The sequence below is a fragment of the Phocoena phocoena genome, chromosome 8 (assembly GCF_963924675.1).
Source record: "Phocoena phocoena chromosome 8, mPhoPho1.1, whole genome shotgun sequence".
NCBI lineage: Eukaryota > Metazoa > Chordata > Mammalia > Artiodactyla > Phocoenidae > Phocoena > Phocoena phocoena.
This window is the reverse complement of record NC_089226.1, coordinates 57,255,394-57,392,647: the sequence shown is the minus strand read 5'-3', so window position 1 is coordinate 57,392,647 and position 137,254 is coordinate 57,255,394. Positions and strand designations below refer to the sequence as shown.

General features: G+C 51.8%; 2 protein-coding genes across 3 annotated transcripts; one reads left to right on the top strand and one right to left on the bottom strand.

The window, feature by feature from the left end:
- Positions 1-31,805: 31,805 nt before the first annotated feature.
- TPBGL (trophoblast glycoprotein like) lies at positions 31,806-32,984 on the top strand. The gene has a single exon (XM_065883258.1). It carries the CDS (start codon positions 31,806-31,808, stop codon positions 32,982-32,984), a length of 1,179 nt encoding a protein of 392 aa, XP_065739330.1.
- A 16,667-nt stretch (positions 32,985-49,651) lies between these two features.
- ARRB1 (arrestin beta 1) lies at positions 49,652-123,507 on the bottom strand. 2 transcript variants are annotated; one of them, XM_065882133.1, is made up of 16 exons: positions 123,401-123,507; positions 71,270-71,300; positions 69,426-69,486; positions 66,362-66,406; positions 65,406-65,602; positions 63,989-64,048; positions 63,129-63,196; positions 60,825-60,960; positions 59,869-59,953; positions 59,379-59,451; positions 58,250-58,387; positions 56,991-57,074; positions 55,767-55,790; positions 52,536-52,606; positions 51,706-51,757; positions 49,652-50,371 (listed from the first exon to the last, which is right to left on the bottom strand). In XM_065882133.1, the coding sequence occupies exons 1-16, from the start codon at positions 123,418-123,420 to the stop codon at positions 50,260-50,262; spliced, it is 1,257 nt and encodes a 418-aa protein (XP_065738205.1). In that variant the 5' UTR covers positions 123,421-123,507; the 3' UTR covers positions 49,652-50,259. The 2 variants fall into 2 exon arrangements, with proteins under 2 accessions (XP_065738205.1, XP_065738204.1); XM_065882132.1 differs by lacking the exons at positions 55,767-55,790; positions 123,401-123,507 and adding an exon at positions 74,283-74,526.
- Between the last annotated feature and the right edge of the window lie 13,747 nt (positions 123,508-137,254).

The following is a 137,254-nucleotide window of genomic DNA, read 5'->3' as shown; positions in this document are numbered from 1 at the left end:
GGCTTTCCCAGTCCTCACCTGTCCAAACTGCCATTCAGGTTTTACAGAAGAGGAGATGGTTCAGAAAGGATAAGCAACTTGCCCAAGATCACACAAAATAAATGTCAGAGCCAGGATTAGATCTAGATTTTGTGGGAACCGATGCTTACACAATTAGGGGAGTCCTCTTTAAGAAAAAGAGCACACAATTAGGTAAGAAGGTGAATGTTTACTTAGAATGAAAAAAGAAGTCAAAACAAATACATCTCACAATTCAGAAAAATAGCATAAGATTTGTTACTAACTGCTGTGCATACCTCCAAAATTCTCCCCCTAACGGTTGGAAATATTTTCTATAGACTAGCTTCTGGTTCCATACATTTTAAACCTGTTTCTCCTCTGTTGTCCGTATACTTCCAGGGCCAGGCAGGAGAAAACACTTTCATGTCACAAGATGACCTCTGGATATGACACCTTGATGTCACACTGCCAAATGAGTTGGACTGTGGGTAGGAAGATCCCTAGAAGCCATTCTCTATACAGAGGTAGCTAGCAATGATTTATCTATTCATAGAGGTGACTGAGGACCACATAACTATATCCCAATGAATCCAAATTAAATTGATCCCCAACTCCACTCCCCCTTAGCATTATTCCAGAAATGTCCATGCCAACTGCTTCACATAAAGGGAAACTGGGACACAAGGACGCTTGGAGTGGAAAGAACTAGCCATCTCGACCCATTGTGGTGAAAGGGTCTCCCTTCGGAAATTTCCTAAGAATTTGACAACAGGAACATATTGCCGAAGCCTCTCCCAGGGCCTGGGTAGAGGCCGTGGTGCTCAAGCAGTCTTAGCTTCACGCTGAGTCTACCTCTGGGTTGAGCTGAGATTCGAAGAAGACGAGGTGCTTGTGCTTAAAATCATCCAGGCTGGTCAGGGAGGAGACTCCAGGAGTAATCATCACAAGAGAGACATGGGGCTGAGAGCCAGGGGTGGAACAGGTAAGGGCCAGCGACTTCCCAGGGATTCAGGGGGTCCAGGGAGCAGCCCTCTTCCCTGACACGGCCTCTGGCCAATGAGAAGCCGCAAGCAATTACACCTGTGAGCTCACTTTCTTCTCACCCTGTCCCTGAGAGTTGGAGGAGAAGGCATTAAGTCTCCTACTAGATTCTATGGTGGTAAAATCTAGCAGAGAACAGGACTGGAACCAGAATGAAGATCCTGACACCTGGCCCAGAGTTCCTTTAGGCTGTAGACTCATGCTGGGAAGTTGCAGGGCAGGCAGATACCAGGGAGCCAGGAGCCAGGATTGGAGCACAAATAAACGAGGAGCAAGAACTGGGACTTCCCTGGTGGCGCAGTGGTTGAGAATCCGCCTGCCAGTGCAGGGAACACGGGTTCAATCCCTGGTCCGGGAAGATACCACATGCCGTGGAGCAACTAAGCCCGTGTGCCACAACTACTGAGCCTGTGCTCTAGAGCCAGTGAGTCACAACTACTGAGGCTGCATGCTGCAACTACTGAAGCCCACGCACCTAGAGCCCATACCCTGCAGCAAGAGAAGCCACCACAATGAGAAGCCCGCACACTGCAATGAAGAGTAGCCCCCACTTGCCGCAAATAGAGAAAGCCCGCGTGCAGCAACGAAGACCCAACACAGCCAAAATAAATAAAATACATAAATAAATTAAAAAAAAACAATCCGCCTGCCAAGGCAGGGGATACGGGTTCCAGCCCTGGTGTGGGAAGATCCCACATGCCACGGAGCAACTAAGCCCGTGCGCCACAACTACTGAAGCCCGCATGCCTAGAGCCCGTGCTCTGCAACGAGAAGCTACTGCAATGAGAAGTACGCGCACTGCAACGAAGAGTAGCCCCGGCTCACCGCAGCTAGAGAAAGCCCGCACGCAGCAACGAAGACCCAACACAGCCAAAAACCCACAGCACCCTTGCCATTCTTTAGACATGTTGAATTCTTTCCCCCTAACAAGCCCCTACATGTGCTCTTCTCTCTACCCAGCTGGCCTTCTTCACATCCCCACCCCATTGTTTGCCTCTCCATCCTGCTTCATGAAGTCCTGTCCAAACTTCCAGACCCAGCTCAAAGGCCACCACCTCCAGGGATGCAGCATGGTATAGGCAACGGGAGTGGGTGGCAACCACCTTAGGGAATCCATTAAAAGATACAGACTCTCCATTAAAAATGCACACAAACTTATACAGACCTGTGCCCCTGATTTCAGAGGCTGGGATCATTTGAAGCCTAGCTGTAGACCTCCAGTGGAGTGGAGTAAAAAGAACAGAGTTTTAGAGCCAGTCAGATTTGGGTTCAAATCTAGACTCTGCCACTGATTCACGGTGTGACCCGAAACAAGATTTAACTTCTTTGCCTCTCAGTTTCTTCACCTGTAAAGTGAGGTTGATCACTCCTGCCTCTCAGAAGGTATGAAGACAAAATAATGATAACATACTCATTCACAGGCAGTGTACCTAATGATCAATATTTGTAAGTTTCCTTCCCCTTTCCCTGCTCCTGAAAGGAGAACACGGGGGTGGAGGTGGGAGTGGGCAGTAAGGACAGGGGGAGGCACCACTGAGGGGAGGCACCACCCTCGCTCTGCCCTGCCCTGGCTGCAGCTCTGCTTGTCCCCTAATCTTTCTTCCACTGTCAGCCAGGGCTCAGCCTGCCCAGTCTTATCTCTCCCCACAGCCAGCCTGGGACAGCTTTTCTCAGCCAGATTTACATTTTTATTGGTTTTCTTCCTTCCAGAGCAGTCCCTTCCTTCTCTTTCCCCTTTTGCTATGAAATGGGCTAACCCTGGAAGCAGCAGTTCTGGTGCTGGCCAAGAAGAGATGGTTCAAGGATAGATTCATTCACCATACATTTCTTTATTTATTCAAACACCCAATCAACCAACAAATCACATGGCTGCTCTATGCCCCTGTGCTGGCACTGCTGGGGGGACACAGCCATGGGTCCAGTACAGGAAACTCCCAGTATAAGCAGACAAGCTGACACACAGTCACAAAAGCATGATTAGTCATATAGGAGAGGGAAGAAGAGGAAGCCATGTATTCTTCCTGAGGTCACCATGGAAGGCTCTCCAGAAAAGGTTAAATCAGAGCTGGGCTTAGAGATTAGGCAGGAAATTCCCAGGTAGAAAAGATGCAAATAGACATGAGAAACAATGGTATGAGCAAAGATAGGAAGGCACAAGAGAGCAGAGTGTGTCTGAGATATGGTACAAGAGCGATGTGGTTGGGATGTACTGCATGTGCAAGGCCATCAGGAGAGAGAGGAGAGCTGAGGCTGGATGTACCAGTGAGGACCAAGCCTTGAGTTCCAGCTGAAGGCTTTGGATGTCTTCCTGAGGGCAAAGAGGTGCCCTTGAAGCATTGACTGATGGATTATTCAATTGACTGGTTATTTTAAGCAGGGAGTGACATGACAAGATTTGTGTTTTAGAAAGGCTGCAGGCTGCACCCTGGGGGCTTTGAATGGAAAAGGGAAGCTGGAGGCCAAGAGCTCAGGCTGGACACTGGTGCTTAATCAAGAGAAGAAGTAGGAGGCCTTGAACCAGGTCATCCTTGAAGTGGGGACAGCTAAGATGAGTCTTGAAAGATGAGTAGGACCATACCAGGTGGAGAGGTTGGGAACAGCGTCCAGGGAGAAGAAACTACACGGATAAAAACTCAGCATACAGAGAGCTCCTGGCGAGCTTGGGGAATTTTCCACTAGTTCGGCAGGGCTACAGTGTGGTCTAAGAGAAAGGTCATTGTGAGGGATGTAGCTGAAGAAATGGGTCAGGGCCCTTAGTTTCTCTCAGTATTCTCTGTCTCCTGAACCTAGACTCAGGTGAGAGAGGAGAGGGAACCCTGGCCACTTGTGGAGTGTGGCCACAGTGTGGAGCTGCCTCCCCTGAAGACTGAGAGAGGCTTTCTGTGATCACGGCACTACATTTTACAAAGCCCCTTCACATTTGATCCTCATGGCTTCCTGTCGAGGAATGTAGAACAAGGACTATTGGCCCCATATAGTGGATAGATAATCTGAAGCCTAGAAAACTACAGGAACTTGTCCAACGCTGCTCAAGAGCTCAGGTATCCCCCTTTTAAAGCTCCAATGTTTTTTCTAATAAACATACTTGTCCCTGAATCACATACACACAATAGATGTAGTAGCTACTAACTAATGTGATTGGAATGGGGAAAAGCATAAAAAAAACACATCAGAGTAAGAGATCTCCTCCTGTCCTCAATTCCTCAACTTTCACCCTGGAGCTGGATACATTCCAGCCGAGAAAACCAGGTTCCCTCTGCTTTGGAATCCAATAGATGTGAGGAAAAATCGCAGCTGTGTCACTTTCCACCTGTGAGAAGTCAACTGCATTCATCTCAGCCGTAATTTTCTCATCTGAAAAATGGGAGAAACAAACCCTATCTTTCATAGAGTTGTCATGAGGACTTAATGTGATAATGTAAGACTATAGTAGTTAACTATTGCTGAGTAACAAATTACCCCAAAACTTAGCAGCTTAGAACAACAAATATTTATGATCTCACACAATTTCTGAGGATCAAGAACCCAGAATTGGGCTAACTGAGAGATTCTGCCTCAGGAGGTCTCATGAGGTTGCAGTCAAGTCTCAGCCAGGGCTGCAGTCATCAGAGCTCAACTGGGGCTGGAGGATCCACTTCCAAGCTCCCTCTGTGGTTGCTGTCAGGCTTCCATTCTTTGCTGGAAGTTGGTCAAAAGTTTCAGTTCCTTTTTACACGAACTTCTCCACAAGACTGCTCATGACATGGTGGCTAACTTTCCCTAAATGAATGATCCAAGAAAGAGAATCTACCAAGATGGAAGCCACAGTATCTTTTATAATCTAACCTTGGAAGTGACAAACCTTTATTTTTACCATATTCTTTTGGTCACACAGACTAACCTTGGTACAGTGTGGGGCAGGAACATAAAAGGGTGTGGATACCAGGAGGTGTGGATCTTTGGGAACCATCTGGAAGCAGGCTACCACAAGTGTCCAGAACAATGCCTGACACCCAATAGGTACTTATTCATTTGCAGCTGCCATTATTCTCCCTGTGCTCACAGACTAGCTGGGAAGACAAGATTTGGACATGAAAAGAGAGAGCTTGGCAAAGTAGACTGCAACTTGAATTGGGCAATGCTCAGTCGCATGATGGAAGAGGGTCTGCAGGACCAAGGGGTGGAAATAAGGGAAGGCCGCCTGGCAGAGGTGGAGCTGAGAGGCCAATTCAGCGAGGAGACAGAGGGTGAGTGTGGCACACACTATTTGTTGCCTTCCCGCAGCCAATCTCCTTTCCTACTTCCAGTAGCAAGGCGCCCAGCCACAAGGATGATCCAAGCCCTTCATGGAAAAGCCTTCCTCTTTGCCAGTGAATAGTCTAAGAGTAGACATGTGACTTTATTTTGGTCAGTGAGATATAAGGGAATGGTCTTCTTGGAAAGCTCCCCTCTTGGATAAGAGAGGCATGAGAGAAGATCCTTTGTCTCCCATGCCCTTTCTTCCTGCTTGGGAGGTGCCACATCAGCCATTTTGTGATCACAGGGGGAGTCTCTCTCAAGGCTTAGAATGGGAAAAACCTGGGTCATCAGAGACATAACCAGACGTATTCTGGTTGAATAACCAGACCAACCCTGGCTCCACCTTCCTCTGGCTTCCTTGTTAAGGAAATAAAAGGTTTAAGCCATCAGGTGTTTTCTTACTTGCATTCTAACTGATTCAGCGAGCAAAGCACTCCAGTTCCCTCTGGGGTTTTTTCCTTTTCCGCAGGAAGGTAGAGTGAAACTGTGGAACAGGAAAGGGCCCTTGGCTGGGAGGCAGGAGTCCTTGGTCTAACCCCAGCTCTGCCTCTGAGTTGCTCTGTGATCTTGAGCAACTCCCTGCCCCTCTGGGCCTCCAATAGTCATAGGTAATATTTATTGACTGCTTGCTGTGCGCCGAGCACTCTGCTAAGAGCTTCCCTTGCATTATCTCATTCAATCCTCACATCAACCCTGCTATGTCAATATTATTATTCTCTTTATCTTATAGACAAGGAGACGGAGGCCCAGAGGTATGGGGGAATTTGCCCAAGGTTACGTAGCAAGTTAGTGCTGGATCTCTGGACTCTGAATTCACGCTCACCTTTCTCTAAAGCCAGGCTCCTGACCATAATGCTACACTGCTTGGTGGTAAAAGGATGCCTCTGGACAAAATGACCTCTAAGGGCCTTTCCAGCTCAAATATTCTTTGACTTGCTGCCCCATTTCTAGCTACATGATGAAGAAAACAGCTTATCCTAGAGAAGAAAGAAATAAGTACTGTCTTTAGCCATCTGAAAAGCTGTCATATGAGTGGGAGATTAGACATACTCAGTGTAGCTCAGAGGACATGAACTGGACAAGTGCGGGGACACTACCAGGAGATAGCATGCAGCTTATATAAGGGAGAGCTTTCTAGCGTCCATTCAGCAGGGGTAGGGGTATGCACAAAGGCAATGGCTCTCCTGTCATGACATTTACACAAGCCTGTGTTAGATAAACATTTGTCAGAAGTACTGCATTAAGTAGGAACGGGATTGAACAGCTTAAAACTTGTGGTAGGAATTAAAGAGGATAATGTACTCTAGTACATTCTAATACTCCTAGCACCGTAACTGATACAAATAGAGGGAGTCAATAAATTGCTGTTTCTTTTCTTTTTTGACACTGAGATTCTTGGATTTTAAGATTCTCTAATATGGATTTTTGGCCCTTTGGCTCTAATATGCCACAGTTCTATAATTTCAACACATTGTGATTCTGCCCTGCTAAGATGCTATGATTTTAATACTCTAACTTTCCGTGATTGTGTGGCTCTGGAAGCTGAGCAGTCTATGATTTTGTAATTTAATAGTCTCTAGCTTTAACAATCCAAGATTCAATAAAGTGTCTCTCACCAGCTCTAGAAACATGAGGGGGTGGCTCTATGCTGTGCTTCACTGGCCTGGACACACATTGGGCTACTACCTCTGCTCAAACCCCACCCCAGCCTCAGGCTCTCCGTACCAAAAAACCCTCCTCCCTGATTCCTACCCCTTCTTCACTCCACACCTACAAAGTAGGTGTATTCACTCTCTATCTGCTGGTGACTTTTCATTAACTAAGACCCGTCTCTGTGTCCAGGCTTGTGCTTATTCCAAAAGGGATATAAGAGAATGAGAAGGTATGGTTGTAATTCTCAGGAGGCCTAGGATCTAAGGACTCAAGTCCCTTGCTTTTGTTTAAGTTCAACTCAAACTTACCTCTACCGGGAAACCTTCCTTGACTGACACTAAATATCTAGCACCAATAACCTTAATCACAAATGTGAAGACCTGACTTCTTTGGTTGATTATAGTACACATTTTAGTTTATCTGTTTATCATGTTTTCCAGATTATAACTGAGATTCCCCCATAAATTAAGAGCATGTCTCTTCAACCAAACTTAGAGTTTTGTAGAGGAAGACCATGTCTTCCCCATCAGACCGGAAGCTCCACGGAGACATGGTCATGCCTCCCTTATATCATACTTGAGCTAGAGTTAAAAGCAGTGATGTTTCTCCACCAGATCAATAAATACCCAATGGTAAGTTCATTTTTCTGCCAATGGACTGAGCATTTTGTAGAAGCAGAGGCTACATCTCCCCTTAATACGGGGAATCTCCAAAGGCCAAGGGCTGAGCTTCCACTCATGCTGGGGGCATCTCCCTGAGATCAAAGGGTCTAGGGTTCTCCCTTCTCTTTCTATTTCTTTAATCCTAGCTCAGGACTCTAGCCTGAAGAAGAGATATTTTCTCTAAATCAGATAGACAAATGAAAAAGAGAAGATTAAGAACTCAAGCCTCTCCCCCAACAAGTCCAGGGCCTTTCTTGCTCTATCCAGGGCCATCTCCTAACAGCTGTCATCCCTCTGCCCAAACCGGGCCCTTCCCAGCCACTCGAGCAGCAAGTGAAGATGTCAGCACCTCGGACAGCACCCAACCCGTTACAGGACATGGAGCCTGCGGAAGCCAAGCTCTCCAACTCCCTTAGCCTCTGGGTGATGAATTTCCTTGTTTCTCAATTTGATTAAAGCCCAGTAGATAACCAGAGTCCCTCGTTCCTTTCTCTTTTCTCTTCCTGTTGAACATAATCAACTCCATCAGGCTTGGAATACTTGCTCTTAAATACTACCTACCCAGCCCCGGCCTAAGCATGAATCAGGGACAACACTGCTAAAACACTTGGAAGACTCACACGTTTTTTTCTGCAGAATGGAGGTGGGAGAGCTCTCCCTGAGATGTATAGGGGCTGTGAATGGACGTCAAATGTGTTTGGGTGAAGAAAATCCTGAACTGAAACTCAGGAAATTTGAAGCTTAGTTCTGGATAAGCTTTGCCGCTAATTTTGATATGATCTAGAGCAAGTGGCACACCCTTTAGGAGCCTGTTTTTCCATTTGTAAGATGAGGATGTCGGATTAGACAATCCCAAATGTGTTCAGTGCTAAAATTCTATAGGAACATTTAAAACAGATAAGGAAAGAGATTTGCCCAAGGTCATATGGCAAGCTCATGGCAAATGTGGGTCTGAATTCATGGCTCCTGGTTTCTACTTCAGTGTTATTTCACTTGCACAGTACTTCCCCCTTAGTTCACGTCGCAGACTTTTTGCCTGGGGACAGAGCTGAAGAAGTTGAAGACAGGTGGGATAGAGCTCATTGGTGCCAACAAAAGGAAATAAAATTTTAAGATATGTGGAAATGCTGATCTCTATGCAGAGAGCATAGTAGAAATAACTAAGATTAGGGGGAAAGGACCACCTCATAGAGACAGAAATTCAACCTTAAACTCAGAGAAACCCCGGAAGGGTTTTGTGACTTGCCCAAGGCCATCCAGCAAGGCAACTGTAGAATCCTCTTAAAGAGAAAGAGTGAACTCTTATCCTGATCAAGTGTTGGGAGGTGCCCATGTCAGAGAAGAGAAGAAAAAATATAAATCAGGAAGTACGTATTAGGTACTGATCTGCACTAAACACCTTGGTAGGAACATACAATATAAGACATGAATTCTGCTTTCTCCATCTTTGATGTGCTGCTTCTTCTACTTGGAATTACTTCCAATGCATCTATCTATGTATGTCCAAGTACTGCTGTTCCATCAAGGCTCAAACCAAAAGTCTCCCCTGGTGGGAAAGCATCCATAACCTTATCCAGATGCCACTTCTCTCTCCTCTGAATCCCCAAAGCATTTTCTTTGTTCCTGTTTTATAGTACTCAGCAACGTCTGCCTTATCTGCTCCCATCCTCTCCCATAATGAGTGAAGAGAGAGAGCGAGCCTGCATTTTATTCAGCTTTGAATCACTCAGAATACTCAAGACAAGATTTGAAATGTAATAGAATCTCAGTAAGTATTGGATGGCTGAATAGACAGATGGATGGATGATGAATATAGATGTATGGGCAACTCAGAGAGAGAGAAGATGAAGGGATGGATGTGTGGGTGGGTGAGTGGGTATACGGATGGATGGTGGGTGAAAGTATGGATGGACAGATAAGTATATGACCATATAGGTGGGAAGAAAATGGATAAACTGGCACCTGGGTTGGTAGGTAGGTGGGAAGATGGAAAGGTGAATGAGTACAAGAATGATTCTATGGACAGCTGAATGCAAGTGTATGTAGGTGGATAATGTGGTTGGTGAATGGATGGATTAATATACTGTTAGATAGTGGTGTGGGTGAATGAGTGGATGTATAATTACATGATTATATGGAAAGATAAATGTCAGGATACGTAGAAAGAAGAATTAGGGGAAACATGGAGGTATTCCTAATATCACAAAGATCATTTTCATGGAGACTTTCCATTGCTAATGTCAGAAAAATGACTATGGGGGTGAGCTGACTCTGCTTAAGCTGAGTCAAACGTGTGCTAAGGTTGCAAAAGATCTCAGCCTGGAATCAATGCAAGTCTAACGTCACGATCAAAAAAGGTAGTGGTCCTGCCTTGGCCTGAGGTGTTCACACTGTCCTGGAGCCTGTGTTCTGCTCTATGCATCTGGAGGGATGATGACAGCCATGGCTTGTCCACATAGGCGATGCAGCGAGGAGTAATCTGTAAAGCCTACCAAATGAGGAACTGGTGAAAGAACCAGGAGTGTTCAGCTTGGAGAAGAGAAAAGTCAGGGGTGATAATCATCATGGCTCAGGATCTGGCTGGCTATCCTGGGGCATGCCCTGTGGCCCCAGAGGCAAATCTAGCTCCCAGAGGAAGTCACAAGGCTGAGGTCTCAGCCTCATGCGAGAAAGGCCATCATACAAGAGAAGGACTTTCTTGGGGGAGTGAGCTTCCCATCTCTGGGGCTGCACAAGTAAGATCTGGACATCTTCTATGAGAGAAGCTACAAAGTGGAGACTTGCTTGATGTGGAAAGTAAATAAGGGCAACTCTGAAATCTCTTCCCACCCCCAAATTAAAACATCTGTTCAGGGCTTCCCTGGCCGCAGTGGTTGAGAGTCCGCCTGCCGATGCAGGGGACACGGGTTCATGCCCTGGTCCGGGAAGATCCCACATGCCGCGGGAGCAGCTAGGCCCGTGAGCCATGGCCGCTGAGCCTGCGCGTCCAGAGCCTGTGCTCCGCAACGGGAAAGGCCACAACAGTGAGAGGCCCGCATACCGCAAAAAAAAAAAAAAAAAAAAAAAAAAAAACAAAAAAAACCATCTGTTCATCGCTTCAATCCTCAACAATTAGGTTCAGCTGTGCCCTGAGTTCATACTGGAATGTAGGGAATTTCCATCCAGAGCTGAGGGTTTGGAGAGATTTGGGAGACAGAAATGGGGTCTAATGGGACCCTCAACTTTCTGTGGAGGTCTGGGGTTAAGGAATCAAGAGAAACTGAAAATGTCCTTTCAGAGGCCCAAATGACAGAGGAGGGAGAGAGTCAGAGCCACCCAGAGCCAATCCGTGACCTAGATTCTCTGTAATTAACAAGCCTACGTCACTGACGTGTTGGCTTCTGATCAACACTGTCTCCCCAACCCCGCCCAGCTCTCTGGTATGAGAAGATTAAATCAATTAGGAGGAGGAGGGGATCTGGCTGGCTCTGGTTGGGAACAGCGGATAATTCACTTACGTAACAGAGTATTGAGGTTTGGACTTGGCCTTTGAGTAGCGGCAGTGGATCCCAGATCCCAGCTTTTGGGAAGAGACTTCAGGAGTCGGGAGTAAAGGCAGAGGGAAATAAAGGGGGTCCAGGGGGAGGGGCAGCCATGACCCCAGGCGGAGGCCCATATTCCATCTTCTTGCTGAGAACAAATACCCTGTTCTCTGGGCTGAGAGAGGGACAAATTGAAAAATCACTCTTCCTTCCTCCTTCCCCCAAGTGAGGGGGTCCCAGCCACCAAGATTATTCATAAATGAAAATCTGACCAAGCCTCTCTCCTTAGCCTGGCATTTAAGGCCCTGCAAACTTTCCTGGGGCATCTCCTGCCTCCAAGGGGTGCGGGTGGGTAGAGAGGCAACAAACACCTCCTGGTTTTCCCTCTGTGCCAGGTCCTGGCTAGGCACTGGAAGTACAGAGAGAAACAGACGTAGTTCCCTCAGAAGCATGGCCTAGTGGGGGGACACATACCCACAATGCTGTGTGCCAAGTGGTAAAACAGAGGCCTGCATGGGCAGGACCCAGAGGGGTCACAAATAAGGGAGGCCTCCTGGGGCCAGTTCCAGGAGGCTCCCCAGGGAAGGCAGTCTCACTGAGCCTTAAAGGAAGGATGGATTCGTGGGAGTTCATTGGGCTGACCTGGCTGAGGGAGGGCCTTGGGTGGAGGGAACAGCATGTTCAAAGGCATGGCAGTAAAACAGCTTGGCACACATTCAGGGAACTAGTTGCTGTGGCTGGAGCTTAGAGCATGAGTTAGGAACGGGGGAAATGAGCAGGAAAGGTAGCCAGTCCAGGTCTCGCTTCTGATGGCGTGCCAAGAAGGCACTGAGGCAATGACCCCAGAGTCTCTGATCAACCTATGCTTCCTGAGCACTGACAATATGCCACGCCCTGTGCTGGGACCGGGGGCGGATGGAAGTGGGGAATAAAGAGATGAATGAGACTCAGGCCCTGTCCTCCAGGAGTTCTAGAAGGGCACAAAAATATCTTCCGTTACCAAGCTGATAGTCCCAGCTTGGCTCCGGGTGGGATTCAGGCCTGGCTGGTGTCTCTGGAGCTCTGCTATTGGCTGGGTCTACCCGCAGCCCCTTGCCTAAGGACTGAGATGCCCAGGCAAGCAGTCTTGTTGGTCAAACGTGACCTGGCCTTGGGACTTCCCTGGTGGTCCAGAGGTTAAGACTCCGTGCTCCCAATGCAGGGTCCCCAGGTTCGATCCCTGATCAGGAACAAAGATCCCACATATGGCAACTAGAGAGCCCGTGTGCCACAACAAAGACCCAGTGCAGCCTAAATAAATATATAAAAATTAAAAAAAAAAAAGTGACCTGGCCTCTGGGGGCCTGCTCCTGCCACCTAACTCCTGAAGACCAGTCCTGTGGCAAACAAGGTCCCCATGAGCAAATCCAGATAGATGGGAGAAAGTGACGCCCTGAGCTGGTATGCTAGCGAGGAAGGCAAGGTATGGGTCGAGAAATGCTTAGGAGTTGTACTGGAAGGGTCTTGGGAGACACTCAGGGTTGCTATCTCGGGTCATGCCATCCTATGGGAAACAGGAGGTCAGCAGGAGAACAAGAGGAGTTGCAATGGTTTCAGGCTCCTCAAGTTGTAGGATTCGTCAGGCGGAGGCCCATGGAAGCGTAGGAATTCAAGTGGACCACACACAAGCTCCCTGTAGGAAGCAGGCATGTGGAAATCCCTCCCTCACCTGTTCTCTCCCTTCCTTCATACTTTCCTTCGGCAGCTCTCAGTACCTCTTCTATCCAAGCGGGCTCTGGGCTGAGCAATGAGGCACAGATCTAGGGTCACCCTGTTCTTTGTCCAAAGGACCAGCATTAAGCACAACATTCTAGCATATCCTGGACTTGCCTGCATTAAAATATTGGCTGGGAATTGAAGCTAGGGCCTGAAACGTATTCTACTGTTGGAAAGATTTAGGAAGTAACCTTTGTGATTGCAAGCAACAGAAACTGACACAGACGAAGCAAAATGGAAAAAAAAAAAAAATTATTAGCAGTTCCACCGGGCAGCTCGGAATGGATGGGAAAACTGGAGAACCAACTGAGTGGGCAGCTGGATTCACAGCCAAGGTCATACCATAGGAATAGCTGGCCCCAATGCCTCCACTAGCCCGACCTTTGAACATCTCCACCATACTGCCCACCCAGACGTGGCACTGCTACATGATGTAAGCACAAACGAATGCTAACGAATCTTCTTCCCAGCCTCCTCACTAATTGTCACATCAAGGTCCTGAGCCAGGTACAACTGGCCAAATAGGCAGGGGGTGGTGGTGGTAGAGTATCTGGCCCCTTTTGGCCTTGAAATGGAAGATTGGGTCCTCGTTTCCATAAGGACTCCCATAGTGGGGGATTTACTCAAAATACAAAGCAACGGACTGGTTTTAGCAATTCCCTCTGTGCCAGGTCCTGGCTGTGTCACAGCAAAAACTGTGACAAATGTCCACTACACTTTTACTGAGGAGTCACTAAATGCTGGGTGCATTCCAGGAGTTTTATATAAACAAATCAGCAAAGCAGGCTCTCTTTTATAACTGGATAATGGTTGATCCCATTTTACAGCTGAGGAAATTAAGATTCCAGAGGTGAAGTAATTTTCCCAGAGTCACTCAGCTGGTAAGTGATGGAGCCAGGATTCCAATACAGGTGGGTGGTTTTGTTGTTACAAATACATTATGCTGTCTCCCAAATTGTAAACACAGAGAATTTGTACTTACCATTGCTAACATTTTATGTAAAGTGTGGGGCACAGAAAAATGGCTCGAAGTAAATGTTCCAATATCTTCACAGGATGATTGATGGGATAATAGGATTATGAGTAATTTTTTCCTGCTTTCTTATGTTCTTCTGTACTTTCCTTTAAAAAGAAAAAAGAGTGTGCTTTACCTTAATAATTATAAGAAAAAATAAAATAAAAAACAGTTTTAAAGATTCATGGAGAAAATATGCATAGAAAAAAGACTGGAAGGAAATTTGTCCAAAAAGTCTCTGGCTAGTGGAATTATGGGTCGGCTTATTTTTCTTTCAACTTCTACTTTCCAAATTTTCTATAGTGAGCACTCTGAAACAAATGTAAAGTAAGTTTTATTTTTAAAACCAAGCATAAAAATGATATTAACAAAGAGACGCATGTCTTAGTCCTTTTAAGTTCCCATAGTCACGTCCTATAGTGGTTTGGAAACCAAGGTGGTTCTGGGTTTTCTGGGGCAGCCTGGTGGTCCCTTGCAGTGTTTGCTACCAGAGCTGGCATAGCTGGTGTGCATCACAGTCACCAGTTATCTCAGGCTGAACACTCTGAGCCAGGGTGGGAATAACCCAGCATTCCCACCTCTTGTAACAATGTACATGTTATCAGGCTCTGCTAAACTGTGAGGATTCAGCTCCGGGGGCTGAAATCTTCCGCTCTGCTGGTTTTATCTCTCATTTCCTAGGCTTCAAGGTTTGCCTCCCGCCTACAAATGGGGCGGGGCTGCTCAGTCCTGTGAAGTTTAGGCCCCTCTGAGGAGCCTTCTGTGTCTTCTTGTCCAAGCTGCAGGTCCCCCATCATCTCTCCTCCCCTGCCCTGCCCAATGCCAAGTGCTGTGGATAGACAGAGGACGGAGGTTTGGTCCTGTCTGGTGGAGGAGTCAGTCTTCCAAATCTCAGGGAGACTCTAGATTATTCACTGCCTTAGGAATGTCCCAATCAGATGGAAGATGCAGTTCCTATTTTCCAGGAGTTCCCAGTGTAACGCAGCGACAAGACAGGAGAGAGCAGGGGTTGATTCATATGGGAAGACATCTGTCTCAGCCAACCCTGACTCCTAAAGCTTCTGCCCTAGGACACCGCTACCTCCCTACCCCCTCCTCCAGGTGGGACAGTCACGGTCATAGCCTCCTGGGCCCTCTGATCCCTCCCCTCCTCCACCTCCCCAAGCACAGGGAGGTTTCTTGTGCCCAGTGCATCCTCTGGCATCCTCCACCCCCCACCGCTCCCCTCCACTCCCACTTCTCCCTTCCTGCTCCTCAGTTTCTCCCCAGGCAAAGCAAGGGAGCTAGATAACCTTACAGGCCCTTCATCTCAGTGGGGACATTCTGTACCTCACTGCCCCTTCCAAGACCCTTCCCATTCCTTCCTCCTTCTCAGCTTCTTCACCAGTCTGCTCCCTCTCCTCCTCCGTTCATGTACACCCCCTTCCTGCCAAGCCCCCAGAATCTCCAGGTGGAGGCCCACTTTGGCTGCTGCAGTAAGGGATGCAGTGGGGTAAAGTGGAGGTGGCCGGGAGAGAGAAGGGCCCAGGCCAAGGCTGAGGTCAAAGAGGCTGGGCAGGGCAGGCAGCCAGCCCTAGCAGCCCAGGCCAAAGCTAGCTCAGCAGCTTCAGCTAAACTCTAGCAAGGCATCTATGCTTGGGTGGCAGCCCCAGAGCTGAGAGGCTCGTGGGGGAGGAGAGCATCTGCTGAGGTCGGCACAGCCTCCAGAAACCTCTCCAGGGGATGACTGAGGCCACAGAGAGTCCCAGCCCAAACTCTGGACTCAGCGATGAGAGGAAATGACACTTCCTCCTCCCTAGGGAATGTGACTTAGGTCCTGGAAATCTAGAACCCAGGGCTGAGAGGGTCCCCAGAGGACACCTGCTGGGTATAGGCATCTCCTCTACTCCCTGATGGGCTGTAGAGCCCTACCAACGAGCCTTCTGGGGCGGGAAGCTCATTCCCTTCTATGGCAGCCCATTCCACTGAGAGCTGGTTCATGCTCAGTTATCAAACTGCCACCAGTGACTCCTCTGTGCCAGGACCTGGGCTGGACTGTGAGGATGCAGAGATGAATGTGGTCCCTGCCTTCAAGGAGCTCTCCATATGAGGAGGGAGACAGACACTGACCACACACAGTGATGGGGGAGTTGAGGGAGTCCAGAGGCAGCCCAGAGCCAGCGTCAGGGCAGGGTGGGGGTCAGGAACTGCTTCCCAGGGCAGGCAATGGATCCCAGGGGGCCTTGAATAAGCAGCTTCAATTACCACCTAAATGCCAACAAGTCCCAGCTCTGCAGCTCCAGCCTTGACATGGCTCCTGAATTCCAGACTTAAATATCCAACTGCCCATTCAGCCTCTCCACTTGGATGTCTTGGCATCTCAAACTCACTGGGATCGAGGCAGAGTTCACCCTCTCTGCCCACCCCGGACCTGGTCTTCCCTCTCTCAATGAATGATCCCATCATTCACAAGCCAGACACCCCAGAGCCATCCCTCCCCCTCACCCCATATCCAGTCTGTCACCAGGCCCCGAGTGACAAACCCACCACTTTTCCCCACCTCCACGCCACCACCCAGCCCAAGCGCTGGCCTCTTCTATCTGCACTCTTCCTTCCAGCATCTCCTCAGTTGTCTTCTTGCACTCAGCCCCCTTCAATCCTGCAGTGACAGCGATCTTTCCAAAAAGCACATAAAATTGTCACCTCTCTGCTTAAAAGCCTTCAGTGGCTTCTCCTTGCTTTTGGCATAAAGTTTAAGACCTTGAACAAGGCCCGCAAGGCCCACCTGGCCTGGTCTTTGCAGACCTCGCCAATTGTGTCTCAGCAATGCCCTCCTCCATCTCTTGACCTCTTTCTTGTCTCTGGCCCACCTAGCTTATCCCTGCACCACAGAGACCTCTGTACATGTTATTCACATTGTCTCCCCCCTGAGCACAAAGATGTGGTCTGCCCTCCTTTCCTCTTCCAAATTGACTCCCAGGATGTCTGTTCTTTGCATGTTCACTGCCGCTGAACACGAGTCTCTGGAACCTTCTCACTTGAAAGAACAGCTTCAGGACATAGCCGATGGTTACAAAGTAACCGGCAGACTTGGAGCCCAAGGTCTCAGAACCTCACAGCATTCCCAGAAGCACAGCCCTGACTCTGGCTCCCAGATGCCTTCCAGAACCCCTACTCTGCCCCTGCTCTCTTCTTTCATTTCTGGGCTGGGGGCTGGGAGTGGAAGGTTGACAAACCTCCCCATCCCCTCAGCCCAGACACTTCCTGGGCCTTATAGTGAGCCCAGAGGGGCAGAAATGAAGTGCCTGGCTTGGTGCCCTCTGCCTGGACCTGCACCCCGTGTGCTCCCTGGGCTCCCAGATCAGGCAGCCGTACTCAGGCCTCAGGCCACGTACTGCCTCCTGTGCAGTTGGCCAGGACTTCCCAAGGCAGGGGCCCTGTCTTCACTGGGCTCCCGCAGCACGCAGTATGCCCAGGACTGTCAATTCGCCTGTGGTTGTGTTGGTTTCTCTGCCCAGACCAGGTGCTCAGCTTGCTCAGGGGCTGGGTGTTTTCATCTCTGCACCCTGAGCCTAACTCCGAGGTGGTCTCAAAAAAGAGGCTCAGAAAAGCCTCAGCATTAGAATTTGGGACTAACACCACATATATGTGTGTTTTTGTCTTATTCTCACGTAAACTGCTGTTAAGCAGTCCTTCATCCTAAACGCTTTGTGAGAAGGTGGACCTAGGCGTCTGACCAGCCTTGGTTTTGATGCCAGCTCCACCTGTTTCTAGCCGTGACCTAGAGCAAGTGCTTAGCTTCTCAGGGCCTCAGTTCCTCCCCCTATAAAATGAGAGCGGGCTTCCCTGGTGGCGCAGCGGTTGAGAGTCCGCCTGCCGATGCAGGGGACACGGGTTCGTGCCCCGGTCCGGGAGGATCCCACATGCCGCGGAGCGGCTGGGCCCGTGAGCCATGGCCGCTGAGCCTGCGCGTCCGGAGCCTGTGCTCCGCAAGGGGAGAGGCCACAACAGTGAGAGGCCCGCGTATCGAAAAAAAAAAAAATAAAAAGAGAGCAACATCCCCCTCTTAGGGGTTCATAATTAAGTGAGTGAGCTTATGCAGAGGGTATGGCAGATAACGTGTGCTCAATAATTCCTTCCCCTCTCCCTCACCCAAACTTTTCCCCGATAGGGACTTGGCATTTACCTGGATGAACTTGAACCTATGGTTGTCACCTATAGGTCAAGTCAATTCAGATCATTTTGAAACCCAGTCTGGCCATATGACACAGTCACTGTCCCGCCCCAGATTAGATACACATTTTATTTGGCCTCGTCCAAGTCCTTCCAAAAATATATCAGACCCACAAGTCAGCATGGAGGACAGAGCCTGAGCAGGGCTCTAGTCTGCCCTGCAGGCTGCCATTGATCCACTAATCCACTCTCCTCCACCAGCTAGCCAGGCAGCTAGGCATTCCCCTAGAGCATCACTATTTGATCCTGCCCCTCATCTTGCCATAAAAATACCTTGGGGTGTGTGGTGGAGAGGGCTTCCCTGGTGGCGTAGTGGTTGAGAGTCCACCTGCCGATGCAGGGGACACGGGTTCGTGCCCCGGTCCGGGAAGATCCCACATGTCGCGGAGCGGCTGGGCCCATGAGCCATGGCCACTGAGCCTGCGCGTCCGGAGCCTGTGCTCCGCAACAACGGGAGAGGCCACAACAGTGAGAGGCCTGCGTACTGCAAAAAAAAAAAAAAAAAAAAAAAAAAAGCGTTGGGAGATGTTCCAAATGCCTTTTGGGGTTTTTTTGTTTTTTTGCTTTGTTTTGTTTTTTCAGTTTTAATATTTTTTTATTGAAGTCTAGCTGATTAACAAAGTTGTGTCAATTTCTGCTGTACAGCAAAGTAATTCAGTTATGCATATATATACATGCTTTTTTATATATTCTTTTCTATATGTTTTATCATAGGGTATTGAATCTAGTTCTCTGTGCTATACAGTAGGACCTTGCTGTTTATCCACTCTCTGTATAAAAGCTCACATCTGCTGACCCCAACCTCCCACTCCATCCCTCCCCCAAACCCCTCCCCTTTGGCAACCACCAGTCTGTTCTCTATGTCCATGATTCTCTTTCTGTTTCATAGGTAGGTTCATTTGTGTCATATTTTAGACTCCACATATAAGTGACATCATATAGTCAAATGCCTTTTTGAAATCAAGATTTTCAAGACTCTGACCGACCCCTGATCTCAGGTTGTCCCAAAGGAGGAGACAGGAGATTAGCCTGACTTCCTTTAAGTAAAACCTGTGCTGGGTCCTGATGGCCACTGCATTTTCTTCTTCATTTTTTAATGACATAAAGCATTCTTTTTCTGCTGTCTCTGTTAGTGTTGTTAAATCTGAAGAATTTTCAGTCCTCAGTGAAAAGTCTCACCTAGAAATGATCAAATTAACCCAGGCTATTTGCCTACAACAGTTGACTGTTGGCTGAAAACAGCTCAAAACACTTAAATGAGAACTTCCCTCTACCACGAGAAATTTGCTTTCTGAACGAATGAAGGTTTTCTACAGGAAGGTAAATTTCCGTCCTGCTCTTCTGACTCTATAAATGTGGAATGGTAAAATTCAAATAATCACCGTCTTCTTGTAATATTGAGTCAAACATTCCCTTGTTAAAACTGTAGCAACATTGTACCTTAATAAAAGCTTAGCTGTATAGTTTAAGTCCTAGAAAAAAAAGCTGGGCTGACTATGGTTTTCAAAGTTTTGTAAGATTATTGAGAACACAAAAAGCCAGTACAAGAGGGAGCATAATGAAATCCAGCAGGAATAATTTGTAATTAGAAAACCCCACGCAATTCTTCAGCCGAGGATAATGGTGATCCATCTAGAAAACACATGTGTCCCATGCTGGGCACTGATGAGGCTAATCAGACACACTCCACTGACACTTTTCACAATACGAGGGGCCCCTAATTGCTGGTGGGTGCAGACAACCTTCTTGCTGCTCCTCTCAGGAGATCATGACGATTAAGAGCAGGCCTGGAGCCAAAGAGCCTGGGGTGGAATCCCAGCCCTTCGCCTACTCACTCTGTGACCTTAGGCAAGTTACTTGCCCTCTCTGTGCCTCAACTCCTCATCTTTAAAATCAGGATTGAGAATCACTACCTTTCAGGGTGGTGGTTGTGAAGACTGAACCAGCTGCTATGTGAAGTCAGCCTGACCTAAAATATATCTCTCCTATTCCTCAGTTGCTACTGGGGTGCTCAGAGGCAGTGCCAAAGGAGGATCCCCATCCCCTTCCCCATCCTGCCGCCTGTCTCGGCCCCTGCCAGAAGAAGCAGCCTGCACGGAGGGGCGCCGTGCCCACAGTGGCCCTGCCCCGAGGCCCAATGTTCCCCCTACCCCCCACTCTGGACCACGGCCTGGCCCTGGCCCAGTTGGCCTGCTGGTGATCTGCCCTGGCTAAGCAGGGGTGGCTTGGCTCCAACAAGGGCTAAAGGTTCCTCATTTTGTCTCCTGCTTCAGCTTAACCATCTGGGGTGGGCTGCGGGGTAGGAGGAGTGGCGAAGTGGGGAGAAGAAATGCATTTCTTCCTCCCCGTCTCCCCCTTGGCAGGGTACAAGCTGTGCTCAGTCCAGCACTGTCATCAGCCCCAGGAAAGCCCCCCACCCCGAGGGTCCCCCGCATGGTATCCCAGGGCACGGAAGCCATCTGCCTCTCTGTCTCTGCAGCGCCTCCGCCATCCCTCCATCTGTCCCTCCCTTTTTATGTCCTTCCCTGGTTCAGCCTGTCCTGCCTGTTGAGTTCAACAGCTCTTCTCAGCACTTGCCACTTGCCTGCCCCTCCCCAGGCTGGGCGCTGGGGGCACAGAGATGACGCAGACCAGGGCTCTGCCCTCTGAGTGCTCATTTTATAGCACCCAGAGCACAGGCTGCAGAGCCCACAGCCTGCGCTGGACTCTCCACTCGGCCCCTTTTAAGTTGTGTGATCTTGGGTCAACTACTTAACCCGAGTGTCCACTTCTTTATTTAACAATTGGGGCCAAAGTACCTCCATTTCAGGGCCACTGTGAGAATTAAATACAACCATGTATGTAAAGCTCTCAACTTAGTGCACTGGGTACAGCGGGCCCTCAGTCAAGTCAGCCTGCCTTCCCTCCCTCCCTCCCTCCCTCCCTCAACCCAGCTGCCTCTTCCAGGGGAGAGGGCCATGATGGAGCCTGTGTGTAGATGTGGAGCCCTTCCCCAGCTGGGGAGCCGAAGACTCCAGGGTCAGATGGGCCCCTGCATGCAGGGCCCAGCCCCGTACCGGGTGGCGTGGAGCACAGACCAGCCAGAGCTCTGCCTGCCAGGTGCTTTCTTTCAGAAGTAGACTCAGTCCTCTGACCTCTTTTTCTCTCTCCCAGTGGCTAATTAGGGCCGATTGTGGGCTCCTTTTTAGCCTTTCTTTTTCTGAACTTCCAACTGGCTTCTTTTTTCCTTCCCCAGGGCAGGGCTGGAGACACACTGGCAGGGCCAAGCTGAATCCCCGCCACAGCCGGGCCCTGTGCTAAGGAGGGGGGAGAGATGTCTACCGTGGGTGTGCCATGGGGGCTGCCGAGGTACAGAGTGCGGGGTTGCCTCAACGGGGAACAGCTTCTTGACTGCTCGGGCTGCTGTCCATTGTCCCGAGGTTCCTGACCTAAGTCCAGGTACATGTGGGGCAGCCGATTATCAATGTTCTGGCCAGCCTTCAAGGTCTTCCTGCCCACCTGCAGCCTTCCATAAAGTGATGAGCTCATAGAGATCCCCAGGGAAATCAGGCCTTTATTAGGGTTGGGGAAAACTACCGCAACCACACCTGAGGCCGAATGCTTTCTCTACCATTTTGGGATACAGTTGGGGAAGTCTAAGGACATTGAATGTGACCCACTGGGGGCAACTAGCACTAAGTCATCCTGGTAAATGGCCACCATGAAGCTGGAAAGGTAGCGGAGGCCCTGGGGCAGCAGGAAACAACCAGGCCTAGGCTGGTGTGGCAACTGATGATCTGTCTGCAAAGAGCGGCGCTCTCTGGGGGCTCCTTCGTGAGCTGGGAGCTCCAGCACTCCAGTGGTGAGAAATGAGTCAGCCATGAGTCCCAGGGCCAAGGATCGGCAGCAAAGGGGGCTGAGAGCCAAGGTGGGACCCAAACATCTTCAGTCACTAAGAAAGAACTGAAACTGCAGTGAAATAAACCTGCTCCAGCTGGTTAGAGAGGAGGAGGGAGGCAGGGGCTGGAGCCAGGAAGGGCTGTCACTTACCAAGAAGCACAGATCAATGGAAAGGGTAGGCAGGTCAGGACAATGCCGTATAGGAGCTCTGAGCAGAAGCAGAGAAAGAGACAGGGGTGGGGTAATGGGTAAGGGGGGCAATGGAGTCATCAGGAAGGTTTCCTAGAAGAAGAAGGTCACTATGAAGGTCAGGAAATCTGATGTCAGAAAAGTTTGGGAGGGGCTTCCCTGGTGGCGCAGTGGTTGAGAGTCCGCCTGCCGATGCAGGGGACACGGGTTCGTGCCCCAGTCCAGGAGGATCCCACATGCCAAGGAGCGGCTGGGCCCGTGAGCCATGGTCGCTGAGCCTGTGCGTCCGGAGCCTGTGCTCCGCAACGGGAGAGGCCACAACAGTGAGAGGCCCGTGCACCGCAAAAAAAAAAAAAAAAAAAGTTTGGGAGGTAAACTGGAGGTGGGCTCACCAACAATGTTGAGTGTCAGAGCCTGTGCTGTGGTTACCTCTGCATTCCAGGTGGGTGCTGGGGGAGTGATGCTGGAGCCGCTCAGACCAAGGTGTCCTCCATGCTCCAGCTCCAGCTGGTGGAGGCTGCCACATGTTCTCATCACGCCTTCTCACCTGGAGCCGGAGCCTGCTGCCTGATGGCTCCTCTGCTAATGGCCTCCAGGTGTGTCCTTGGGTTCCTGGAGGGAGATATCATGGAGGACAGACCCCCTCCTACCCAATTCCCACCCCTCTGGTCACCTTCAGCCACAGAACCTGGGCTGGCCTGGGGCAGGCCACGGTGCACTGGTGAAATCTCACCCCAGGTGGGAGGGTTATCAAAGGTCAGACTGCCTCCTTCTCTGATTGGCTACTGATTTCTGAGCCCCCCTCTTCATTGTCACTTCTGGCTCCTTGGTGCCTTCAGTGCATGGGACCCAGGGGTAAAATGAAAGTGGTCCTATGGAATAAGATGGCTGCATGGGCTGCATCTCTCTGGGGAGAGGGGTTGGCCTGGTGCCTCCTTGTGAGACTAAGTGTGTCTGTGCCTATGGGTCTCCATGACTATGGGCCTGTTTCTGCACATCTGTAACTCTCTTTGCATGTCTGTCTTTGTAACCATTTGTCTCTATGTCTGAGGCTGTGTCTGTGTGTTTCTCTGTGTATTTCACAGCAAAGATTTCCTTGAGTGAAATAAATTCCATCAACGTTTATTGTCTAATAAATGGAAGTCCAATATCGTCCTTCCTGCTTCACCTCCCTAAGGCCTTAAATTTTCATTCCAGAGTTATTTCCAGCCTAAATGGGGTGTGGGGGAAAACCTGATCCATGCTCTTCTGGGGGTTATTTGGACTCAGGAAGGTAAGAGGCTCATGACTGATGAACTGCAAAGCAGCAAGGGTGCCAGAAATCACTCCCCTGTGGCTTGGAGCAGGCCCCAAGCTCCAGACACCTTGTAGTCACTGGGTCTATCTTCTGGTATTCTGCTGGTCCAGGCTGATGCTTGAGCGAGTCTGTGCTCCTGGACCAGAGCTGATATTGACCACCAGCTTTATCATCACCCTCCTCACCATTACCTCCTTCTTCATCACCACCACTACTATCAACACCAACATTACCACTATCACCCCCTCTGCCATCACCACCACCATTACCATTGCTGTCATCATCCACACAAGTAGTATACCACAGTCACTGTCACCATCAACAACACTGTTCCATTACTAATGTCAGAGGTTTCTAGTTACATTTCAATAACTATTTCTCCTTCTTCCTCAGCAGTAAGGACCACAACATTTTGTTGGAAAAATTGTCCCCCAGTTAAAAGACTATAGTTCCCAGGCACCTTGAAGCTAGTTAGATGTGACCATGCAAGTGAACGTGTTGGATGAAATTATGGGAAGTGCCCATAAAGGGAAGGGGCACCCTTATTTATCTTTTGCCTCCATCTGCTACCTGATGTGATGGCTGGTACCCTAGCAGCTATTTTGTACCACAAGAATGAGGACTACACCCTGGGGAAGGCAATGTGGGAGGCTGGAAGGAGTGTTGGTTTTCTATAACTGTGGAGAAACCATTCAGACTCTGGACTGCTATGTCTGGACTTTCTTTCATGAAAGAAAAAAAATGAACTTCTACTTCTGTATCATTTAAGAGATTATTGTTTTGGGCATTCTGATACATACAGCTAAACCTAATCCTAATTAGTACACATCACCTCATATCAGTTTGCATTAAATAGTTCAGGCCAATGATCTGTATATGGAGGATGGGGTGGGGGGTGAGGGAGCTAGGCCATGAGGGGTGGGGCAAAGAGAGAGAAGGAAAAGGAAGAAAGAGGGAGAGAGGAGGAAGAGAGGGAAGAAGGGAGGGAGGGAAGGAGACTGAGTGAATTCCCAGACGGGACTGATTCCTACCCTTGGGAAGTAGCCATTCTAAGGCAGACAGTAGCAAGGATAGGCATTCAGCACCATGGACAGATCACGGAACTCAGTAACGAGGGGACAGAGGAGGAAAAGATGAGAAGAGTTTTGTGGTGGTGGTAATGGTTGTTTTCCCTCAAGGTATGTTCATTAACACCCACTCTGCACCAGGCACTGTGCCACGAACGGTTCCAGGACAAACTTCCACCAAGGCCACATTTAGCTCCCCAGACCAGAGCAAGTAAATCAACACGGGAAGGCTTGCTAAAGAAGGAAGAACTGAGAAACCAGTTGAGGGGTGGAACAAGAAGACTGCATGACAGGATGGACAGATACTGAAGGATCGGGGACCCTCGAGCAGGGGGTTCCAGGTTGGAAGAGAGTGAGTGGGTCAATTGTTCTGTGAATTAAAGGAGAATTCAGCATTGGGTTAGAGTTAAAGAAGTGAGTTCTCAGGACTCTTCGATTCCTCAGGTACTGCATCAAAGATTCCAGTTTCTGGTCTAAGAAATCTATGATACTGTGATTGAGGGGTATGTGGAATCTATGATTAAGATTCTACAATTCTAATTCTAAGGCTCTGAGTCAGTTATCTACTGCTGTGTAACAAACCACCACCCAAAACTTAATGGCTTAAAACAGCAACCACTTTATCTGTTCACAATTCTGTGAGTCAGCAATTTGGGCTTGGGCCAGCTAGTTCTCTTGGTCTCATCTAGGGTCACTCAGGAAGCTGGAATCAGCTGGAAGATCATCTGGGAGCTGGTTGGTCTAGAGGGCTTCAGCAGGATGGCTCATTGCTGGTCTCTTCCTCTAAGAGGCTTACTTTGGTTTCTATACATGGACATCTCAGGGGAGCAGGAAGAGGGGAGCCCCCAGTCACAATCACTTTTTAACCCTCTGCTTGCATTACATTTGCTGATGTCTCCATAGCCAAAGGAATTCACATGGCTAAACCAAAGTCAGTGTGGGAAGGGACAGCATAAAAGTGTGGATACCGACAGGCAGGTTTCATTGGGGAACATTAATATAACAACCTACCGCAGGCTCTAAGTGCTTCACCACCATTCATATTACCAACACCATGTCTTATGTTCTGATTCAAACAGACCATGGCTCTATGGCTCTCGGAGTCTGTGGTTCTTAGAATTCAACGTTTTGATTCTAAGATTCTGTAATTTTAGAAGTAGAAGGCTTGGTACAGCTCAAGAGGCTCATGAGGACCCAAGAGGATGCTAGGGAAGTCGAGCAAAGTAAGGTCACCCCCAGACTAAGCAGGAACCCACATGCCTCTTCCATTCCCGTCCCTCAGCCCCCAATTTCCTGCTAGAGCAGGCAGTGGGATGAAATGGGAATCAGAAATCCTAGATTATAGACCTTGTTCCATCATTAGTCTGAGGTGACCCCAAGCACAGCTCTTAACCTCCCAGTGTTCTCATATAATCAATGGAGGTATCAATCCCTGTCTTCCAAACGACACAGAACCGTGGTGAAGCCAGGAGAACTGGGCCCACTAACTTCCATTATCAGGAGCCTGACCCTGACACAGCTTAGGAAGAGGGTTTTGCTCCCAACTTCTCAAATTATATCTGCAGCTGCTGAGACCCTGAGTTTTAAGGAAGCCAAGCTTTAAATATGTTATTGCCCTTTGTCTGTCCTAACCTCTACCTGCAAAAGAAAGGAAGGGGGTTGGGGAGGAGGGGAAAAAAGAATCTAGCTCTGCTCCTTTCCCTTTCCCCCACCCACTCTTGTCCCTGACTTACACTGGAATCCTGGGGCCAGACCCTGCCTGGCCTTGAGTCTCAGTCTGCTCTGCCCGTTAGCTTCCCCAAGAAGAGGATGGAGGCAAAAAGTAGCTCCATGAGAGGAGACCTAGACCTAGACCAGGGCAGCAGCTCATGAAATGTAACAGCTAGAGGGACTAGTGGCAACCCAGAGGCTGAACCACCTTGTAGCACAGGTGAGGAAATAGAAGCCCAGAGAGGGATAGGGACCTGATCAAAGTCCCACAGCCAGCCAGCAGCAGACGAAGACCAAAAGCCAGATGGGGTCATCCTCTTTTCTAAACTTCAGTTTCCAATTCTAAACTGGGGATAACAAACCCAACCTGGGGCACCACTTAGAAACTGTAAAGCACAGTGCAAAGGTAGTAAGAAATGGGTGTTTTTCCCCATGGCCTGGAAGTCTGGGTGGAGGAGGGTGGGTTGAGGCGCAGGCAGGAGCACTTATGACTTTCAGAGGATTCATCCAACTCATTTATTCTAGCCTTTCCCCAGAGGCCCAGGCCACAGAGTGGAGGAGGACGGTATTAAATATCGGAGAGTTATTTAAAAGCTGGTTGCCCGCCCCTCAGAAGCAGAGTGTGGCCTCTGCTGACTCAATGGAGAAAATGAATCTTGGGTCTATGGATTTTCCTGTGTCTCATGGCAGTGGGGGGAGGGGGGAATGAGAAATGGGAACAGCAAAGCCTGCAGTGGAGTTTTCCCCTCCCCACCAGCACAGACACTACGCAAGAGAACCTGGGGCCTCCCCCGCTACCTAATGACTGAGCTTCATCATGTCAGGCCTGCCGGGCTGCTCCTCCACTTGTCTCAGAGAAAGTGGGGGGCAGAGGGAAAGGGAGGCCAGCATGAGGGCCACCAGGATAAAGGGAGCCTGGATTGCAGGCTGCTACAGCATCAGACTTAGGAGGACCCCCAGACTATCCTACCACTGCTTTATAATTGGGGGGCGCAAGTTCAAGGTCACATGTTAAAAAGGTGGGGGCACCAACTTGGGCAAGTCACAGCATTACCTTCCCCTCCATGACCCTCATCCCTAAAAGGCCAAGGGGCACAGGATTCAAAAGCCCTCCGAGATCAGCCCGTGCACACACACACCTTTGAAGAGAGGGAAACAGAGCTGGAAAGGCAGACTTGTCTACAGGCTCCAGTAACATTGAGTTGCCCCTAATGGACAGAATGGAGCTGGAGGCAGATGGGGAAGGGCTACCTGCTGGGTGACCTCAGGGAAGTTGAAAACCTCTCCAGGCTCCCTACCAAGGCTTAGTGGAGCGTATAAAGGGTAGGGTCTTTTCAGGGAGAAAAGGGTATAGGAGGTTTAGGGGAGGGAACAGCTCCTTGAAAGGCTGAGAGGGGCTCTGGGACCTAGTGGGGTAATAAACTCAAGAACTGGGGTCCAGCGTGGCTGACACGGGGGATTCTCAACCTGGCACAGGGCAGACAGGATCATTCTGCCTGGGTGGGGCTGGGATGATTCATTTGCTGAGTCCTAAGGAAACCCTGAGTGCCTGTGCTCTTTGCCCACAGGCTCCCCTGGGATCTGACCCAGTCACACTCCCTAGAGAGATAACCTAGGATGGGGAGGGCTGCGGCAAAGGAGATGAGCAGGAAACCTGAGCTCCTGTCAGGCGGGTCCCAGTTAGCTGTGCCACCTTGAGGAAAGCACTTGACCTTTCTGGGAGGCCATCTCCTGGTGTAAAATGTAGATGGAGGATTTCACCTAGCTTGCTTCACAAGGGTGGATTGAGCCAGAGATTTTTAAATCATTATTTCATTTTGTAAATGTTCCCTGGTGCCTTCTCCATGCTGAAACTCTGAGCTGTGGGCTGACAACACAAGAAATCAGACAGTTCTGAGCCCCAGTTGCTGACAGTCAGGGGGCTCAGGAGAGCTCTAGCCCTCTGATCACTCAGTGAAGTTCAAAGGAGAGAGAAGGAAGCCATGAAGGCTTCCTGGAGGGGACAGAACTCAAGCTGAGCCCTGAGGGACAGTAGGCTGGACTGGAGAAATAGAATCAAGGGGAGAGAGCACCTCAGGTGGGGCAAACAGCGAGCAATCCACTCGATGCATCAGAGAATAAACACACAGCCTCAGACACAACTGGACATACATTTATTGAACACCTACTGCATACTGAACACTGACAACCCCAAGACGGAGAGGGCTATTCCTCCAGAGAACAGAGAGCCCCAAATGGCTCACAGACTTGGTTCTGGGGGAACCTGGACAGAGAAAAGGAACACCTGAACAAAGAGGAGGGTGGGGAGAAGGCAGGGTAGAGGCATATACGGAGACAGCAAGTGGAGACTCACTCCTTTTACTATCTACCAAGAATTTGAGGTATTGGGAGATGAAGGAACATGGAACAGAGCAAAACGACATGGGAACTAATTAGTCCCAGAAAAGGGCAATGCCTCGTCTAGAGTCACATGGATGCTAGGTGGCCAGACCCTAATGATATGGCTTTTCTTGTTTCAAAACCTTTTCCCTTCACGTTATCACAATAGCTCTGAAAGGACCAGGAATGACAGGAATTCAAAAGCCCACCTACTTTGCAGAAGTAGAAGCTGACAGCCCAGAGGTGGAAAGAGGTCCAAGGTGACACCAGACACACCCTGGCATCTGTTCTTGGCCTCAGGTTCCTGGGGTCAGGATGATATTTCCCTGTGGTGCTGGCACCTCTCAGATGCAGCTACTACCTTGGACAAAGCCCTGGGCAAGGACCCTGGGGCCAGGTTTCTAGGCAAAGCCCTGAGGACCACAGGCTTTGTGGCAAGTCCCTGGCCCTCTGGCCTCACCTCCGCATTTATAAAACACAGTCATTGCCTTGTTCTCTGCCACCTGATGGTCCTAGGTTCCCTCTGGTCCGCCTTTCCCCAACTGAGGCGTCTAGCACCTGCACACACACCCCAACCCCCTACCACCAAAGCTGCCTGCTACTCAGCAGGCATCAGCCCATCAGAAACCAGCCGCCATGGGACCTGGGGAGGGAGATCTGGCCTTGGGAGCTGGTCTGTGATTTCTTAGTGGCTGGAGGCAGAAGGGGCTCTATGCAGCAGGACAGAAAAGCAAAGACCTTTTCATTCATTCATTCATTTACGAACATTTACTGCACAGTCTCCTGTGCTAGTCCCTGTACCGGAAACACAATAGTGAAGAAGAGCCAGCGTCTCCCACTGGGGGGAGATGTCATGGCTGGGGCTTGGAGCTGACGTGGACCTGGACTGGGGTGAGTGCAAGAGCTGAGGGCTCAGCCTCAGTGGCATCTGTTTGAGCTCTTGTGCCCATATGAGAAAAGACACCACACCCTGTTAATTCCACAGACCGAGGGCAGGCGTGGGCTCAGGGTGTGTTGGCCGACCTCTGGATACACGTGCTTGCACGCATGAGTCTGTAAGCTTGCCCCTCTGAGAACACACCCAGGCACTTGCATGGCCCCAGAGGTAGGAAGGTTCAAATATGTATGTGCTCATGAATCTACGGACACATGCCAGGATGCACTCAAATCTATGTTTCTATGTGCACGCGTACGAATGAGCCTGCGTGTACTTGCAAGAGGCACATCTGAGGCTGCCTGGAACTGTGCATAAGCTTATGCAAGCCTTCCTGTGCATGTGTATGCACACCCAAGTGAGCATGAGTGTGTGTGTGTGTGTGCTTACGCGTGAACACACCTAGGTCTGTTTACGTCTAAGCTTGCTTCTATGTGTACACGTGCATGTACAATCGCACATGTACATCTGTACAGACATGGCCAACATGCCTGTGCAAGTTCCTATTCTCATCTGCCAATACTTGGGAGTGACAATGGGGACAGGGGAGAGAAAGGGGAAGGGGAAGGGGAAGGGGAGGCCACCCCCCCACCCCCAGCATCAACAGCCCTGGGCCTTAACAATGGCCCTTGTCTGAGACCCAGGCCGCTGCAGGGTCTACATCTTTTCCTACCTCTTCTCCTTAAGTGGTGTTGATCTGTTGGTTGATGAGTTAAATATAACCTCAGGGAAGGAGTCAACCCAACAATCCCTAATTCAGGTGAAAGAGAATGACGCTTAGGTTGGGGGGAGCCTCTATCCCAACCAGCTCTGCTGATACCAGAAGGGCTTTCGGATCAAGTGTCAGTCTCTCCAGCCTGAATAATTCATGCCAAGGCAAGGAGTGCTCCCTTCTCAGGAGTCTGTCCCTTTAAATCAGGTCTGGAGCTTCCCAGTTCTGGAAAAAAAAAAAAAAAAATCCAGAACAAAACAAACCTATAAACAGCTCAGCCCTGGCCCCTTCTGAGACCCCCACTCCCTGCTGCAAAATCTGCTCGCGGTCTCACAAACCCTCCTAACCCATTCAACATTTACAGGTGAGGTACCCTGGAGGGGAGGAGGGGCAGCTGATGGTATCCAACAACCCTAAGGTCCTGAGACCCAGAACAGCCTAGCGGGGGTACCAAGGTGCTGGGGCAGGGAGGGGACAGCAAAGAGCTGAATCACCACACCCACTGGGTCCCCGGGCCTAGGAGAGTGCTTGGGGGAAGAGTCCAGCCTGGTGGAGGAAATCAGATGGAAGAACTCCCGGCAGAGCAGCCAGTGACTTGGGGGGAGGAGGGGTGGAAGGAGGAGGCGATGTCGCTGACTTCCTCGGGGTGGATGGGATGGGGTGGGGTGGAGAAGACGTTGGTCTCCCGGGACTCGCAGGGTTGTTGACCGAGCCAGGCCTGATGTAACTGGGGTGGCAGAGGAGGGGGCTGAGGCTGGGGATTTCCCTCACTCCTAGCACAGCCCTCTCCTTGATCTCAAGGATAAGGTAGAGGCTGAAAAATGAGGAACTTTCCCAGCCCACCCCTCATCCCTGCCTGCGCTGGTAGGAGGAGCCCTAAATTCCTCCCCCCAAATTCTCGGCCGGCCGGTGATGCTGACCCACCTGCCTGCTCTCCCTAGCCCGGCCCCACCCCGCCGCACACATCCCAGAGAGGGAGGCGGAAGGCACCAGCCTAAGCGCGGGGGCTAGGGGGGAGATGAGGGGGAAATAAGTCAGAACCTCGGAGAGCCAAACTTCTCAGCAGTCCGGGAGCCCAGAGGGGGGAAGAGAAAGAGCAGCAGCCGAAAGCCCTGGTTCTCGGGAGCCTCCCACCCCGCCTCTCCGCAAGGAGGGCGCGGAGACACCGCCGGGGGCGGAGGAGGAGGCCGGGAGGCGGGGAGGGGGGAGGCAAACCCTGCCCACTCGGCTCCGAGCCCAGAACGGCCGCAGAAGTCGGAGGCCGGTGCGCAGGGCGAAGAGGGCACCGGGGGCGGGGGGCTCCGCTCCCCGCCTGACCCCTCTCGCCCCAGCCAGGAAAGTGAAGGCTCCTCGGACTATAGAGCCAGCGGAAGGACCGACCACAACTGCCGGGCGCTCCCGATCGAAGACTTGCCCCACCCGCCCCCCTCCCCGCCCCCACGGGGCTCCGAACTCACTGGTGAGCGCGGCGGCCCGGGCGCTGGATGCGGGGGCAGCCGTGATGGCCCCGCGCGCCGGACAGCCGGAGCACAGGGGTCCGCTGCTGCCGGGGTTGCTGCTCCTGGCGGCGGCGCTGAGCCGACCCGCCGCACCCTGTCCCTTCCAGTGCTACTGCTTCGGCGGCCCTAAGCTGATGTTGCGCTGCGCGTCGGGCGCCGAGCTCCGGCAGCCGCCGCGGGACGTGCCACCCGACGCGCGCAATCTCACCATCGTGGGCGCCAACCTGACTGTGCTGCGCGCGGCCGCCTTCGCCGGCGGGGACGCGGACGGGGAGGAGGCGGAGGCGGAGGCGGCGGGCGGCGTGCGCCTGCCGCTCCTGACCGCTCTGCGCCTCACGCACAACAACATCGAGATGGTGGAGGACGGCGCCTTCGACGGGCTGCCCAGCCTGGCGGCGCTCGACCTGAGCCACAACCCGCTGCGCGCCCTGGGCGGCGACGCCTTCCGCGGGCTGCCCGCGCTGCGCTCCCTGCAGCTCAACCACGCGCTGGCGCGGGGCGGCCCCGCGCTTCTGGCCGCGCTGGACGCCGCGCTCGCCCCGCTCGACGAGCTGCGCCTCCTGGGCCTGTCGGGCAACGCGCTTAGCCACCTGCCGTCCGCCGCGCTGCGCCGGCCGCGCCTGGAGCAGCTGGACGCGCGCCTCAACGCGCTGGCCGGCCTGGGCCCCGACGAGCTGCGCGCGCTGGAGCGCGATGGCGGCCTCCCCGCGCCGCGCCTGCTGCTCGCCGACAACCCCCTGCGTTGCGGCTGCGCTGCGCGCCCCCTGCTGGCCTGGATGCGCAACGCCACGGAGCGCGTACCCGACGCGAGGCGCCTGCGCTGCGCCTCCCCGCGGGCGCTGTACGACCGGCCTTTCCTGGACCTGGACGAGGCGGGGCTGCGCTGCGCCGAAGGCGACGCCGACGGTCGCGGGGAAGAAGTGGAACTTGACGGCCCGGAACTGGAAGCGTCCTACGTCTTCTTCGGGCTGGTTCTGGCGCTCATCGGCCTCATCTTCCTAATGGTGCTCTACCTAAACCGCCGTGGCATCCAGCGCTGGATGCGCAACTTGCGCGAGGCCTGCCGGGACCAGATGGAGGGCTACCACTACCGCTACGAGCAGGACGCAGACCCGCGCCGCGCGCCCGCCTCGGCCGCCCCCGCCGGTTCTGGGGCCACTTCCCCCGGTTCGGGCCTCTGAGCTTCGCTTGTTGGGACTTGGGGGCTACCCCTGCCAGCTGATGACCTGTCCTGAGGCTGTGGGTATGAGACACCCGCGAGCTTGGGGCTTTGAGACCTACGCCTGACCGATCTGAGACCTTTGGATTATGGCATCTCCCCCACCTGGAGGCCCCAAGCTGTACCCCCCTCCCCAGCCTCTGAGAGCTGTCACCATCAAAGACCCAGAGGCACTCTCTTCTGGATTCCAGAAATCCCATCCACCCATCCCAAGCTCTGACAGCCCTCCTGAACCACCAGAAGCCCCCTCCCCCTTTCAGCACTCACCCAGAGACCTTGTCCTTCAATCCGAAGGCCCTGGGACTGCTTCCACTACCCTGTGCTTTGAACCCAGACCTCTCAGCAGGAAACATCCCCCTAGACTACACTCCAGCTTGCAGCCCTCAGCTCCCTTCGAGGGCTCAGGGACCCTCACATCCCATTCTGGTCTCAGAAGCAGAGCAACCCCACCAGGAGGTTTCTGTGGACTTTGAGCCTTTCTTCTTCTCGTTTGGGAGCTCTTAACTCTCCATCCTGCATAGAACCTACATCCCGGGAGTCTGAGGGTTGGGCACCCTCCCCCAATCTGAGGATGTATTTCATACCACCCACCACCCCAGCTCTTGCTCAGGCCCCTCCCTTCCTTGGCCCAGGCTTGGGGTTCAGCTCTTCTCTATCTCTCCCATCCGAGGGACAGGCACACCCCTTTATAGCCTTAGCGTGGAGCTGATCCTCAGCCTTTCCCACTTTTGGCTCTGATACCCTAATACTCAGTCCTTGTCCCCAATCTCAAACTCTCAGCTCTTCACCCCGATCTGAGTTTCCTCCCCCTGCCCAAGTCTTAGGCTCTCAATTCCTCCTACATCCATCGCTTGCACTCAGTACCCACACTGCCACTCACTGGCTCAGGGTCCAGTGAGGAATCCATCCCTGGGATATGCCCAGCCCCCTTTCCTCTTAAGGATGAGCTCTCTAGCCCTGCAAAACAGGCGCAGATGCGAAGCACCCCGCAGCCATACTAGCAGATCCCCATAGGAGATCCTGGAGGAGAGAGTCCTGGGGGTGCAAAGTAGATGGTCTGGCCTCACAACCAGGGTCACCTGACCATTGTGCCACAGAGGGGGTGGGGGAGGGGCTCCGAAGGGCTGGGAGCTGCTGGCCACATTCTCTTTCCCACCCATGTGACTCTTCTCCCTTGGAGAGTCCTCTCGGCCACCTCCCCACCGCTGTCCCCCCGTATGCCTTCTGGGAGAGGAAGGGAAAAGCCCTCCGGTCCAGGGTCAGAGCCTCAGCGCCCTGCCTTCTTCATGATCCCAAAGCACAACTGGTGAGTGGGAGGGGGCCGCCTCTTCCTGACTCCCACCCCCTGGGTCAGGCAGAATGGCTGGCCTGTGCTGCTTCTGCACACAGGAAGTCACCCTCCTTCAACATATTGCCTGAGGCCTGCCTTCCCACCCCATCCTGGAAATCTGGATCTCCCTTGGGCAGTTTTCTATAAAGTCTGCAATAATCTCAGATACTCTGCTCTTGTAAACGGTGCCATGTCATTCCTGCTGACCTTGGGTCATTAAAGGGGGTGGGAGGGGACACTTAGAGCAGTTTAGACCTTCCTGAGGTGAAGCAGGGACTCTTGATGTCTTCTCCCAGACTGTGGGAGAAGAAAAGGTTCTGACTGTACATAGTAAGCTTGAGGCTAGACACATGGAGGGACTTCCCATTGGGATGGCATTGCTCTGCAAACCAGTTCGCTTTTTATGCTGAGACAGTGTTATCTGCAGCCAGGGTAGGGTCCTGCACTTCCTCTACATCCTCTTACCCTTCGGTTCCTCATTACTGCGGTGGCGTGGAGGGTCATGGGGGAGATGTAGTTGGACTGACAGACACTAGCATCAGATGAGGCTATCAGGGAACAAATCCAGCTGCAGACAATCAGAGGCAGTTAATTCAGACAGAAAAGAGGAGGAATCATTATTTGCTGCTTTGACATCGTCCCCTCTGTTGAACTACCGGGTACTCCCTTATGTCCTGTGTCACGCCACGCTTTCCTGGCTAGAGGGTTAAGACCTGCACCTTGGATATGTGAGAGGCTGAGAAGAGAGGTAGCCTAGCAGTGGGGGACGTGGATAAAATAGCCCCTTGAGATATGTGGAACAAGAAGACAGGTGGGTTCTGGGCCAGTAGGGCCAGGATAAGAGGCTGTCTCCTACCTCAAGGTCCCCAGGCTGGATTATTTTACATTCAGGGTCTCAGAGCCCTAGAACCACATGGCAGAAGCCTAGAATTCTGGCATTTTAGAATCTTAGGGTTATGTAATTCTAGAATTTTTTTTTGGTACGCGGGCCTCTCACTGTTGTGGCCCCTCCCGTTGCGGAGCACAGGCTCTGGACGTGCAGGCTCAGCGGCCATGGCTCACGGGCCCAGCCGCTCCGCAGCATGTGGGATCTTCCCGGACCGGGGCACGAACCCCTGCATCGGCAGGCGGACTCTCAACCACTGCGCCACCGGGGAAGCCCTAATTCTAGAATTTGTGTCTTCTAAACATTGAAAGGGACCTCAGAGGTAACGTGGGAAGGCTCCTAAACTGTATCAGCGAGGAGCACCCTCTCTCGAGGTGCTTACTCCCTCCCCTCCTGGGAGCATCTCTTCGGTGCCAATGCTGGAGAAATCTGCCTGGGACTCCCTGACAGTCCCAACTTTGCGCTGAGGCCAGGAGCACACCTCACCCCAGGACAGCTCTTCACAGAGTGGTTGGCAGTGCACGAGCCTCCTCATCTTCTCCCAGCAAATTCCCTACCCCTTCTCCCAGTCATTCCTCGTGAGAAGGGGTTAAATTCTCTTGAAGCATTCCCATCCATCAGTGACCTTCAAAGGGTGCTTTTCCAGTCCCGTAGGGGAAAATGGTGATGTTCTCTCTAACACAGGTTAGAGAACTGTGTCTCTAACAGGTCACCCTGCCCACCACCCCCCCCACCCCCTGCCCCCACCGCCCAATTCCAAAGACGTAATGTAATGTAGCCTAAGACTACACTAAGTCCTGGCAAATAAAACATGCTGCTAGCTGTGGTACACTGTCAGCAAAAATCTTTGAGGGTTTTAGATGAGAGCTGATGCTAAGCTAAATATCAAACCAATAGTTGTCAAAAATCAACTAATTGAGTACCTAATGTATGCCAATTGATATTTAACCTTAGTGCCATTCACTGACTCCCATTAAATGCTGTCTCTGAGCAGCTTCCCTTCTTGTAGCCTGTCAGTGGCCTTTGGCTTTATGGAACTATCAGCAGGGCCCCAGGGCCCCAGCCTCCTCTGCAAATCCAACCATTTTCTTAGTCTCTACTAAATACAACTTTGTCAGTCCTAGAAAAGCTAATGACCCAGAGGAGAAATTCTATTCAATCAAGTTCTAGAGAAAAGAAGTCCCAGGAAACCATGAGAACTCAGAGTAAGGGCCCCTGTACCCAGCCTAGGGAAATTTCTTAAAGTCACATTTGAGCAGTGTTTTGAGGGATGAGTAGGAGTTGCAGAACAGAGAAAGATCAGAAGTATCAGCTTGTACAAAGGCCTAGGTGCAGGAAGATCTGTTAGTCTGATAATTCAAGAAGACCATTAATGGCTGGGGGTAGCTAGGACGATGTGTGTGGGTAAGATGGTTCTGCGTTCCCTTCATTCTCCACTGGGAGGAACTAGAGGGACTTCCGCCCTCAGAGAAGTCAGGGAAGTGGGGAGGTGTGCTATGTGGGCCAGGAGAACCGCGTGGTGCTCTTACTTGTTCCTTCCTTCTGCCCATCCTTTTTGTGCCAGGCCTTATGCTGGGCACAGGAGACAGAGAGAGGAGTCCGCTAAGCCGTGCCCATGGGAAGCCAGAGGGGCAGGGGGGTAAGGGAAGGGGCCACAAAGAGGTATTGCAGGAAAAGGTGAGATGGAGGGGTCTGGCTGGCCCTCCCCTGACACCCTGATGTCACCCGCTCACTGCAGACCCTCTTTCAGCAGCGCCAGCGAGTCACCGAATGGTTAACCTCCCCCTCTAATCAGATGCTGTGAATGCTGCTGGAAGTTTGCGGTGGGCAAGTGACTGCAGGGGCCAAGTGCCAGGGGGGAAAGCTCCATCCAGGATGTGCCCTTAAAGAGCAGGTGGGATAGAGAGCAGGTAGAGAAGGAGAGAAAATGTGTGTGACTGTCAGAAATGTGATACACATCAAGGCAGCTCTGCACCGAGAAACACGTCAGACTTCCTGGGCTTCTGTGACCCTGTAAAAACTGAAATTTCCTCTCAAACACAAAGGGAAGCCACGATCACCATCTCCTTGAGAAGCCTTTTACTTCTGCGACCCCTTTCCTACCCAGGCCCCTCAGGTCTGGGGTGGGAATAAGTGAGGGCCCAGCTGGAGTCCAGAGGACTGGGTTTCAGTCAGCTCAGCATGACTTGCCACGTCGCCTGGACCCCAGTCAGTCAGAAGCATTGGTTAGGCCCTACTGTGTGCTGGGTGCTGGGGATCCAGCAGTGAACACCGCAGAGCCGGCTCGTGCCTTTCTGGTTCAGTCCGACCCCGACTGTGGACACCCCCTGCCCCTCCCTGGCTCCAGGTTCCTTCCATCAGGCCAGGGCTGGACTTGTGACCTCCAGAGGGACTCCCTGCTCTCACTGAAGTCCATCTCCTTCTTCATTAAGTCTCTGCCTGGCAGACTCATGGCCCTAACTTACCGGCATGGCCTTTCCCAGACTGGGAGAAGTTACAAGGGCAGTTAATATTCCTGTGGTAATGAACTTGGCTGCCTTCAGAGTCCCCGGCTTTGCCCCCCAGCCCTCCCTCTCCACCTCCACCCTCTTCCCTCAGCCCTGCCTCACAGCGGTTTGCCCGGGGATGGCCAGTCCCATGGAGACCCCCTCAACTAACCCTTCAGTGTACTAGTGGGGAAGTTGCGGCCCAGCGACTGCAGGAGCCCATCCAGGTCACACAGGGTGTCAGGAGCAGAGCAGATCCAGAGCTCAGGGTGCCCCCTGGGGCCATCCCTGCCCTGCTCTGGGTCTGAGTGTCTGGCAGTGCTGCCCCATCTCCAAACTCTGTATCTCCATCCCTGTGGTCATTGCCTCCTGCGGCCAGACCTGTGGTGACCTGGAGATGAGCAAAAAGCCAGCAAGGAAAGGGTGGAGAGCTCTCTTCAGCCTCCATCAGCAGCTTCCAGGAGGCCTCAGAAACCTGCTCCAGCCTCTTGCAGGCAGACACTCTGATGGGGGCTCCTTCACAAGGGAAGGGGCATCTCTACACCTCTCCGAGAGGAGAAAGGGGCTTGTTCTGGACCCGCAGGCTCTGAGGTCCCCCTGCATGAAACTCATCCTTCCTGAGCCTCTCCTCTCTGCCGAGCACCTGCTGAGATGGACCATACCCGGCTCCTGTGCTCAGTAAAGATGGGGTCACTGTGATAATGGAGGCATGGGGGCCCCCAAACTAAGGTGACCATCCAAACTAGGAAACTTTGGAGAGTGAAAGGGACCTCTATTAATAATTACACTGGGACAAGAATAAACTAGGACTGTACCAGGCTGTTGGGCCCTGGGCTACAATGACTTTTGACAAGACTTGGAGGGGAAAAGAAAACGTGCCAGACTGCTAGACTAGCTAGTCTGCCAGCTCTAGATAACTAATACACTCCCTGTCCTTGCCCCTGTCCTCCAGCCATGCTAAACAACTTCCTGAATGCTATTCTCTAGCCACACCAGACTACTCAGATTTTAGTAACAGAGCCCAGCTAGCTATTCCAGGCCCCATACCTTGCTCACACAGTACCCTCTGCCTGGGATGCCTTACCCCCAACAGAGAGCAGCAGGACAGCTCAATGGTTCCCTCTGCTTTCCTGACCTCACCCTCTTCCTCCTGTCTCTGGACACCCCCCCCAGACCTTCATTTGGACTGATTTGTTTTCTGGCCCATTGTCTGCACCAGACCAGACACTCCCTGCAGGGGCTGGGCCCAGTTCCCTTTTGGGTGCCTGACCCTGGCGCACAGAGATTTCTGAGCGCCATGCCCCACAGAAGACCAAAGCGCAGAGGAAGAGGTATCACGCAGGGCTCGCTCTGGCCTCCCTCTGCTGTATGTCTGATGCCCACTCCCTTTAAGTCCCACAACCTCTCACCTTGTTGAGCTGAGGCTGCAGTTATAGAAGATGCCTGCATGGTCAGCTCCTTGTTACTATTCAATAAAGTGAGAGAACAGAAAGAAAATGCGGCTTTAGAATATGTAATCATGTAAAACATAATTTAGCTTTAGCTTTTAGACTTTGACTTTTTAATACAATTATAGCTTTCTGGCCCTCCATTTGGGATTCTTGTCCAGCGTCCTATCTGGGCAACATCTGCCACTGACAGCCTGTCTCAGCCTTGGTTCCTTGACCCAGGGAGCTATAGTGACATCTATTGGCCAATTTGTGAGAGTGGGAGCAGTTTTAACTTTTTTCCGTACATGCGCCATCTGCTGGTGAACATGGGAATGTTCCTTCTTTCATTTAGTCAAATCCATTCAGCAAATATTTTATAAAGTGCCTACTATGCGCCAAGCACTGTGCTAGGAAGAAGCTGGCAGTTGTTCTAGGCACTTTACATATATTAACCGATTTTAGATGACAATTCTATGAAGTAGGTGTTATTATTCCTACTTTACAAATGAACAAACTAAGACAAAGATGAATAATTTGCTCGTTGCTAATAAAGGAGTCAAGTTGGGGTTAGAACTCAGAGCCCATGTGCTTGCACCAAGAACAAGTAAATAAACAAGTAAGATACCTCTTATGAGGGAAATAAACAGAGTGTTGTAAGAGTGATGGGAAAGGTTGTCCTTTGAATGGGGTAGTCAGGCAGGCTCCTCTGAGAAGGTGGCTTATCCTGAACAATGGGAAGGAAGCATCTCTGCAAACCGCCTAGGAAAGATCAATCCAGGCAGAAGAAACAGCAAGTGCAAAGGTTTTGAGACTGAATATTCAAATATTGAGTGGGAGGCCAGTTATGACCATTCTACCCCTAAATACCTCTCCAATCAGTCCTTCTTCTGCTTCCCCACCTGGCCCCAACACACATCTCAGCCGGATCCCTGTCCCAGCTTCCTTCTTGATCCCTTTGCCTCCAGCCTTCCACTCCAGTCCATCCTCTGCAATGCAGCCAGAGTGATCCTAAAAGTGCATGGAGCTGATCCATCTCACTGCCCTGCTTAAAACCTGTCCCACCGTCTTCTGGATAAAAAGCTCTTTGAACTGATTATCTTTAACCTTCCTCCCCATGGCTATGGTTTGCTCCCATCTCCTGTTAGCTCTTCTGGTTCCCTTCATTCTAGCCAAACCGAAGTCCTTACAATTCCTTGAAGGTCCCAGGTTGTCTCACCACCTGGAGCTTCCCATGGGCCACCCCTTCTATCTGGAATGCCCATAGCCTCTCCTCACCTGCTTAACTGCTTCTCATCCTTCAAAACTCAGTTGAAGCAATTCCCTTTCTAGGAAGCTTGCCTTATTTCCTATCCCACCCGCCCCTCTTTTGTGCTCCCATGGCACACCATGAGTATGTGTCAGCCCCCATCTCCAATATCCCTCAACATCAAGTCGAAATCTTTTTCGTCATGCCTTACATTCCTGTGAATTCGTGAACCCCTTGAAGGAAGGGATTGTCTTATTAATCTTTGTGTCTTCAAGGTCCAGCATAAGCCCCAGCAAATGGTACGTGCCCAGTAAATAGTTTGCGGTTTGTGAGCTACAGATTGTTTAGCTTCTTTCTTTTTTTTTGCTTTTTATTGAGATACGTATTTGCAAAGAGTAAAAACCCACTCTTTTTTGGCATAGTTTATTTTGACAATCAAGATATGGAACAGTTCCATCACCACCCCAAATACCTCCTGCTGCCCCTCTGTAGCCAACCCTTCCTCAACTCCAGCCACTGGCAACTAGTGGTCTGTTTTCCATCCCCATAGTTTTGCCTTTTCCAGAATGTCCTATAAATAGATGCATACGTATTTATCCTTTTAAGTCTAGCTTCTTTCACTTAGCATGATGCATTTGAGCTTCATCCTTGTTGTTGTACCACTAGTTGGTTCATTTTTATTGCTGAGGAGTATTCCATTGTATGGCTGTACAAGAGTTTATCCATTCACACTAGTTGAAGAGCATTTGGGTTGTTTCCAGTTTTTGAGTTATGAGTGCATCCATTATTAACGTTCACATACAGGTTTTCGTGAGGACATAACTTTTCATTTATTTTGGGAGTGGAACTTCTAAGTCTTATAGTATCTTTAAACTTATAAGAAACTCTGCCAAACTGTTTTCCAAAGTGTCTGTACCATTTGGTATGCCCACCAGCCATGTGTGCGTTCCAGTTCCTCCACACCCTTGCCAGCACTATTTATTGGGAAGAACAATTGGATAGCCTTTGCACCTTTTTGGAAAATCAGTTGATATATACAGGTCTATTTCTGGATTCTGGAGTTCATTCCATTGATATAGGTGTCTATTCTTTCACCACTACCACACTGTCTTCATTACTGTAGCTTCACAGTAAGTCTTGAGATCAGTTAGTAGGCAACTCCAATGTTGTTCTTCCTTTAAAAAATTGCTTGGCTATTCTAGTTCCTTTACCTTTCCGTATAATGTTTAGGATCAGCTTGTCTACACATACAAAAGAAAAGAAAAAATTCTGCAGAGATCTTGATTTGGACTGCACTGAATCTATAGTTTGTAGAGAATTGACATCTTCTAATCCATATTGAATCCATATTCAACATTGAATCTTCCAGTCCATGAACATAGTACATGTCTCAATTTGTTTAGGTCTTCTTTGATTTCTTTCATCAGTATTTTGTGCTTTAGAGATGTACATAGAGATTATGCACATATTTTCCTATTTATACCTAAGTATATTTCCATTTTGGTGCTATTGTAGGTGGTATTATCTTTTTATTTGGCATTGTCTTTTAAATGTCAAGATCCAGTTGTTTGATGTTACTCTACAGAAGTATAATCGATTTTTGTATACTGATCATGCATCCTCATTGATCATCCTCTTCTTCTGGTTTTTGTATGTTGAGTTATTTTAGATTGTATCCTGGACACTGTGAATGTTATGTTGTGTAGACTCTAGGTCCTGTTATAATCCTTTTTTTTTTCTTTTTTTGCGCTACGTGGGCCTCTCACTGTTGTGGCCTCTCCCGTTGTGGAGCACAGGCTCCGGACGCGCAGGCTCAGCGGCCATGGCTCACGGGCCCAGCCGCTCCACGGCATGTGGGATCCTCCCGGACCGGGGCACGAACCCGTGTCCCCTGCATCTGCCAGCGGACTCTCAACCACTGCGCTACCAGGGACGCCCCCTGTTATAATCCTTGATAGAACGTTGACTTTGTAGTTGTTGTTGTCGTTGTTTCAAGAGGTTATCAACTGATTTAGTTTCAGACCCAATTTGTCTGTTGGGTGGTGGGTGGTTCTAATCACAGCACAAATCCACAAGAGAAAGGAGAAATAAAAGGGAAATCTACCCCATGCAGGTTACTTCTCCAAATTTTTACTCCCAGGACCATTTGCCTGCTTTTGTTTAATTTTCAGAGTCATTAGGTAGCTGTGTTTTGTATTTTTTCCAGGGTTTTTATGTAATCAGTAGGAGAGATAGGCTGTAGTGGACTTACTCTGTTTTGGCCAGAATTGGAAACTCCTACACAATTTATTTTGATTTGCTGAAAATTTTAAAAGCTAAGACAAATGAAGTCTCAGAACACCATGAAGACAGTGACAGGAGAAAAGCTCAAAGCTAAGAGGTAACCGCAAAGACCTCTTCCATGTTTAGAGCCTTGTTTAGGTGTCAGGGCACTCCTTCTAAATTGTGGTATCCAGGCCAATAGGATTATTTCTGTTTTTTGGATGAGAAGATTAAGGAAGAGGTGGTGACTTGCCTACTTGGTCTCAGATCTAATCCCCTGACCTTCTCCTGCTCTGTATTGCAGGGCATTGACCATTGCAAACTACATTCCCCAAGATTCCTTGAAAATTAACTTTTAATTCGAGTCTGCCATTAGGAGGGCAGAAGGAAAGGAGAAATCAGAGTATTTCCTCCACCTTCTTGCTTTGGGCAGCATCCCAGGAACAGAGGCTTTTCTTCTATGGTCTGGATTCTTCAGCTACTCTCTCCCTCAACAGCCCTATTGGGCTTCCCTGGTCCTTAGCGCCGTAACACCACCTCTTCTCCCTTGTCCTTCCACCCTACAGATGGTAGTGATTTCCTATTGTACCTGGGTTGCCTTACATCCCATTTGCCCTTGCAACATTTTCATAACCAGTTTCTTTGATTAAATTCCTGCTACTGATATTCTGGCATAGGCTCTGTTTATCTGGACTTGGACTGATACGGTCCACGTGGGAGGGCAGAATCAAAGATCTAGCTCATGTCTCCTGATTCAGATGTCGGTGTCTGCCCATTACCCTTCTCTGGCTGGGAGCATCAGAGGAAGGAGACCACCCTCTGGCCAACCAGGAGGGCAGTGCACTGATCTAAGTTGTACATTATTCTACAAGAATGTAAGAAACAAAATGGTTTCACACATATGACCAATTTTCTAGGAAAGCCATCTTACATGCAGCAGTATCTTCCTTTCGTGTTAATACAATACACTGTCATTTAGGACTCTGAATCTCCCTCACCTATATCCCCACTCCTCCCGTGTGTTCTTTTGGAACAGGCAGTGGGTAAGTCATGGAAAACTGAAGTGACTTCAGGGAGACCCAGCAGAGCAGGAGATGAGGACTGAGTTAGAACCAGAGCTGGGACTGGGACAGGACTCCAGCTGAAGTGGTCAGTGGGGAGAAGATGGGATGGCTTCACCCCAGGAGCAAACCAGGGGTCATGGGATCCAGTGGTGTCTGAGAGGGATCAGAGGTTTGGCAACTTCCCCAGGCCCAAAGGCTGGTAAATGGCAGTGAGGGGAGGAGAAGGGGGTGAGCAGCCAGGTTAGAGTTGGGGCCACCACCTGACCCAGCTAGTCAAGGGCAGCAGGGACAGCTTCTGCTGGTCTATGTCCTGCCATGGGCTTATGAGACAGAAATAAAAGCACAGCCAGCATCTGTCATAAAAGACCTTTAATGGTCTCCTATTTATGGTTCTTTTTTTCATTAGAACTGTTAGAACTGTCCTGTTAGAGTTGAATAAACTGTGATAACTTATCTGACATAATAAGGAATGCCACAGGTACAACAGATAAACCTGGCAGGTGGCCCAGGAATAAGGGTGTCACAAAAGAATCACTTAACAGAAGGGCCACAGACCTGGAGACCAGTCTCCAGCACCTGTCACTCCTCACACCCAGGATCCACACACAGTACCAGGTTAAGTGCCGGCTCCCACTGGAAAGGAAGACGCAGCCCCCTACCCCGGCATCTGCGGCTAGACCCCAACACTGAGCAGAGATGTCCCAGGAAGACGGTCCATCCAACCATCATCCCCCGAGTGCTCCTGGATCTCCAGGGCAGGCCCTTCATACCCACCTCTCCCATGACCCTTGCAGTAATCCCTTTGAGTTGGGCAGAGCCGGGCACTATCTCCATCTTACACAAGGGGAAACTGAGGTCAGGTTCCCAAGGGCACACTCCCACTGAACACAGAATAGCATTGGGCGCTCTTTCTCCCATGCCACGTGGCTTGCTGTGCCCCAAGTCTCACATTTCCACCTGGATGCCCTGGGTGGGGGCCGGGCGGGATGCTGTGCCAAGGGCTGGTCCAGGTCTCCCCGAAGTGCCCACCTCTTAGTCAGCCCCATTGAGGGACCTGGGCAGAGGGGCAGACCAGCAGGAAGAGAATTTGGGGGACTGGAGGTAGGGAACCAGCCTCTCTTCAGACACCCGCCTGTTGCCCACACATTTAGTTGACCGCAGATGTGGGAATGGAATCCGATTAGAATTGCTCGAGGGAAATTTGCTGCTTAAAGGGTCTCTGGAGGAATCCTGCCTTCATAGGAGGGACTTTTGTCATAAAGTCCTCCCTTGGCATTTCTTTTACTAAAGCTGGCTGTATATAAAGAGGAACCTAACTCTAGTTTCTCTTCCCACCACGCTGTCCATCTGCCATCTCATTGGCCTGGGCCGGGGGAGTGGGGTGTCACACTGGGGCACAGACACAAGTCCTGGGGTGGGGCTGGGCCTCTTTGCTTCCTCCGTGGTCCCCCACAATGCCTGGGCCAAGACCCATCCTCACAGCACCAGGCCCCCGCCCAAATGAAACCCAGGCCGGAGCTTCAGTGGGGGTGGGCTACAAAACCATCAAGTGTGTGTGTGTGCACGCGTGTGTGTATGCGTGTGAATAAGCAAATGCTTGGGCCTGGGTCTGTGACCCAAGTTCCAATAGGACGATACTTTGTATTGGAATGCTAGAGTCATTCCAACAGGAAATGCAAGAATAGAAGCTGGGCTTGCTGGTCTAAGATCAAACCTCAGAATGGTGGTTTGAAGAAGTTTTTCTTCAAAAGAAAGTTTAAAGGTGAAACCTCAATAGGCAAGACAGATAAAAGCAGAGTTGTTCTGGTGGAAGTGGGAATGGCAGGGAGGGCTGGAGACCTATCCTTGGCCTCCACCCCCATTCTCCCACCTTAGCAGCCCCTGACAAAGCTCTGTGGCACACCAGGGGTTCCACAGCACCTGGTTTGAAAACCAGTGTGTCAGAGTCTACGGGTCATGGGTCCTGGGGATCTGTGCTTTGACTTCCCTTTCAGGGTGAAGAGTTGGGAGAGAGTGATGGGGGGAGGATGCTCCCCCTTCAACGGGCCTCTCTTTGAAGCCACTGTGCAGTCAGCCTGCAGGGGAGTGGTAGAGGTGGGGATCCTGCCCCATGGGTAGGCCATTCCAGTCCTGGAAGGAGAACAAAAGTGAGGGAGCTGCCTGGGCCAGGAAAGCAAAATGCCAGGCCCAAGGCAGGCTTATGCACAAGAGTCGGGGGAGTCTGTTTTGGTCCTTGTTGACTTTAAAAACCAGAACAGGTATAGGCCTACGTCCACAAGACCCTATAAGAGTCCAGGATTGGGGCCTAATGCCTTCCTCTGGGATGGGTGGAGGATGTCCAGCCCCCAGTCGCTGGCAGGAGGGAAGCTGCCTTTGTGGGCTGCTGAAATGACCGGGGATGCATCAGCTGGGGCTCAGATCTCAGCGTAAGAGGCCTGGGTTTTCCCCAGACGCAAATCCCTCCCAAGTGTCACCAAGAAGCGACAACTGGCAGCTCTGGTTGATCCTGGAGGGGGTCTTACACTTTGAAGGGAAGGGGCAAGCAATTTCTATTCCACTTCACCCTTGGGGTTCTCTAGTGGGGTAGTGGGGGGGTGAGCACCCCTGGGCCTGGGGGACGAGGCTCTCCCTAACCTGGGATCAGATCCAACGCTCCTGGCCTCTGACACCAAGGTGTGCCCCTGCCCGCCCCCCCCCCCACCCCACCCCAATCACTGACACAATCCAGTCCAGTCTGTCTGTCTTGGTTGGTGGGACCACTGCCCGGAGACACAGCATTCCTGAATAGTATCTGAATTTCCCTCTCGGCTGGGTCACCAAAGCCAAACTGGCCTCGTCTCATCCTGGCTGACCTCTGCCTAAGTGACACGGGAGCAAGAGATGAAGATGGCTGGGAAGGCTCAGCCAGCGGCAAACTTCCTGTGTGACCCTGGGCTACCCACCCCCGCCCCCCGCAGCGGCAGGGCCACAGCCTGGGCAGCCATGTGCAACTTACAGAGCTGACTTGCATCTCCTCTGGGCCTCACAAGTTCCTCGAGTTGGGTGGGAAAGGGATGGCTGTCTCATTTTACAGTTAGGGAAACCAATCCCAAGAGGTTGAATGAGTTGCTCAAGCTCCTCAGCTGGGTGGTAACAGCCAACACGGAGAGGCATCGTGGACTCGCAGGCCAGGGTGCTCTTCACGGCACCACGTGGGACCAGCTTGTCAGCAACTCCCCCAGCTGAACCAAGACCCCAAGTGAGCCCACTCTCAGTTTGTCTGGGCTCTGAGACTGAGAAGGCCCGTGGAGTCCAGCCAAAGAACTCTGTCCTTATCTTCACGGGGACTGAACTCTTCTCTAGGTTGGAAGGCTGAGGAAGTCCAGCTGGCCGTCTGCCTGCAGACTTTCACCCCGAGTCATGCTCTCCCTTCCTGCCCAGACTGCTATCTACATGCCACCCGCATGGCCCACTGCAAAGTCTCAGTGTGGAGAGGCATGGTCAGCACAGGCTCCAAATGTGTGGACAGAGAGAGCCAGTACTGTGGGCTGGTGCCTGGAGCCCAGTGGGGCTCCCCCACCCCCAGTTTCACTCCAAGGGTTCCCCTGGACAGGCTGACTCCAGATGGAGAGGGGCCCTGCAGAGAAGAACTCAGTCATGCTTAGGGACTGCAGGAGAAGCGGGGTCTGGAACCAACCAGAAACTTGGCAAGATGATCTGTATGTTCTTTCTCTCAGGAAGAAGCCTGAGCATCCCACTGGGCTGCAGTGCATGTCTGTGCAGGAGGGCGCCCAGCCCAGGGGCAAGTGGGGCTAAACTCCAGCCTGTGACCACTCAAGAAGCTGTGCATTCCAATGTGGGTGGAATCCACCTGGAAGGGACACCATTTCTAATTCACATCAAGGCACCATACAGACTAGCAGCGATCATGGAACCCTGAATGCAATGGCCCCCTCGCTACTTCCCGTAAAACTTTCCCTTGACCATGAGCTTCCTGAGCACAGGGGCTGGGAGTGACCCAACTCTGTGTCTCCAGTGCTCAGCACCAAGTGGAGAAGTTGTCAACCAAGGATGGTTAAGCCAAATTCAAATGAACTTGACCACTGCCCTTCTGCAACCCTGGGCCCAAAGAGTAAATAAAAGGCTAAATGGGCCCATGATGCTTCTTGCAGCTGGAGAAATTTCAGTTCAACACTGGGATAAACCCAATATGGTGAGTGTGATTTTGAGGCGGAAGGAGGTCAAGAAACCAGCCTGAGAAAGCTTTTGTGTGACCGGGTTAGGGATGGGGGAAGAGGTCTCTTTGTAGGCAAGTGATCACCCCAAATCCTAAAAGGTCTTATACCAGCCCCAAAGGTTCCAGAGGACAACCCTGAAGAGCATATGCTTGCCATGCATTGTTCCAACAACTCATTAACTCTCCAGCTGCCCAAATGAGGTACAGACTGCCCAGCAGGTTCTGGGAGGGGCTGGGTGCAGCTGGGACCGCAGAACTGGCCATGGGTGTGTGGCTGCCCCAAGCTGACTTGGTTCTGACTTGGAGTAGGGGTCCCTAGGGTTGAGTCTTCATGAGATTCAGAAGGGAAGGGCTGGGGTACAGTGCCAGGCACGTGAACTGGGTAATTTCACCATGGAACATGGTTGCTCGGTCCACCCCAGGAGGGGCTGGACTGAAAAGCGTTGAGCTGCAACTTGTACAATAAAATTTTGCCGTCTCCCTTTTCACAAGTATGGGACAGTATGGGACAGGGATAGAAAGGAGCAAGAGATCCCCTTGCCCTGTGAATCAATATATTTGCTTGGGTATAAGGTAAACTTCAGGACATCCAAAGGGGGGTGTGAAGTACTGGAGGGCTTATCACAAGCTCTTCCCCCACCCACCTCATACAAGCTCTGTCCTTCTGTAACACTCGGGCCTTAGGGCCAAGCAGCTCATGCTGGCTATGGCCACAGCTGGACATCACACAACCCCTCAGGAGCCCAAGAAGGGCCTTTCTCAGGCCTGGAGTGGGTGTGGGGTGGTGGTGCTAGGTGCTCTCCATGGCCCTGCCACCTCTGGGGTCCAATGAATCCTCGCTGGTTGCAGACAGATCAGAGTCAGTGGCTCTGGCTCCACCCACCAGACCAGAAGCTCTAATGTTCACGAATTCTTGGAGGCAGAGCTGGGAGGGCCCTTTGTGATCATCTGGTCAAATCCCTTGGTTTTCTAGGTGAAGAACTGAGGCCCAGAGATGGAAAGGAACTTGCCCAAGGTCACACAGTAAGTGAGCAGTAAAGGTCAGACAAAAACAGATACCTTTTAACACTTTCTGCCTCATTGTCTGCCTGCCCTGTTGCCCTGGAAATGCCCCATGTCCCAATCACACCAACACTAGCCAATGGGTACTGGGTACCCATGACACTGGGAACTACTGGGGTGGTCATCAACTCCCCAAGGAAACAAAGGAGTCCCCCCCCCTTCCTTTTAGGTGAGGGCATCCTGATGGACCCTGCCACCTTCTGGGGAAGGATCCTCTTTGACTGTGGGCACAGTGACCTCAGGTGCTCTCTCCTAGCCTGCAGGGGCAGCCCAGCCCGGCCCTGGAGAACTGCAAGGGCAGGAGGACACCGGTGGCCCTCACTTCCCACACCAGTAATCACTTCGGGGTCACTGATCACTCTTAGGTCTACAAAGGAAGGGAGCTGGGCAGACTCTCATCCTCCCACCCGGCCCCCATCTCTCAGAGTCACCCTTCAGGAAACCTCTTCGGGACCTTGGTGCTTTCTGAAGACCCCTCTCTCCTCTCTCTCTTTCTCTGTGCATATTTGTAGATAGGACACACACACACAAGATACAAGGCAGTTAGGATATTACATCCTGACGATACTGAAATAGACTTGGGCTACTTCACACAATTTGCCTTAGACTAGGTAACTGCTGGTAAGAAAGTCAGTCCAGCTACTTTGTTCCATACCTGGGGTCCACAAACCTTCACCAATGTCACTGTCAGTCACAGAGGGACATGGGGGGGGAGATGGGGGAGGAAGGGGAGAGGTGTTTGGTGGGTCCAAACTGCGAAAAGAACCGCATGGAGAATCTATCCACCAGTCTGCCCCTCCCAGCCAGAGGTTGGCCTTCGATTCGGTCATGTTTTAGCTGCCAGAACTGTGTTAATCACCTGGGACGGTGGACATCCTCTCACGTGTCTTGAGCCCCCATCCCCGCCCCTCCAAGCCCTCGCGCCCCATCTTCCCCTTTCTACTCCCCATCCCAAGTCAAATTCCAAGACCAGAGCCATGTTGGCCTTTCTGGGGGTCAACAGGAAAAGAGGGGGGGATGGAGAGGTGACTGCAGTGAGAGTGGTGAGGGTGGTGCACGTGGCCCTGTCGGCATCGTGACGGGGCCAATCCTGAGGCCAGAGGTTCACCACCGTGACCTGAAAGACCACTGGGGCCCCCCCGGTAGAAGCTGGAAGAACAAAGGGGAGGGGGAACCAGGGCAGGAAGAAGACAAACAAGCATCTTAGTGCGTGAGCGCGGACCTGGAGCTGCCCGGAGGGAGGGCCGGCCCCAGTCTATCTGTCGTTGGGCTGTGGAGAGCCGGTACCGTCTTCCTCTTCCTCTTTGTCATCCTTCATGCCTTTCAGTCTCTGGCGAGCAAAGTCCTCAAACACAATGTCGTCGTCGCTGGTGGGAAAGACAAGGAAAATGGGTGTGTTTGCAGGGCAGGGAGAGTAGGCTTATCCAGGGGCTGGAGAGCCTGCACAGCCAGGTGGGACCCAGAGGCTGGCCTCTGGGACTGGCCTCGGATAGAAAGGCCTGCCAGGCTGGCACATCTGGATGCCCATCAATGACAGTGGGACCAGCCAGTTGTGGAAATACCAGAGGGAGGCATGAGTTTGCCTTAGGGCTGGAAATTGACCTGGTTCTTGAGGAGTTGGGGTCAAGGGACACATAAAATTGGGAGGGGGGGTCAGTGTGGCTGGGTTAGGGCCAGAGGAGGAAGTTATTCCCACAAAGAGGCCAGGCCACCAGTAGTTTCACAGCATATTCTATTCTGAATCCCCCAAGAACAGGCCCAAGGAACCCCATTCAACCACCCGAAGAAAGCACTCCTGTTTCCTGCACAGGAAGCAGTGGGCCTGGCTTGGAAGAGAAAACCCCTTTTCTCCAGGGAAGTGTCAGCTCACACTCTACCCTGAGGGATCTTGGATAAGACAGGGTCTGTGGGGGGCAGGGAGGGGGGTAGGCCAATCTAAATAGGGGGGCAGAGAAAATGTGGGTGGGAAAAGAGGGTGCCTGAGGGGGTTTCAGGGCTAAGGGCTGCTTCTAAGAACAGTAAGTTCCCTTCTACTATAAGACATGTCCACATAGGCCCACCGAAGGCCCCAGCCCCACAGAATTCAGCCAGCCGCATGGGGTGTCCTCATGGGGTGACTTAAAACCCTATATCCCAAATATCTCCTGGGGGACAAAGGAAGTGTAGGTTTGGAGCTGGAGCGAGAAATCTGCTTGGCCCTGGAGGTATTTCCTGATGTTCGCCCAGGTCCTCCCCCTCTGGCCACTGGTGACACGACAGCCTTCTACCGCAGGGGAATCCACATTGGTCCTCGGGAGTCAGAAGCAACAAGATCCCCAGGAACTTCCCCTCCCTATGGCCTGATTCCACTGGTTGGGTGAAGGCCAGGCAAGAGAGCCCCAGCCCAGGGCCACAAACCAGCCCTGTGACAGCCGAGCAGGTGCTGTGGATGGACGAACGGACTGACGGACGTGCAAGGACGAGGGAGGAAGACAGACCCCACCAAGGCAGGAGGAAGAGGAACAGGCACCGAGGGTCCTTCAAGTCACATGCAGGCAAGCGGGTTGCTGAAGAGGCGAGCAGAGGCAGCTCTCAGCAGACGGGTTAGACCAGCTGCTCCTCAGGGGTTAATTAGCATAAATGCAAATAACCAGGTAGCCCCACCCACCTCCCAAGGCCCGCCCCGCCCCCCCAATATGTCTGCAGGCAGGGTTTGGCTTACGTGGTGTCAAGTTCTATGAGATTGGTATCTACTGGAGCCTCGTTCTCTGGAACTAAACACAGGGCAGACGAGCGCCCATGGGTTATTGGTGAGTGGGCAAGTGGGCAGGTGGGCACAGGTCCCCACCCTGGGACAACTAAGCTAAGATGGGGAGGGAAAGGAGGAAGGGGAGTGGAGAAGGGGGGGCTGGTCCCTGGTCTTGGTAACACCTCGAATAACCTTAAATGCAGGGAGGAGGGCCCAGGGAGGGCCAGGGAGGCCCACAGCAGGCCCAGGAGAACAGAAAAATCTCTGGACCCTGCTCCTTTTGGCACTTCTCCAGCACGACTTAGATTCAGTTGTCGCATGCAGGACTGTCACTAACTCTAATACAACCATTTGTTCACATTTTCACATTTCTGAACTTGGGGTATGTTTACAATCAATGGCATTTCAAAGTTTAATTGTGGGAACACTTTTCTTTCTTTGTGGTACATACTACAATGTTTCTTTCAACTGAAACAGTCTTAGGTTTAATCTGGTATCACTTGGAAAAATCATGGGGATGGTGTGTCCAGGGATCATCTTATCCATGCAGCCCCTTCTGCTATGACTGGATGCCAGACAAGGGCTCCAAGCATGGCCTGTGCAGCTCCCACCACCAACCCCAGCCCAGAGAGAACAGAGCCAGACCTCTCTATCTCCTGAGGAGTCAGATGCAAATAGGAGTGTGGGCCTCACAAAAGATCCCGTGAGCTGGGGAAAAGGCGTGACCCTGGGCTGAAGGCTGACCCAGAAGTAGGTGGGGTGATAGGGAAACCCCATCCCAGTGACCCACAGATTCTGCTCACCTTCCCGATGCGGGGGTTCCTCTTTGGGCTTGGGGTGCATTAGGGTGAAGGGCAGCTCCACAGCCACGTCACTGTAAGAGACCCAGACCAGTTGAGCCTTGAATCCAGTCCCAGGCTGTGAGTCTCAGTGCCCTGTCACTTTGAGGACTGGGGAGGGTTTTACGGTAGCTCTGGGCCAAGAGGCAGGAAATCTGGCCCCAAGACCCGGTTCCACCACTCTCTGAGCATCAGTCTATCTGGGAGTTGAACTGGGAGATTTCTTCTCCTGGCTCCAAAAAACATGGAAACTTCCCCTTTCCTGAGAAGGATCCCTGGATTCCCACGAGCTGGGAGGAGGCACAGGGGTGGGAAAAGGGTTGCCCAGGGCAGTGAGTGTGCATCTTGCTTGCTGAGTGGCTCCAGAGGTGCCCTGAGTCCCTGCTGGCCTCAAATGGCCACAGCCAGCCCAGCCTCCCCTGACACTGCCCTTCCCAACTTCCTGGTTGGAACTCCTCCCACCCTCACTCTGTCTTATCTCCCAACATCTCCAGGGGGCTCCTGTGAAAGTGCTCAGGTGGCCCTAGCCCCCTGCAATCTAGATGATGCACTGCTGAGGTCAGCTTAATCAAATTCAAGCTAGATGGGACCCAGGCCCCAGCACCGTCTACATTGTGCACAGAGCCTTGAAGCCGTGTGGGGATGGAAGGATGGGAGCCGTGCTGCTACTGGCTAACATTTCTGACTGGGCCTTCTCTCCCCTTAGCCCTGATGGACAGAATAATAACAAGAGCAGAAACTCATGGTACTGACTCTGTGCCAAGGAGGAGTCTACTTTTTTTTTTTTCCGCCTTGCTGCTCAGCTTGCAGGATCTTAGTTCCTTGACCAGGGATCGAACCTGTGCTCCCTGCAGTGGAAGCGCAGAGTCCTAACCACTGGACTGCCAGGGCATTCCGCCAAGGAGTAGTCTAGAGTCACTCATTTAACCTTCACAACAACAATGTACAGGCTGGGAAATTGAGACCAAAGAGAGAACGCAGCATATCCAAGGCCGTACAGCTATTAAAAGAAAGTGACAGGGCTTCCCTGGTGGCACAGTGGTTAAGAGTCCACCTGCCAATGCAGGGGACACGGTTCAAGCCCTGGTCCGGGAAGATCCCACATGCCACGGAGCAACTAAGCCCGTGCGCCACAACTACTGAGCCTGTGCTCTAGAGCCCGTGAGCCACAACTACTGATCCCGAGTGCCACAACTACTGAAGCCCGCGCACCTAGAGCCCATGCTCTGCAAAAAGAGAAGCCAGCCAATGAGAAGCCTGCGCACCGCAACGAAGAGTGGCCCCCGCTCACCGCAACTAGAGAAAAGCCCGCGCGCAGCAACAAAGACCCAACGCAGCCAAAAATTAAATTAATTAATTAAAGAAAGAAAGAAATTTTTTTTTTTAAAAAAAAGAAAGTTACAGACTGAGGATTCTGACTCCCTAATTCACACCCTTAACCCTGTGTGATAACATCTCAGAATTGAGAAGGTGATTCCACCCACCCTCTTTCTCCACTCCAGACAAAAGCAGCCCTGAAAGCTCCTCCACTCCACTTAGGTGGTATCACCCTACAAGGCCCTGTCAACTGTGAACGCCTACAGGCACATCATCTTACTGACTTTGCTGCCAGGGGCCGGTTGAGAGGAGGATGGGGCAGGGGACGGAGGGGTCAGGGGTATAAACTACACAACCAGAAAGGGCTGTTCCACCAGCCCCACCACTCACTGAGGAACACTTCACATCTTTTTTTTTTTTTTTTGGTACGCGGGCCTCTCACTGTTGTGGCCTCTCCCGTTGCAGAGCACAGGCTCCGGACGCGCAGGCTCAGCGGCCATGGCTCACGGGCCCAGCCGCTCTGCAGCATGTGGGATCTTCCCGGACCGGGACACAAACCCGTGTCCCCTGCATCGGCAGGCGGACTCTCAACCACTGCGCCACCAGAGAGGCCCCAACACTTCTCATCTTTAAGTCTCACTGAGCTTATCTGGAAAACGGGGCTAACTATACCTACCTTCTAGAGCCATTTCCAGGAGGTGATGTAGGTAAAAGGCTTGGTTAAACTGTGAAGCTTGTGCCTGCCAGAATTATTGCTTCCCCTCAATAGGAACATGGGGGTCTCATAAGGCTACTGAAACAATTTGGCTTTTTTTTTTTTTTTTTGCTTTTTGCTTCCAAAGGGGATTGCTTCTCCAGGTTCACTTGGAAAAGTGAGCTATCAGAATGGAAGCTGGTGGGGGCTTCCCTGGTGGCGCAGTGGTTGAGAGTCCGCCTGCCGATGCAGGGGACACGGGTTCATGCCCCGGTCCGGGAAGATCCCACATGCCGCGGAGCGGCTGGGCCCGTGAGCCATGGCCGCTGAGCCTGCGTGTACGGAGCCTGTGCTCTGCAACGGGAGAGGCCACAACAGTGAGAGGCCCACGTACTGCAAAAAAAAAAAAAAAAAAAAAAAAAAAAAAAGAATGGAAGCTGGTGGAAGATTAAGACTGCCAACCTTCACTAAAGCCATCCAGAATACAGATGGAAGAATCTGGACCTTAACCTTCCACCAGGCTATGAGCAGTCAAGGGCAGGGGGTGTATCTGATTCCTCTCTGGGAGCTCAGTCCCCCTCACAAGGCTGGGCTCAAGTATGGGTTCAGGAAATTCTTACTGAATTACATTGAATTGAATTTCACCTCTCCAAATGGACTCAGTTTTCTTGGATGAGCAATAGTGGCACCTTGTGACAGGAGGAAGCAAAGCACTGGGTTTGGGGCACAGGTATTTTTGGAATGCACGTGGATCCAGCTGGCTCCAAGAAGCCTTGTCTACAAAGGCAGGTCTCAGGACCTCTCCTTGACAACACTCAGCCTCATTAGTTAGTTCTCATTAGTGTAGAAGTTTGAAAGACACAAAGCCTGCATTTCTCCAAAACATCCTGTAAAACAGACTGATTGGGGGCCACTCCCCAGATAAGTGGAGCCAACTTTGCTGTCTGCAAAGGTCCTTGTCACTTGGGTAGGGTGGAAGAGCAGGGCGAGGTTTGAAAGGAGAAACTGCACCTCCCCAGTCCCTCTGGAGAGGGTCCTAGTCCCGGCACAGGCCTGAGCCTGGCAATCAAAAGTGACCGCTAAGATTCCTTCCAACCCAGTGCCCGTGATTCTGGACAATCAGGACAATGGTCTCTGGGCCCTTCAGGCAGGTGAGTGGATCAGGTTGAAGGAAGGGACTTTACCTGGATGCAAGATCTCCCAACAGGCTGTGGGTGGGTCAGAGGAGGCGGGAGAAGTGGTCAGGAGAGAGTTCAGAGAGGAAGAAAACAGAAAGCACGTTCATTTACCACCTCTGTTCCCCTTTGGGGTAGATTAGATCCTGGGACACACTCTACCCACCCCAGTTGTAACTGCTCGTTCAGGGACATACGGAAGTGTGAGCCCTGCGTGGGGAACTGGAACCCAGGCCCGGCTAAGCCAAACTCCCTGCGAGGGGAGCCCCAGGGTCATTATCTGTAAAGGAGACATAAAAGTTAACCCCTGTGCTGCCTGCCCTGGGGAGGCTGGGGCTATCCAATGGCAGAAGGAAGCACTTTAGGATTCCCCAAGGGTTCCTCAAGAAGGAGCCTGAGGCAGACTGTGGGTCCTGCAAGAGTCACAGGACACGGGATTTGAGATTTGTGATTCTGAGTGTCCTATAATATACGGTCCATATTACACACTGTCACCTGCACAAGGCATTATTCTAAGAATAAAGGAGACTCGATGTCTAATGCTATTAGCTTTCCAAAGAAATTTATGAATTAAAACAAATCCCTCTGACAAATTAGAAATCCTAATTCTAGGTTTATAACAACATGTAGGCCCAACATATGGAGAAAAGTGGGAGTTCTTTCTGAGCTTCCACCAGACAATGCTCCAGGTAAGGGAATACGTTTGGTCTACCACCATGACCCCAGCACCCAGTCCGTGACCTGAGATTAAGGAAGGAGATTTCAGGAAATGTGTGTCTGGGCCTCTGTTTCCCCATCTGTAAAATAGGAGAGTCGGAGCATCCCCAATCCAACTCTGGAATTCTGAGCTCCTTGAGCCATTTCCCCAGCAGATCAGCCTGGGTATGAGTCGGGGTGGGTGCTGTGCCCTGAGGTGTGATGACAGACATGGCACCCCTTGTAGACCCCACAGCACAGACTCTGAGGAAGCTTCCCCCCACCTCCCACGTGCCCAGACTAGCGATGGGGAAGAGGAGGAGGAAAAAGAGGAAGAAGAGGAGAAGGGGGGAGCAGAGAAAGAGGGGAGGGGCAAGAGAGGGGCCAAAGGCCTCTGAAGTAGAAGAGGGAAAGGGGAAGGAAGAGGATTCAGCTAAAAGGTCCAGCAAACAGGCAGAATGGGGCAGCGGGTGTGGCCATCAGGGACCTCCCTGCTGCACTTCGGGGTCTGGGTCTGGGCTGGGCTGTAGCACTTACCCTCCCCGAGACACCACCAGCTTCACCTTCACTTTGTAGGAAACAATGATGCCCAGGATCTCCCGGTTGGCTCCTTCCCTCAACCTGCAAGGCGACACAGGGAAGTCGGTTCACAGGGCTTGCTGGTGGGCAAGACCCGGCAGGATGGGGTGCGGTGTGGGTAGCGGCCATCGGTCCCTTTCCTGGCCACTCAGCCGCCAGGTACAGGCAGAGCCCAGTGCCTGAGAAAGGCGAGGTCTGCTCTCAGGGAGCAGGAACTCAGAGCTCTGGCTTCCGAGTCTGGCTTTGAACCCCTGCTTCCCTCCAGGGGCCTGAGTCCCAGCAGTGCTGTGCGGAGCGGCTCTTCCTGCTCTCACGTGGATTCCCTTTGTCTCACTCCTGAGCCAGAGAGGAGAGGGCAGTTGGCGGGGGAGAGGAGGGGAGTGGGTACCAGGGAAGACCCTGCAGGAAGTGATGCTTTAATTAGGTCTTGAAAGCAGGTAGGATTTGAGCCAGGGAAGAAGAGAGCAAACACTCCAAGGGGAGATGGTAGCATATGAAGGGGCGGGTGAGACAGCGTTTGGGCTGGAGTGGCGGGCAGCGGTGCTGCAGAGGTGGGTCAAACCCCCAGGAAGGGCCAGACCTCAGCGGGCAGGGCAAGATGGGTCCCCACACCCCCAGGTCTCCACTAGAGGAGGGTGGCCTCAGGGAGTCAGTGGTGACCGTGGGAAAGGAGTGACCCTATGTTATGGCCCTGGGATCTCTGCCCTCCGGGGACACCCCCATGTGTGGTTTAGCCCAGCTCACCACCCTCAACTCTCCAGACTCCCCAGGCCTGTCCTGATTCACCCTCTCCTGCTAGGACCCTTCCAGAAGCCACTCCCTTCCTTCCTTCCTTCCAGCCTTGCTCTGCCTCAGGGTCACACTCCATCCAACAGAAGACATGAAGTCAGAAGCTCCTGCCTCTTGCACGAAGCCTTTCCAGGTCGCCCTCCCCTAGGCAAGCCAGCAGAGCCCAGCACTGACTACGAGAGGCTGGTCGAGTGGTCCATCTTGCTCTCTGGGGCACCCCTGGATACGGGTGGGGTTGGGGGACAGCTTCTCTGGCAGTTCAAGCTCATGAGGACAGGCCCTGGACAATGCTTGGGGAGAGGGTAGCCTGAGCCCACACTGGCACTGGTGGGACCAAGGTGGGTGTGGACCCGTTTTGGGGAAGGGTAGGGGAGCCAGTGGAGGGGGGGACATCCAAGAGCCTGGGACTAGGGAGGGTAGGTCCTCACAGGGTGCTGGAGGCCAGGTTCGTGTCCTCATGTTTGAGCTTCCCGTCCAGGGCGAGGCCCCGCTTCTCTCGGTTGTTGGCCAGGAAGGGGGTCAGCGTGTAGACCTTGCAGAATGTCGAGCTGGGCGCCACTGTGTCACTGGGAAGAAGGGGGACCGATGTGGAGATGCCCCCCAGAGCCAACCCCAGCCCAGCCAGGTCACAGAGCCCGGCCCTGCAAGTCCCCCTCCGCCACGAAGGGGCCACATGGGCCAGGCCCAGCTCTGGCAGGGAGACCACTGCCACCCAAAAGGGGCACATCTCTGCTCCATGTGCAAACAGCAATGACTCTGGGGTGATCCAACAACTTCATTCTTGGTTTGTAAGCAGGTGCAAGTTTTTAAAAATTCAAGGTACTGCTTGGCCCTGTGCTGTTTGGCTAGGATAATTTTTTAGTGGAGACAGCATGGACTTTTTCTTTCCCTAACACATTATTATGAAAGAATTTCAAACATACAGGAAAACTGAAAGAATTGTGCAGTGAACACCCATATACCCACCCCCTGGGTTCCACAATGAAGACCTTATTTGCCTTATCTCATCTCCATCCATCACGTGTAAGGTGTTTGGATTGTTCAGTTTTGACCTGCTTCTGCTCCATCCGCCATCCCCCTTCTCAACAATGAGCGAGCTGGGGTGCAGTAAGCCTCAGAGTCAGAAGAGCCCCAGCTCTGCCGCCGGCCAGCCCTGTGAGGCTGAGCAAGTCACCTCTCTGGCCCTATTTCCTTCCCTACGTACTGGGGTCAGCAGCAACCCCAACTCAGAGGGCTTTGTGCAATCTAGGTTTCCAGTACAGTGTAATTATTCTCTTCCCTCCATAACCCCAGTCCTCTTAGATTCACTAGCTCTTATTTTGTCATTCTCGTTTTAGTGGGTCTTTTCCCTGACTGTGGCATGCATTTCCTTATAGCTAAACCAAGTGGATGGTTTCTAAAAGGCTGTTCAGGGTCATTTACACTGAGCGGCAAGGAAATCTGAGGCCCGGCCCTCTGCCAGGTGGAGAAGAGCCACCTGGACCTGTGACCAGACCTAGGGCTTCTCTTTTCCCCACCGGATCCCACACGTCCACAGCTGGCCTTGTGCTCACTTACTCAGCCTCTTCCATGGCCACAGGGCACTTGTACTGCGCTGTGTTGAAAAGGCAGATGTCTGCATACTGGCGCACTGGGGAGGAAGAGGGAAACAAGGTGGGGTGAGCCAGGCTCCCCGAGTTGGGGATGTTCAGCCCCAGGCAACAGCCAGTCCACCAGAGCTTCTGCAGGAGATGGACCCATCCTCTACGTGGCAGCTCAAACATGCCCACTCCTTCCATAAACAAAAATCTCCCCCTGAAGGACAGCCCTGGCCAGAACCCAGGGAACCTAAGAGAAGAGGGGGCTTCAACAGTAAACTCATTACCCCGCCAATAAGCAGCCTGTGTTACCAGCCTCAAAAGCCTTACCCTTTGGCTTAGCAGGCCTTGGGCTTCTCAGTGGGCCGGTAGTTATTTACAAGGCTGTTAGTGAGGGGACAGCCTTCAGCTACCCCGACCCCTGGGAGGAGTCCCCTTGCCACCCCCGGGCCGGCCCTCTGCCCGAGTACCCGAGATCTTAATCTTCTTCACTGTCTTGTTGGTGTTGTTGGTGACGTGGACGTTGACACTGATGGGTTCTCCGTGGTAGTAGATCTGGGAGGTGTAAGAAGGGAGAGGGATGGATGGGAAGCCTCCAAAGCTTTAGATGACGAGGAGGGAGAAGAGGCCCCACACACATCTCCTGGGGTTCCCCAGGCCTTGGCCACTCTGATATTGGCCCCAAGTTCATCAGCCACTTCCCACTGATGCCACTGGGCATGTTAAACTTAAGTTCCTTTGTGGGACCTTGAAAGATAATTAAGTTAGAAGGTGATACTCCTGTGTTCCACTCCGGGGTTGGCCACCAGAAGTAACGATAACAGGAATAATATTGGTAATGAGGGTGAGAGTGGTGTGACCTTGAACAGGTTATCTAAGCCTCAGTTTCCCCCTCTGTACAATGGAGGGACTGGAGTAGGTGATATATCAAGTCCCTGCCGGCTCTGGCTGCCTGGAAGTTAGACCCAGGAGGGTCGGGAAGAAGCAGGAGAAAGGTGGGGAAGGGCTGATGCACTCACTGAGGGAACCTGCTCTGAATCCTCATTGAAGAGCCTCAACTTGCATCTTGGCCCAAGCACTTGCCTTCAGCTGCCCCCCCCCCAAGAGGGAGAGGAGGTGCTCACACTTCAAAGGGGGATAGGGGTGCAGGGAGATGGCCAGGACCCAGGACCTTTCAGGAGGTATGCTGACTTCTGAAGTCAATCGCACCCTTCGAGCTCATGCCCCACCTCTGCCACGCCTTTAGTCCCCAAGAGGCTTCTCCAAATCCTCCAATGGAAGTCTCAGATTCCCTGAGCCCTGTGATCCTTGGGCTGGAGGCAGAAGCTCCCAGCTGAGGAGGCCCAGAGGGCATGAGAGAGCTGGGACCTGAGGCTCCAGCCCTGGGGGAGCGGCCCCCACCCCCTGCCAAGCCCGAGCCTCCTACCTCCTTATCCAGGGAGGCCTCCAGATGCAAGGGCTTATCCGACATGAGGAACTGCCTGGTGGTCTCGGCTGTGGGCTGGGGGCCAGGCCTCTCCGGGGCGTACTGCACCTTCCGGATGATCAGGCGCACAGAATTCCTAGTGGAGATGGGTAGAGCAAAAGATGACCAGAGTCACCTGCCTCCATCCTCTTTCCTTGCGACCCTCACATCCTTCTCTTGCTGAAGAGACTGCCATGGTTCCCATGACCTTGGACTCCGGTCCAAACTGCAGAGTTTGGCATAGGGCCTTGTCACCATCTGGTCCCACTCCAACCTCCTCCATCTTGTCCCCAGCCTCCTCCACTTCTTCACTATCATTCTCGATGGTCTATCTAGTCCTATTTCTGAAGCTCTGCTTATACTGGGTCCCAGCCTATAACACTCTCTTCCAGCCTCTGTCCTCATTTGCTTCCTTCCTCAAGGCCCAGCCAAACACCTGCTCTACCAGGAAACTCCCGAGATCCGCCCACTCTGATCTTCTCCTGGTCCGAACTCCCTCCCACCACATCAGAGGCCGAACCGTCCCACGGCAGCACTTCACGTGGATCTGTGTGCTGGTAGCCAGCGGACGCTAAGAAAGCGACTGTTGTTTCACCTCCTGCATCTCTCATGTCACCTAACAGTGTGAGTTCTTTAAGGACAGACGTTTTTGTCTACATTGTTCACTACTGTATTCTCAGTATTTATGACAGTGCCTGCTGCCATATAATAAATACCTGCTAAATATCTATTAAATAAAAATATACACAGGGAACAAGGGGCCCATGCAGAAACGGGGCTCAGAGAGGTGAAGGAGTTCAATGAGGGGGAGTGCATTCAGGCAGGGGGAGTAAAGAGGATAAAGACTCAGTGAGAGGATGGAGGCCCAGAGATGGGATGGGGCTCAATGAAGGTGATGGGCTCAGGGAGGAAACAAGGACACGAAGATTTGGTGAGGGGATGGGACTCAGTCAGGCAGTCTCCTGACTGTCAGGTGTGCTAGGTATCCCGGCATCCCTCTTTCTCAGCTAAGCCACCTCCATTCCCTGAGCTGGATAGCCGGGGCTAAAGTCCTAGCTCTCCCCATGTTAACTATATGACCTTGAGTAAATTAACCTCCGTGCCTCAGTCTCCTCATCTGTAAAAGGGTGACAACAGCAGGACCCACTTCTTAGGGTTGCTGTGAGGACTGAATTAGTTCATACATGTCCATCACTTTGAACTGTGTCTGGTGTCTAATAAGCTCTTGATAAGTGATAGTTGCTATATCATTATTAGTAACTCCAGCGTGGACTTAAAATGTCCCATTGGTGGTAAGTGCTGGCTCTCAATGCTGCCTCCTCTTCCCTGCTCTGCTTAGGCCACCTACCACAACCTACAACCCCCTTCCTTTCTTCTGATCTCAGGGCTTAAAAAGAAAAGGGGGACAGAGAAGCAAGGGAGAAGGATCCCATCTCCACACACACATAAGCTGCCAGGCTGGAGTTAGAGATGTGCAATGCATCCTGCGACCACTAGGTGGCAAACTCAGCCCGCTCCCTAAGAGGCTGCAGCGCCCTCAGGAAGCAGGGTGCATCAGAGCTGGGGGCTGAGGCCAGAGCCAGAGCAAAGCCTGACCCCAGGAGGGGCAGGTGTGAGCGCGGGGCTGGGCAGCTCACCCCAGAAGCCAGGGCCAGCTATTTCTGGCTGCTAGCTTGGGCTCTCTGTATGCCCAGGGCTGTGTCTCTCCAGGAAAAGGTTTCCCCTCTCTGACATACGGCTGACCTCCTCCCTCTGCCCTGGGTGGGTTCACGTTCTCCCCTTCCCTGCCTTGTTTAGAAGCCTCCATTGACACCCCCCTAACCCGCCGCCACAAGCTCCTGCTGATGGCCTCCCAGGAGAACTGGGAGATGGGGGTCCAAGCTGGCGGGAAACATCTTGTTCACTGTTTAAAACAATCTGATTTTCGTTTTTCGTTTTTTTTCCAAAACAAAATTAAAGGACACGTCGTCTGGAGAGGAAGAGATTAGAGGCAGGGAGATAAGGGAAGCGGGTACAGTGGTGCAAAGGGAAAAGCGCTGAGGCCTGAGCCAAGGCAACTGAGCCACCTCCCCCAGGAAGCCCTCACAACCTGCAAGCCTTCCCGAGTGCCCTTTGCAGAGTTCCCAAGGCTGGAACGTGAGGCCCCTCCTCGCACACTTCCAGGCATTGTGACTTCTGTCTTCTTCGGATTTTGCCCATCCTGTCTCCCTACCCCTGCCAGCAGGCAGCCCACACCCAGGCAGGCGGAAGCTGCGCCCTTCTCACCGCTTGTGGATCTTCTCCTCCAGGTTCTCGGCGCAGAAGGCTTTCACTTCATAGTCCACACCGCAGGCCTGTGGGGAGGGGTCACTGACCGCAGAGCCTTGGAGAGGACCGGCTCCCGTGAGCACAGCCTGCCCACCCTCTCATTTAACAAGGCCGCTGGATGGGAGCACCACGTTCCCACGGCCTGACCCCCCCTCGTCTGACTCGGAGCCCTGCGCTCAGCCAGCCGCGGGGCTGCCTCCCCCATCCGACCTTCCCGCAGAGCTGCTCCCCGACCGGGCTCCTCTCCAGACTCCTGCCTGTCTGGGGGGCTGTCCTCATCACTCAGCGAGGCAGCCGCCCAGAAACAACAACAGGCACCTCTGCAGCCCTGTTTAGAGAGCTCCCCCTGACCTCCGGTGCACAGACCCTGCACTGGGCGTGTCCCTGCAGCGTCTCACTCCACCCTCTAGACCGCACGACGAGGCACATCCTACCACCTCCATTTCGCAGATGAGGAAACGGGCTCAGAGATCTGAGGCCTGGGCCACTCATGGTGTCACTCCTCTCTGAGCCTCAGTTTCCCCACCTGTGAAACAGTGATGACTGCACCTCCGCACAAGGTTGTGAGGCCAGCTGGTCTTCCAGAGAACATTCTGCAGACGACACCAGGTCACCGAGTGACCCTGGGCACATAACTGAGTGATACCGTATCTGCTGCCCTGTCTGAAAAGACTGCTTATCTGAGGTGGGATCAGCCTGGCCTAGAGGCAAGGAGGCTTCTACACGGAGGGTTCCAGCACCCTCCCCAGAGAGAAAGCCAGGGAACTGGAGACACAGTGTCCTGGACCCAGAGAGATGCTCCCTTGGGGGTGACCCACCTTCCCTGTGTCTTCAGGCCCCGGCTGCAACGTCACGGAACATGGGAGGTTCGGAGCGATCTGTTGAGAGGACGGACAGACCTGTCACATTCACCACTGACCTCTCTGTGTCTCCCACCCCAGGCACCCATACACACATTCACCAGACCAGGGGACCCTGAGGACAGGCCATGTCCCTCCCATCAGACTAGGGAATTCAGGGGACAGCCCATGTTTCCCCCATCAGACCATGCCAAGCCACGCCCCATGTTTAGACCAGAGGCCCCTTCAGTAAAGCCAAGGATTTCGGTGTTTTTCTTTATCTAAGGGTTTAACCCAGCACAGTCCCCACAGAACAAGAGTTGAAAAGGTCTTTCCATGATGTCCACTGTGGTAGGCAGAATAATGGCCCCCCAAAGATGTCCACATCCCCATCTCCAAAACCTGTGATGTTACCTTAAATGGCAAAAGGAACTCTACAGTGTGATTCAGTTAAGGATCCTGAGATGGGGAGATCACCCTGGATTAACCAGATGGGCCTTATCACAGGGTCCTTAACAGTGAAAGCAGGAAGCAGAAAGGACAGCGTCAGAGTGATGGGATTCGAGAAAGACTGGACCAGCCATTGCTGGCTTTGAAGATGGAGGAGGGGCAGGCTAGGGACCAAAGAGTGTGAGTGGTTTCCAGAAGCAGGAGAAGACAAGGAAACCGTTTCCCTCCTGGCCTCCAGAAAGAATGCAGCCCTGCTGACACCTGATTTTAGCCCCGTGAGACCTGATTTTGATTTCTGACCTCCAGAACTGTAAGATAACACATTCGTGTTTTAATTAGCAGGTTTAATTACTACCAGGTTTGCAATGATTCGTTCTAGCTGCCACAAGAAGCTAACACATCTATAACAGAGAGGATGGCTCTGCATCCTCTCCCCTTCTCTGACCCTCACAGAAAGCCAGGGGATTTCACTGAATCACAGAATCAGAGTCTGAGAAAAAGTTAATTTGAAAATCCAGAATCTTGGGGTCTTGGAGTGGAAAGATGGTCGAGCAGGGAAATCCACTACTTGCCATCCTCGTTTGTGAGCTGGGTTGAAGCAGGACTAGTGGGCAGCCGGTCTGAGGGAGGAGACAGCCTTGTGGTGACCCAGGGGCCAGAAAGGGCTCCTTCTTTCTCTGCAGCAGCCCCGCTCGACCCCCCTTTCTCCCACCAATGACCCGGACTCAGGAGGGTCTGGGGAGTAGCGCAGAGGTAAGGGTGATGCCCCTGGCAGTGGCCAGAGACACTTACCAGGCAACGTAAGTGCCAATGCCCTGGTCCCAGTGTACACTGGGAAACTGGGTGGCACGGCGCTGCTGCCCCAGCTGCCCCCATATGCCTGCCCAGAGGGCTTGCTAGACGTGATGCTTCTGGAATGGGGCCCCAGGGGCTGGCAGTCTCTGACCTCAAAGGTGAAAGGGTAGGCGTGCTCGCCCAGCTTCTTGATGAGGCGCTCCTGCAGCCGAGTCAGGGGTTTCTTGTCCTCAGGGGCTGGCGGGAAGGACTGCACGTTGGCCACAAACAGGTCCTTGCGAAAGGTCAGGCCCAGGACATCCAGGTCCTCCCGGCCGTAGCGGAAGGCGCAGGTCAGTGTCACATAGACTGTGGGAGCAGGGGGCACTAAGGAGGGGCCTGGGAGGGCAGCAAACACGCCCCCCAGAGCGTGAGCCGCAGCCCTGGGACTGGCCCCACTGGAGGCACAGGTCTGTCCCAGAGCTCCTGCGGGGAGGGCTGCGCTGCCCTTGGGATGGGGTGTCAGGTGCCTGGCCCCTGGGAGGAAGTGGGGCTGACTGCTGGATCGGTTCTGTTCTTCTCCACCCCCACTGCAGCCCAGGGCATGTGTGGAGAGGGTCTGACAGGGTTGATAGGGGCTGGGAAGGAGCACAGTGGGAAAGAGTAGTGGGAGGGGAAACAAGTGCTGGGTGGTATCCGGAAGGCTCAGAGTCTTGTCCCACTCACCCACCCCCCGCCCCGCCTCCTGTCCTCCTGCTGACCTTAGACAATTCCTTGACCTCCCCAGGAATCAATCTTCTCTTCTGTACAATGAGACCCTAACTCCTGCTCTGTTTGCATCCCCAGCCTTGCAACAGTCATGATGGATTGATGTAAAAGGGCTCAGGGCATTAGAAGGTTCTCCCAAAATGGGCGCGGGCAGGGCCGCCCCAGGCCGGGGGAGGCCAAGGCACCTGCTCTGACGTTGACAGGAGCTATCGAGGGAAGTACCAGCAGGGAGGGGCAGGGACAGGTTTGTTGCCTCTCTTACTGCTGATATTCTGCCTGCGAGTCAGGAAGGCCCTCGGCTGGAGGTCATGGAGGAAAAGGAGGCCCCTTGACAGGCTGGGGGTAAGGGCCACAGCTCACCTCTCCTCTCCTTGAGATACTCAGGATCCACCAGGACCACACCATCTGGAGGAAGGACAGAGGGTGAGTAGACTTGACCATTCCAACTTCTGAGCCCCAAACACCAAGTTAAATTTAAACTCAACCATTCGTCTGTCCAAAAGCATCATGAACGAAATGGGGAGGCCAGCGCCCGGTCGATGGTGCCACCATGTCCCCGCCTTACACACCCACCCAGTCTGGCCTGACAGACCCAGCTCACAACTTTGGGCAGATTATTTAACTTCTGTTTCTTCATCTGTTAGTCAGAATAATAAGATGGGTCCAAAACCCCAGTATCAGGTATACTCTGGCATTCAGAAGGTTTGAATTGTAGAAAGGCCATATGGTCCATCTTCCATGGGTTCTCTAATGTCTTCTGCCAGCCCTGGGGCAGCACCCCTTGTCAAACTCATTGATACCCCTGCAGGGAGACGCAAATATTTTCACCAAGAGGGTCACTAAGGTATCGGTGGCCTCCCATCAGTTCAGGTCAGGTTTGCCACTGATTGACTTTTGTGTCAAACTCATGAACATTTTGGGGCTTGCAGAGCTTTGGGATTTGGGATTATCAGATCCTGTAGTACCTACGTCATAGGGCTCCTGTGAGGACGAAATGAGTCAGTATGTGTAAAGTGTTAGACACTGCCTGACACATGTGACACCATGGAGAATGTCCCAAGGCCTGGTCTTGGGAGTACAGAGTCCAGCTGAAGACGAAGGATGTTTTCTCTGCCCAGACCCCAGGAGGCCAAAAAGACTGGCTCAGGGGTCACCCTGTCACCTGCCCTCCCCAGTCTAACCCACAGCCCCCCTCACCCCACACTGACCCCCAGAGCTGACCCCTCAGAGGCCACATTAGGAAGTGAGTGCCCGGAGGGTTCCTGGTCTTCTCCCAGTGCTGGGCAGGTCCAAGGGACGACTGGTCAGGGGGTGCCCACCCCGTGCCCAGAGCCTGACGTGCATCTTCCCTCCTTTTACCGTGGGCTTTCCTCTGGGCCTGGGCACCAGGGGCTGAGTGGAAACTCAATGCAGAGGACATCCCAGCAAGGGCACTTCCCGAACCAGGGGTGTCAAGGAAGGCTCCCTGGGGGAGGGGGAGGGGGAACCAGGTCTTAAGGGCAAGCAAAGGTCATCATTTAGGTGACCAAGGGACAGCCCAAGGTGGGCAGTGGGAAGAGCACGGCTCTGAGGCTTGGGAGAGCAGACCCCAGAGGCGTAGGAGGAAGGAGGGCCGGGCCTGACCTTAAACGTCCTGTCTGTGAGGTCAGGGGGCTCGGACTTGCCCCTGAGTTTGCAGGGTAACCAGGGGTAGAGTTAAACATCGGGAAGACACAACATTGTGAGGGAAAAAGATTTTCTCACTGTGGGTCATTTGAGCAGCTCTGGACGATGCCCCAGCACTCTCTGGGATCTGCAGGGCCTGGCATGAAGCAGGTGCTCTGTGAACACTTGTCAAACAGTTCTCAGGGTACCTGTGTGTGTTAGGGGAGCCAGATCCCTCCTGTCCCTCTCCCCAGTCCCCATGACCCCGCTGCTATCCTTAAAGGCCAAGGGGTGTGAACAGCCCTGGCCTCAGACAGCCTGTAGGAAACTCTGTCTTGGAGCAGGCCACAGGCGAACACAGGGACGCTTGCTCCCTGCCTCCAAGTTCAGGGAGGAGATGGAGATGGTAGAGGGGGCAGTGAGCTTCAGAGGACTCCAGACGGGGCTGGGGAGAAGAAGTGGGGTGGGGTCATAGTACTCCAGGCCAGGAAGGGAGGGGCCTGGAGTAGAGCTGGACCCTGCAGCCCACAGCCTGCTCAGGGACCCCAGGGACTCCCCAGGTCTCCTTCCGTAACGTCACAAAGGCCTTCCTCTCAGCGAGCTGAAACCTCCCACTCTGCTCTCTCTGCTCCCACCTGGGTTCCGGAACCACAAGTCACTCCTGGCCCCTTGGCCCCAGCAAAGCCCGCAGGGATGTGATGACAGGCCACATTCTCTGCCAATTTTTCCCCAAGCAACACATCCTACTTTCTTCACCTGGACTTGGCCTCATGCAGTTTCCAGGGCCCATCCTCCCAAACTGTCACCTTCTTTGGCCTCACTCGGGTTTGTTCACGTCCCTCTTTAATCATTTAACCTCTCTGGGCCTCGTCCACATTTGTAAAATAGGGGTCGTCCTGGGCCTCCCTCCCTCAAACAGTTGTGGGAAGAGGCAATGAGACTGAGGTTCTTTAAGGAGAGCTTTGGTTCTTAGAATCCTAACTGGGGGCGATTCCGCCCCACAAGGGGATATTCGCAAGGTCTAACAACATTTTTGATTGTCGTACTGGGATGGGGGGACTGCTGGTGTCTAAACGGTAGAGACCAGGAATGCTCTAAGCATCCTTCAACAGAGAGGATGCCCCCCGCCAGCAAAGAATTATCCAATTCAAAACGTCAAGAGTGCTGAGGCTGAGAAGCCCTGAACAAGAAAGTCCTTGCAAGGTGCCTTCAGCCACAGCCCAACCTCCGGTAAGAACCCCACGTCAGCGAGGACAGCCTCCATTTCACAAGCCCCTAGGTTTTCCCGTCACCTCCCACCCTTTGCCATTAGGAGGGAGCAGAACAAAGGTTCTGCGAAGCCAGACTGCCTGGGTTTGTTTGAATCCAGGCTCCTCGATCTACTCGCTCTGTGACCTGGAGGAAGTCACTTAACCTCCCTGTGCCTCGTTCTCCTCGGTAAAGCAGGGATGATAATAGTAGCAGTTACCCTCGGTGTTGGGTACATAATAAGGCTCACGATAAGTGGTGGCTGTTGTCATCCTCCTGGTGTCATCAGGACACCGGCCCTGCTTCTTTCCTCAATCCTTCCCACAATTTCCTCTCACAGGTCCCTCAGTTGAAGAGGAAAGTAGCTGCTTGGTAAGCTTTTGCTGACTGAACGCACGTCCTGTTCTTGGTACCAGGCCACTCTGGAGACCTGAAGGCTATTCCTGGGCAGCTTCAACACGCTCTTCTCTGGAAGGAGCCAGGCCAACCCTGCCTCCCCCCGCCCCTCCCTCTCTGGCCTCCAGGGACTCACCCACGGGGTCCACGAGGTCGATGTGGTCCACAAAGTCCCGCTTTCCCAGGTAGACGGTGAGCTGGGGAGGAGAGGCACAGAGGGTGTTAGCAGCTGTGGGCCCCCGCCCTAGAGGAAACCCTGGGAGCTGCCCCTGAAACCCCTGGACCCAACCCTAGCCCTCATCAAAATCCTAACTAGACTTGGACCTGAGCCCCAGTCCTAATACTAACAAGCCCTTGTATAATTTTTAAAGCACCCGTTCATCCCAAAGCCCTGTGAAGAAGTTCTTATTGTTCCCATTTTGCAGATGAGGACACTGAGGCCTGCAGGGATCTTCATGCCAAGCACCACTGAGGGTGGAGAGGCGGCAGCAAAGGAGTCTGCTGGGAGGGGGTGCTGGGTGCATCTCTGAAAGGACGGGGGGACCCAGAGCAGGGCCAGCAGCGCCGAGAGGGTGCTCTGAACACTGAGCTCTGTGCCCTTCACTGCTCCCGGCCTCTGTGCAGCCTGCAGAGATCCACTCGAAGGAGGACTTGTTTTCCGAGGCAGTGAGTGCCCCGCTCGTTAACCAGTCTTCAGGGAAGAACCCCAGAGCTAGAATCCAGAGTGTCATCCTGGATGCTTCCTACTCCTCCCCAATCCCTAAATACTGACGAGTCTCCCTCCACCAGATTTCTCCATCCTCACAGCCAGCCTTGGCTGAACTACACACCAGCCCTTTGATGGTCTGCTGCCTGGAGCCTCCCATACTTCGGACCTTTCTCCCCTCCTTAGCCACACTGGTCATCCTAAAATGCAAATCTAACCATGGTAGTCTGGTCTGAAAACCCTCTGATGGTTCCTCAGTGCCCAGAGGTAAAATGACAAATGAGTTTCATTCCAAATGCCAACTCTGATGGATTGGTAGGGGCTGCCTGGGGCCCTGGGTTGAGAAGAATCCAAGATGGAATATGGGCTCAGCAGGAAAGGGTGAACAGTGATTGGTGATGTCTGCCTCGGGCTCAGAAGGGAGACGTGGGTGATTGGTGATGTCTGCTGTGGGCTCAGAAGGGAGACGTGGGTGCACGTGGTGCTATCTGCCAGCCCAGGCCAGGAGTCCGAGCTCCTAAGCCCGGCCACCTCCCCCTCTCAGCTCCCGCTCCCTCTGCCTCCCTCTTGGCACCCAGACTCCCTACAACTTATATTCACGCCTTGTATGCCCTTTTCCACCCTGCCTTGCCTGGGAATGCATCTTTCCCCACAGAAGCCATCCCTGACCACCCAGGCTGGGTCTGCAGCTATACTTACCACTTTATATTGAAATTACCAGTTTCTGTGTCTACCTCCCACATCTGGCCCTGAGGGGCACGGGCTGTGCCTTATTTATCTCAGTACACCCTACCCCGATTCCCACTGGCTCAGCCTATACCTGACGTGGAATGATGTCAGTAATATGCGCTGAACTGAGAGGAAAGCAGGATGGAGCCTGGGGCCGTATTAAGAAAGAGAACAGGGCAGGCACTGGGAGCTGCCCCGGATAACAGGGCTCAGTAGAGAGGCTCCAGGGGCCGCTCATGCCGGAGGACTCACCACCCCTGAGGACCTTGGCACTCGCTCTGATTATTGCACTCACGGTGCAGCCTCTCCGTGACGGGCCACACCAGGGCAGGGGTTCCCTAAAGTCCAGGAGAGTCGTCCTGCCCCCCTGAGACGGCAAGTTTGCTGACAGGGCCCCTCTCCTTGTAGTCGAGGGCTCCTAAGGACAGGGCTGTGTCTCTCCCTCAGACAGGCTGTGCAGGTCCTTCGCGGCAGTAAAGATGCCGGAAGAGGGGATGAGAGTTTGAGGACAGAGAGGAGACAGGGTGCGGCTGCTACAGACTCACCTTTCCATTGGGGCTCGCCTTCTTGAACACCCTGGGGAGAGAAAGAGCGGGAAGGCCAGGTTAGCATATCCTGCCCAGGGGTAGGTTCCTGCAGGCCGTCCCTCGGCAGGACCAGAACAAGGGGTCTGGAGTGATTTGAAGGCACCAACCAAGCGCTGGGAGCCGGAACAGTGCCTGGCATGATCAGATCTCACTCTCTTCCACTGCCATCCCCACCTGAGACGCCATGCTTGCCTTTATAGGTCCCCTGGGCTCCCTCGACAGCCCCCTCGGTCTGTTCCTCACCCAGCAGGTGGAGGGAGTCTTCCAAGATAGGTCAGGCCTGGCCGCTCATTTGCTCAATGTCCTCCCAGCTCACGCATTGGCACGGCCTTGTGTGTGTGGTTTGCCCTCCCCCTTTACCTCCCAGCTTCACCTCCCCCTACTCTCCCCCATCCTCCAGCCGCAAGCCTGCTTGCCTTTCCTCCAACACACCAGGGTGGTCCGAGGCAGTGAGTGCAACAGTCCCTTCCCTGGGACGTTCTCCCCGCACAGATACACTTGCCCAGCCCCGCGCTTTATACGATGAAGCTTCACCCTGTGCCTACCCAGGGTTCCAAATCCTCTCACTGTACTTTCCCTTTTTCCACAGCACTCACCACTTCCTAACCCACTACATGACTGACTCTCGGATTACATTTACGCCTGTCTACCCTGCTAACGTCACCTCCACGAGGGCAGGATCTTTGTCTCTCTCGTCCACTGATGCGCCCCAAGCACCTAGAACGGCACATCTAGTAGGTGTTTAATAACTCTGTGTTAATGAATGGTAGGCAGCCAGCACTTAATAGATATTAGTTGAGAGGGTGAATGAATGAATTAGTGAAGGAATCAACAGAGGAACTGAGGCCAGGAAGGGAGGGGATGTGCCCACGGCCACACAGCAGAGCACGGATGTGGGGTCGGGCAGAGGCATGGTCCCTGACTCCCGTAAAGTACTCCCTCTGCCTCCCAGAGCACACCCTGGGCCCCAGCAGCTCTTCCTGCTGTCTCCCTGCAGCTGGTCTGGGAGCCTGAGGCCCCTCACCTATCCCCCATCATCCAGCCCCAGAACCGCTCAGAGCAATGTTGGGAGGGAGAGAAGAAAGCTAGAGACGGAGACCCAGAGGCAGAGAAGGTATTGGAGGAGGGAGGGTAGGGAGGGAGGGAGAGGAGGGGGATGCTGGCTCTGGAGATGTGACAATAAAGGATGGAATGAGAGATGGTAAAACAAACAAACAAGAGAGGGAGAGAGAGACAGTCACACACAGAGAGAGATGGAGCAGACACAGAGCAACAGAGCAGACCTGCACGCGCTGAGAGCGATGCAGGCAGCCCACATCCTGGAGGGGCAGGAGGTCCAGCAGGCATCCAGGGCAAGGCGGGGTGAGGCCCACAGTGTCCCAGCGACAGCAGGTCCTCCCAGAAGGGGAGTGGGGTGGTGGCTCTGTGCTGCCTCCGTAGCCCCCCCCATCACTCCTCCCCCTTACTTTTGGGGCCCAAGGGACCACTGATGGGTCTGAGCTTGGTTGGCAAATAAGAGCCTAGCACATCCCTCCCCCACCTCCCCTAGGAGTTCTGGGTTTTTCTCCTCCTCATAAATATTTATCAGTGTTTGGAGTGTGAAGATGCCACAGTCAGCTGGGGTATGATAATTGCTAAAGTGAGAAAAAAATACAGATCACACAGTTTGAACTAGCAGCTCCCAAGCTAAGGCGGGACCTGCAGAGGAGACCAGAGAAGTGACAGGCCACAGAGATCTCAGCTGCTTCCGGAAGCCTCAGTCCACCCCTCAGGAGCCCTGGGTCTGATGGAAAGGAGGGGCCACAAATGCCTGAGGCCATCCCAGTGACCCCTGAGAGGGACCAGCGGCACCCTGGCCACAGGAAGCTGGTGCGGGGGGCCAGCTGGGAGTAGTGATAGAGAGAGAAGGGAGGGAGGGAAGGAAGGAAGAAGCAATTAACATTTTTATAAAGTAGGAACTAGCATTTGTTGAGTGCCCAATTATTTCTCATAACAGCACTGTGAAATGAGCATTATAACCCTCATTTTACAGACAACGAACTCGAGATTCAAAGAGACGTAGTAATTTTCCCAGAAACATACAGCAAGCAAGGGGCTAATAAGTCAGGATTCAGACCCAGCTCTGTCTGTCTGCCTCCAGAGGCTGGTTATTTTCTGTCCAACCCTGCTGCTTTCCTAAAGCAGGTGTTTTTATCAACGTCAGGAATAACAGAAAAAGGGGAAATGAGGACAGGAGCTGGGGGGAGAAATGAAAGGGTGAGGAAGGAGCGACCAGGAGAGTAAGCGTGACGAGGGGCAGGAAGCACGGCCAGCCCAGCAGTGGGAGATGGCCCGCTGCTAACTCAACCAGCCACCAGGCCACCTCCTCAGGAAGCTGGACGCTGATGGCTTCCTCAGACAACAACAACAGCTGCGGGCGCCCTCCAGGCTTGTACGCCCTCAGCATGTCTCAGTATTTTTCCCAGAACACTGTTGTTGATCCTTCCACAATCCCATTTCAGAGATGAGAAAACTGAGGCTCAAAGAGGTGAATTATGGCTGCCTGTCTCCAGAGCCCATGTCCTTTCCACTCTGTCCCACAGCCAAACGGTCCCTGAAACAACTCCACTGGCTCCCTGACCACAATGCAGTCAGAGAAAAGGCCCCTGCAGGGGTGCTTGCAGTTCACTGGGACCCCCACCTGGTGCAGGACCTCAGAGATGGCTTCTGCCTGTCCACTTTGAAGAGCAAGCACAAACACACAAAACTGAGGTAAAAGCCAAACTTCCAGACTGTGGGATGGCTGGGTTTAGTTCATCCCCAAGTCCCGTTTGTACCCCATAAGCCTGACCCTCAGAGCCAAAGCTGGGTCCCACGCAAGAAATACTGGTGGTGTTCTAGCTGATTAAGACTCTCTGGAGATAAGGAACAGAAGCCCACCTAGCAGAGCTCAAGAAAAGGAGAGGGTATGATAAGGAGGCAAAAATCTCACGGGAAGGATATGCAGGCAGGACGCACGGGGGCTGGAGCGGGGAACGGGGAAGCCATCGGCCTCTCAGACGGCTGCTCTCTCTCTCCACCTCTCTCCCTGGGGCTGCATGTTCTCCCGGCTGCACTGCTCTGTGTGCGGCTGCTACATTGCCTCTGTGGACCAACTCTCTACTCACTCAGGGCTTTTCTGCCCCTCCATCACTTTGGCTTTGCATGTGACTCTCACTCCGACCCTATTTCTACTCTGCCTCTGCTCAGCTTCCCACGGTGAACTGGTTGAATGGCCCAATTCCAAATCCCCAGGAGAGGAATTTCATTGGTCAGTTTTGGTCAGGTGTCCGATGCCTGGGCCAATCAGCTAGGCTTAGGGTGTGTCATGTGGTCCATCAGGCATGGGCAGAGGAGGGTCTGTAGAGCAGTGTTTTTCAACCCAGGGGTCACAACCCATTAGTTGACAATGAAATCAACTTACAGAGTTGCCACCAGCACTTTGTTGTTGTTGCTTTTTAATGCAATAGAATAAAAGATACAAGCATCAGGTGCAGATGGCAACGATATAGTAGATACTACTATATTTTACCAATATTCTATTGCCCTCTAAGGCTGGGCATATGGGTGGATCAAATTTCTCCAGTCCTATGAAGTTAGTCGTGCCCATGCAGCTTGCTCTGGCCAAGGAAACATGAGTAGAAGTGCCATATGTCACTTCCGGGCAGAAGCATTTAAGGGCTGGTGCATGATTCCCCATGCTGTTTATATTAGTCTTCTATGGAGGCTATAACAAAGGGTCACAAACTTAGTGGCTTAAAACAACATATATGTATTATCTGGCCGTTCTGTGGTTCAGAAGTTCAAAATGTACCTCACTAGGTTAAAATCAAGATGTTAGCAGGGCTGCGTTCCTTTCCAGAGGCTCTAGGGGTAAATCTGTTTCCTTGCCCTTTCCACCCACATTCCATGTCTCAAGGCCTCTTCCTCCATCTTCAAAGCCAGCAACAGCAGGTTGGGTTCTTACCACATTGCATCGCTCTGACCTCCTCTTCTGCCTCCCTCTTCCACTTTTAAAGACCCTTATGAATACATGTAGCTCCCTATTTAAAGATCAACTGATTTTAGGAACCTTAATTCCATCTGCAACTATAATTCCCCTTTGCCATGTGATATAACATATTCAAAGGTTCCAAGGATTAGGACGTAGACATTGTTGGGGGGCCATTCTTCTGTCTACCACAGCCTCTTTCCTCTATCACTGAAACCAGCAATGATCTGGATGGGAAAGCCTTCAGAGACCGAAATCCCAGGGCTCTCCTGCTAGATGATAGACATGTAGCATGAGAGAGAAAAAAAGCTCTTGAGCCACTGACATTTGGGGGTTGTTTGTAACTGCAGCAGACCAGCTTCTCCTGGCCAATAGGAAAAGTAAATATTATTTAGTAAAACATTTGTTTCAGATGAACTGAGTTACAGTGTAAAATGAATACCATGCTGCACATTTTTAACTGTTTAAAATCCACTGTTCTAGAGAACATGCCCAAAACAAACATGCTGTAGTAGTGTCTGCAGCCTGCTGGATCCTATTTTCTGATTCTGCCGCTTTTCTGTGTGCCTCCAGCCCTCCCAATGTCCCTTTGTGCCTATAGGGAGAGGCCTATATCATGAGGGACCCAGAACGAAGTACCTTCCTAGATAGATTATCCAACAACCAAGAGTTTATAAGTTTGTATAGTACAGCCAAACAATGGAATAATACTACATAGCATTGAAATTATGCTTGCATCTTTCATAACACAGGGAAATGCCTATGATAGAATATTAAGCAGAATAAATCAGGAATCAAAACAGTATTTTTGGCATGAGCTCAACTTTATACTCAATAAATACCCAAAAGAAAGGAGAAGACAAGGTTGTTAATATGGCAATACTCCTCAAACTGATCTATGAATTCAATGCAACCCCTATCAAAAATCGCAGCTGGATTTTTTGCATTAATTGACAGGCTGATCATAAAATTCATATGGAAATGTAATAGCCAAAACAATCTTGAAAAAAAAAAAAGGAACAAAGTTGGAGGACTCAGACTTCCCAAATTCAAAACTTACTACAGAGACTTCCCTGGTGGCACAGTGGTTAAAAATCTGCCTGCCAATGCAGGGGACATGGGTTCGACCCCTGGTCCGGGAAGATCCCACATGCCGCGGAGCAACTAAGCCCGTGTGTCACAACTACTGAGCCTGCGTTCTAAAGCCCGCAAGCCACAACTACTGAAGCCCGTGCACCTAGAGCCCGTGCTCCACAACAAGAGAAGCCACCTCAATGAGAAGCACACGCACCGCAACAAAGAGTAGCCCCCGCTCTCCACAACTAGAGAAGGCCTGCGCGCAGCAACAAAGACCCAATGCAACCAAAAATAAATTAAATAAATAAATTTATTTAAAAAAGAAAAAAACTTACTACAAAGCTACAGTAATCAAGAATGTGTGATCCTGGCATAAAGATAGACATAGAGATCAATGGAACAAAATTGAGAGTCCAGAAATAGACCCATATATTTATGGTCAATTGATTATTAGCAAGGGAACCAAGACAAGTCTTTGGAAATAGTCTTTTCAGCAAATGAATCTTGGACAACTGGATATCCATATGCAAAAGAATGAAGTCAGAGTCCCTCCACTTCACACCATATACAAAAATTAACTCAAAATGTACCAAAGATCTAAATGTAAGAGCTACAACTATAAAACTCTTAGAAGAAAACATAAGTGTAAATCTACATGACCTTGGATAAGACAACGGTTTCTTAGATATGACACCACAAGCACAGGCAACTAAAGGAAAAAGTAGATAAATTGCACTTTATCAAAATTAAAAACTCTGGAGCTTCAAAAGTCACTATCAAGAAAGTAAAAAGACAATCCACAAAATGGAGCAAATATTTTCAAATCATGTATCTAATAAGAGTCTAGTATCCAGGATATATAAAGACCCTATTACGATTCAACAACAAACAGGCAACTCAATTAAAAACAAGCAATGAATTTGAATAGCCATTTCTTCAAAGAAGATACACAAGTGGCCAATAAGCACATGAAAAGATCACTAGCCATGGGGGAAATGCAAATTAAAGCCACAATGAGGGGAATTCCCTGGCTGTCCAGTGGTTAGGACTCTGCCTTCACTGCCAAGGGCCTGGGTTCAATCCCTGGTCAGGGAACTAAGATCCCACAAGCTGCTTGGTGTGGCAGGGCGGGGGGAGCCACAGTGAGATATTTCACACCCACTAGGATAGCTATAGTGAAAAAGAAGGATAGGGACTTCCCTGGTGGCACAGTGGTTAAGAATCTGCCTGCCAATGCAGAGGACATGGGTTCGAGCCGTGGTCCACAAGATCCCACATGCCCCGGAGCAACTAAGCCCATGCGCCACAACTACTGCACCTGCACGCTAGAGCCCGCGAGCCACAACTAGAGCCCGTGTGCCACAACTACTGAGCCTGTGCTCTAGAGCCTGCGAGCCACAACTACTGAAGCCCGCGCGCCTAGAGCCCGTGCTCCACAACAAGAGAAGCCACAGCAACGAGAAGCCCGCGTGCCGCAACGAACAGTAGCCCCCATTCGCCACAACTAGAGAAAGCCCACGCGCAGCAACAAAGATCCCATGCAGCCAAAAATAAACAAATAAGTAAATAAAATTTAAAAAAAAAAAGAAAAAGAATAACAATAGCAAGTGTTATCAAGGGTGTGGAGAAACAAGAACCCTCGTACATTGCTGGTGGTAATGTAAAGCAGTGCAGTCGCTTTGGCAAACAGTCTGGCTGTCCCTCTAAACATTAAACAGAGTTAACATATGACCCAGCAATTCCATTCCTAGGTAGATACCCAAGAGAACTGAAAATGATGTCCACACAAAAACTTGTACATAAATGGCATAGTGGCATTATTCATAACAGTCACAAAAAGTGAAAAAAAAGTCCATCAATTGATGAATCTATTTTTTTAAATGCGGCATATACATTCAGTGGAATATTATTTAACCATAAAAAGGAATGAAGCACTGATTCATGCTACAACATGGATGAACCTCGAAAGTATTGTATTAAGTGAAAGAAGCCAGACACAAAAAACCATATATTGTGTGATTCCACTTACACGAAATGTCCAGAATAGGCAACTACATAGAAACAGAAAGAAGATCAGTGGTTACCCGGGGCTGGTGGGAGGGGGAAATGGGAAGTGATTGCTAATGGGGTGATGAAAATATTCTGGAATTAGATAGTGGTGATGGTTATACAACCTTGTGAAAATACTCAAAAACACTAAAACTGCTAACATTATGGTATGTAAATATCTCAGTTTTAAAAACTAAAACTAAAAACAACCCCAAAAAATGAATGAAAGGAAAGGAAATGTGCCTAAATGTTAACAGGGGTTGAAGGAAACTCCGTCCACCCACCCACTCATTCCTTTATATCCCTTATTTTTCCATGTTGTACAATGAGCACAAATTACTTCATAAAGATGCCAGGGCTTCCCTAACAAGGTATGTTTCAAGTCTTAGTGAGAAAAATATTGTAAGCACAGTAGAGAAAATATGGATCCTGTCATTTGGATCCTTTGATGCTAGAATCTCTGATTCTGCGATTTTACAAGCCAGAGTCCACATCTCTGTGATTCCTCAGCAACTTCCCCAAGCCTGCTGTGTCAACTGCTAGAACTGCGTGCTGTGTCTTCTGCTCAGCACTCTCCTTCTCCGGGAAGCTTTCCCTGACTTCCCCCCAGGTCTGGATTAGACGCCCCCCAACTCCCACACCCAGTGTGTCTCCGTCACAACATTTACCACACTCTGTAAAAGTCTGTTTACTCACCCTCTGCTTCTCTTTCATAACTTATATGAGAGTAGAGATCTTATTTGTATTTTTGACACTGGATCCCTGGGGCACAGCACGGTGCCTGGGCCACAGTAGGTGCTCAGTAAATAAAAACAGGTGGGATGCTGTTGAATGAATGCCCTAAGAGAGAATTAGTCAATAGTGAGGATGGATGACGTTTAAAAAGATGGTGGGGATGGTCCTTTGCTCTGGTTGAGTGGACTCCAGGGATTTCTTCTTCTATGTATGCTTCTCTTTGGCTGTCAGGATCAATAGGCACCGGGGCTTAGAAAATACTTCATAGGGGCAGGGTCCCAGCCACCATCAGGCTGAGCCAGGTATACAACTGATACACCCACACGGGCTCGGCTCAGCTTTGACCAATGACTCTCCCATTTATCATTCACTTACCCGGTAAACATTCACACTCCTACCACTGCCAGGCTCTGCAGGCACTAAGATGTTCCTGCTGACAAAAAACCACGGTATAGTCAAGTAGATAAACCCACCAATCACGTCGGCCACCGTGCATTAAGCTTTCCCTGCAATCCAGGTGCTGTGCTAAGAACTTCACACACATTAAGATAGTATATTATGCCATCTCAACATTCCCGTTTTTCAAAGGGAAACCTGAGCTTCAGAGACCGTGAATAACTTAATCAATGTCTCAAAGCCAGCATCAGAAAACTCATACAGGAGAGGAAGCCCATGAACGGGCTGCCTATGGGAAATCATTTAGCCAAACATGTCTTACTCAGCATCAGAAAACTCATCTTGTAGAGCTTATCCACGAACGTAGATTCACTACCAGTGAACTGAGAGAGCACTGGCAACAATTCAATCCTTTGCAGCGTCAGAAAATTCATGTTAGATAAAAATGCTATGAATGTCGGGAGACCTTCAGATGTTAAGCTCAATCAACAACAGAAAACTCATCCAGGAGAGAAAACAGGTGCCAGTTACTACTCTAAGTGCGTCATAAATATTAACTCATTTGTTCCTCCAACAACATATGAGGAGGTACGACTATCCCACTTTCGCAGATGAGGAAACTGAGGCACAGAGGGTCTAAGTCATTTGCCCAAGGTCACACAGCTAGTAAGGTGCTCATCTTGATATTGGAACCCAGGCAGTCTAGCTGCAGGGATGACACTTTTCACCACTCACAATACTACCTTATAGGTAGGATTGTGTGGTTCTGTCTGAGGGGGTCAGGAAAGGCTTCAGGGAGGAAGTAGCAATGAGGGGGATCTTGAAGAACACACAGAGGTGTGGAAGAGGTGACAGCACTGCAGGTGGGGGCCTCACAACTGAGTCCACTGTGCGTTTGAGAGACAGTCGGCAATCTGCAGTATGTCCCAAGTGCCTGGGAGGAGCACCAGGGAAGAGGATGGGCCAGAGAAGGGTCCACCGCTTCCCTGATAGTCACGGAGCACCTCCATGCCCAGGCCCTGGGCTAGGTATAAAGGGCCTCGAATGCCAGACTAAGGACCTCAGACCATATCCAGAAGGCAATGGGGAGCCATAGGCACTTAGGGGGAAGGAGAATGGCCAGGACTGTACCTTGGACACAGAGATGCTGTCACCCCATACCTTTCCCCCATCCCTGTGCCTGACAGCAATCATAGCTCAGCTGGGTAGGGTGGGGACCTGCAAGGGGGCATTCACCCTCAGTACACCCGCCCTACATTCTGACCCACTTTCCTGGGTGTGAGAACAGCCATCAGGGAGCCGGGAGGTGTGAGGAGCAGGTAGCTGCGGCAGCAAAGAGGTTTCTAGAGCCCTTATCACACCCTCCCTGGTAGCAGAGTTATTTGTGTGTAGGCTTGTCTGCTCTGCCAGAACTGAACAGCCCTCCCTGTGTCAGAACAGTGCCTGCCTGTTTACCCACCATTAGTGCACCTGCTTCTCAGGACAGCCCAGGACAGGGGAGGAGGCAAGAAGACAGGAGATGTCACCCCTGTTTCACAGATTTGGGGAGCATGAGGGATCACAGTGTAGCCTGCTTTATTTCCCAGACGGAGAAATCAACGGAAGAGAAGAATCTTGCACCCGGCCAAGAAACTAAGGCCCAGAGAGACTCTGGGGTGTGTCCAGTCACAGACTGGGAGGAGAGCCCCAGGCTTCTGGTGCTCCTGTCACACGCCTGCTCAGAATCGTGCATGGCTTCCTTGGGCACAGGCCTGAGGGGTGAGGGGTGGTGGATGGGGGTCTGGCCAAGTCAAGCTCCCGGGCTCCAGACTTCTCACAGGCGTCTAGGCAGACAGCAATTGCTCCAGCCTCTTGTCCACATTCATGTGTTCACTTTTCTAGCCATGATCCATATATGTGAAGATTTCCAGGGGGTGCAGAGTGAGGGAGGAGGGGAGCCACCAGATGGCCACGGACAGAGGGGAGAGTTTCTTAAAGGAGTCTGGCCCATTTTCTAGTAACCCACAAAACTGGAGATCTGAAATTGAAAGCTAGTAATTTCACCAAGCAGGCTGGCAGCTGGATCCCAAAGAGCCCACAAACTGCACCTGAATGCTCTCCAGCTTTCTCGAGGGTTGAGAGGCAGGAAGGGAAGGGTGCTGGCAGAGGAAACAGTGCAGACGCTGAAGCACGCAGACCCCGCCTGAGTCCTGTGTGACCTTGAGTTTTGCTTCCTCTCTGAGGCATACGTTCCATCATCTGGAAAGTGGGGTTGATATCTACCCCACAGGTGAAGGCATATATAAAGCCTTGGTACCTAGTAGGGAATGATAAAGGGAAGCGGACATCATTGGGACTGTAATTATTATTGCTCTTATCCTCATTCCCTGAGCCAACACTCTGCCTTCCCTCCAGCGCCCAGGGGAGAGTTCTTGCCCAGCTGTCCCTCAGGTGGGAGGGGATGGTTATATTAACTCCACCGGAGACAAACAAGTTTTTTTAGCTGTCTCTCTCTCAGTCTTGGGTAGAAAACAGCAGTTTATGATATTCTCTTCCTAGTTTAGCCCCTCACATTCCAGAAATCTCCAGGGACATGCCCTGTTATTCCCTCTTTCTGTAATAGCCTTTCTATCGGTTCTCCCACTGCAATCCCTCCCATCCTTCTTCCCAATGTCACCTCATCCAAGAAGCCTTCCCTGACTGCTTCAGCTTAAAGTGTCCTTGCCCTGACCCCTTCCTCCTTCCCTCTCTCCATCCATCTCTGCTACTCCCCTCCTTGCTTTTCTTCCTTTTTTTCCAATCTCTGGGCCTGACACTGTTCTTACCTCCAGAAGATACAGGCCCCTGTGCCCTGTCACCAGGACACCTGCACTCTGGAGCAGGGAGAGAGAGAGATACTCCACAAATAAACAAAACCCTCCCTCAGAAGCACAGCAGGAGGGTGGGATGATACAATGTATGATGTGCCCAGCTCAGCTTCAGGCACACAATAGCCACCCATACATGCACTTCTCCCTTCCTCGCCTCTATTCTGCCCCATGTCCCCTCAGCATCCACACGAGCCTGCACATCTCTGCTCCCCAGTGGATGGCGTGGAGTGAAATACTGACAAGCTCCAGAGAGCAGGAACCCTGTCTTCCTTCAGTCATCTTCCTTGGTATATAGTGGGTGCTTAGTAAATATTTCGAATGAATGAATAAATGCATAAACAAGGGCCAAACCCTGAGCTTGAAGATGGGGAAAAATAGGACTTGGGCCAAGAGGCGATTCAGAGGCGGGCCGCCTGGCCGCCAGGATAAAACACGGGTGTGTGACGCGGCAGCCATGGTTTTCCCAGTGGGAAGACTTTATTCAAAGTTCTACTTGCTTGTGTGTGTGTGTGTGTGTGTGTGTGTGTGTGTGTGTGTGTGTGTGTGTGTTTTGTTTTTGTTTTTGCCAATTTGCACATATAAACTTTTAGGGATACAGAAGAACATATAATAAAATAAGATATTGATTCAGAAGTGTTACTTTTTTCTCCATTGTCACATTTCATGAAATATCAGAACAGATCAGTAGGGCAGTGCATCTCCCACTTTGCTTCAACCACTCTGGGGGCCAGTCAGGGGCTGAGAGCCCTCTGTGGTCAGGAGCTCTGTCCAGATTGAAAGGTATGGCCTAGGATAGTGGCTCTTTCTTGAGAAAGAATTTTGGGGAGAAAACCCCACATCTTATATTTAGCTAGATACAGTGCCCATGATGGGCTGGAGCTGGCTTGTACAGGCTCATAGAGCCGACTGTCACACTTGTAGGAATGTTGTGAGCTAGTTGTTAAACACAGCCATTGCCAATGGCTCTCTGCTGGGGGTGAAGTGGCTGTCTCAGCCCCCTGGGGGACATTTGGCAATGTCTAGAGACATCTGGGTGATCACGACTTGGGGGAAGGGTGCTACTGGCATCTAGTGGGCGGAGGTCATGGGTGCTGCCTGCACAATGTGTAGGCCGGCCCCTTCCCTGCTCCCAACAAAAAACCTCGAGCCCAAATATTAACAGTGCTGATGGTGAGAAATCCTGATCCAAAATTACAATTAAATAAATTATATTAAAAACAAAGGGAGGGGGACTTCCCTGGTGGCACAGCGGTTAAGAATCTGCCTGCCAATGCAGGGGACACAGGTTCGATCCCTGGTCCAGGAAGATCCCACATGCCACGGAGCAGCTAAGCCCATGAGCCACAACTACTGAGGCTGTGCTCTAGAGCCTGCGAGCCACAACTACTGAGCCCTCGTGCCACAACTACTGAAGCCCACACGCCTACAGCTTGTGCTCCGCAACAAGAGAAGCCACCGCAATAAAGAGTAGCCACCACTCTCCACAACTAGAGGAAGCCCTCATGCAGCAAAAAAGACCCAACGTAGCCAAAAATAAATAAATAAATTTTTTTAAAAGTTAAAAAAAACAACAAAGGGAGGGCTTCCCTGGTGGCGCAGTGGTTAAAAATCCGTCTGCCAATGCAGGGGACACGGGTTCGAGCCCTGGTCCAGGAAGATCCCACATGCTGCGGAGCAACTAAGCCCATGCACCACAACTACTGAGCCCGCACTCTAGAGCCCGCGAGCCACAACTACTGAGCCCTGCACCACAACTACTGAAACCCGTGTGCCTACAGCCCGTGCTCCGCAACAAGAGAAGCCACCGCAATGAGAAGCCCGCGCACCGCAATGAAGAGTAGCCCCCGCTCGCCACAACTAGAGAAAGCCCGCGCACAGCAACGAAGACCCAATGCAGTCAAAAATAAAATGAATAAATAAATTTATTAAAAAAAAACTATCAACACTCATTTAAAAAAAATAAAGGGAATAAATACTCAAAACTTATCACTTACTATTTTTTTTACTAAATTTCTCTATAAAGATGGTGCCCTACTGTGCATCTCTTCCCAACTCCATGTTCAATGACATGACATTAGTAGGGTGAAATCCTTGGTGGAAGAATTTAAACCACAGAAATCGGCAAATACTACAACCCCACCCCCCCTTTTTTTCTGGATAGCCAGCTGTTACCAGTGGACCATTGGATGTGACCCTAAATAGAGGAGGGAAATTCGGAAGCCTGGTGGATGCTTCTAAGTTTCCAGCCCAGGCAAATGGCTCAGCATCAGCCTGCTGTATGCAGTCACAAACTCTACACACCTCACACACACACACACACACACACACACACACACACACACACACACCATGCATACACACAGAGACACATACCCACAAACACCACACACACACAACACACACCACACATACCCTACACGCCCTACACATGTACCTACAGGCACAACACACACCACGCATGTACAAAACACACCACATACCACACCACACGCATCGTGCACACTTGCACCACACACATACCACGTATGCTTCACATCTCACACCACATATATACCACTTACACTTATACACACCACATACACAGACCACACACACAAATACTAAGCACACTCCATGTGCACACCTGCATCACACACCCCACACACATCTCACCTACAACTCCCCCGACGTACACCATACACACACCACGTAAACACACGTGCTCCCACAGCAGCCCTCTAGCCAGCAGAAGACTAACTGAAGTCATGAGAATAAGAGAATGCCAATCCGGGACTTCCCTGGCGGTCCAGTGGTTAAGACTCCGCGCTTCCACTGCAGGGGGCACGGGTTCAATCCCTGGTTGGGGAACTAAGATCCTGCATGCCACACGGTGCGGCCAAAACAAAAAGAGAATGCCAATCTGTCTGACCACCTTCTTTTGATGTCTGAGCACCTCTGCCATAATTTACTGTCTCCTCAACCCAAAGACCATCCTTCCCACACACACCCACACCCAGCTTGCCAAAGCAAAGGTCTCGACACCCCCCAGGAGCACCATCCTGTGACCCCATCCCAGGCCCATTCCTCTTAGCCACTGGAGCCCTGACTCAGTGGTCGCCCATCCCTGCCCTGTGCCCAGCTGTCTGTAGGCTCCAGAGCAGAGCCCGGTTGCCTGTGGCCTCCAGGGCCTGGCCTCCACCCCTTCCCAGGACCCATGACAAGCAGTTCCCTTGGTGACCCCACCCACCTGGCCCCTTTAACTGCCACCAGATGCTGGTAAGCCAAGCCTCCATCTCCAGCCAGACCCTCTCTGACCCCATACCCCCTAGCCTTGGGACATGTATACTCGGATGTCCCCAGACTCCTCACACAAGTCCCAAACAGACTTCCTGTCTGCCCGCACCTGTTCCTTGCCTACACTCTCTGCCCCTGCCCACCCCAGAGGTCAGCACACAGGAAATGCTCCAGGCACATCTCATGGATAAAGGAATAAATTATGTAAGTCCTATAAAGAAAGGAAAAAACAAACTTCCTTATGAGGCAGATAGGAAGTCTTACCCCATTTTACAGATGAGAGCCCTGAGTCTCGGTGAAATTAAGGGACCAGCCCAGGAGCAGTAGCTGAGGCAAGGCGGGGCACTGTGTGGGAAGGAGGGAGGCCGTGGAAGACCCAGTGCTGGGGGCTGCAGGCAGCAGCAGTTAGGCCAGGGCAGCCCGTGCAGAATCAGCTCTCCCCAGCCCCAAGTCAGGGGGTTAGTTACAAACAAAAGGAAAAGGCGTTCCTGATACATGTCCTGTTTCCTCTCCTCCTCTGGGCTTCTCAGGCCTTGGAGGGCGGAGGTCTCTGGGCTGGCAGTAGTCAGTCTGTGCACGGACAGGCAGAAGGTGAGCGTCTCCAGGGGCCCTTTCCACTCCAGCAGTTTGGCCTGTGTGGAGACAGGCTCCCGAGTGACCCTCAAGTTACCCTTCCCAGCCTGGAGGAGCAACCCCTGATCCCCAGTGGGTACTCATCACAGCCAGGCACCTCCTTCCATCAGACTGTTCCATAAAGGCATCTCGACTGGGAAGCCTTTCCTGTCACCCTTACTCGCTATGGGAGCCCCTCTAAAGCACCCCCTTCTTCCCTTCTGCCCTGCCCCACAGCAGCCTAGCCCCTTACTCTGCCCAGCTCTCTGTGGCTATTCCCTGTAGACCAGAGTTCCCCATGAATCAGGCCAGGGAGGCAGGGAGCAAAGGCAGAGGCCATCAAATGGGGCTTCTTAAGTGAGAGAAAGAGATGAGCCTCCCCCATCAAACAGGGAGACAGGGGGCCTTCCTGAGGGCAGAGGTCATATCTCCTCTATCAGATAAGAATTCCCTGAGGGAAGTGGCCACTACTCCTCCATCAGATAGGAGGCTGCTGCAGACAAAGTTCATGCTTCCTTCCTCAGACAAGGAGCTACTAGAGGACAAGAGGGCTATGTCCCCTCCATTGGATCGGAAGTCCCAGGAAACAGGAGCCACATCCCCCCTCCCTGCCCCCAACCAGCAGACCGGAGTCTCTCTCCTGGAGAACAGGACCATGGCCCCTCCATCAGACCATGAGCTCCCAGAGGGCTGTCTGCTGCCTCCTCAGCAGTTCCCAAAACAGACTTCAGTTCCGTCTGAGACTCGCAGGACTTCCCCCTGGGGCAGAACTAGGGGAAGTCTTGCCCACAACCTCCCTTGCACAAGGTCCCATGCCAACTTCCCATTCATGCCCGCAACTGAACAGAAGCTGCTTTGCCATCCTTAAGACAGGCATGTGTCTGGGCAAAGGCCAGCAGCTGTCTATTTCAGCCAGGAATGTTGACCTCTTGAGAAAGAGCAATGGGGATGACTGGGAGATCCCTGACAAGAGGATGCCCAGGACAGGCCGTGCACCCAGCTCTGGCCTGGAAGTGACCAGGTGTGTGGGCTAGATGGGTCTCTGCTCCTGACTCTGTCACTAAATGGGCAAACCTCTTCCCCGTGTGGCCACTAACACCCCCCGCCCATCTCCAAACTTTGTCAGCACCCACTGCTGGTTAAAGTGGCAGGAGGCAACAGGGAGGAGGGACGGCAGGGCCCTTCCCAGGTCCCACCTTGAGGACATCACTGGCCTTCCCCAGGGGCTGCCCCTGAGCCTGGTTCAAGCTGCCTCCACGATAGTCTTCCCTATATGAGCCAACTCCAGGGAGCTGCTATTAGTTATCATTGATCCACAAAGTGCTTTGCCGACACTTTATGAGCTCAGCCTCACCCGGGGCCCTGGGGGCTAGTCGCACGAGGCAGAAACCGAGCAGGAAGCCCAGGCCCCTGGGCAGAGCCAGGGGGCAGCTGAGCCCCGAGATCAAGACCCAGACAAACCCAAGACCAGCACTCAGTAAATGTTACCTGAATGCACAGTCACTGAAAGGCAACCTGACCGGATTTGGTAACTAAATCTGGGTGTATTTTCTTCTTAAGAAATAATAATAATTATTATTATTATAACTGATGTTTATTAAGTGTCAGGCACTATTCTAAACACTGTATTTAACTCATTTAATCCTCACAAGAACCCTGTAAGGTAGATACTCTTATTATCGCCACTCTATATATGAGGAAACACAGAGAAATTAAGTAACTTGCTCAAAGTCACATAGTAGAAATAAGAAACGTAAGCAGTTCAAACCAAACGCTTGATAAATTAGGAAATAAAAATATAGTAACGCTTCTGGGTTTTAAAAGAATGAGATACTGTTGAAAGATACAATTTATCCTAAGTGTGTTCCAAACCAAATACTTTCATTATTGGACATCCTTGGTATAGTTCCAATGTAAAAGGTTCTCTGAAAGAGGAATATTACAAACGTACAAGACGTGCTTGTCAGTCATCCCCAAATCATAGTTTTCTTGTGAAACTTTGAGTGGTTTTATTAAACTTTAGAAAACAAACCCCAAAAACCACAATAACAATTATTTTAAGATTTATCATTTATTTGTCATATGCTAAGTATTTGACCTACTCCTCCTGTTTAATCTTGAGAACAACTGAAGGGGAAAAAAGACGCATTATTCCCTCGGGGGCTTTACTGAGACCCCAGGCTGAGGGTACCTATCTCATACACCTCCTTGGTGGGCGTAATCCAGCGGGGGTTTGCCCCCCAGGATGGGAGCTGCTCCAGGGCAGGAACTGTGCTCCGGCTCAGACAAGGTACAACATAAAGGAGTTAAGGGCTGCGGTGAGGCAGGCCTGCTGTTTCATCAGCCTGCACTTCAGCCCTCTAGAGTGTTAAGTGAGGCCCCGGCACACAGTTAGAACTCTGTAAGTGGTGAAAATACTAACGGGCACCACCATCCCCACAAGAAACAGACTCGCTGGGCGGCCCTGGGCAGGTCCCCAAAGAACAGGGTTCAGCTGGTTCACCAGCTCTCCGTGAGGGTCACGTCACCTCGTACGGGCCTGGGCCGCTGAGAGGAGGTGATGGGTATGAGGAGTTCCTGGGAGGCCAGAGTGCTGGGCAGAGACCAAGGCCTGTTATCAGGACAAGGCTGAATTATCGAGCATTTTTAAGAAATGCATTTCCATTACTTCCAAAAACATACAGGCTTGCAGATGAGGTGGGCACAGTGAAGCCAGCCAAGTGCAGCTGCTTCAGTGAGACAGCCAGCAGGAGAGGGCATTCCAGGGCATCTCTGAACCTCTCCCCAGAGCACACCCTGGGGCTTGGCAGTCTACCTTCCACCTGCTCCTCACATGGATTTGGGGGCGGGGGTGGGGTGTGAGAAACCTGCCGGGAGGCACAGCGCTGGGCCTTAGCTACCAAACTGTCTGAAGTGACAACTCAGTACCAGCTCCACCTGCCGCAACCTAGACGCTCAGGCCATCTTTCCTCGAACCTCAGGGAGACCATGCAAACGGTGAAGGAAATGGAAAAGAGCAACTGGAAACGGGGTCCAGATCTCTACCCTGGCACTTAACGGCTGCTCACCTCACCTGTCCTCACCTGGAGAGTGGGATCATATGACCACCTCCAGGCTGTGGAGGGGAATGAATGGGCTGATGTCTGCCTAGGCCTGGAACATAATCCAAGTTCAATATACGGTAGGATTAGGGCACTGAGAGGCACCGGAAGTGCCAGGATGAACAAGGCTATACAGGACTCTGGAGATATGTGGGAGAGACCAATAATCACAGGTGAGAACACACAGCGAGGAGCGGGAGGCCAAATCCCCCAACATGTATTTGGCCCTCTCTGTGTATCTAGTGGGCCTGAGGCACTGGGATATGGGCCTCCTGGGGGTCCCTGGCGTGTGGTGGTTGAGCTTATGGAATACACTCTGTAGGGCCTAGACAGCCTCTCCCGAAACACTCTCCCTGTCCCTTGGCTCAGGTCTCACCCTCATCAGGAAACCTCATTACCAACGTGTCCCCCTTGGTGTCCTGATTACGCGCAGGAGGTCCCGGGCAGCGGGCGTGAGCATTTGCATCACGGAAAGTGAAGGGTTCCTGTACCTGGATGACTGCCCACCTGCTTTGAGTGGGGTCTCTGAATCTGACTGAGTCCATCATGGGGGTCTGCTCGATTCTAAGGGCTGGACTGCCAAGTGGGGACCTTGCCCAGGCCAGGAGGCCAGCTCCCCCGGGGCCTTTATCATCCTGCCTCTGTTCTACCACAACCACTGAGACCTTGAGAAGCAGAGGGGTCTGAGGTGAATGCATTGCCCACATATGGCTGGGGAGGCAGAAGCACAGACCAACCGCTATCCTGCCAAAGGCACCGAGAGAGGGTTATAAAGAGGATAACTCGGGGGCGGGAGCAGCTCCATTCTTCCCAGATGGACAACGGGCTGCTGAGGAAGTGACACAGAGCAGGCGACATCTGAGCTGGGACTTGAAGGGCGATTAAGTTTGCCAGGTAGTCAAGGTGCAGAAGAGAGAACATCAAAGTGACGTGCTTAAGCATGGACTCACACATCCTTATATAGCAGAGTATACGCTGCAAAGTCACTCTCTCACTTGATTCTCTCAAATCCGGTAATGGTGTTATTACCTCCCCCCCCTCCCTCCCCACACACACACACGCAAATAAGAAAAGTGGGGTACAGTGACGGCAGATGATGGGCCAAAGGGCACATGGTGACTGATTTCTGGGCGGGCCACGTATGCTGGCTGAGACGACTCTCTTCTCACGGACGGGATGGTATTCCTCTCTGGTAGCAAAACCTCTCACTTCTAGCCCCTGCTGGCCTATGACACCCTCCTCCCATCCCCAGCACACATACACACTCCTCCAGACCCCAGGGCTTCTCAGGAGGGACAGAGGGACAGAGCCGCACGGCCAGGGCTGGGCTGAGGAGGCCAAGGAAGAGCTGACCATTCTCCAAGGCCCAGCTTAGAGGCCCTGCCTCACCCTCTCCCACTCATCCTGAGTGCTGATAACCTCCACCTCTCCCACTGTAAATCTCTCCTGGCCTCTCCTCTCCCCGCCTCTCGCCTCTTGAAGCAGCTGCCGCCAGCCTCTCCCTCTCCTCCCTCCACCCCTCGCCCTCCCCAGGGAGCAGTGAGCTCAGCCTTTCCCATCAGCCGTCCCTGGGAATGATGGGAAATGCTCAGCTGGCCAGGAACTAACAGGAGGCCTACCCACAAGAGGGAGGAGAAGGGGGGGCTTTTCCGAGGGCCGCTGGGGGCATCCTGGGCTCAATTCTGCTGCTTCCTATGAATTCTGTGCTAAGGGCATGGTCTGCCTGACCATATGACACGCTCTAGATAAGGTGGGATCCAACTGCTAGAGCTAGAATAGGCCTCTTTTTATGGATGGGGAGACAAAGGCCCAGAGAGAGGACAAAAAGATAATGTGCTGAGGGACTGACTGCCACGTCCCAGGTACTGTTTGAGCCTTTCACATTTCTTGTCTCATTTAATCCTCACAACCACCCTGCAAGGAGTGTGTGACAGGCTGAATCACGACCCCCTGAGATGCTCACATCCTAATCCCTGGAACGGTGAATTTGTTACCTTACGTGGTAAAAGGAACTTTGCAGATGCGATGTTAGTTAAGGATCTGGAGATGGGGAGATAACCCTGCATTATCTGGGTGGACACAGTGCAATCATGAAGGTCCTTATAAGCAGGAGGCAGGAGGGTCAGAGAGAGGAAAGGCAATGTGAGGACGACGGAAGCACTGAGAGAGAAATTGGAAGATGCTGTGCTGACGGCTTTAAGATGGAGGATGGGGCCAGGAGCCAAGAAATGCAGGAAACTTCCAGAAGCTAGAAAAGGCAAAGGAATGGATTCTCCCTTAGAGCCTCCAGAAGGGACGCAGCCCTGCCAACCTATATTAGGACTCTGACATCCAGAACTATAAGAGAATTTATTATGTGTTGTATTTGGCCACTAAATTTGTGGTAATTTGTTACAGGAGCAATAGGAGACTAATAAAGTAGGTATTCCCATTCCCATTTTGCAGATGAGGAAAGTGAGGCTCCAAGAAGGCACGTGATGTTCTCAGGTTCTGCACACTCCCCTCCACACCACACTGGCTTACTGGGAATCTCCACAAGCTCTTAAGGCTGGGAGCCCCTTGGCCAGAGCTTCAAGGCTGGGGGAGAGTCTGAGGGGGAGGAAGAGGTCTGCTGCTTGTAGGACTGAGATCGAGGACAGAGAAGGGATCTGGGGAAGGTAAAGTCCTGCTTGAAAGGGGCTGTATTGTGGCTGGGGGCTTCTGGAGCCAGTGGCTGAGTCCTACCCTGCCCCAAACTGGGAAGCAGGGATGCATGTGACACAGAGAAAGGGCACTGGCTGTACAGCTGGGCTCAGGGGGCTGAGTGTTTTCAGGATTAACGGAGATGAGATGAAATCCCCCCATTCTCTCTCTCTGATCCTGATAAAATTCCTGGGAGGAAGACTCCTTATCCTTCTTCCTGCATTACTGGTGCGAAAAATGAGGTCCCAGGGGTTAGTGACTGGCCCAAGTTCTCACAGCTGGTAAGAGTGGAATCTGGGTATTCCTAATGATCGATATAATGAAAAGCATCAAACCATAATGAACGGCTTTGAATGCTACGTGCCTGACACTGTGTTAACTGTCGCTGGCATTTTCTCAGTCATTCTAGACAGACCTGATCAAGTCCTTTCTCTGCCTCAAGCTCTTTAACTGCTGCCCACAAGCCCTTCGCAATCTGGCTCCTACTCACCCCTCCAACCTCCCCTCCCCTACAGTCTCCTGCACCTCCATATCTTCCAGCCACACTGACCTTGGTCAGTTCCCTGGAGCCATCAAACTCTTTCCCACTTTGGAATCCCCCACAGGGTTCTGCCCCCACTGGCCCCCACACCAGCCCCAGGCCACTTGTGGTGCAGAAACCATGGGTCCTGGCCATTCCTGCTCCTACTTGGGGGTTAAGAGAGAGGGAGCAGGGTCAGGGGTCAGCCCTAGATGGCAGGCCTGGGAGGCTGGAGCTGAGAGGGCCTGGGTAAGCTGGTCATTTTCTACACAGTAAAGACAACAGCAGCCTGGAGGTGTGGTGGCAGAACTCCCCAGGGGACGGGCCCTCCCAGATACACAGACCCTAGGACACTGGAGCTGAAGGGGCCTTGAAGAATATCGGGTCCCACCCCTCAGGGCACACATGGTGATACTGAGGCCCAGAAAGGTCTGGACTTGCCCCCGGCTCCACAGTGTGTCACTATGGGAGCCAATCTGGGGTAGTAGGTAAGGCTTTGGGGTCTGCCACTCACTAGCTGGGTGACCTTGGGCAAGGGGAGAGTCGTTGCGATCCTTACCTCTAAAATGGGAATAATAGTGCCTTTCTCCAGGAATGCATGAGAAGCACCCGGTACAGTGAGGCCTGCGATAAATGAAAGTTGTTCTCACCATTCAGAGAGCAGCGGCTGGACTCAGGACGCCCATGGGGGAGTTCACCCCTTCTCTGTGACATAGCTGGTGGGTTTAATTTAACCTGGGGAAGCACCCAGAGAGGTGGGCACTCAGCTGTCGCCAAAGCCACTGCTTCTGGGCCCCCAATGCTGGTCAGTCCTTGATCATCTCTAGGAAAGGGCTTGTCAGCCTCATTTGCCTTACAATTAAAGAAAGGATTTCCCCAAGGGAGCTAGCCTGGGCTAGAGGGACTCCTGATCAAAACCTGGGCTCCCACTTCCACATCAACAGAGGGAAACAGGAATCCACCCTTCGCACGGAGCACTTCGTGCAGGTGACACTGTGCACACTTGAACGTCACCACCACCCACCCAGAGGGGGTTAGGAGGCCCATTTGCTGAAGACAAGTCCAAGGTTTCCAGAGGTTTCCAGGCCTCTGGGCAAGGGTCCATTCCTATTCCAAATTATTGCGGTCTAAAGCCTTTTTGAAGGGAAGGAACCCAGACTGGACGCTGAGGCCCCAACGCAGCCTCCTGACCCGCCTGTGGCCACTGTGACCCATTTCCTCCCTCCAGGTCCTCTCACCTCACCTCACCTCAGCCTTCCCAGAGGTCTGTTATTAATAACTATGAAGGGACTTCCCTGGTGGTGCAGTGGTTAAGAAGCTGCCAATGCAGGGGTCACAGGTTCGAGCCCTGGTCTGGGAAGATCCCACATGCTGCGGAGCAAGTAAGCCCGTGCGCCACAACTACTGAGCCTGCGCTCTAGAGCCCGCGTGCCACAACTACTGAGCCCGCATGCCTAGAGCCCGTGCTCTGCCACAAGAGAAGCCACCACAATGAGAAGCCCGTGCACAGCAACGAAGAGTAGCCCCTGCTCACCGCAACTAGAGAAAGTCCGCACGCAACAACAAAGACCCAACACAGCCAAAAATAAAATAAATAAATTTATAAAAAAATAAATAGCTATGAAAATACCACCCGTAATGCTGTTGCCTCCATGTGGACAATGTTGTCCAGCCCCACACCAAGTTCACATCGTCAGAAAGCCTTTGGTGACCCCCAACTAGGGCAGATCCCTCCATTAGGTACCGTCAGAGCACTTCTCAACAGTGTGCATCTCTTGCCATCTGTGTCCCTGTTCCAGACCAGAAGCCCCATTAAGCCAAGGACAGTGTCTGTTCGCTGCCATGGCATCCCCAGAGGTGTGCCCAGTGCTGGCACACGGCCTCTGGAAGCCACTATATACTTGCCTGGGCCAGGCCCCATTCCAACTGCTGAACCCACTCATCACATGTAATCTTCACGATCCCTCTAGGAGGTGGGGATTATCACCCCCCACACAGATGAGGACAGTGAGACTCAAGGAGAAAGCGACTTCCCCAGGGATACCCAGCTAACCGGGAACACGCTGGGACCAGCACCCAGGACCGGCTATAATAATCTGTGCCCCCAATTGCAAAATGAAAACGTGGGGCCCCTTGTTCAGATTTCAAGACAGAGACAGATGCGCATTAAACCAGATCCTTCTGAACCTGGGGCCCTGAGTGACTGCACAGGTTACGCACCCCTGAAGCCGGCCCCCTGGGCACCCATGTGCTCTGACTCTAGGCCCAAAGCCAGGCTTCTCCCACTGAGAGGCCCTTGAGCATCGGTCCCCTCAGGCAGTGGTTTTCACACTTAAGCCTAGGTCAGAATCACCTGGGAGGCCTGTTAAAAACCAGCTTGCTGGGCACCCACCCCCAGAATTCCCACTCAGTAGGTGAGAGGTGGGCCTGGGAATTTGCATTTCTAACTGCTGCATTTCTATGCTGACACGGGTGCTGTGGGCTGAGACACACAACCACTGCCCTAAGGAATGCATATTTAACAGGGGCATTCTGAATCCAGGGCCTCCAGGAAGGAGAGATTTCAGGTGGGCTATCAGGGCTGAGGATGCCCAGCATTCTTCAGGCCTCAGTCCAAAAGGCCAGCTCTGCTAAGAAGGAAAGGAGGGGTGGGGGAGGCTAGGGAGAAAAAGCAAGGAGGAAAAAGGACAACTTTACAAGTTACCTTGTTAATTTTTGTAACAATCTTGAGAGGTAGCTTCTATTATCTTTACTGTAAAGGAAAACACAGCATAAAGAAATCAATGATTTGCCCAGGATCACAGCCAGGAAATTACGGAGACCACAACTGAACCTGGTTCTATCTTACGTGTTGTCACAAAGCCTGCTTCAACCAGCTGGCCCTGATAGGTTCTAATCCCACGACCTACTCGGCCCAGGGGAGCAGAGCCATAGCCTTGGGTTGGATTCACATAGTCCCAAACCCTGACAAGCTCTGACAAGCCTTGGTAAACCTCCAGGGCCCTCCCCACACCGCCTGCTTGCCCTCCAAGGCCAGGCCTGCAGCGCAAAGACCTGGGACCCAACTGAAGGGGCTAACTGCTGGCATCATTCCAGCAGGCCAGGGTGCCCACCCCCAGACTGGAGGTTCCTCCCATATCCTGGCCCTTCTCTACAGCCTCCCCTCCAGCCATTTACTCACACATACCCTAAGCCCCAGATCACACACCATCTGTTTCAGGCTTTGCACAGGCTGTTCCTCCTTCCTGGACTGCCCTTCCTACCCTGCCTATTTGTCCAACTCTTTTCCATCCTTCAAAACCCCAGGTCAGCTCTACCTCCTCTGCGAAGTCCTCCCTCAGCACCTTGTCTGTCCTCACTGCTCCATCATGCCAACCTCTGCTTCCCTAGCTGCTCTCCAACCATTCATTCTACAAATATTTACTGAGCATCTGCCCTGCTGCAGGCACAGAGCAGGTGATGGGGAGGCAAAGCCCAGACCGAGCTCCATCAGGCCAGGGTATGGGTCTGCTTCACCCTATAAGCCTCTGCCAGGAGGGCAGACAGAGAGGGGGGCCAGGGAGGGCCCCCAGGAAGTGATGAGACCTCAGCTGGATATCTGAGAAGGTAGGGATGTGAGGAGGAGTAGTACAAATTCTACATTCCAGGGCCCTGCCAAGTTGTGGGGAGCATCCCTCCAATGCCTTTGGCAAAGCAACACAAAATTACTACCAAATGAACACAAGACACGGTACGTGTCTCTGTGCCAAGGGGCCGTGTTGGCTGTAGGCTCCCCAGGAAACCGAGGCCCAGAGGGGGAAAGGGATGAACCCCAAGCAGGAGGCAGCCCTGGAGTGGGCCCTTGGCCTCCTCTCCCAGGAGGTTTAAACAGTGGAGGAAGGAGGAGGCAGTGTGCCCATACCCTGAAGTACATGCCCTGTGGACCCCTCCTGTGGGTGGAAGGCATTAAGAGCGCACTCTGGAAAGCCACAGCCCGCAGAAGCCCCAGGCGGGAGAGGATGGCTGCTGTCTGCCCTGGGAGGGGAGAGGCTGGAGTGGAGCCAGGCTGGCAGAGGAAACATCTTGAGAGGCAGGAGGGAGGCAGGGAGGAGGAATGAGAAAGGAGGAAACAGCCAGACACGCAAACACCTCCGCCTCCTCTTTCCAACGAAAACAGAATCCCCAGCAGACTGAGACCTGTGGGGAAGGAGACAGGGAATGAAGCCGGGGCCTCAGAGGGGCGGGTGGCTGGGAAGGAGCCCAGGGCTGGAGCCCCTGGAAGCTGGGTAGCCCTGCCAGGCATGGGGGTGGTGGGGAGGCCCCATCCATCACCGGGGCCTGCCCAGCTCTGTCCCACGGGGCCCGAGGCTCAGGGAGGAAGGGGATGTGGACTCCATATGGTCACTCCTACAGCTCCTCCAAGACCCACTCAGGTACCAACTCTTCTCTAAGCCGCTGGGCCCAACCTCTGGGCTGGGCTGGGCTCCGACACCAGAGTTAGCACAAACTCAGAAAACACTGTGCAGCAACACTGATCAGATGCGGGAGTCCAGGCCTAGCCCTTAGAAAGCCCACAGGCCGGTGGGAAACCCAAGGAATTCAAAGGAGGCAGCACGGGCACTGAGGTGGCTCTGGACTCCCCGACAACCAGGGACTGGCAGGCACTTGGGGCCAGTCCACAAAGCCTTCCGGGGAGGCCTTTCCTCTGATAGTGAAACAGGAGGGAAGGGGGCAGGTCACAACCTCTGAAAGAATGACATGGCCCAAGGACACTGATTAGAACCAAATGGGTCCAAGATGGCGGACAAGTCAACTTCCACTAGACCTTGAGTCTCAGGACACGCTCACTGTAACACATCAGCAAGCTAAATGACACACCCACAGGCGCCATGACAGTTCCAAGACCAACCACAAGGATCAAAAAGTGGGCAGTGGCCCAATTCCTGGAAATCCCCACCCCTCCCCCAAATAGCTGGAATACCCCTCCCACTCATTAGCCTATGAAATTACCCACCCCTATAAAAACTGACAGCCCTATACCCTGGGGCTGCTCTCACCTTCTGAGATGGCCCACGCTCTGTCTGTGGAGTGTGTTTCTCTCTAAATAAATCCACTTCTTACCTATCACTTTGTCTCTCACTGAATTCTTTCTGAGATGAGACATCAAGAACCTGAGCTTCATTAAGTCCTGAAACCAGGTGTGTGATCTCAGTTGGAAGACTGTGGATTTTGGCCGGGTTCGAGTCCTGGCAGTGGTTTCGAGTCCCAATCTGAGGTGCACAGTTTCAACAGGACACGCTGCTGGGATAGGAGTCAGGATTGAGGAAGAGGGAGGCGTCTTCTCCTGGGGGCATCCCCACCCCCATTACACACACACACACACACACACACTCAGCTCTGGGGGCTGAGGGGCTTCCAGGGACCTGGGCTCTGGGACTTGGACAAATCCCTTGATGTCTCCTGGTTTCTCCACTCCCTCACCTGTACAGTGGGGTTCTCCTGTACCCACCTTCCTCCCAGGGGAGGCATGACAGGAAGGACAGACCTCCAAGTAGGTGAGAACAGAGTCCTCTGGTATGACTTTTGCACACAGGAGAGAATCTCACCGCCACTCCCATGCCCACCCTATCCCTGACCCGCGGGCACCCTCTTTCCTCAGGCCTCCATCACGGTACAGAGCCTGGGAGACAGAAGCTGCAGTCAGGAGAGAAGGCAGCCAGCCCTGGCACCCAAAGGGGAGAGTGGCCCCAGAGCAGATCCACTTCCTGTCTGGGGGCCTTTTCTCTCCTTGCTCTCTCCCGACTGGAGGAAAAACCCCCTCCCCACACACATCCTTGCCAGCACTGCGATGACCTGTGTCTGAGCTTACCCTCATATGATTGGCTCTAAGCTGCCGCAATACAGGGGTCCTTCTTTCATTCATTTTTTTTACCACAGAGAACCAGTCTGCCTCAGATGAAACCTCCACTTGCTAGAGGACACCAGTCAAGGGACTCTCCCTCCCTCAGCCTGTTTCCTCTTCTAAAAAGAGGAGACCACAATAGAGCCTACCCCAAAGGATTGTTCTGAGGGATAAATGTGCGTGGTGCTGGCCACCCAGGAATACATATTAGCTCTATAATAGTCAACAAATATTTATCAAGTGCCTATCGTGTGTCAGATGCTGTTGGCCACCAGGGACACACGGCGACCAGAGCAGATCCATGCGATGGCCCCTGCCTGTCTGAAGTTTCCCTTCCAGCAGGGAAAATAGCAGGGCCTTGCACTGCCCAACTCTGGCGGGTGCGTGGCACAGACCACAGTGCCCACTGGCACCACCATGTCCCCTGCACGCGTGCAACACAACAGCCCTGCGGCAGTGAGCAAACAGTACACAGTGACTCTCAGGCTACAGGCTGTCAAGGGCAGTGCTCCCCGAGCACAGGATGGGTCACTGACCAGCCTAAGAAAGTCAAGGCTTCCCCAGGAAGTGACACCTGAGCTAGGAGCTGAAGAAGAGGTAGTAATGTGACTCTGAAGGGGGCTGGGATGGGGATGCTGCATTGAAGCAAAATGAAACAAAACCTGCAGTGGGAAGGCTCTGGGGGAGGAAGGTGCTGAGGGAGATGGGTAGGCGAGGCCAGCAGTGGCCGGTCACCAGCAGCCTTGGTCAGGAGTCGGATTTTACTGTCACTGTGATGAGATTTTACTGTCGCTGTGATGAGATGGTGGCAGGGTTACAGTGGGGAATGGACGAGATGTAGATGTACTTTATATATATATATATTTTTTAATTCATTTATTTAATTTTTGGCTGCATTGGGTCTTCGTTGCTGCGCGCGGGTTCTTCTCTAGTTGTGGTGAGCGGGGGCTGCTCTTTGTTGCGGTGCCCGGGCTTCTCATTGCAGTGGCTTCTCTTGTTGCAGAGCACGGGCTCTAGGTGCGCAGGCTTCAGTAGTTGTGGTGCACGGGCTTCAGTAGCCGTGGCCCACGGGCTTAGTTGCTCCGTGGCATGTGGATCTTCCCGGACGAGGGCTCGAACCTGTGTCCCCTGCATTGGCAGGTGGACCCTTAACCACTGCGCCACCAGGGAAGCCCTGTAACTGTACTTTAATACGCTCACTTTGGCCGCGGGCTGGAGAATGGGTGGGCAGAGAGGCTACAGCGGACACGGGGAGACCAGTTAGGGGCAGGATTAACAACAAGGCTGCCTGGGGTTCAGATCCAGGATGCGCCATTTATTTGCTAGAAGAGAAATCATGACGGCACCCGCCTTCTTGGGTTGTTGTGAGGATTAAATGAGCAACGTCTTGTGTGTAAAGAGCCCGGGACGATACCGGGCCGTGGAGAGAGCGGTGTGCTCAGCTGATACTATTCACCCAGGTGAGAAATGAAGGTGGTCCAGGTTAGAGAGGTAGCATGAGAGAGAAAGAGAGGGACGAGTCCAGATGCCAGGGATAATACCACCAGGGCTTGTTGGAAGCACCCAGCTGCTGCAGCCCCATGCCAGCTGCAACCACAGGAGAGGCCCTGAGCCAGGACCGCCCAGCTGACCTCTTCCCACATTCCTGACCCATGGAACCGGGAGATCAGGAGATGAATGTTTGTTGTTTTGAGCTACGAAGTTATCGGGTGATTGGTTATGCACCAAAAGGTAACCGGAACAGCTCATATTGAGAGTTACCTGGAGGGAAGCTCCTCTCCTCCACAGGGAAGAAGGTGCCCCTGAGGGGCAAGCAAGGGGCGGGGGGAAGGGGCGGGGGGGTGTGCGAGCCTGGGACCTCTGCGACCTCTGCGACCTCTGGGATTCTGCCCTCCATTAGTGATCAGATGGCTTCAAAGCTAATCATTCCAGCATTATTTATAACAGCAGAAAACTGGAAATAATGTAAATGCCAAATAAGGGGATGGTTCAATAAGCTGCCGAGCAGTCACACGAGGAACCCTTACGTGTCATTAACAAACACGGATACCAGGATAAGTTAATGACATGGGAAAAAAGCAGTTAACCAAATGTCACGAACAGTTTAAGCACAATTGTGTTTGAATACACAGGCACATGCACGCACACACATCCACAGACACACAAAATAGCAAGGAGCGCAAAGACCAAAAAAAATTTCTTTAATTTTCTTTCTAAGTGATACGATTATGGTTGATTGCTATCTTCTCCTGTCCAAATGTGAAGGGTTTTGTGTTTTTAAAATAATTATGGAACGATAAATGTCAGTTCTTTCAAATGTCCCCTCAGAACTTTGGTCACGCCCGTCTCCAGGATGACAGCACTAGAATTCAGCCTGGCGAGGGTAAGGTTTGTCACCTGCTTTGGCCACAGCTGGTGCCCCGATGCTAGAATGGTGTCTGGGACAAGGCAGGTGCTCAGCCAGCATGTGCTGAACGAGGGAATGAATGAATGGCGCATATCAGAGGTACTGTGTCCCTGTGAATACACGGCAACCTCCCTCATCGGTCCTCGTGCAGGGACCAGGTCCCGCCCCACTCTGTGTCCCCAGGGTTCAGCACAAGGCCTGGCACAGAGTCAAGACCGATGAATGAATGAAGGGCTGAATAAATGAATATCTGGCAAAGAAACCTCCGTGTCTGAGAGCGAGATGCCTGTGTATGCGAGAAAGAAGGGGGATGTGAATATATCGGGGTTTTCTGAGAACCCAGAGGGCCTGGCCTGGCCTGACTCTGCCCCTCCTTGCCTCCTCAGGCCCTCCCTGTTCAGCTGCCCCTTTGGTCCCTCCTCCACCACCACTGGGGAGGAGTTCTGGAAGGCCTGACTCAAGCTACTCAAGACGTAGGTTTGTTTTTAAAAGGAGAGGAGAGAGAGCAAGCTCCTTCCTGGAAGGACTTTTCTGCCCTTTCGCCCTGGGACAACCTCTGACAAGCATCTGGGAGGGAAGCCAGCAGGTGGAGACCGAGCTGGGATGGGAGTGGGGGTCGGGGGGTCGGGGGAGCAGGGCAGGGAGATGGGTAGGTGGCTGGAGTGTGAGGTGGGGAATGCAGGTGTTGGAAGGTGGGAGGAGCATACAAGAGCTCAGCAAGACTTCGCTAGGGTGTGAATGGGAGTGAAAGTGGCCAGGTGATAGTGTGTGTGTGTGCTGGTTGTCACAGTGAGAGGGTGGGGCCTATGACCGTGCAGAGGTGACAGACTGAGGATGGCAGTGGAAGAGGTGCTCACGTGGAGGGGGTTACAGAGTGGGCAGGGGCAGCAGCTAGAATCCGATTGTTTCAGTCTAGGAGAACTGCAGTCAGACTCAGCCTGAACGATTATTGGTCGGCGGGGAGACTGACAGGGGCCCGCCATGCTCGAAAGAGGGAAGAAGCCCAGTCCTTGAAGCCTGGAGCTCAGGCAGGATCCCCCCAACCCCTACTGTCCCAAATGCCAGCCCCCAAAAGACTGCCTACTTCCTTTTTTTTCCCCCCGCTGTGTTGGGTCTTCGTTGCTGCGCACGGGCTTTCTCTAGTTGTGGCGAGCGGGGGCTACTCTTCTTTGCCGTGCGCGGGCTTCTCATTGTGGTGGCTTCTCTTGCTGCAGAGCACAGGCTCTAGGCACGCGGGCTTCAGTAGTTGTGGCTCGCGGGCTCTAGAGCGCAGGCTCAGTAGCTGTGGCTCGTGGGATCTAGAGTGCAGGCTCAGTAGTTGTGGCGCACGGACTTAGTTGCTCTGCGGCATGTGGGATCCTCCCAGGCCAGGGATCGAACCCGTGTGCCCTGCATTGGCAGGCGGATTCTTAACCACTGCGCCACCAGGGAAGCACAACTACCTACTCTTTATAAATTAAATCTCAGCAGATGTGACTCCTCAGGCCCATCCCAAACATAGGCTAGTGAGCTATGTGGCTCAGAGGTCTGGAGGCCAGAAAAGCCTGAGAATGACCCCAGGGCACAGCCAGCCTGCCCTCTCCCTTGACAGGTAGGGGAACTGAGACCCAGGCACGCCCTCCCTCCAAGCCCAAGGCACCAGCCCACAAACCCAGGGAGTTTTCAAAAGGAGGCCTGTCTGATCCCAGGGGAGACGGTGCCTGCTCAGGCAGCTCTGGAGAAGCAGGAGGTGATGAACAATTTTCATTAACAGCTGAAGCTGCAGGGGCAGCAAGGGGAGGGGGTACCAGGATGTGAGGAAGCTCCTGAGAGCTGGCCCTGACTCATGCTCACAGCTGTGTCCCCAGAATGCAGCCCGCGGCCTGGCTCAGCGGAGGTGCTCAGTAAATGAACAAATAAATAAAAATGTGAATGAGCGATAATAACAGTAGCTAACACTTACGCAGTACTTACTTTGTGCCAAGCACTATCCCAAGCCCTTTACAAATATTAACTCGCTTAACCCTCAAGAAAACTTTCAAGATTTCCATCACAAAAGATTTAGGTTCCCATAATAAAAACCTTTACTGTTCCCATTTTACAGATGAGGAAACTGAAACAAAGAGGGGTTGAATAATCTACCCAAGGCCACACAGCTTTGCCCCCTAGGCATTATTGTTCTAGAACCCCTGGTCTTAACCAGGCTCCCAACGTGCCGCCCACTGGACACCTTTACCCTGTCAGAGCTGCTCGCTCCGTTCGTTCTTTCTCCAGTAGCCTCACCCCAACACCTGTATCTCATTTCCAGTACCTCCTCCTCATATGCTGACTTCTTTTATTAGCAATTAAAAAAATAATTTATTGAGGTGAAATTCACACAACATAAAATTTATCAGTTTAAAGTGAACAATTAGCATTTATTACATTCACAGTGTTGCGCAAGACCACCACGTCTTTCTAGATCCAAAACAGTTCCATCACTCCGCAGTAAAATCCGTCCCTCGGGACTTCTCTGGTGGCGCAGTGGTTAAAGATCCGCCTGCCAATGCAGAGGACACAGGTTCGAGCCCTGGTCTGGGAAGATTCCACATGCCGCGGAGCAACTAAGCCTGTGCACCACAACTACTGAGCCTGCGCTCTAGAGCCCATGAGCCACAACTACTGAGCCCACATGCCACAACTACTGAAGCCTGCGTGCCTAAAGCCTGAGCTCCTCAACAAGAGAAACAACTGCAATGAGAAGCCTGCGCACCACAACGAAGAGTAGCCCCCGCTGGATGCAACTAGGGAAAGCCCACGTGTAGCAATGAAGACCCAATGCAACCAAATAAATAAATAAATAAAATTTAAATTTAAAAAAATAATAAAATCCATCCCTCCTAAGCAGTTTCTTCTCCCACCCTCCCCTCCCTTCCAGCCCCCAGCAGCCACCAGTGTCAGCTTTCTGGGTCTATGGACATATCTATTCCGGACATTTCATATAAATGGAATCATACAATACATGACCTGTGTGTCTGGCTTCTTTCACTTAACACAATGTTCCTAAGGTTCATCCATGTCATAGCATGCGTCAGGATGAATAATACTCCATGGTATAGACAGGCCACAATGTGTTTACCCATGCATGACTGATGGGCATTTGGGCCATTTGTTTGCACTTTTTGTCCATTGTGAAGAGTCACTTGCTGCCTTTTGATCCTCACCATGACCCTGTGGGTGAGGACTATTGTTCTGTCTCGGTTCCCAGAAGGCATCACCATTCATGGTAGAGACAGTGACTTGGACTGAAGCCCCCTGCCTCCCAGACGAGAGTGTCCTTCCTATGTGTCCCATCAGCCAGTCACTCCACCCCCCAGGTCACACTTCTCCCGGGCATCAGTTATCACACTCCAGGCTCTGGGCTGGGAGCTGGCAACACGGAGTGGACAGCTCAGTCTGAGCCCCAGTCTCCTGGGGCCTGAAACCAGAAGGCCTGAAGCCTCCAGCCTGAGCTCCTGCCTCACCCAGGTGTTCCAGGATCCAGGCACACCATGTCCAAAACACGTACCCTTTCCTCCCTGGTCTCAGCTTTTCTCTCTGCAAAGACGGAAGATGGCCCCCAGCAGAAGGCTCCAGAGATCTGCACAGTGGGACTGTGGAGGGGAGCAGGGACTGCTGGGCTGGAAGGGCCTTCAGAAAACTCACAGCCCCGCAGTGCGGCAGGGGCGGGGCATCAGGACAGCAGTGACGGTTCCCCCTGCCAGTCATCTCCCTCTCAGACATAAATGCATTAGAAGAAGCACTTTGCCAGGGGCCCCCCTATGCCCTCCTGCTGCATAGCCTGGAGCCTTTCTGAGCCTTTCTCAGCGCAAAGGCAGGGGCCCAAGGACATAGAATTCCAGATTCTAGGTTGGGATGAGTAGGCTGACTGTAGAGGCCCCTTCCTGTTGAAGACTACTTTTCCATTGGAGCCATCTCTTTGTGTAAGATGAGATGGTTATGACCACTAGAGACCCAGAGAAAGCTGCCCCCTTCCTAGCCCTCCAGGAAACCTCTTTCAGCCAACGTTAGCCTGTAAATGGGACCATCCTGAGGGAGTTTCCAGCATTCAGTGTGGAGACAAACAGTCTCAGCCCAGCCACTAACAGTCATCGCTGTCTCCTCACTATCCCTTCACACAACAGGGGCCTGACACATACGTGATGAATGAATGAACGATCAAACAAACACTCCCTCGGTGATTTCCTAATGTCTGTCCTCTCTTTTCTAGTCTATTGTTCTACACAGCTGCCATGTGAACCCCAAGATCCTGCCACTCCTGCAAGCTGTGTGTCCTTGGGCAAATTCCTTAATTTAGATGAGCCTCAATTTCCTCATATGCAAACAGGGACTCTACTGGCAGGGTACCAAGGAGGAGTAAAAGAGAAAGGATACGCCCAGCATCTCAGGGGCAAAGGAGGGGTCCAGGAAAAGATGCTGAAGCAAAGTTCTCTCTTTGGGCCCCCACCCCTCCCAGCCCTAATCCTCTAATCCTTCTCTGTTCCAAAGTCTGGAGGAAAGAGCCTAGCCCCTGGGCCAGCCCCTGGCTGGATGTAAATGTTTATGCCTGAGCCCAGCCTCCCAGGGACAAGTTATTTGCTCTGCTTGTAATTAATTGCAGAAGGCCCAGTTGGGTAATCAACTCAGCCGGGAAACATAAACACTTTGCACAGAGCTCCAAATCCATTGTGAGACCAGCAGAGAGGGTCTGTGAGGAATGGAGTGTTCTCCCCAGTCTCCTCCCAGCCAGAGGCAGTGAGGTAACTGAAGGTCAGAACCAGAGGGACCCCTGAAGACCATTTAAAAAAACAGGAGCTGACATGATGGGCTGCTTACCTTGCTCCGGGCACAGCTGAGCACTTGATTATTTGGGACCAACATTATGCCCACTTTAAAGATGAGGAAACTGAACCTGACAGAGGCAGGGTGATTTGTCCCAGCTAGAAAGGGGCTGAGCTGGGAGGGACACCAGGCCTGACCTCAGAGAAGGGGAAAAAAAGGGACAGCCAACAAAAATGTATGCGTGTCCCCTGTGCCAGGCACTGGGACCTGGGGACACAGCTCCTGTGGCCCTCGCGTTCCAGTGGGGAGAGATGGATCTTAAAGGCTGAGCAAAGAGTGATTTGATTACATGAGTGCTAAGTGCTCAGAAGAAAAGAAAACAAAGCCGCTGGTGCAGAGGGTCCCAGCAAGTCATACGTGGCTACTCAAGCTCTGCAGGGCAGAGACCACACAGTAGGCCTTGGGCAGGAGCACATAGTAGGTTCGCAGTGAGTTTCTGGCTAAAACGTCGTGCTCTTTTCTTTGGACCAGTGCAACTTCTCGCCAACCAATTCAAGGCGTATTGAAAGTACTGTGCCAGGGCTGGAGTATAATGATGGACAAACAGTACACAACCCCTGCCGCCAGGGAGCTTGCAGTCCCACTGAGGGCACTCACAAATGGGTAAAGGATGGAGTGGAAGACAGGTTGATGAGGGTCATGGGGCAGGAGAGAGGGACAATCAGCATTTATTGAGCACCTACTGTGTGCCAGGAACTATGATAAGCCCTACATTATCTCATTTAAGCCTTACCACAACACTGGAGTGTTGGGGAAGATATTATCACCCCCATTTTCTTTTTTTGGCCGCACCACGCCACTTGCAGGATCTTAGTTCGCCCATCAGGGATCGAACCCGGCCCCCAGTAGTGAAAGTACAGAGTCCCAACCACTGGACCTCCAGGGAATTCCCTGGATAAAACCCCATTTTGAAGATGAGAAAACTGAGGTTCAGAGAGACTATATATACACACATATATATAATGTATATGTATATATGTATATATATATATATATATATATATATATATATATATATATATATATATATATATATATAAAAGGAATTCCCTGGAGGTCCAGTGGTTAGGACTCCACGCTTTCACTGCCGAGGCCAAAAAAAACAAACAAAAAAACCCAAAAGATAGATTAGGTATGACTGCCTCAAGCTCACAGACATTAATAAGCAATAGAGGTGGGATCTGAAACCTGGCATGACACCAAAGCCATGTTCTTTCCTCATAGCCCCCGCCCTAGTCTCCTCCTCCCTCCCCTCCCTGAAGAGGGCACTGTGGTTTGAAGTTGGGAGGCACAGGAGGCAACCACCACTAAGCCACCCTTGCCCGAAGGTGCAGGAGGAAGCAGCGCACCCTGCCGGCCTGACTTCCTTTCTGAGCAGGAAAGGCCAGCCCAGCCCGCACAGGCAGCTCTTCTCAGACACAAAGCCGGCCAGGCTCCGCACCACCACCACCACCTCCCCTCCACGAGCAGGAAAGGACAGTCCAGACTTCCACCCTGACCCTCCCCACCAAAGGGCTACTCCGTTGACAACGGCCCCTTCCCGGGGAGCTGTACTTGACAGCTGATAAACATTTTCACCCTCTTAGCTCATCCGACCACCACCACCCAACCCAGCAGCCCGCATCCCTAGCGCCTAGCACCAGGCACAGCACACTGCAGGTGAAGCAGAGTCAGCAGAACTGGCTCCATCCCAACAGAAGGGGTGCGCCCCGGACTTCCCTGGTGGCGCAGTGGTTAAGGATCTGCCTGCCAATGCAGGGGACACGGGATCGAGCCCTGGTCTGGGAAGATCCCACATGCCGCGGAGCAGCTAAGTCTGTGCGCCACAACTACTGAGCCTGCGAGCCACAACTACTGAAGCCCACGTGCCTAGAGCCCATGCTTCGCAACAAGCCACCGCAATAAAAAGCCCGCGCACCCCAACGAAGAGTAGCCCTGGCTCGCCGCAACTAGAGAGAGCCCACGCGCAGCAACAAAGACCCAACATAGCCAAAAATTAATTAATTAATTTAAAAAAAAAGAAGGGGCGGGCTCCCTGCGCCACATCCATCCAGCTTCCACCGCCGTTTACTGAGCTCCCATGACAAGCCTTGGGCTCTCCCAGGCAGTTTCATCAGGTACTGGGTACCTGCGGCACCAGGCAGTGGTACCTTTTTTAAACCTTTTCACAGCCTTTAAGGTAGGCTTTATGTCCCTTTCACGGATGAGTAAGATTGAGGGCAGAGACGCCTTTCCAGTCTCTTACTGACACAGCAAGCAGGAACTGTGGGCTTGGCCTGGCCCAGAACTCGCTCCCCTAGATGCCTTTCAGGTCCTGCCTCAGCAGGGAGGGTTCTAACTGATGACCAGGTCCACGATGGGATGAGAACTCCCTGAGGACATGCAGCGACGTGGCACCAACCTCCTGGCACAAAGGACTCCTGGTTAGAGCAGGGGCAGATCCAAGCTTGAATGGGCCTGAAACTCATGTAGTTTGGAAGCCCTCTTTAAAAAAAGAAAAAAAGAAAAAAAAGTACAAAAATATCTTCTTCTTTTTGCACGTTTCACAAACCCCCTGAGCCTGTGGACACACTGCTAGGCCTTGGAAACGGCCCTGGAGTGTGAAGGCCTGAAGCTGAAGCGGCACCAGCCTCCAGGTGAATCCGCCTCTGGGCTGGAGGAAGGGCCCAGAGGCGATCTGAGCACAACCCGCCTTCACAAAGGCCCTGCCTCCGGCCCAACAGACAGACGAGGCTCTGGAACATTCCTTCTTCTTGTCACGTGTCCTGCTGCTACTAAACCCTCCCACGTCTCTCTCTTGCCATGGTTTCAGAAGCAGCAGAGCTCACCGGAGCACAGGGCCTCTTCACAGAGTCTGAGTGCTCTCACGGACAGTAGTGCTGGAGCCCACCCCACAGGATCCTTCACGCCTGGCGGGCAGGGTCCACCCCTACCTGCGCCTGGAACCCTGGGCCGGCCTGAGCAGCTCTTCTCAGGGCCCCCTCCCCAAATATTTGAAGGCTATGACGTGGCTGAGCATGTGTTCCCACATCCCACATCCCATTGGGCCCATACAACAGCCCCTGGAGGTATGCAGGGCAAGTTTTATTGTCCCCGTTTACAGAAGCAGACAACAAATGACACTAGTTATGCACATACTAGTGCTAGACATGCCAAGGAGACTTCCACAAGTGGCATCTCACAGACGCCCTGGCAGGAGGGGCCGTATCCCCACGGAACAGGTGGGGAAACAGAGGCTCCAACTCAGTCTCTGGGCCTGGGCTGAAGAATGGGGCTGCAGCCCTGCTCTCCCACCTCGCGGCCCAGGCCTCCACCACGTCTGGAGTGGACAGCTCAGAAGGCAGTGGGCAGGCTTGCCGGAACATAGCAGGTGGAGGGGCCAGAGGCCTCCAACTTCCGAGGCAGAGGAGCAACTGGGGGCTCATTACAGGCCCTCGATGACTGCCTTCTCTCTGGATGAGTCCAAGGAAGAGCACGTGGGCCTTGGAAGCCTGAAATCTGCTTGAAAGCAACAGTCTTAAAGACTCAGGGCCTCGTGTCTTCCCTGCCGAGGAGCAGAGGACCCCATGCCTGCCTCCCGCCTTCTACCTGCTGGGTCTTCCAGACCCTTCACAAGATCACTTCTCACCCCACAAGCCAGCCGCCCAGCGCTGCTCTTGGTCATCCAAGTCCCACTGCTGTCTGTCCCTCATGATTCATTCATCCGTATATCCACTCTATAAACCCTTATGGAGAACATGGTATAGGGTGACCAACTAACTGTCCCCATTCACCCAGGACGGAGGGTTCTCCCAAAATGTGGGACTGAGACAGACCAGGAAAACTGGGATGCTTGACCACCCTAGTGTACTGTGTGCCTGGCCCTGCACTGGGCACTGAGGACACATTGGACACGGTCCCCGCCGCCCCCCTCAGGAAGCTTGCAGTCTGAGAGGAGCTCTCACTCCATGAGGGGCCGACTGTCAAAGGCACCTGCTCAGCACCTCACACACATTATCGAGCACAACCTTATGAGGGGCAAACTATCACCTCCATGGTATATATGACCCGTCCCGAGTCACAGAGCTGTAAGTGACATGCCAAGACTTAGACTCCAATGAGACAAACAAAGGAAAGGGCAGGTTCCAGCATGAATATTAAGACAGAAGAATATGCTAAGACCTGTTTTATTTAATCAGTTTTTGTAGCCCCAGTGTTTGGCACGCCCTAGAGGTCCAGAAAATGTGTGTGGAAGGAAGGGAGGGAGGAGGTATACCCTTATTTAATCATCTCCAGGCTAGAAGATCTCAACCCCCAGTTCAAAATGTATACATTTCCCTTTTCACAGTCAGTTTCAGCTGTTTTCTTTCAGCCAGGGCCAGGAAGCAAGTGAGAAGAAGGAAAAAGTACTTCTCCTTTGGGTCAGCAGCTCAGGCCTCACTTCCTCCAGAGAACCTTCCCTGACTTACTCCCCAACACAACACCCAATTCTGGCCCCCGCTTATTTGAGCACAACAGCTGTGTGTGTGTGTGTGTGCGCTGCTTGTACTCCTGCTTCAGTGCACTTCTGCAAACATGGACCTCGCCCAGCTCGGCCAGCCCCTATCAGGAACTGGGGATCCAAGAGGTACCAGACACACGCCTGCCCTCTAGCACAGGAAACTGACATGACAGCAGCCAATTCCGATACAACTTGCCATCGTGGACGCCTGGGAGGCGCCAAGGGAGCATGGAGGAGGGCATCGACTCTGCTGGGGCAGGGAACACAGAGTCAAGGGAAGGCGTCACGCCCAAGCACATAGTACGTGCCTAATGCAGTTCAACCGCATGGCCTTCAGTTGAACCGCACTGAGCTTAGGTTCAACCTTAAAATACAAGGGAGATTTCACCAGGCAGAGGAGGAAGGCATTCCAGACAAAGAGACCGGCTTGAACAGACACAGACGTGTGGAAAGTACAAAGACTGTGGAGGAACATCCAAAAAAGTCAGTGGAGCCAGAATGTTGGCTGCGTGGTGGGGAGAACTGGGAAAGGAGCGTGGGAGGGAAGGGCCTCCAGTGCCACCAGAAGAATGTGAACTGTCTCATAGGAAACAGGGGAAACTGATCAGTATTTTGTTTGTTTGTTTGTTTGTGGTACGCGGGCCTCTCACTGTCGTGGCCTCTCCCGTTGCAGAGCACAGGCTCCGGACGCGCAGGCTCAGCGGCCATGGCTCACGGGCCCAGCCGCTCCGCGGCATGTGGGATCTTCCCGGACCGGGGCACGAACCCGCGTCCCCTGCATCGGCAGGCGGACTCTCAACCACTGCGCCGCCAGGGAAGCCCCTGATCAGTTTTTAAGCTGCAGAAGGACAGGGTCAGATGAGAATTTCAGAGTAAGAGGAGGATTTGGGGGGTTTAGACTGAGCAGCCAGAAGACTACTGCAGTAAGTCCAGGCCAGAAGTGAGGCATGGACTGAGCTGGTGGCTGTGGAATAGGGAGAAGAAAAGCACTTTGGTGATGGGGACATGTAACCATCACCATCAGGTTAAATGCCCCCCCCCCCCCCAGGGTTAGGTGAGGGGGTTAGGTGAGGGTTTCTTTTCTCCCTGGAGTTTGGGACCTCTCCCACCCCCACCCCAGCTCTACAATCCGACGGAAGTTGATCAGGGTCAGGGCTCAGCCTAAGACTGGGTCGTGGTTTTTTGTTTGAAAGTTCTACTAAAAAATTTTTCTTTCTTTCTTTCTTTTTAGTTTTTTGGCAAAGTTGACTCTGCAAAGTTGCGAACATCCGAGATGGCTGGATTGTTTCAAGTATGCATAGGGAGTCGCTGCTGCTGCAGCGATCGCTCTAAATAATATGAGAAAAGAATATGTGCATATTAACCACTCCATTATGCCGTGTGATCATCTTTGTCCTTTTTAGGATATTAAAATCTGTTGCGAGGGCTTCCCTGGTGGCGCAGTGGTTGAGAGTCCGCCTGCCGATGCAGGGGACACGGGTTCGTGCCCCGGTCCGGGAGGATCCCACATGCCGCGGAGCGGCTGGGCCCGTGAGCCTTGGCCGCTGAGCCTGCGTGTCCGGAGCCTGTGCTCCGCAACGGGAGAGGCCACAACAGTGAGAGGCCCGCGTACCGCAAAAAAAAAAAAAAAAAAAAAAAAATCTGTTGCGAAAAAAGAAAGTTCTCCTTACTGAGTTTAAAAATGCTTCCAGGTTTCTTCCACTGCCCTGGAGCTATAGAGTCCTATAATAAAATCAACCTGCTAATGTGCTGAGTGCTTTCATTAGCACAGATACAACACAGAAAGGATGGAAACTTTATGCCCAGAGGCTGAAAAACTCAGCCCACAGACACAAAACTACTGATAGAGGGGAGGTGAGAACCCCAGATGAGCTCCCTCTTTCTACCACGCCACTGCCTGGCCTCTGTGTTCCCAGCCCTTGGAGCTGCAGACGTGTGCCCTCATCCCACCCCCGCCCCACGGCCCCAAGCCTAGAGCTGTTTCTTGTAAGATATGGTTTCCCGGCTCTTTCATGTCCATCACTTTTCTGGGAACAGTCATCAGACCTCTGCAAGGTCTTCCCAGCTGGAGGGAAGCCTTTGCTCCTGCTGCCCTCCACCAGGGCAGCCCCTGGTTTCCACGGAGTGGCTGCTGAGCCCGGTGTCTCCTCTTACACCTGCTGCCCCATTTCATCTGTTCAGGCCCAAACACTCACTGTGATGCCACGTGGCAGAACCTTCCCTTTTCACCCTAGATTTTATGTCCTCCAACAGTCCTAGGACACACCTTACTCACAGCAGATGAAGCAGACTCTGTGCCTGGCACATAGTGGGTTCTCAAGTATCTGATGAAGGAGATCAGTCCCTGCTGAGAACATCGGTCACAGGCACCGCCAAGACAAGCGTCACCTCTGGTTCATGTCAAACTCACCTTCCAAAGCTTGCTGCAATGACGCCCCTGCCTCCCACTTCTGGGGGTGTACCTGTGACACATCTACTGGGCTTGCTCTGTGCCCCGTATAAATGAATTCCCACTACCCGCCTTCTTATAGCATGTTGGGATGATCTGTTTCCTCTCCCCCAGAAGATACAAGCAGCAGGAGGGCTGAGACTTGCCTGTTTCCTCTTCATACCTCAAGTGCCTGGCCCAGGGCCTGCGATGGGGCAGACACTCACGGGTTTGTTCACGGAAACCTCCTTGGGAGGGCAGGGTGGCTGAATAGAAAGGGTATAAGCCAACCCTGAAAAAGCCTAGCCCAGAGGAACCCCCATGCTTCCTTGTCGTGATGTCCCTGCCACCCCAGAACACAGGACAGCCAGGCCCCGGCCTGTGAGAAAGGCTATTGCCTTAGGTGGGAGATGGGGGACAGAGCTGCTCCTTAAGTCAGCTTCCCACCAGGAGAGAGACGCCACGGGGGTCAGCCAGCCGGCTTCGGCGACGTGCCTTGAGGTCTGGGCCTGGCACTCAGCAGGTGCTCGAGAAACGTTTGTGGAACTGAGTTGAACAAACTGGAAGATGCTGGTTATCCGTCCCTCTGGCTGCAGACAGGCCAGCTTCCCTCTGGGGCACTGTGCAGGCAAATGATCTCAGGACATAGCCTGTTTCCTCTAATGAGGCTTCTCCCCTTTGGAGCCCTGCTCCCAGGAGCGTGGGAAGGGAGGCAGTACGCAGAGGCAACCCCAGTGCCTGCACGAGGGCAGCGCAGGGCATGCAGCTCTCCTCCTGAGATGGTGTGGGCACAGCGCCCTAGGCAGGGGGATGGTCACAATGACCTCTTGGGCCCGGGAACCAAAGCACAGCGGCACCTCCTTCGAGGCCGCTCTGGGGAGGAATGGAAGAAGCCAGCAGGGAGTCCAGCTGCATTATGTAATCAGCTTCCTTGGAGTCAGAGGCCCTGGCGTGCCGCAGCCCAGCACTGCGGGGAGAGGCTGGGGGAGGGGGAGGCGGCTTTTGTCCCCTCCTTTGCGGCCTCTCCTCCAGACCTCGGCCAACCTCCGCGGCAGGCAGGCGCTGCCTTCCAAGTGCCCCAGCTTCAAGCAGGCACCTCCCAGCAGGGGTTGAGAACCAGGAAGGGCTGTTTGTTGTCTGAGTGTGTGAAACAGCGGCCTGCTGGCTTCCCTGGCAGAAAACCAGGCTCTGGGCTCCGCACCCGGCACCTGGGGGGCGGGGGCTAAAGGAGAGAGGCCTGGGACGCTCCATAAAGCCCACCCTTGTCCCCAGCTTCCTGCCCCCCACGCTCTCCCCACTTCCTCCTAGAGAACCCACCATAAGTGCGGGGCCCAAAGGGAGGGGGCCATGGCTGCTCCAGCCCCAACTGCCCCACCCCTCCCCGGGCAATCTCACTTCCCTTTCCAGCCACCATCTGACCTTCTCCTCCAGCCCAGCACAGCTCCCACCCCAACACACCCAGCGGGGCACACGGTCCTGCGCAGGACGGGAGGAGGGAGGGGATGCAAGAGAGAGAGGGCGGAGAGAAAAGCTGAGGTCCACTGCCAGTCCCGAAGAGTAACAAGGACTGTTATCAAATCCCTACCCTCTCCGCCCATAGCAGCCACACGCAATAGGGGATATTATTATCCTTAGTTCATAAATGCAAAAACTGATGCCCAGAGAGTTTAAGACCCTCAGCCAAGGGCCTGGAGCTAGTGCACAATATTGCTGGACAGCAAAGCCGAGTCTGTGTGATTCTGAAATCCAAACTCCAAACCTTGTGGCTTTACCTTCGGGGAACCCCATCCCCACACACCTGGGGATGCTACTTGGGAAATTTCTAGACTGGTGGAAAAGACACTGCAGAGCCTTAAGCGGTCACTCGCTGAGGACACTTGGTTTGGGAACCACAGGACAGTCACGAGGACAGGGCAGGGCTAAGGGCACACCAGAGGCCGAGGGCGTGCCTGCTGCCACCTACAGTCTTCCCTTCTGATTAACCTACGGCAACTCAATCTCAGGCTGGATCAGACCCGAGCACCGTCTGCCGCTTCCAGAAGACAGGGCTGCTAGACGCCAAGCTATCGGGCAGAAACACAGCCTGCGGTTCACGCCCCCTCCCCTGCTAGCTGCTGAACCAAAGCAAAGGGTCCCAGAGACCTCCCAGGCCAATCCCTTTCCCCCATGCTGCTTGACATGTGGAGAAACTGAGGTCCACAGAGGAAAAACAGTTCATCCGTGATGTCACAGGGACAGTGAACCAATGGGGTCCCTGCCTCCCAGACCAGATCCCCGCCCTGATTCATCTCACTTGAATGCTGTCCCCAGATAACACCCTCTCTCATCCAGCTGTCTCTCTCCCTGCCCTGCCCCCCCTCCCCATTTCCTGCTTCCCTTTCCCAGCTCTGCTCAGCAGGCCCAGTGTCTGAACTCTCCCTGCATAGAGCAGCCCTCTCCTTCCCACGACTCTTCTGAGCCTCACCACCCCCTTCCCTCCACTCCTCTAGGCCAAGGAGCAATTCTTGGGTGGTTTAATTAGCTGATTATTACTGGACCGCAGCCTGCTGGATCCAGTGCCCAGAACTCTGTCCCCAGTAATTAGGTGGGTTCTGAGTACTTGCCCAGTGGGAAGCCACTGGGGAGTTCTATGCTCTGCCAGCAGGCCAAGGGAGGGCTCTCCAGCTGCATAAAGAGCTCCCTGATCACTGGTGGATCATTGGAAGCCACGGTCCTCTCCTCGGGTCAGGTCAAGCCACACTGGATATACTATAGCCAGATCCAGATGTCCACCCCAAAGGGGAACTCCCTACTTTCCCATGTCACCGCCCAGACCCAGGAAAGGCTCAGTAAATGTCTGAGGATGGGCGTGATGAATGGAGCCCACCCTCTGGGGGCCAGGAAGTGATGGCACCATGGCTGGGCACGTATTTAGGACGTAGAATTTGGACAAGCAGAGAGAAGACAGGATGGCATTCTGGATGGTGGGAGCAGGAAAAACAAAGGCACAGAGGCTGGAATGAGCCACCAAGCCCCTCGCCAGGTAGCTCTGGTTGTCTGAAAACACATTCTCCTAGCAAAGGTAAAGCGAGTCATCCTGTGACCTCCGCCCTTTGGATCACAGAGAATAATCTAATGCCTGTGGCTCAGGTCACTTTTAGACGTTTCAGAATCAGCAATGGTGTCCCATTGTCCTCACCCACCACACTGCCCATCCCCAAGTATATTTTTTCCCAGTGAAACACCTACATTAGCCTCCTTCACTGAACAAATATTTATGGAGCTCAGTCTCATGCCAGGTCTGCACAGGTGCAAAGGGACAACAGATCCAGGACAGGTGCCCTTGGCCTCACACAGAGGACACCACAAGTGTGCAAATAACCAGGACCCACGAAGAGACGGAGGGATGAGTGCCAACAGAAAGAGAAGAGAGAGAGAATGAATATATGGCAAAAAAAAAAAAAAAAAGTCACAAGGCACTTGGAAATCAGTGAGGGCTTCCTAGAGAAGGAGGCCATGTGTGATCCAGGCCTTGAAGGACAGGAAGGGTGTTGTGAACTAACCGCATATAACACGGCACTTGTTCCAGGGACTTGTCCCCGAGCTGTACCTATTTTAACTCATTTAACCCTCAAAACAACGTATCATGCAGGCACTATTGCTATCCCATTTTACAGATGAGGGAGCTGCAGCAGAGAATGGGTTAAATAATCAGCAGAGGTTGCCAGGCTGGTAAGTGGCAGAGCCGGCATTTGAAACCGGGAAACCTGGTTCTTCCTAGAGCCTAACCACTATACTGATCGGCCTCTAATACATGCTAATCAGATCACAGAGGTGACTGTGAGTACCTAAAGGAGGGCACAGCCTGGGCAGAGAAAATGAAACTGTCCAGGACCTGCCTGCCTGCCTGCCGGTTCCTGCAGGTGCTTTGAGAGGCAGAAGGCTGGTCTCACAGGAAAGAACACAACCCTCAGCCATCCAGTGGTCTCAGTCCCACTGGTGAGTGGCAGAGGCCTGAGCTGCCCAATCCCCCACTTCTTCCCTCCAGCACTGAGCAAGCATTAGAGCGTATCTCTGGGACCCTCCTGGGATGGCACATCCCAGCAGTCCACTCCCCACCCCCTCCCTGGTCCTCTGCCAAAATGTATCCATGCCCACTGACTGCACAGGCTCGGGGAAGGGGGTAAGGCTGCAAAAGGACCAGGAGGCCCAGTTGTGGGGCCAGAGGCCCAGGGCCAGGATGCGAGGGAGCCCCTGCCTTGTGCAGGTCCATACTCATTCAGCTTCTGGGCCTCTGAGTACACCCTGGAGAGAGGCTGCACCCTGCACGGCCACTGAACCCCTCCGACCTTGAGTGAAGAGTCCTGCCTCCCGCTGGCCTGACATGGACCACCACACCCTACCTGCTCCAGATCCCTCTCCAGTTACAGAAGGACCCACTGGCTATGGTCTCAGCCAGGCCAGGCCCAGCCCCAGGCAGAGGGAAAGCAGCTCAGTGGCTGCGGTGGCTTCAATCACACAGAACTCCAGGGACCTGTCTGGTCCGGTCCCTGGGGTCTGGCCTCCTGGGGGCCTCATCCATCACCAGGTCTCTTGAGAAGGAACAAGCAGTTCCTCTCAAGTGGGACTATAGATGAGGCCAGGACCAGGAAGGAGGAGGTGTGTCTCCAGAGAGATGACCCTGCCAGGGCCCCTTGGGAGGGAGGGAGGGAGGGAGGGAGGGGGCTGGGACAACAGTGTCCTTTGTTCCCCTCTCAAAAGCAGCCACCCTGCCCTGTCGCACCCCCTCCGATCTACATCCCCCTACTAGGACTCAAGCCACCCCTTGGGCAGGACCCATCCTGCACACGGGAGGGAAGAAGGGTGCCCAGGAACCATAAGGGTGTCCTGTTCTAATTCCAGGGCTTGTCCTGGACACATGCCCCACCCCCAGGAGCCCCCCGCCTGATGTAGGAGACATGGCTCCCACCTGCAGAAGCCTATCTGATGGGGGAGAAACAGGCTTCAATTGCAGGAAGCCCGTTCTGACAGGGGTGGTAATCTTCTCCCTCGCGACTTCCCAGTCTGATGGAAGAGACCCCCCAACAGCCGGTCTAATGTGGGAGGCATGGCTTCCATCCTTAGGATTCCCTAATGGGAAAGAGCTAATTTCAGCACTCAGGGAGCCCCTGGGCTGACAGCAGAGGCAAGAAGGGAGGAAGGAGTTCAGTCTCATCAACAAATCCCTGTCAGGCATCTCCTGTGAACCAGACCCAGAGCTGGATAATGGACCAGGAAACAGAAAGAGCCCCAAATCACAAGGAGCTCACCACCCGGGGAACAAAGACACCTGAGGTGTGAATACCTGGGTAGAAAGTACCTCGAAACCCACCCACCCCAGCACCCAAAGCCTGCTCGCCAGGGCTGCCACCTCCCTCGGCAGCCTCACCCCTCACACTCCCGCACCTACACATTGGCCTAGGCTCTTCCTTCTGTCTAGAACACCTAAGCCTTCCTTGTGCCCCAGGACCCAGCTCAGGGGGTCACCTTCTCCAGGAAGCCTTTCTCAAGACCCCCTGCCTGAGTCAGCAGCCCCTCTTTCAGGAGCCAGCACAGACATGCCCCCCTGTGACCAGCTGACGCCTCCGCGATGTTCTCCCCAGTCCCCAGCTGAGCCTCACCCCCCAGGTCCCCACACCCGGAAACCCCACCAGCCCCAGCCCAGGACCTCATACCCTTCTTCTGAGAGGCTCCCCCCCAGCTCCAGGCACAGAGAAAAGCAAGGTCCTTCTCTTCTCTCCTCTGCCTGCTGTAGCCCAGCTTTGCCCTCATGGCTCCATCAAAACCCCTCTCACCAAGTCACCAGCCACTGCCTTCTGCCTAAATCCCAGGGGTCTTTCCCAAGCTCATCCTCTGTTGGTCCTTCCCTCCTCTCTCCACCCCCAGGCATGTGCTCTCCAAAGCCTCAAATGCCCCCAGCCATCCTCTCTTCATACGCTCTATCTTCTCCCTCTCCCTGTACCATGTCACCCATAATCCCCAAGTCAGACACCACCTCTAACCCGAAGACTTTCAAATCCCTGCCTCCCACGTCCATCCCTGCCCCAAGATCCGGACCCATCTATGCAGAAGCCTCCCTACATCTTCCTCAACTTCCAGCCTGACTCCCTGTCAAGCTGCCACCCCCTGCAGGCCTCAACAGATGGTCAGCATGGTCGCTGTGGAGGATGGCCTGGCAGAGGCCAGGAGGCCACTAGGGGCGTGCTGACTCCCAGGCTATTGTTCTTCCATTGCCACAGCCCCGAGGTATGGCACACCCATGACTCAGGACCCCTGAACCCATGCCAGTGGGAGGTTTCAACCCTGGGCAAGGAGGCCCAAACTCGGAAGGAAGAGAGCTGGGGAGATGTGTGAAGCCCAGAGGTCAGCCCGGAGTCAAGGATCAGAGAAGACGGGTCAAGCTCAATGCTTCCACTCCCCGCAGCCCCATAAGCACCCCTGGCCAAAGCCACAGGACTTCCCCCATGTTCCAGCCAAGATGGATCACACAGAGCTTAACCACCAACAGAGACAACAGCCAAGGTTCACAAGAGAGCTGGTGATTACGTGTCCCCATCACACCCACCCTCCTTCTCTGCCAAAAAAGAAGAGTTCATAAACATCTGTAGGAAATGAAATGCCACTCCATCCCATCACCTCTCAGGAAGTCCCTCCTGTTGTTCAACTTTGATCCTGTATATTGCCAGTTGAATTAGTGGGAACAGCAAGAACCAGAAGGGACGCACAACTTGAGAATGAGGCCACCAGGGAGACGGGGGAGGCCACCTATGGGCCAGACAACCCCGTCCCTCTGGGTGAAAGCACGGAGCAGCAGGACAGACGGGCCTGGGTTCAGAAGCTCGTTGGCTGAATGGTAGTGGACAAATTACTTAATCTCTCCTAGTCTGTTTCCTGGTCTGTAAAATGGGAACAACAGTCCTTACACTAATAGGATCACAGGGAGAACCAAATGGGATCATGCATGTAAAGCTGACACATACCAGGCATCCAGGCAGTAAGGCTAATGGACTCCAGCTCCTTGTTCATCTTTCTCAGTTCCATCCTTGCCAAAGCCTTAGATCGGATCTCGCCTTCTCTCAGGCTCCTCCTCAGTCTCCTCACGGGTTTCCCTGCATCCAGGCCTGCCCCTCCTTGCCACTGCCAAAGGCATCCTTCCAAAACAAAGATCTGCTCCCATCCCTCCCCTCCCCACAGTCCTCTCTGAGTCACCAGGGACTTCGGGAGAAAATCTCCTCTCCTTAGCTTGACATCCCAGCCTGTTGATAACTGGCCCATGTTCACTCTCACCCATCACCCCAGCCCAACCCACAGGCTGCTTCATGCCTCCAAGCCTTGTCACATTCTGTACCCCCGGCCAGGAATGACGTCCGAGTCCCACCCCCTTGCTCCAATGCCACCTCCTTCCCATGAAAGCTTCCCTCACCATGCCCCCTGACAAAACGGGGTGGGGGGGGCTCCTCCTTCAGCCTCCCACAGCACATGTCACCCTGCATTATAATCACCTGCTCTGCTCCCAGTCTTTTGGAAACAGAGTAGAGCCATTCACCTCTGAACCGCCAGCCCCGGCACTTGGTCAACATTTGTTGAATGGCTGTATGATTGCTCCTAGAGCACTTGTTAGAGCAGTCATCACACGACCTGTAATTAGTCCTATCCAGGTATTCGTCTCATGCCCTCTTTCCCCCTTGACCCTGGGACTCCCTAGAGGGCAGTGACAGTTTCTGAAAAATTCTCATTGTCACTTTCACGTGCGGGTTGAAAATCCAGGTGCAGGATGGATGCAACGACTGTTGATCCTTGGAGTATTGGATACTTGCAAGCCTCTTCTTCTAAGTCAGAGATAAAGTAGAATCCCATGGCTTACAGAACAAGGCAAGGTACAGCCCATTATTGATTTTGTCTTTCTCTTCCAAATTACTCAGGAAACCTGTCTGGAAGGGAGAGGGAGCCCTCCTGGGACTACAGGGGAGACCGGAAGAGAGAGCAGGGCCACCGTCACATGGACCACAGCCAGGCCTGGGCACCAGGCTTTTGGCAGCACCTCCTCCCCTGCCCAGTATATTCAGAAAACACAGGGAGAGCCCTGAAAATGTTAGGTATTGATAGCTACAGTTTACAGACAGGAACACGATAGGGTCCAGAGAGGTGAGGACCATTATCCAAGGTCCTCAAGCTCCCCCAGTGAGTTAGAGGCAGAGAAGGGGGAGTCGTGGAAAATGCTTGGCCCCAAAGATTGGGTCTCCAACAGGTGCCTGGCTGTTCATGGTGTCCCCATCCTGCTGACAACCCATGCCAGCAGGAGAACAATGACACTTTCCCCCAAGTCACAGCGAGACTAACCAAGGCCCAGGAGGGGCTGAGTCACCCTGATGGTGAAGTAGCACGTGAGGAATGAGAGAGGAAGAAGGGCTCCTGACTCCCTGCAGGGAGAAAAGTCTGACCTCAGAGGTCAGGAGGATCTTGGCAATGGGGGACATGGATGTGGTGGAGGAGAGGGTCACACATGCTCCTGCTGAGGACAGAGACGTGAGTCACCAGTTCAGCAATGGGGACTAGCCGTCAAGGTGAACGCAGATGCCTCACGATCTCTGCAGCCTCCACCACCAGCTGGGCCTCCACACACAGAGCAGGCCATCCCTCCTGGGCCTCAAACCAGGGCCCACGAGGGGCTTGACAGCACCCAAGGGTGAGCCACAGAGCAATGGACCAAGTGGACTCCAGCCTCTATCCTGTCTCTGACCCCTCTTGACCTTAAGCAAGTCAGGTACGCTCTCTAAGCTCTGGTTCCTCCTCTGGAAAACAGGAAGAGGAGAGCTAACCTCCTTGCAGAGCCGTCAGGAGGATGGCTGGGAAGCAGTTTCTAAAACTTAGGAGCACAAGTTATCTCTGAGTCTCAGTTTCTTCTTCTGGAAAATGGAAATAATCTCTGAAAGACTATTCTCAGGTTGGGGCTTCCCTGGTGGCGCAGTGGCTAAGAATCCACTGCCAATGCAGGGGACACGGGTTCGAGCCCTGATCCGGGAAGATCCCACATGCCGCGGAGCAACTAAGCCCACACGCTACAACTACTGAGCCTGTGCTCTAGAGCCCACGAGCCACAACTACTGAGCCCATGTGCCACAACTACTGAAGCCTGTGCGCCTAGAGCCCGTGTTCTGCAACAAAAGAAGCCACCACCATGAGAAGCCCACTCACCGCAACAAAGAGTAGCCCCCACTAGCCGCAACTAAAGAAAGCCCATGCACAGCAACACAGCCCAACACAGCCAAAAATAAATAAATACATTTTTAATGTGTTTTAAAAAAATTACTTTTCTCAGGTTGTTGAGAGACAGTGTCAGGCAGTGAGTGGTACATTGCTTTGTCAGAGGTCCCGAAACATGATGACCATGGGGGCCGTTTCTCTCTAGTCTATTAGCTCCTTTGGGGAAGGAACAGGTTTTGGACACCTTTGATCCCCACATTATACCTTGTACACCCCAGGCACTCAAGAAATAATTACTGGAAGCAAGGAGAGAGTAAGGGAGGGTGCAGAGAGGGAAGAGAGGAGGGAGAAGTGGGGCACAAGGACAGAAGGGGGTAAAGAAAGAAAAGAATGAATAAGGGGGTTGCAGAGGGGTGAGAGCAGCTAAGGGAGAAGCTTGTATCAGAACGTAAGGGGAGTTGGCTGAGGGAAGGAGTAGAACTAGGGTGACAAAGCTGAGTGCCTGACCAGGGCTTGCCTTGGGCCCCAGCCCCCTCCCCTTTCTGTCCCAGTTTCCCATTTCAGAGGCATCCCTCTCCCTTTCTGAGCAGGGCAGGCTCCTAAGAGACAGGAGGGCCCTCCCCACCCCCAGCTCAAGCAGATCCCAGCCACCACCGAAGGCCTTGGGGAGGTCAGAGGGAAAGGAAATGTGGATGGGAGGCATCTTCCCAGGCTCCAGGGGGCCTCCCACCCTGTGTGGCGCGTGAGTTTCCACTTCTCCACCTGCAGGGACCTGGAATGTATCAGCGGCCAGGGGCTGTTGGCATGTGACCTGGGGTGTATGTGTGGGCGTCAGTCTGATGTGTGTCTGTGGAGGTCAGCGTTGGCATAGCCTGTTGAACACTGTGTTGGTGAGAGACATGCCAACACAAGTGTTCCTGTTGGTAAGGGTAAGAACGTGTGTGTCTCAGTGAGAGTGTTTGTTAAGGTCAGTGCAAGTGATAGCGTATGCATCAGGGTCGGCCAACATGTGTGCGCCAGCATGAAGGTGTGTTAGCATTGGTATGTGTTGAAGTGTGACCTGTGTATGCCAACATGACTGTCAGCAAGAACGTGTTGAGTGTGTACCAGTGAGTGTGTGACAGTGTGTCACTGGATGTGCTGACATGTGGCAGTGAATGTCAGTGTGTATGCCAGCATGAGCGCGCCATGCATGAGTGTGCCCGTGTGTCCACATAAGCGTGTGCCTTTGTGTGTCAACCTGCCCCCTGCATCCCTGCGCCGGCTGGCCAGTGCTGGGTGTCAGCGAGTGAGTGCATGTGAGTGTGTATCCGCGGCCAGGTCCTCGGCGCTCCGTCCGCGCGCCCCTGGCCCTGCTGGCGACCACACGGGAGACCTCCGGTGGAGGAGAGCCGAGAGCCGCCGCGAAGCAGGCGCCGGCGGTGCCGGGGTGGCTGCGCACGCACAGCCGGGACACGGACTAGAACCCCTGCCCGCGCCCTCGACCGGGTCGCCCCACGCGCCCCGGACCGGCCGCCGCCCGCACTCACCGCGTCCCTTTGTCGCCCATGGTCCGCGGCGGCCGCAGGGAGGTCCGCGGCGTCAGCGCCCAGGCTGGAAAATCCCCGGCCGGCAGGAGGGGCGCGGGCCAGCCGGTTCCCGGCTCCTGCTCCGCCTCCTCCGCGCTCCCGGCCGCCGCCCCCGCCCGGTCCCGCCGCGCCGCACAGCGCCCGCCTCACAGCTACCGCCGCGGCCGGGGCGGGGAGCTGGGGATCTCGGGAGCCGAGCAGCCGAGCTGGGAGGGCGCGCGGGGGCCCGTGTGCGCGTGTGTGCGCGCCGCCGAGCCAGCGCTGGGCAGGGCCCGGACGCGTCAGGGCCCTGAGGTCGGCATTAGGGGTCCACAAGGATGCTGTCCGGCTTGTGTGTGTGTGTGTGTGTGCGTGCGTGTGTGTGTACGTGAGGGCGCACGCTGGGGTGGGTATACGTGCGCGTGTGTGCAAGCGAGGGTGCGTGTGCACCGCTGCGTGCTCTACCGATTGGGGGTGCGTTTGCCTGGATGGAGCGGGGTGCACGTCTTTGTGCTGTGTGCGTGTGTGCAGGCGCGCTCCCCTGCGCACGCCGGGGGGCGGCCTTTGCGTGTGTGGGAGCGTGGACGCCGAAGGTGTGCGACCCCAGGGCCGAGCTCCGGGCGGAGCCCCTGGTGGGGGTCGGTGGGAAACTTCGGGTTCCTGCGGTGGCTTTCGCCCTATGCCCCACCCTATCCCCACCCCACCTCCCCGCCCTTCTGGAGAGATAACACCCTACAACCCCACAGGGACAGGAAGAAGGGGCGGAGGGGGGCAGAGAAAGCAGTGTCAACGCTGGGGAACTGATGAGGGTGGGAGGGGGACCGGAGGCGAGCAAGGGTAGCTTTGGTGACTGCCACGGAAGAGGAAGCATTGAAAAGAGGAGATAAGGAAGGGGGCATAGAGCTGGCGGCGCTGTGGCCTGGGAGTCTGGCCGGTTGAGTTGCGTCATGGAAAAGCCCCCTCCTAGCTTCATGGTCTGTTGTGGGTGACCCTGGACACCAGCCCTCTCAGAACCAGTCTACAAACATGTAAAGGGGGATATTAACACCAGCGTGCAGAATTGTTCCTAGGTGTTTGCTGGCCTACCCTGAGTGCCTGACACACGGTAGGTGTCCAGTGCACGTTAGCCCATACTTCTGCAGGCTTCTGGGTGTCCTGTAAAATCCTGGCTGGGACCCTGAGATCCCTTCCTGCTTTGCAGGTGGTGGGAGAGTGTGAGGTCTTTCCCACCCCCTCACTGCTGGGATTTGACTAATTGGCCCTGATAGGGCCCTAATATTGGTGTATTAATGGGAGGAGAGGAAGCTATCATTTACTCTGATGTGATTGTGAGTCTGTAAACATCTCCTGTGATTATGCTCAGAAGCAGTTACCTATGCTGGTTTTACATAATTGGGAAAGGATATCCCAGTATAATTACTATAATTATGTCCAGATCGGTGGATGGTTGAGAAGAGGAAGTGTTGATGGGCAGGCAGGGTGGTCCAGGGTCTGGGCAATGTTAGGAATTAGGAGAGTTGGATTAGGGCCCAGAACCTTCCTCCTGGCCTTGGCCTCTGGGCTTCACCCTCACTCCCACAGGGGAAGGAGAGGAAGCTACCTGCTGTTTCTGCTGAGGTCAGGGACTTGAGAGGAGCACACCAGAGTCCTGCATGATGACAGGAGGCTTACCAAGTGAGCCAGAGAAGACCCTAACCAGGATGGAGAGGCCAGGCCTGGCCACTCTCTGCATCCACTTCCCCACCTAGAAAACACGGGGCTCAGCCCTCCCACGTGATCTCCAGTGCCTCTCAAGATGATGCCCAAAGCACCTGGATTTTAAAATTCAGGCAAATTCTGCATTTGACTCAACAAGTCTTTGTGTTTAGTTTACTATAAAACATAATGCTAAAAATTACTTCCAAGTAAAACAAACAGTCCAGGAAGATGCATCGGACGGTTTCAGGGTAACCCCTGTTCCCACATAGCTCTTTCCAGCCCCGTTTGGAAAGCGTGGCTCTAACATTCTAGGGCCACTGAACAGATTGGTGAACTACGGAATCAACACGCAGCGTTTCAAGTACGTCCCCACTGCCCCCCCCAACTAGACTATAAACTTCATGAGGGGGTGTATGGTGTGCCTGGCACTACTTGATGCTCACAATTCTATGAGATAAATGCTCTTTTCCCTTTTTTTTTTTTTTTTTTAATAAATGAGCAAACTGATAGTTGGAGAAAATAAGTAGTTTGCCCAAATCCGTTGCCTCCTCTGGACTTTGGCCTCTGATTCCTCCTCCTCCAGCCCTCCCCAAAGGGAAGCTAATATGTGGTAGAGCCAGAGTGTGGCCCTTGATTCACTCTTCACTCATTAACTGTTTGTGGAACATGCCATGCATGCATGGTTCTAGGAACTTACAAATCATGGTCAATAGGACAAACGGAGCTGTCATTTCAGTGAGGGATCTCACTGGGAGAAGAGGAGCTTACCTGTCAGGCTCTTTGGACAACATAGTTATGTATTCCTAGTAGAATTAAAATTAATAAAAATGTAAAAGTAGTAATGTTGAGGAGACCTCTATAAATATAAAAAGTCTAATTTCAGGCAGTAAGTGTTATGAATGAAATAAAAGTGATGGAACAAAGAGTGATGGGGGCAAGTGCACTTAGAAAGAGGCTCTTCAAGGAGACACCTCTGGGCAGAGACCTGCAGGGGAGGACTCAGCGATTTGTGGTGTGCGGGGAGAGCCAGGGGAAGAGCCACCCAGGCAGAGGGGGCGGTAAGGACAGAAGCTGGGCCTTCCTGAAGCACAGGAGCAAGGAAGGACAGGGTGCCTGGGTTTGGGTGAACAGGGAAGGAGTGGTGCAGACTGCGCAGGCTTGTGGCTAGGGCTGAGGGGTTTGGGGAGCCGGCGGAGGACTTAGGAAATGAGTAACAGTACCTGCTTTACATTTTTAGAGGTCACTGGCTTTTGGATGGAGATGTTTTGGAGCGAGACAGGAGAAGAGGTGGGGCATCCTGTTATTGGAGTAGGTCAGAGAGAACGGATGGTGGTTGAACTAAGGTGATGGCAGCAGAAATGAAGAGAAGTAAAGGGGTGGGACTTCCCTGGTGGTCCAGTGGTTAGGAGTCCACACTTCCACTGCGAGAGGCCCAGGTTCGATCCCTGGTCGGGGAACTAAGATCCCACAAGCCATGTAGCGTGGCCAAAAAAAAAAAAGAGAGAAGTAAAGGGGTTCATCTATATTTGGAGGTAGAGCCGACAGCACGTGCTGAGGGACGGACTGTAGACAGTGGAGGATCCAGGATTACCCTGAGTTTTGGGGCAGGTCTGTTTGTTCCACACTCCATGTAGCCCACCTCCCCACACATTTCTCCAAGGGTTGAGAAGACTGGAGACCTCTTCTTTCCTGTCTTAACTTATTTGCAATACATCCTCACCTGAAAACCAGAGTGATTTTTCTAAAAGGCAAATAGATTCTATTACTGAGGCTCATAGGAGACAGTCATCTCCAGCTATGTCTCAACTTGGGCCAGTCACATGCCTGCAATTTACCACTTACAATAATTTTTTATCAAGGAGAGAGGGAGGGAGGGAGAGAGAAGGAAAGGGAAGGGAAGGCAAGAGAGAAAGTATTGATATTATTCCTGCTTTATAGATGAGAAAACGAAGACACTGGGAGGGAAAGTGCCTAAGCCAAAGACAGAAAAATAAAAGAGCTGCAGCTCACTCCTAAAGCCTCTGCTTGGCTGGTCAGGTAGTTGACTGTCAGACTGAAGTGTGAGTGAGTGGGTGGGTGGGTGGATGGGTTTTCAGCTCCCTGTTCAGCAAAAGATGTGAGGCTGACCAGTACCCACCTCTGAGATCTTAAAGGTGAATAAACTAAGGAGCTTCCCCACCTCTGCTCCAACCAGAAATCTGGGTGTCATCCTTGACTTCTCCTTTGCCCCCCTCATTCCATATCAATCCAGTTCCCTGCTTCTACCTCTAAGTGTCTTCCAGTAAGCTGGAGAGGTAGGTAGGAGCCAGACCATGCTGAGCCTGGAGGGTCGTGTTAAGGGATTTAGTCTTTATCCAAAGATCAATAAAGAAGCTTTGAAAGATTTTAAACAGAGTGGTGACACGTTCAGACATACGTTTTGAGAAGATGGCTCTGGCCATTGTATGAAATATGGACTGGGCATGGGCCTGAGGGGATGTGGAGGGGGAGACCAATCAGGAGGCAGTGTCAGCAGTTTAGGGAGGGATGATAACTACATTCCAGCGAGAAGATACTCAACAGCTGCAAAGCCAGGGGGGAAGGAAAGGCCATGACACTTTGGAAGGATTCAGAGGGATCTGTGGCCAAAGCACAGAGAGGGGAGGGGAGGAGGTGGAAAGGAGGGTGAGGGCCGTATCCTGAGGAAGAACGCTCACAGATGGGTCAGCTCCCCAGTATGGCAGGGGCTGTTTTACATTTGTCTAACAAGTGTAAACAAATCTAACAAATCTCCAGTTTGTCTAACAAGATTTCTTTACGGTGGGCTTACTGGTATTTAACTACTTGGACAATTTAAGGTTCTTATTTGTAATCAACAGAAACCAATTCTGGCTGACTTAATCATACAAAGAACATATTGGCAAGATAGTCATGTAGCTACTACTGCTGAACGATGGATACCACAACTCATACCCCCACTACTGCCAGAACCAAACCTAGCCCTGTTGCTGCCCCAGAAACAAGATATGGCCACTGTCACCTCTGTCACCAGAATGGATTCTTTGCTGGCCCTACATCTGTCAGTCAAAGTCCCCTATGCATCTGATTGGCTGAGCCTAGTCATGTGCCCTTGCACTAGGTCATGTGATCCTACCTGTGCTGCAAGGACACTGAGAATCTGTGTGGTTGGCATTTGTGATTCCATACTGCAAGGCAGGCTTTAACTTACCCCAAGACTCAAAGGGTGGAGGATTCCCCAAACATGAGTAAGGAGTTTAAAGGCTGAGTAGCAAAAAAAAAAAAAAAAAGACAAATATACCCTTTACTGTGAAATGCAGTAGAAGGGAACTTCCTCAACTTAATAAAGGGAAACTATAAAAAGACTACAGCTGACATGACACTTAAAGTATTGAATGATTTCCCTGTAAGATCAGGAATAAGGCCAGGCTTTCAGTCCTCACCACTTATTTTATTTATTTATTTTAATAAATTTATTTATTTGTTTGTTTTGTTTTTTGGCTGTGTTGGGTCATTGTTGCTGTGCACGGGCTTTCTCTAGTTGCGGTGAGCGGGGGCTACTCTTCACTGAGGTGCGTGGGCTTCTCATCGCGGTGGCTTCTCTTGTTGCAGACATGGGCTCTAGGCACGCAGGCTTCAGTAGTTGTGGCACGTGGGCTCAGTAGTTGTGGCTTGCGGGCTCTTGAGTGCAGGCTCAGTAGCTGTGGCGCACGGGCTTAGTTGCTCCATGGCATGTGGGATCTTCCCAAACCAGGGATCGAACCTGTGTCCCCTGCAATGACAGGTGGATTCTTAACCACTGCGCCACCAGGGAAGCCCCACCACTTATATTTAATTTGATACAAATTGCAATAAGAAATAAAAGGCACAAAAGTTGGAAAGAAATAAGTGGAGCTGTCTATATTTGCAGATGACATGATTGTTAACACAGAAAATACCAAGGAATATACAAACAACTACTAGAATTAATAAATGAAGTCAATATATAAAAATCAGTTGTGTTTCCATATATAATACTAGCAGGAAAGAACTGAAAATGAAATTAAAAATTCTGTTTACAAGAGCATCGAAAAACATAAAATCCTTAGGAATAAATTTAACAAAAGACATGCATGACCTTTGCTTTACACACTGAAAATTACAAAACATTGAGAGAAATCAAAGGAGATCTAAATAAATGAAGACATATACCAAATTCATGGTTTAGAAGTCTCAGTATTAGCCTGTTATTTTCCAAAAAAAACCAATCTATAGGGCTTCCCTGGTAGCTCAGTGGTTAAGAATCCGCCTGCCAATGCAGCGGACATGGGTTCGAGCCCTGGTCCGGGAAGATCCCACATGCCACGGAACAACTAAGCCTGTGCGCCACAACTACAGAGCCTGCTCTCTAGAGCCCACGAGCCACAACTACTGAAGCTCGCGTGCCTAGAGCCCGGGCTCTGCAACAAGAGAAGCCACCACAATGAGAAGCCTGCACACAGCAACGAAGACCTAACGCAGCCAAAAATAAATTAACTAAGTAATTTTAAAAAATCAATCTGTAAATTCAATACAATCCCAATCAAAATCCCAATAAGCTTTTTCTTTAGTACACCTTTATATGAGATATTTATGTGGAAAAAGCTAAATAAATCTTGGGGTAAAAAAGAGACAGGGCTTCCCTGGTGGCACAGTGGTTGAGAGTCCGCCTGCTGATGTAGGGGACGTGGGTTTGTGCCCCGGTCCGGGAAGATCCCACATGCCATGGAGCGGCTAGGCCCATGAGCCATGGCCGCTGAGCCTGCGCGTCCGGAGCTGTGCTCCGCAACGGGAGAGGCCACAACAGTGAGAGACCTGTGTACCGCAAAAAAAAAAAAAAAAAGTACAATGAGGTATCACCTCACACTAGTTAGAATGGGCATCATCAGAAAATATACAAACAACAAATGCTGGAGAGGGTGTGGAGAAAAGGGAACCCTCCTGCATTGTTGGTGGGAATGTAAATTGATACCGCCCCTATGGAGAACCGTATGGAGGTTCCTTAAAAAACTAAAAACAGAATTACCATATGATCCAGCAATCCCACTACTGGACATATACCCAGAGAAAACCATAATTCAAAAAGACATATGCACCCCAATGTTCATTGCAGCACTATTTACAATAGCCAGGTCATGGAAGCAACCTAAATGCCCATCAATAGATGAATGGGTAAAGAAGATGTGGTACATATATACAATGGAATATTACTCAGCCATAAAAAGGAACGAAACTGGGTCATTTTTTGAGATGTGGATGAATCTAGAGACTGTCATACAGAGTGAAGTAAGTCAGAAAGAGAAAAACAAATATCATATATTAACGCATATATGTGGAACCTAGAAAAATGGTACAGATGAACCGGTTTGCAGGGCAAAAATTGAGACACAGATGTAGAGAACAATCGTATGGACAGCAAGGAGGGATAGTGGGGGTGGGGGTGGGGGTGTGATGAATTGGGCGATTGGGATTGACATATATACACTGATGTGTATAAAATGGTTGACTAATAAGAACCTGCTGTATAAAAAATAAATAAAAATAAAATTCAAATAACAAAAAGAAAGAAAGAAAACAGGAAAGAGTTCTGGGACATGAAAAACATGATTGCCGAAATAAAAAATATGATTTGAAAGTCTAGAAACTAGTGCCAGAAAGTAAGGAAGTGCTTAAATATATAGGATGGGGGTGTGTCAAAGGGACATAGATGCCAACCTGAAAGAGCTCTCAATAGCCAAAGCTGGGACAATTTTAGTAACAAAATAATGGAGTATTAGAGTATAACCCAAAGCATAACATACATATACAGGAGTCCATGCTGATCTAAATAAGTGATTGAATAAATAAATACATGGGGAGAAGGGACAAATCTTACTTGCAGAAGAATTCCAAATATCATATGTAGATACTCTCCTCTCCAGATGGAGCTTAATTGGCTCTCCGCCCGTAAATGTGTGCTGGACTTAGTGACTCACTGCTGAAGAAGAAAGTATGGAAAGGGAAAAAATAGTAATTTCACACTGGACAAACCTGACAAACTGCTTTAATCAAGTGATCAAGGGTACCATCACCAGCTGCTGTCATGTAATGAGAGGGGCACCTCACCTTTGTGATATTCTCCCCCAAGAACCTCATCCTTGTCTAATCATGAGAAAAAAATCCAAATTGAGGGACATTCTACAAAATATCTGACAAATACTCTTCACCACTTTCAAAAGAAAAAAGACAAAAACAAGGAAAGACTGAGAAACTGCCCCAGAGGAGACTCGGGAGACAGGATAACTAAATACAATGTAGTACGCTGGATTGGGTTGGGAACAGAAAAAGGATAGTAGTGGAAAAACTGTTGAAATTCTAATAAGAGCTAATAAAAATTTGGGGAAACAAGGGCAAAAATAAACAAAGGGAACTACATCAAACTAAAAAGTTTTTGCACAGTGAAGGAAACTATCAACAAAGCCAAAAGTCAGCCTGCAAATGAGAGAAGACATCTGCAAATGACATACTCAGTAAGGGGTTAATATCCAAAATACACAAAGAATGCATAGAACTCAACATCAAAAAAAAAAAACCCCAATTGAGAAATGAGTGAGGATCTGAATAGATATTTTTCCAAAGAAGACACACAGATGGCCAACAGGCAGACACATGAAAGGATGCTCAACATCACTGATCATCAGGGAAATGCAAACCAAAACCACGAGATACCGCCTCACACCTGTCAGAATGGCTATTACCAAAAGACACAAATAACAAGTTTTGGTGAGGATGTGGAGAAAAGGGAATCTTCTGTGCACTGTTGGTGGGAATTGGTGCAGCCACTGTGGAAAACAGTATGGAGACTACCCCCAAAATTAAAAATAGAATTACCGTATAATCCAGCAATTCCACTCCTGCGTATTTATCCAAAGAAAATGACACTACTACTTTGAAAAGATATACACACCCCTATGTTCATTGCAGCTTTATTTACAATAACCAAGATATGGCAGCAATCCAAGTGTCCATCAGTAGATGAATGGATAAAGAAGATGTCATACACACACACGCGCGCACACACACACACACACACACACACACACAATGGAATATCACTCAGCCATAAAAATGAATGAAATCTTGCAATCTGGGACAACATGGATGGACCTAGAGGGTATTATGCTAAGTGAAATAAGTCAGACAGACAAAGAAAATTACTGTATGATTTCACTTGTATGCAGAATCTGAAAACCAAAACAAATGAACAAACAAAACTAAACAGAAACAGAGTCATAGATACAGAGAACAAACACGTTGTTGCCAGAGGGGATGGGCGAAGAGAAACAGGTTAGGGAGACTAAGGGGTACAAACTTCCAGTTACAAGATAAATGAGTCAAGGGTATGAAATGTATGGCATTGTGAATATAGTCAAGAATTTTGTAATGTCTTTGTATGGTGCCAGACAATAACTAGACTTACCGTGCTGATCATTTCAAAATGTACAGAAATGCTGAATCACTATGTTTTGTAATAGGAACTAACACAGTGTTGTAGGCCAATTATACTTCAAGAACAAACAAACAAACTCATAGAAAAAGAGATCAGATTTGTGGTTACCACAGGCGGAGGGTTGAGGGAGGGAGAATTAGATGAAGGTAGTCAAAAGGTACAAACCTTCGGTTATAAGATAAATAAGTACTAGGGACGTGATGTACAACACAATAAATATAGTTAACACTGCTGTATGTTTTATATGAAAGTTAAGAGAGTAAATCCTAAGAATTCTTATCACAAGGAAAAAAATTTTTTTCCACTTCTTTAATTTTGTATCTGTATGAGATGATGGGTGTTCGCTAAACCCATTGCAGTCATCATTTCAGGATGTATATAAGTCAAATCATCAGGCTGAACACCTTAAACTTATGCAATGCTGCATGTCAATTATATTTCAATAAAACTGGAAGGAAAACAATTTTTTAAAGCAAAGGATAATACCACGGTCATAAGTTTTATATTTCTATTTTACTAAGGATAATTTTGTCTTTTGTCAGGTTTCTTCCAACTGTTAAGTACATTGTATCCTAGATTATTCAAGAACAAAAGATGCTGCTTTTCTCTCCACCTGGAAATCTTGGAATGTTCTTGTTTTTAATCATTATTTGAGACTTTTCATTCTGTGTAAATTAATCCAATGACAAATTTGTGGTATCAGAAGCTTGATTTGCAATTGGAATTGTATTTTATTTCAGTTAATGAAAATAAATTAATTTTTATATATTCTTTATTTTTTTAATTAATTAATGTATTTATTTTTGGCTGCATTGGGCCTTCGTTGCTGCGCATGGGCTTTCTGTAGTTGTGGCGAATGGGAGCTACTCTTTGTTGCGGTGCCCAGGCTTCTTATTGCGGTGGCTTTTCTTGTTGCGGAGCATGGGCTCTAGGCACGTGGGCTTCAGTAGTTGTGGCTCGCAGACTCTAGAGCACAGGCTTAGTAGTTGTGGCATGTGGACTTAGTTGCTCCGTGGCATGTGGGGTCTTCCCGGACCAGGGCTAGAACCCGTATTCCCTGCATTGGCAGGCAGATTCTTAACCACTGTGCCACCAGGGAAGTCCCTTGATATATTCTTTAAAAAACTAAAGTCTCTTCAAGCCCTGGTCCAGGAGGATCCCACGTGTCACGGAGCAACTAAGCCCACGCGTCACAACTACTGAGCCTGTGCTCTAGAGTCCGCGAGCCACAACTACTGAAGCCCACAAGCCACATCTACTGAAGCCCACGCACCTAGAGCCTGTGCACGTAGAGCCCGTGCTCCACAACAGAAGCCACCTCAATGAGAGGGCTGCGCACCACAACGAAGAGTAGCCCCCACTCGCCGCAACTAGAGAAAGCCTGTGTGCAGAAATGAAGACTCAACACAGCCAAAAATAAAAATAAATTTAAAAAAAAAGAATATAGAGACAAAAAAGATTTTTTTTAATAAGTGGGGAAAATTGAATCATAAAAGATCATTTCAAGAGGCCTGATATTTTTCTAATGAGAATAACTGAAAACAGAAAAAGAAGCAAGAAAATAATCAGAGAAATAATAGAAGGGAAATTCTCAGAGCAACCAAAACAAGCAAACAAAAAAGAAATCAAAAAACCTCCAAACCACCCTTAGATTAAAAATGCCTACTGATGGGAATTCCCTGACGGTCCAGTGGTTAAGACTCTGGTTAGGTGCTTTCACTGCCAGGGCCCAGGTTCTCAATCCCTGATCAGGGAACTAAGATCCCTCAAGCCAAAAAATAAATAAATAAAAGTGTCCATGGAATGCTGAGCAGAGCCAAAAGGGGGGAAAATGCATAACTAAGGGCTCACAAGGTTTCAGAAAGCCTAACAGCTTCTGGAACTTAAAAACAAACAGGTTATCTGTAAGGGGAGAGAATAAAGATAAACCTGGCACTGGGCTTCTCTGAAGCTAGAAACTATGAAATGGCCTGCAAAGTTCTGAGGGAAATGTTTTTGAACTGGCCTAAGGAAAAGACAAGTGTAGGGGCAAAATAGACTTGTACCTCCCATGCATTCACGCTGAAAAAAATTATACTTGAGCTTGTAGTCCAGGAAAACAAAAAAGTAAGATGTCATGTGCTGCTTTGGATTCTCAAAGTATAGTTCCAGAAGCAGTATCTGGCCACTTGTTAAATATGCAAATTCTCAGGACCTGCCCCTGAGCTATTGAATCAGAAATTCTGGAGGTGGGGCCTAGTGATCTGTGTTTTAACAAGTCCTCTGGGAGATTCTGGTACACACTCAAGTTTGAGAACCACTAGAGTGGTGGATGGTGCTCTCAAATCCCCCCCAATGGTCTAGTGTACCCATTGCCCCTGCTGTGAGTTGCTGCACAGAATTCCTCCTTATCTCAAGGGGGAATGAACTCCAGCATCTCCAGCCAAGAATACTTCCCTGCTTAGCTTTCTTCCCCTGCTTTATCCTGGTGACAGTGGTTAACTGAGAGAGTGGTGTCACTTTCACCAGAATCCTTGTCTCAGGCTCTGCTTCTGGGGAGCCTGAGCTAACACACTTAGTATCAATAAAAATAGAACTAATCCAGACACACGTTGGAAGGAAATCCCAGAGTAATAACTGTTTGCCTAGAAGTATTTGCTTTAAATTAGAACGGGAAAACAGAAGGTTCTGATAACAACGTCTTAAAAAGGTCTTCAAGAATTGAGTTCCAGTCAATAAGGAGCTAGAGCTCTTGGGACTTCCCTCATGGCACAGTGGTTAAGAATCCACCTGCCAATGCAGGGGACACGGATTCGATCCCTGGTCCAGGAAGATCCCACATGCCGCAGAGCAACTAAGCCCATGAGCCACAACTACTGAGCCTGCGCTTTAGAGACCACGAGTCACAGCTACTGAAGCCTACGCACCTAGAGCCCGTGCTCCGCAACAAGAGAAGCCACCGCAATGAGAAGCCCATGCACTGCAATGAAGAGTAGCCCCTGCTCAACACAGCTAGAGAAAGCCCACGCACAGCAACGAAAACCCAACGCAGCCAAAAAAAAAAGATATAAAAATATCATAAAAAAAAAAAAGAAGCTAGAAGCTCTTAGTCATATGGTAAAGAAGGCATAAGTTTCTTCTGTTCCAAACGAACAGGAAAAGTGCCAAGAAACTCCAGGAAAAACACATAACTGTACCAGAAAATTGTGATTCACATGTGAAGGAAATTAAAACGTGGCATGATTTTAAGCAATTGATGATATGTAAGGAAAGGGAAGTATTTGAGCTTAACATATGAAACAATCTATTTGGAGGCCTTATTTTACTTTTATTATGGAAAAATTCAAACAAAGGCAAAAGTCGAAAAAAATAGCAAAAGGAACCATGTACCCATCACTCACCTTCAACAACTATCAAGCTTGGCTTCATCTCAAATATCCAGTCAGTTTTCAAATTTCCCTAAATGTCTCATAGTTTTTCCTTTTTGACAGTTGGCTTGTTTGAATCAGGATCCTGACAAGGTCTCTTTATTACATTTAGTTTCCATGTCTCCTAAATCTCTCCCAGGCTGCGGGGGAATGCTCCACTTTGGACAGAAACAATCTAGGGATTTGACACGTTCTTCTCTACTGATCCAGTCACCAGCTCAAACCTGCAGGGATTGTTTTGTTTCTGCTTTAAAGGCTAAATCCCTTGTTTTAATCACTATTGTTTCCTGGGCAGTTTTCAAGTTCAGGCTACTTCAAGCTCTCTCAAATCTTCAGTTTCTTTAGAGTCAGAAGAATCTCCCATTTCTTTCAGCCTTAAAGGACCTTTTCTTGGTGGTCCCGTCCCTATAGAAATTTGAGATCCCCCATTCCAGCATAAATACTGAGGCAGGTGTCTAGCCTAGAAATCTGGACTTCTGTGTTTACCAAAGTTTATTAGGAGCGCCCCTGGTTATACACACTGTGAATACTTGAGTGCCAGATGTGATTAAAGATATCCAAACAATGCTCTAATTTATAAGTGAACTTCTCAGAAAATCCAGAAAGTTCAGGTTTGGAGCCAAAAGGTGTTTGGAGCTGCTGCCATGGATCCCGAGTTTTGTTATAAACAGCCCACTTGACCATGAAGATGAAGGAGGGGCCTGTCCTGGGGCACACAGACTGCCATTATGGGATCTTCTGTCTCTGGCCCAAACCTGGGTCGTAGGTTCTGGACTTTACCCTTTCCCTCCTCTTTATCAGGGTGGTTGGTTATAGGAGGGGCAAGAAAAATAGGCAGGGCTGGAACACAAGATGAAGGGAGCTTTGACCTTACTTTCCCAAGACCTCACAGCTACTCAGTTGCCAGGCCAGAGTGTGAACCCAGGTGAGTCTGGCTGCATATTTTAACCTCTTCTTTCTCCCCACTCCTGTGGAAACTGGAAGCCAACAGGAGATGTCCTCATGGGACCTGGGGCGTCCTCAAGGGGCCCAGAGGGAATCAGAATGGCCAAGTTTCCTGCAGTTAAACAGTTGACTCAGACAAATATCAACAGACACTCCTGGAAACGTGAAGCCAACTAACAAAAGTGGTCCTTTTGACAGGTGAGAGAAATCGAGGAATTATTACAGTCAACTTCTTCACCGTTGCCCTAGAAGTCTGGGGGACTCAAACATTAACCTGCTAAT

Excerpts from the sequence above, each read along its gene's own strand:
- ARRB1 (XM_065882132.1), bottom strand. The coding sequence starts at position 74,338 with ATGGCTTCCCCGTTCCCCGCTCCAGCCCCCGTGCGTCCTGCCTGCATA. Across the intron at positions 64,049-65,405 it reads CCTACCCTTTCACCTTTGAG|ATCGCTCCGAACCTCCCATG; the intron begins GTCAGAGACTGC and ends TCCTCTCAACAG. Across the intron at positions 63,197-63,988 it reads GGCCTGAAGACACAGGGAAG|GCCTGCGGTGTGGACTATGA; the intron begins GTGGGTCACCCC and ends CCCTCCCCACAG.
- TPBGL (XM_065883258.1), top strand. The coding sequence starts at position 31,806 with ATGGCCCCGCGCGCCGGACAGCCGGAGCACAGGGGTCCGCTGCTGCCG.